The sequence below is a fragment of the Schistocerca cancellata genome, chromosome 11, assembly GCF_023864275.1.
Source record: "Schistocerca cancellata isolate TAMUIC-IGC-003103 chromosome 11, iqSchCanc2.1, whole genome shotgun sequence".
NCBI lineage: Eukaryota > Metazoa > Arthropoda > Insecta > Orthoptera > Acrididae > Schistocerca > Schistocerca cancellata.
This window is the reverse complement of record NC_064636.1, coordinates 86,337,293-86,459,270: the sequence shown is the minus strand read 5'-3', so window position 1 is coordinate 86,459,270 and position 121,978 is coordinate 86,337,293. Positions and strand designations below refer to the sequence as shown.

At 41.5% G+C, this 121,978-nt stretch overlaps 1 protein-coding gene and 1 non-coding gene across 7 annotated transcripts; one reads left to right on the top strand and one right to left on the bottom strand.

Annotated features, from left to right (window-relative positions):
* Positions 1-36,177: 36,177 nt before the first annotated feature.
* Positions 36,178-119,870, bottom strand: LOC126108715 (zinc finger protein 239-like). 6 transcript variants are annotated; one of them, XM_049914032.1, is made up of 5 exons: positions 119,776-119,870; positions 117,641-117,700; positions 83,660-83,818; positions 39,774-39,885; positions 36,178-38,293 (listed from the first exon to the last, which is right to left on the bottom strand). In XM_049914032.1, exon 5 carries the CDS (start codon positions 38,032-38,034, stop codon positions 36,973-36,975), a length of 1,062 nt encoding a protein of 353 aa, XP_049769989.1. In that variant the 5' UTR covers positions 38,035-38,293; positions 39,774-39,885; positions 83,660-83,818; positions 117,641-117,700; positions 119,776-119,870; the 3' UTR covers positions 36,178-36,972. The 6 variants fall into 6 exon arrangements, with proteins under 6 accessions (XP_049769989.1, XP_049769988.1, XP_049769990.1 ...); XM_049914031.1 differs by lacking the exon at positions 39,774-39,885; XM_049914033.1 differs by lacking the exons at positions 39,774-39,885; positions 119,776-119,870 and adding an exon at positions 119,385-119,685.
* Positions 104,748-104,822, top strand: Trnat-cgu (transfer RNA threonine (anticodon CGU)). Its single transcript has one exon. It is a non-coding gene; the product is annotated as a tRNA-Thr (tRNA).
* Positions 119,871-121,978: the final 2,108 nt, after the last annotated feature.

Genomic DNA, 121,978 nt, shown 5'->3' with positions numbered 1-121,978 from the left:
TGTGGACCTGGGAGGCCAAGCATGACGAAAGTGGCAGCCGAACACACGATCATCACCAGACGACGAGCGCAAGAGATCTTTCACGTGTCTAGCAATACTTTGCTTTTTTCTTTTGTTCTAATAAAACCCCATGTCATTCCAAGCATGTTAGGTCCTCACAGAAAACACTCATATGGAGTAAGATCTGGTGATTGGAGAGGTCATTTCATAGAACAACTGTCCCCTTCTGAAGCACAGCCAATCCATCGATGTGGCAACTCCATGTTCAGGTAGCCACGAACTTCACGGTGAAAATGGGGTGGAGCCCCATCCTGCTGAAAGATGAACGGAGAGTCCTATGCATTTGAGGCATCAGCCATTGCTGCAACATATCCAAGTAGGAATATCCAGTGACAGTGCTCTCGGCGAAGAAGAATGACCCGTATAGTTTTTTACGTGACAATGCACAAAAACATTTACCTTTAGTGAACCACACACAAATTCAATGCGTTCGTGTGGATGTTTTGTACCCCAGGTTTGAAAATTATGCCTGCTCACTTCCCATTATTATGAAAAGTGGCTTCGTCGCTAAAAATTAAGTGATCAACAATGTCATCCGCATCCTAATTCAATTGCAACTGCGAGCAAAGCTCAAAAAGCTTGTCTTTGTCGTCGTCATTGAGCTTCTGCACTAGCTCCAATTTGAATGATTTCACAGGCAACTTCTGTCGCACGACTTTCCACACTGTCTTTGGAGCCGTTTCGAGTTCACGGGATGCACGACGCACCGATTTCTTTGGACTCCTTACGAATGTCTCTCGTACATGCTACAAAAATAGCCGATAATCTCACTACTTTCAACGAAATTTAGTATCAGAAGGAAAGGACTGATTTGTTTATTCGTAATGCCAACTTCTGAGACGTGGCACTAGGCACAAAACAAAGCAATTTACAGCCTTCTAGACTGTGTAGTTCCCAAGATATGACTGCTCAACTGTGGCAGTATATGCGTAACAGTGAAATTTGGCAGGCACACATCAACATTCAAAATATTATCTTAAAGTCTCACAATAGTTTGATTTCAATGTATTATATACCAAAATCTTCAGGAAAGTACAAAGTACATTATGGAGCAGAAAACACAAAATGTCAAATTTCAACGAATTTCATGTACAATGTCCCCTTAACAAATCTTTGAGCCACTAAGAAATGTGGCAACCTATTCCACATGCTCATATCTTTGTTAAGGCCTGCAGTGGGGCACTATGTAAAACACATTCCATAAATCTGCCTGTTGACTTTCACCCATTGTTCTCAGGATATCACGCGAGGAAAGGCAAATCTGAGTTTCCCACAAAAGGAGCTTTCTAAATCAGCGCTAATTAATATTGTATTCAAACTGAGAGTATGTTCAAGAATTCCACAGCAAACCGATGTCAAGGGATATTGATGTACAACATTGCAGATCAGAATGAGTGGATGGCAGCCTCCGACTTGCTTGGCGATTTTATGTAGGGCGGGTTCTCGGCAAGATCTTTCGCTAAAGTGTGGCGGTAGAAGTTGTTGTATGTTTCGCACATCGATATTTGTACACACAAACGAATTTTTACTAACTTTTGGCTGTTGACATTTGCGCGTACTTTTTTTGAACCGAGAGGGTAACAATCTCTCCTTCCTCAGCATTTTCGGAATTTTATTGACAAAGCACGGTGGATCTTCTCCATCCTTGACTCATTTACTTGGCATACACTTACCCATCGCTCGATTTACAATCAGTTTTAACTTTTCCCGAACTTCCAATACATTCATCATATTGAAACTAAATAAAGTCCGTTTGTTGTCCGATTTGTATGCTGACAACTCCTTATCTTCTCTTTCTGGCATAAAAACTCTCCTAGCCTTCTTCATGGACTCATTCTGTTTACTAACCATTATCACTATGTTCACATCATGATCACTAATCCCTGTTGTTGCAGTAGAATCAGGTGGCTGGTTAAAACATCCGACTGTTAACATTAGTTCTCCTAGGCCTGCTCCTAGCGCCAAGATAACTTCGTAGTTATACTCAATTTCGACCTTGATTGGAACAACACTTTTGTCGACTTCAATGAAAACGCCCCCACCTATTGTGTCCAATCTGTCCTTTTGATAAATATAACTTTTGAGTTTTAACTAACTGATATATTCTGTAATAGTTCACACACACGGAATATACACTATGTGATCAAAAGTAACCTATTCTATTGCTTGTGCCTAGTCCCGTGGTTACGCAGGTTCGGCCATGGTTAATCGGATTTCGGGAGAGCCAGTCATGACAAAACTCTACCATCTGGTGAGCACGATGTATGAGACAGGCGAAATACCCTCAGACTTTAAGAAGAATATAATAATTCCAATCCCAAAGAAAGCAGGTGTTGACAGATGTGAAAGTTACCGAACTATCAGTTTAATAAGTCACAGCTGCAAAATACTAACGCGAATTCTTTACAGACGAATGGAAAAACTGGTAGAAGCCGACCTCGGGGAAGATCAGTTTGGATTCCGTAGAAATGTTGGAACACGTGAGGCAATACTGACCTTACGACTTATCTTGGAAGAAAGATTAAGAAAAGGCAAACCTACGTTTCTAGCATTTGTAGACTTAGAGAAAGCTTTTGACAATGTTGACTGGAATACTCTCTTTCAAATTCTGAAGGTGGCAGGGGTAAAATACAGGGAGCGAAAGGCTATTTACAATTTGTACAGAAACCAGATGGCAGTTATAAGAGTCGAGGGGCATGAAAGGGAAGCAGTGGTTGGGAAAGGAGTGAGACAGGGTTGTAGCCTCTCCCCGATGTTATTCAATCTTTATATTGAGCAAGCAGTAAAGGAAACAAAAGAAAAATTCGGAGTAGGTATTAAAATTCATGGAGAAGAAGTAAAAACTTTCAGGTTCGCCGATGACATTGTAATTCTGTCAGAGACAGCAAAGGACTTGGAAGAGCAGTTGAACGGAATGGACAGTGTCTTGAAAGGAGGATATAAGATGAACATCAACAAAAGCAAAACGAGGATAATGGAATGTAGTCAAATTAAGTCGGGTGATGGCGAGAGAATTAGATTAGGAAATGAGACACTTAAAGTAGTAAAGGAGTTTTGCTATTTAGGGAGTAAAATAACCGATGATGGTCGAAGTAGAGAGGATATAAAATGTAGACTGGCAATGGCAAGGAAAGCGTTTCTCAAGAAGAGAAATTTGTTAACATCGAATATAGATTTAGGTGTCAGGAAGTCGTTTCTGAAAGTATTTGTATGGAGTGTAGCCATGTATGGAAGTGAGACATGGACGATAACTAGTTTGGACAAGAAGAGAATAGAAGCTTTCGAAATGTGGTGCTACAGAAGAATGCTGAAGATAAGGTGGGTAGATCACGTAACTAATGAGGAGGTATTGAATAGGATTGGGGAGAAGAGAAGTTTGTGGCACAACTTGACTAGAAGAAGGGATCGGTTGGTAGGACATGTTCTGAGGCATCGAGGGATCACAAATTTAGCATTGGAGGGCAGCGTGGAGGGTAAAAATCGTAGAGGGAGACCAAGAGATGAATACACTAAGCAGATTCAGAAGGATGTAGGTTGCAGTAGGTACTGGGAGATGAAGAAGCTTGCACAGGATAGAGTAGCATGGAGAGCTGCATCAAACCAGTCTCAGGACTGAAGACCACAACAACAACAACATGTTAATTTCAAGGGTTGGCCAAATGCCCTTCCTGCTGCCACCCCATACCCCCCGGTACGGATTTAGTGTTCCCCAACTGTCTGCGTCTAGTATAATCCGTAGAATAGTGCGAACGTGTTCACATGTCTGTGAGCCATGTAACTGAGGCAGAACGTGGGGACCAGCCTGGTATTCATGTAGCGGGATTTGGAAAACTTCCTAAAAACCACATCCAGGCTGGCCAGCACACCAGTCCTCGTCGTTAATCAGCTGGGTGGATTCAGTCCGGAGCCAGCGCGCCTATCTGAGTTCAGGAAGCAGCACGTTAGTGCTTTCGGCTACTCTGGATGGTGATCAAAAGTATCCGGACACCCTCAAAAACATAACGTTTTTCATATTAGGTCCATTGTGCTGCCACCTACTGCCAGGTACTACATATCAGTGACCTCAGTAGTCATTAGACATCGAGAGAGAGAGCAGAATATGGTGCTCCACAGAATGCACGGACTTCGAACGTGGTCAGCTGATTGGGTGTCACTTGTGTCATACGTCTGTACGCGAGATTTCCACACTCCTAAACACCCCTAGGTCCACTGTTTCCGATGTGATGGAGAAGTGGAAACGTGAAGGGACACGTACAGCACAAAAGCGTACAGGCTGACCTCGTCTGTTGACTGACAGAGACTGCCGACAGTTGAAGAGGGTCAAAATGTGTAATAGGGAGACATCTATCCAGACCATCACACAGGAATTCCAAACTGCATCAGGATCCATTACAAGTACTATGATAGTTACGCGGGAGGTGAGGAAACTGGGATTTCATGGTCGAGTGGTTGCTCATAAGCTACACATCACGCTGGTAAATGCCAAACGACGCCTCGCTTGATGTAAGGAGCGTAAACACTGGACGATTGAACAGTGGAAAAACGTTGTGTGGAGTGGCGAATCATGGTGCACAATGTGGCGATCCGATGGTAGGATTTTGGTATGGTAAATGCACAGTGAACGTCATCTGCTAGTGTGTGTAGTGCCAACGGTGAAATTCAGAGGCGGTGGTGTTATGGTTTGGTCGTGTTTTTCATGGAGGGGCCTTGCATCCGTTATTGTTTTGCATGGCACTATCACGGCACAGGCCTACATTGATGTTTTAAACACCTTCTTTCTTCGCACTGTTCAAGAGCAATTCAGAGATGGCGATTGCATCTTTCAACACGATCGAGCATCTGTTCATAATGCACGGCCTGTGGAGGAGTGGTTACACAACAATAACATTCCCGTAATGGACTGGCCTGCACAGAGTCCTGACCTGAATACTACAGAACACCTCTGGTATGTTTTGGAACGCCGACTTCGTGCCAGGCCTCAACGACCGACGTCGATACCTCTCCCTCAGTGCAGCACTCTGTGAAGAATGGGCTGCCATTTCTCAAGAAACCTTCCAGCGCCTGACTGAACGTAGGCCTGCGAGCGTGGAGGCTCTCATCAAGGCTAAGGGCTGGCCAGGACCATATTACATTCCAGCACGACCGATGGAGGGCGTCACGAACTTGTAAGTCATTTTCAGCCAAATGTCCGGATCCTTTTGATCACATAATGTAGCAGTATCTAAATGGGCCTGTTCTCAGACACATATTAATTAATGACACTGTTATTTAACAATCCACAGTCGTCTTAATTTTTCTATAAATGGTGTTAAGTTTACTTTAGTTGCTGAAAAAGTTTTAGCTCGACTGAATTTAAGCTTTACCGGTTAGAACTTTTAGAATGGAACTGACAGTAGAACATAACCTCCAAAAGATTCCTTGTGACTACAGTTGCTTGCAGTAAAATCTTGAAACTAGGTACAGCTGCGTTATTGCTTAAATGTAATCCAGTGCTGTAACTAGAAGTTACTATGACAAATACAAATGATAACCTACCTTGAAGAATGATGTTTTCGTTCCACGTTTGGTTTTTAGTAAATGAAGTGAAAATTTATAGAGGCAGCTCATTGGTGTCACAAATTTAATGTTTTTACATGAAACTAAGACTACACACGAATTTTCATCTTTCTCAGTCTAATATTGAGCACCATAAATCTTTCGTATAAACGCCGATTTTAGCCAAGATATTGCTCTGATCAAGTTGAGACTTGTAATTTTTAAATTGTGACGTACATTTGCATATTCTAACCAATATTTTTCTAGTGTTGTTATTCAGTCCCATTTTTTTCTTTAGATCGTTTTTTCGTTGTTGTTGTTGTTGTTGTTGTGGTCTTCAGTCCTGAGACTGGTTTGATGCAGCTCTCCATGCTACTCTATCCTGTGCAAGCTTCTTCATCTCCCAGTACCTACTGCAACCTACATCCTTCTGAATCTGCTTAGTGTATTCATCTTGGTCTCCCTCTACGATTTTTAACTTCCACGCGGCCTTCCAATACTAAATTGATTATCCCTTGATGCCTCAGAACACGTCCTGCAACCGATCCCTTCTTCTATTCAAGTTCAGCCACTAACTTCTCTTGTCCCCAATCCTATTCAGTACCTCCTCATTAGTTATGTGATCTACCTATCTAATCTTCAGCATTCTTCTGTAGCACCAAATTTCGAAACCTTCTATTCTCTTCTTGTCTAAACTATTTATAGTCCATGTTTCAGTTCCATACAAATACTTTCAGAGACGACTTCCTGACACTTAAGTCTATACTCGATGTTAACAAATTTCTCTTCTTCAGAAACGCTGTCCTTGCCATTGCCAGTCTACATTTTATATCCTCTCTACTTCGACCATCATCAGTTATTTTGATCCCCAAATAGCAAAACTCCTTTACTACTTTAAGTGTCTCATTTCCTAATCTAATTCCCTCAGCATCACCCGGTTTAATTCGACTACATTCCATTATCCTCGTTTTGCTTTTGTTGTGTTCATCTTATACCCTCCTTTCAAGATACTATCCATTCCGTTCAACTACTCTTCCAAGTCCTTTGCTGTCTCTGACAGAATTACAATGTCATCGGCGAACCTGAATGTTTTTACTTCTTCTCCATGGATTTTAATACCTACTCCGAATTTTTCTTTTGTTTCCTTTACTGCTTGCTCAATATACAGATTGAATAACATCGGGGAGAGGCTACAACCCTGTCTTAACTCCATTCCCAACCACTGCTTCCCTTTCATGTCCCTCGGCTCTTATAACTGCCATCTGGTTTCTGTACAAATGGTAAATAGCCCTTCGCTCCCTGTATTTTACACCTGCCACCTTTAGAATTTGAAAGAGAGTATTCCAGTCAACATTGTCAAAAGCTTTCTCTAAGTCTACAAATGCTAGAAACGTAGGTTTGCCTTTCCTTAATCTAGCTTCTAAGATAAGTCATAGGGTGAGTATTGCTTCACGTGTTCCAATATTTCTACTGATCGTACCCGAGGTCAGCTTCTACCAGTTTTTCCATTCGCCTGTAAAGAATTCGCGTTAGTATTTTGCAGCTGTGACTTATTAAACTGGTTTTTCGGTAATTTTCACATCTGTCAGCACCTGCTTTCTTTGGGATCGGAATTATTATATTCTTCTTGAAGTCTGAGGGTATTTCGCCTGTCTCATACATCTTGGTCACCAGATGGTAGAGTTTTGTCAGGATTGGCCTCCCCAAGGCTGTCAGTAGTTCTAATGGCATGTTGTCTACTCCTGGGGCCTTGTTTCGACTCAGGTCCTTCAGTGCTCTGTCAAACTCTTCACGCAGTATCATATCTCCCATTTTATCATTATCTACATCCTCTTCCATTTCCATAATATTGTCCTCAAGTACATCGCCCTTGTATAGGCCCTCTATTAACATATTCATTTGATCATTCTCAGACTTAACGGTGTTAATATTGATGTACTTAAGTATACATTGACTAAGTTTGGAAAAGTTATTTGATCTTTAATTTCACTCTTGCATAAACTTTTGTGTGTTGAGCGCGAGTGCATTTTGACGACGTGGCGCCAGTGAACTGGGCACAATGTCTCTCCTCTGAATCTCTTACAATGACACAGCCCTTGTTTCACCCCAGTGTGGCAGCCACTGTAATGGATAAACTCTGGCGTAGGGTTGAACCAGCATGGAATGCCGCATCTTTACTTTCTATACAGGGTTATTCCTGAAGATCTAATTTTGATTATCTGCAGTGTGAAAAGTTTCAACAATGTGTCCCACTTCACTCATTTTCCACATCAGACTATACACTCAAGCTAAACAGAACTGACCAACAAACATCAGAATTAAAACAAAATAAATTTCTCTTATGTCACGTCTATGGTTACAAACCCCCCATGAACCATAGACCTTGCCGTTGGTGGGGAGGCTTGCGTGCCTCAGCGATACAGATAGCCGTACCGTAGGTACAACCACAACGGAGGGGTATCTGTTGAGAGGCCAGACAAACGTGTGGTTCCTGAAGAGGGGCAGCAGCCTTTTCAGTAGTTGCAAGGGCAACAGTCTGGATGATTGACTGATCTGGTCTTGTAACAATAACCAAAACGGCCTTGCTGTGCTGGTACTGCGAACGGCTGAAAGCAAGGGGAAACTACGGCCGTAACTTTTTCCCGAGGGCATGCAGCTTTACTGTATGATTAAATGATGATGGCGTCCTCTTGGGTAAAATATTCCGGAGGTAAAATAGTCCCCCATTCAGATCTCCGGGCGGGGACTACTCAAGAGGATGTCGTTATCAGGAGAAAGAAAACTGGCGTTCTACGAATCGGAGCGCGGAATGTCAGATCCCTTAATCGGGCAGGTAGGTTAGAAAATTTAAAAAGGGAAATGGATAGGTTAAAGTTAGAAATAGTGGGAATTAGTGAAGTTCGGTGGCAGTAGGAACAAGACTTCTGGTCAGGCGAATACAGGGTTAGAAATACAAAGTCAAATAGGGGTAAGGCAGGAGTAGGTTTAATAATGAATAGGAAAATAGGAATGCGGGTAAGCTACTACAAACAGCATAGTGAACGCATTATCGTGGCCAAGATAGATACGAAGCCCACACCTACTACAGTAGTACAAGTTTATATGCCAACTAGCTCTGCAGATGACGAAGAAATTGAAGACATGTATGATGAAATAAAAGAAATTATTCAGATAGTGAAGGGAGACGAAAATTTAATAGTCATGGGTGACTGGAATTCGAGTGTAGGAAAAGGGAGAGAAGGAAACGTAGTAGGTGAATATGGATTGGGGCTAAGAAATGAAAGAGGAAACCGCCTGGTAGAATTTTGGACAGAGCACAACTTAATCATAGCTAACACTTGGTTTAAGAATCATGATAGAAGGTTGTATACATGGAAGAACCCTGGAGATACTAAAAGGTATCAGATAGATTATATAATGGTAAGACAGAGATTTAGGAACCAGGTTTTAAATTGTAAGACATTTCCAGGGGCAGATGTGGACTCTGACCACAATCTATTGGTTATGAGCTGTAGATTAAAACTGAAGAAACTGCAAAAAGGTGGGAATTTAAGGAGATGGGACCTGGATAAACTGAAAGAACCAGAGGTTGTACAGGACTTCAGGGAGAGCATAAGAGAACAATTGACAGGAATGGGGGAAAGAAATACAGTAGAAGAAGAATGGGTAGCTTTGAGGGATGAAGTAGAGAAGGCAGCAGAGGATCAAGTAGGTAAAAAGACGAGGGCTAGTAGAAATCCTTGGGTAACAGAAGAAATATTGAATTTAATTGATGAAAGGAGAAAATATAAAAATGCAGTAAATGAAGCAGGCAAAAAGGAATACAAACGTCTCAAAAATGAGATCAACAGGAAGTGCAAAATGGCTAAGCAGGGATGGCTAGAGGACAAATGTAAGGATGTAGAGGCTTATCTCACTAGGGGTAAGATAGATACTGCCTACAGGAAAATTAAAGAGACCTTTGGAGATTAGAGAACCACTTGTATGAACATCAACAGCTCAGATGGAAATCCAGTTCTAAGCAAAGAAGGGAAAGCAGCGAGGTGGAAGGAGTATATAGAGGGCCTATACAAGAGCGATGTACTTGAGGACAATATTATGGAAATGGAATAGGATGTAGATGAAGATGAAATGGGAGATACGATAATGCGTGAAGAGTTTGACAGAGCACTGAAAGACCTGAGTCGAAACAAGGCCCCCGCAGTAGACAACATTCCATTGGAACTACTGACGGCCTTGGAACAGCCAGTCCTGACAAAACTCTACCATCGGGTGAGCAAGATGTATGAAACAGGCGAAGTACCCTCAGATTTCAAGAAGAATATAACAATTCCAATCCCAAAGAAAGCATGTGCTGACAGATGTGAAAATTAGCGAACAATCAGTTTAATAAGCCACAGCTGCAAAATACTAACACGAATTCTTTACAGACGAATGGAAAAACTAGTAGAAGCTGACCTCAGGGAAGATCAGTTTGGATTCCGTAGAAATACTGGAACACGTGAGGTAATACTGACCTTACGACTTATCTTAGAAGAAAGATTAAGGAAAGGCGAACCTACGTTTCTAGCATTTGTAGACTTAGAGAAAGCTTTTGACAATGTTGACTGGAATACTTTCTTTCAAATTCTAAAGGTGGCAGGGGTAAAATACAGGGAGCGAAAGGCTATTCACAATTTGTACAGAAACCAGGTGGCAGTTATAAGAGTCGAGGGACATGAAAGGGAAGCAGGTGCTACAGAAGAATGCTGAAGATTAGATGGGTAGATCACATAACTAATGAGGAAGTATTGAATAGGATTTGGGGAGAAGAGAAGTTTGTGGCACAACTTGACCAGAAGAAGGGATCAGTTGGTAGGACATGTTCTGAGGCATCAAGGGATCACCAATTTAGTATTGGAGGGCAGCACGGAGGGTAAAAATCGTAGGGGGAGACCAAGAGATGAATACACTAAGCAGATTCAGAAGGATGTAGGTTGCAGTAGGTACTGGGAGACGAAGAAGCTTGCACAGGACAGAGTAGCATGGAGAGCTGCATCAAACCAGTGACAGGACTGAAGACCACAACAACAACAACACGGTTACAAACTTGCAGGTCAGCAATGACCATCTGCAGATATGTTTCATAAAAAAACATGTCCTAATATACTGTGGCCATGGCAGCCATAGTGGCTTCAGAGTATTAGGACACGTTTTCTATAAAAGAGATCTGACGATGGTCTTTGCTGAACGAAATCGGTAGTCTGAGGACCTGCAAGTTTGTAACAATAGACGTGAAACAAGAAAATTTATTCTACCTCTTCGGGTCACTGTTCCATTCACGATCATGTCATTGTGAGAATTACAACACACCCTTTTCTACAGGAAATGCACAAACAGTGTGTCTGATGACGTTAACATCCAAATCAGGACATAAGAGGGACATTTCATAAATAAGATACCTTTTTTTTTACTTACACTTTTTTTTCAATATCACTTTACAGTCCTTCAATATAGTCTCCCTGTTGCTGTGACTGACTCCCACCGTCTCGGAAGCTCTTTTATTCTAACCATGATACCATTTCATGTACGTCTACATCTATATTATACTCCGCAATAGACCTAATGGTGTGTGGCGGAGGGTACTTTTTGTACGTCTTGCAGGTCCTCAGACTGCTGGTCTACGTCATCATAACGCATCTGTGTTCAACACACAAAGGATTACACTACAATTTAAGAACGATCTTAAAGATTAAAATAAATTTCGTCTGTGTATGCTTAAATTTTGCTAAATCGAATGGGTGAAAAGATAGAAAAGGAGCTGAGTGAAGAACAGCATGGGTTTAGGAAAGGAAGAAGCACAATCGACCTGATATTTTCTATCCGTCAACTGATGGAAAAAAGTTGGGAGTATAACAAAAGGGTGATAATGGTTTTTATAGACATAGAAAAGGCATATGACTTAGTTAACAGGGAAAGATTCTGGGAAGAGATGAAGAAGATAGATATAAAACATGGATACGTTAATGTAATAAAGACAATGTACAGAGGACACAATTGTAGGATTAGAACACCATTGGGGAACTCTGAATACTTCGAAATAAGACAAGGACTTAAGCAAGGAAGTACTCTATGTCCTGCACTTTTTAATGTTGTGATGGAGGGAGTGAATAGGGCAGTTAAAGATTAGTAAAGAAAAAGACAAAAAGATGATTTTTTCAGATGATATGGTAATATGGGGTGATAAAGAGGTAGAGCCGGCCGGTGTGGCTGAGTGGTTCTAGGCGCTTCAGTCTGGAACCGCGCGACCGCTACGGTCACAGGTTCGAATCCTGCCTCGGGCATGGATGTGTGTGATGTCCTTAGGTTAGTTAGGTTTAAGTAGTTCTAAGTTCTAGGGGACTGATGACCTCAGATGTTAAGTCCCATAGTGCTCAGAACCATTTGATAAAGAGGTAGGTGTACAGTTACAACTTGATGCATGGAAGGAAATAATGAAAAGGTATGGATTAAAAAAAAATAAAGAAAAGAGTGAAGTAATGGTGTTTGGAAGAGAGAAAGGGATCAACGGAAATATAGCCTTGAATGGAGAACCCCTCAAAGTGGTAGAAAGTTTCACTTATTTATGGATGAACTAAAGATGGAAGGGGAAAAAACCTAGAGGGCGTCCAAGAACATAGTGGAAAATGGGAGTGAGAATATCTGTGGAAATGAGAGGTGTGACCTGGCAGCTAGTGGAGGAAGAAAAGTGGTGGGAGGACCGAGCCAAATGGAGAGGACTCGCCAGCATCCAGACCTGGCAGTAGCTGGAGCGGGATCTGGATATAGATAGATCAATGTTCTTCCACTAACTGAGCTGTACAATCACCTTCCCCTCGCGAACAACGTGTGGGATGAATGACTGTCAGTAAGTCTCTGTATTGGTTCTAATTTCTCAGATTTTCTCCTCACGGTCGTTACGCGAGACCTATGCACAATGCCTCTGCCAATGGAGTTTCTTAGCATCTCTGTAACGCCCTCGCACCGAATAAACGATTCTGTGAAGAAACACATCTCCCGTTAACTTCAGTCTAGCAACATGTTGTAAAAGCTCCATACTCCATCCCCCCCCCCCCCCCCCCAGTGTGCTATTTGCAGAGGGGGATGGGGGGAATTTCCCCCCTCTGCATCAGACCATCCCCTCCTCCGGTTTTAGTTTATGCATCCCAACCTGGGATGTTTATTTCCCACGCACTGGAGTAAAACTTCACATATAATTTAAATTTGTGGAGCCGAACACTGAAAATTTTTAATACAGTCTTACTATTAATACTATTAATATGCATGCTTATTAATTTTGAAAAAGTGTTATGTAGTAGGTAAGCATTTCAAAACATTTAGAACTAAACGACAAGACGACGCACGCCACATTTCCGTAGCATGCCACAATGTTGCAAGATGTCGCCCCAGCGTAAACGAGGCTTTAGAGCCAGGTCTGTATTGTGTGGTGGATGTGATGTGTTGCGTACGAAACTAAAACCTGCAATCAGATCCATACGTCGTGGAAAACTGTGAAGAGGTGTCATCCTGCAGAAAGATAACGCTCGCCCACATTCCGCCAAACGGAGAGCCGACGCAATAAAGGAGTTGAGATTCCAGGTGCTGCAACATCCACCATACAGTACAGACCTGTCTCGAAGCGATTTTCACATGTTTGGACCCTTAACGGAAGTACTACAGGGAAGAAGATTTGAAAGTGATGAAGACGTCATTGCTGTGGTGCAAAATTGGTTACAGATGCAACCGATAAACGTATTTTCTGATGAAGTAAAAAAAAACTCCTAAAAAGTCGGGAAAACTGCATTGAAGTCCAGGGAGGTTATGCAGAAAAATAACGCATGTTTCAGTTTTCTATCATCAGAATAAGTACAGCTTTTCACAAATGTGCCTTTACTTTTTGAATTCCCCTCGTATATCTGTATGTAGATGATTTTGTAAATAAGCTTTACCTATAGTGTACTTTTAAAGATATAACAAGGGATGGCTTTTCTGATAGTGCTTACGCGTGAATAGTGAGTTTTGGCATTAACATCTATTTATAGATAACTGTTTAACCATGGGTAACGTCACGGTCCAAGCTAGTAACATATATAATTATACTAACCCCCTAAGACATCCCCCCCAATGGTAAAAGCACAAATCTAACACTGCCCCCCCCCCAAAAAAATTTGGCAGCTGTAGCCAAATTGCCATAAAAGATAAAAACATATTCCCCCACTTCCCTGAAATGGGGCAACGAATCCTGCAGCAGTGCCATCAAAGGTGTGTCCTGCCTGTCACTCTGAGCCTCTTTACCTCTATCTGTAATTTATCTACCTGAGCCCTAAGTTGCTTGATAATCTCAGTGGCTGAAAGTTCCTTTTGGAACGACTGCAATTTAATCGAGAGAAAAGTATACCCAGAGAATACAAAAAATGATGCCGGCAATAGACAGGAAAAGGGACAACCCGACAGGCACAAAACCAAAATAACTGAAATCAGCATTTACTTCTTTTGTCCTGTGGCACATCATCTGTGTAGGTGCTCCATACTGCTAACTCTTGACTCCACGAGATCTGTCCTCCAGAATGCCTAGTGTGGATGCCGACATCTGTAAATGGGAGATGTTAACTGGCACAGGACTCCACTGCCCATTGCTGGATTCCAGTGTTGGTTCTCTGCTGGGTGTGAGGAAAAGGACGGTGGGAGTGTGTCCACAGATGGCTCCTGTTGGCAGAATAACAACGTTTATTGATCAGCTGTAGTGCTTTTATTGGGGGCCCTCTGGGCGAGATTTGCTTCCACTTGCAATGTTCACAGCGGTGAGAAAGGGAGCACCGGCGCCTCATGTGCTTGCCTGCCCACTGCAAGGCTCTTGCCGTGATGCCATTAACTGGAATATGCTGCCACGGTGTCGGCGCTGCGGCCTTGCAGGAATGTTCTGCAGCAGCTGGGGCCACGCACAACAGGCAGCAGTTATGGAGGCAGCTGCTGGGCGGAGGGGGGGGGGGGGGTGTTGGCAGTGGGACTAGTCAGTGCAGCATCTCAGCGACCATCCCTCCCCCCCCCCCCCAGCTGTGGCTGTCTGTTGCCAGCAGGCCAGGCACCCCAGCTCCGGCCCCAGTCATGGTGTTTGTGGTGGCAGCATCCCAGTATAACGGCGACAGTGCATTACCACAATGCGCCCCAGGCGATGACTCCGTTACAGGCAGCTGCCTACTGACGGCATCTGACGATAGTGGCGGTGGCTACTACAGTGACTGTGTCACTCTGGCGCCTCCTAGGCGACGAATGCATTACAACAGTGCCTACAATGATGACTGCAATGGCAGTGACGATTCTGAACTGGTGGCGGCGCTAGTGACACAGGCTCAGTGTCACTCCAACACCTCGCAATGGACGATGTTGACGAGGTAGCTGCCAGTCCTTAAATACGGCTTTTTGTCACTGGTGTCTGGGGTTCTTCTTCCCCAGTAGGTCAGTGGCACATTCTGGTCTTTCTCGACTGGTGTAACTTACCCGATTACCGCTCTCTATGTCAACACCCTGGTGTAGAGCGAGCTGCTTCTTGTCACATTCTCCACTGGCTGGTGACACAGCATTCTACGAGGTGCATTCAAGTTCTAAGGCCTCCAATTTTTTTTCTAATTAACTACTCACCCGAAATCGATGAAACTGGCATTACTTCTCGACGTAATCGCTCTGCAGACGTACACATTTTTCACAACGCTGACGCCATGATTCCATGGCAGCGGCGAAGACTTCTTTAGGAGTTTGTTTTGGCCACTGGAAAATCGCTGAGGCAATAGCAGCACGGCTGGTGAATGTGCATCCATGCAGAGTGTCTTTCATTGTTGGAAAAAGCCAAAAGTCACTAGGAGCCAGGTCAGGTGAGTAGCGAGCACGAGGAATCACTTCAAAGTTGTTATCACAAAGAAACTGTTGCGTAACGTTAGCTCGATGTGCAGGTGCGTTGTCTTGCTGAAACAGCACACGCGCAGCCCTTCCCGGACGTTTTTGTTGCAGTGCAGGAAGGAATTTGTTCTTCAAAACATTTTCTTAGGATGCATTTGTTACCGAAGTGCCCTTTGGAACGCAATGGCTAAGTATTACGCCCTCGCTGTCCCAGCGTGGACACCATCATTTTTTCAGCACTGGCGGTTACCCGAAATTTTTTTGGTGGCGGTGAATCTGTGTGTTTCCACTGAGCTGACTGGCGCTTTGTTTCTGGATTGAAAAATGGCGTCCATGTCTCATCCATTGCCACAACCGATGAAAAGAAAGTCCCATTCGTGCTGTCATTGCGTGTCAACATTGCTCGGCAACATGCCACACGGGCAGCCGTGTGGTCGTCCGTCAGCATCCGTGGCATCCACCTGGATGACACTTTTCGCATTTTCAGGTCGTCCTGCAGGATAGTGTGCACAGAGCCCACAGAAATGCCAACTCTGGAGGCGATCTGTTCAACAGTCATTCGGCGATCCCCCAAAACAATTCTCTCCACTTTCTCGATCGTGTCGTCAGACCGGCTTGTGCGAGCCCGAGGTTGTTTCAGTTTGTTGTCAGACGATGTTCTGCCTTCATTAAACTGTCGCACCCACGAACGCACTTCCGACACATCCCTAACTCCATCACCACACGTCTCCTTCAACTGTCGATGAATTTCAATTGGTTTCACACCACGCAAATTCAGAAAACGAATGATTGCACGCTGTTCAAGTAAGGAAAACTTCGCCATTTTAAGTATTTAAAACAGTTCTCATTCTCGCCGCTGGCGGTAAAATTCCATCTGCCATACAGTGCTGCCATCTCTGGGACGTATTGACAATGAATGCGGCCTCATTTTAAAACAATGCACATGTTTCTATCTCTTTCCAGTCTGGAGAAAAAAAAATCGGAGGCCTTAGAACTTGAACGCACCTCGTACTTCATGTTGCTTAACTTGGCACTCTGCCAACCCACTAACGCCACAGTATCATAGCACTGAACTGCACAAAAAAAATTGATGAATTCTTCTTGGGTTATCAGCCGAGTAGTGGCGTGATCTTGTCGCCATGTTTCAATGAGTTTCGTACTCATCATCTGCTGGCCAGAAGATGATGGGTACGAAACTCATTGAAACATTGCGACACTGAAATCGCATATGCGCAACAAAATGTAACACACCTATGGCTCCTGGCTCCAAGTATTCCTTCACTTTTTAACTAACCTCATTACCTCCTTTAACTAATTTAATCACTCACATCATCGGACCCTCGACACACGAGTCAGTTCTCACAAGCACTCGGATTCAATAGCTAGCTCCAAGTAGTTTCAGGTGTGGCTGAAAGGTGTCAGCATCTTATGGACTATGAAATATTCACGTACTTAAAACCATAACTTTGGAAACAAAACTGTATTTATTGCGACTACTGCGACTTTCATTAACTGTTGCTAACTTGTTTAATTATAAGTGTAAACGATGGGGTGAATGCAAAGTATTAAATACATGAATACTGTTATGTCTGTTAACTGAATATACGTTAGCATAACTGTATATTGAGAGAGTGAATCATACTCGGTGGGAAATTAAACACTGCAACTAGCCAGTTTATGGTACTGAGTAAACATGATATATTTTATGATAATTTTGTTATTTGTTCTTTTGATAAATTATTAATAAAAGCTATTAAACTAAAAGACACAATGTTATGCAGTTTAATACTCACTACGTTTACATGCAAAACATGTTCCGAAAGTCGAAAACCGAATTTCGGGAACTGATTTTTAGCCCAGTTAAATAAGGCGCCTGGAAAAGAGCTGATACGGTTTATGATTCAATCATTACAATCATTATTTCTCTTCAGTTAGACGAGATGTAAACCGCTGCAGTCTAATATTTCTACTTATCCTTCACTGTACCAAAAGCCACTCCATCCATATTAGCTGAAAATTTTTAAAAACAAGACGAAACTGTCAGCCGAAGCACGTTTCACAACCGATTGCGTTTACATGGGAGCGAAAATCGATTGCGGAAATGAAACCAGAAGCAAATTTCCAGAACTGATTTTGAAGTCTTAGATGAACAAACAGAAGCATTATTGGGAAATCGGTTTACAAAATTCGGTTTTGGGAGCCCTATGTAAATGGTATGACTAATACTGCATTGGTTACAATGCCAAGCACTTTATTCTGAATAGCAGTGGATGTAGATGTATCATCCAATTAAAGGACAGTACGTATTTTGTGGGCTAAGAGAATTGCTCTGTGAAGCCTAGGTTCAGTTCAGATAGAAGCCATAATCACGTTCGGACTGAGATACAAGGAACTCTGAATAGATGTGAAAATTTTATGGAATAAAGGTTAAAACTCGACCGTGAAGTTCCGCAAAGTGGACGCGAACGTGTGAAAAAGACTAACACGAAAAATTCGGATTTTAACATCTAAACACTGACTTCTGAATAACCAAAATCCGCATGCCTGGCCGCAAACTGAACTTCATAGTGGCCAAATTGCATAGTATGTCAGAGACCAGTCTGTCACAGACGTTCCGTTGGTTAATCCTGTTGGTCACTGGTTTGGATACGTACAGTAACCTGGCTATTACGAGTGATTGTGGTTGCGAGTGAAAGACGAAACTGTAGCGTAGGATTAGCGTGGGCTTGACGGTGTTTCGTATGAAACAAGTCACAATATATTGAAGTTTTTACTCGCAAACTATCTTTCACTTTTTCACTCAGTTAACCTGACACTGAAAAACATTTGTTGCACCATTTGGATTCGTATAATGCTACCAGTTCTACTACAGCTTTTCCATTAGAAGAACGTCATTCATTTTTAACAGGGGAGGCGTGTGGACCAGACTGCAGAAGAAGAAATTCACTGCGAGTAGACACTGTCTGTAGAACGAGCACAAATAACTGCGTCATTGGAACTGGTGCTTTTTTTTTTTTTTTTTTTGTTATTTCATACTCCTATCCCATGTGGGCAGGGCTTGGCTGGCAGTGACACAGTTCGGCGCTCTTCAGCCAAGAGACTGTATAAATATCACAGGTGAAATACGAGGGTATTTCGGAAAATAAAGATACACCGTACGCCAGAGGAACAGAAGCGTTTTGGCGAACAAGTTGGCAACACTGGTGTTAACCTTGAACAGTTAGCTTTCTCCTCACGGTCGTTCGGCAGTTGAACGTTACTTCTAGTTGGAGTAGGTCGTGTTTAAAATGGCTGCGCTGATGCAGAATCCCGCCAAAACGAAGTGCACTCCGTCATACGTTTTCTTGATGCAAAAGGTCAGCGACCAGCGGATGTTCACAAAGACTTTGCTTCTGTTTATGGGAACATTATGAATCGACAAAATGTAATGGTGTCGTCATTTCATAACGAACAAAGAACAGGTCGGCCATCTGTGATCTCTGATGCCCTTCTTCAGAGAACGGAGGAAGCAATTAGTGCGAATAGACGTCTCACATTGACAGAATTGCATCAGACCATACCAAACGTGTCAATGATAACTCTTTATGACATTGTGACTGTCAAGTTAGGGCACAGGAAATTGTGTGTGCGCTGGGTTCCAAAACTGTTAATGGAAGAACACAAAAAGAAAAGGATGGGCTTTGCACTCGACTTCCTCACACGCTATGCTGAAGCAGGTGATGAGTTCCTTGAACACATTGTGACAGGTGACGAGATGTGGGTTTATCACCATACACCTGAATCCGAGCAACAATCGATGCAATGGCGCCATTCGAATTCACCAAAAGACACGAAATGCAAAACGTCGATTTCAGCGAAGAAGATCGTCGCTTCTGCTTTTTTGGACAGACAAGGCATTCTTCTGTTGGAATTTATGCCTCCTGGAACGACAATTAATGCTGCTACATATTGCCAGACTTTGAAACGTCTTTGAAGGGCTATTCAAAACAAACGCAAGGGAATGCTGACAAGTGGAGTTGCTTGCTTCATGACAACGCTCGGCCTCACACAGCACTCGTAACCAAAGCACTACTCAAACAATTCAAATGGGAGGTATTGGACCATACACCATACAGCCCGGACCTTGCGCCCACCGACTTCCGTGTCTTCTATTACCTGAAGTCACATCTTGGTGGAAAATCATTCCATTACAATGAAGAGATCAAAGATGAAGTTGAAATGTGGTTCTGACAACATGCGGAAACCTTCTATGACTGCGGGATACAAAAGCTTGTGCACCGACTTAACAAATGTTTGGATAACGAGGGTCATTATGTCGAAAAATAACAAATAATCCAGTTAATAAGATGTAACTGACGTTTTCTACATAAATGTTCTATTTAAGGACTGCAAGCCATTGTATCTTTACTTTTCAAAATGTCCTCGTTTATACATACAATACACGGATGAAAGATAAAGTTGACACAAGAAAAGAGGACACAGTGGGAGTTAAAAGATATAAAAAAGGAGTAGTCTGATGAGGCACGTTTACATAAAATCCACATATAGATAAAATGACAATGAGGACATAGCACATAAACACTGGGTAGGACGCATCGGTAGAAGCATGGCAGCAGGTGGAGAGGGGGGAGGAAAAGAGACACCAGTGGGTGAGGTGTATCGAGGTGGCGGTCAGTGTAGAGGATACGGATGTGTTCAAGGAAAAGGAGGAGATGTGGGAAAGGGATGAGGTCATAGAGGATCCACATGGGGGACGCAAGACGGATGCGGGAAACGTGGCGGAGCGTATGGCATTCGAGGATTTGGAGGGCTTTATAGAATTTAGGAAGGGATTGGAAATTATGCGTCGGCTGTAAAATTACAAGTTGCAGTAGTTCAAAACTGTGGTTGGGAACACTTGAGAAAGAGGACAGTGTAACACAGTGAGTGAACTGAAGCATGGGACAGTGAAAGAAAAGTGGAAAGGAAGGTCAATGCCATGAAGACTGGAACTTTAAGGCATGAAACGGATAGCAAACGTCATCAGCAAAATGAAAGGGGCAGCCTAGAACTGTACAAGATAGCAACAGATGCAGTTAGGAGGTGGCACTGCAATGCAGCACTGAAGGTGGAGATCCGACTCACAGAGACAGCCCGCTGCCACCACAGCAGACAACTGGCGATAATTTACTTGTTGTGTGCACATATTAAAAAACTTGCTACAAAGGAAGAACATTGACTTGCTAACTAGCGTAGATTCCCTTAATATATACAAAAGGAAGTTGGATTTTGATGAAATATTTTGGAAATAAATGGGAAAAAGTTACTGTACCATCTTATAAAAAAAATTGACATCTAAGGAAAGGGACAGTATTCCTATGAGGCATTATAGGACAGAGGAAGAATTGGAAGGCTACAATGAATACAGAGAAAACCTGGGGTAAAGACCTCAGAGGGTCTTGGTCTCTTTGGAATACCAGGTGACTGACCATCACCAGGTACTCGAATTATTAGCAGTATCATTCCATTTTCCTTTCATATTGTCATTCTTATTCCTCTGCCATTTTGAACTTAGTCTATAATCTTTTGTCTTCTTCACTATCAAGAGGAAAGTAGAGGTATTAGGGGGTGTTGTGCTGCAGTTAATTATTCAGAGTGTAAAGGAATCCAGTGCAAAGAAGAGTATTAAGAAATATGATAATGATGTCTGTGGTTAGTGCAGACATTAAGTAATGAAGAAATAAAGTAATCTGTTGTGGAGAAGGGTGTTGTAAAACAGGTAATGTATTTTTAAGTAGTGGTGTGAAGATCACTACATGTAATATGTGAATGAAAGAATGAGTACAAGGAAATTAATGGTCAAATGATTTGACTTGTGGTAGAAGAGGGTGTTATAGTGTTGGAAAACAGACAAGATGTTGTGGAACAATGAAGTAAATTATATCTGACATGGTTTATCAGAAAATAAACTAGCTATGGAATAATGTGCACATTGTAGAAGAGCATGTTATGAAAAGTGATTAACAGATTTTGGAATAGTGATGAAATACCAGATGTGGCTAATTAAAGTAAACTGAATAGTATGATAGAGGAGAGTTTTAGTGGGAATACTGAATAGTTATCTTAATAAGACTAACCCCAAGAGTGAGAGATAAACATTGAAAGAAAGTGATATGAAGAATTTTGAAGATAATTCCATGATTTTGGATGTAATCTCTTTCTGTATTTTGTCAAATATATAATTGCGATGATTTTGAGTTGGATCCTGGCTTACCTACAGTACCATATTACGATGTAAAACTTTGTAAGAGAATGATTTGTGCTAGTTTTAAGATTTTACAAAACCTAATTATGTAAAATTTGCTGAGTTAATTAAGTAAATCTAGAAAATGTTTTCACTAGCTATGTGTTTTACTGAAGCTGTTGGTGTTTCCCACTTTGGAAAGTAATATTTTCAAGTAGTTTCATTGTGGCATTTGTGACCGCCAATTAAAAAAAAATCTGTGTTAATTTACTTTAAATGAGAAGAATCAGGTAAACAATTTACAATTATAACTCAAAAATATAAAATAAGAAAATAATTTTAAGGAAAATATACATTAATATTTATCTTTCAACAAGATACTTTGTAAAAATGTAGTCTTAGATGAAACTATGCTTTCAGATAAATCACCATGTAACTAGAGCCAGGACTAATGGAACTATAATTATACACAGATGGATTACTAAGAGAACTGTCTAGAACAACTCAGATGTGAGTTGGAAAAAAGATTACAGAGAGTATAAATAAACAAAGATTTTGAAATTACAAGAAAACATAAATCACGTGTTTCACTAAAATGCTGTAAATAATCTGTATGACACAGCTGAAATAACCACACCATTGCAGCCTAAAAATCAAAAGTGGAATATCACTGGAATTAATTAGCCTAATTGTGATGAAAAGGTGCACGACTGTTATCCATGCATCAAAAAAAGTTTTTCATCACCTCGGCTCTGAGAGTTCCGGAACCTGTACAGGAAATTGGAATAGAGATAAAAATAAACATCATTTCTGCCCTTTATATTGCTCAATAAAACCACACATTGCATGTTGTACCACCATATAGCGAGACCTTCAGAAGTGGTGGTTGCTGTTCACACCGTTACCTCTGATACCCAGTAGCATGTCCTCTTGCATTGATGCATTCCTATATCCGTTGTGGCATACTATCCACAGGCTCATCAAGGCACTGTTGGTCCAGATTGTCCCACTCCTCAACGGCAATTCAGTGTAGATCTATCAGAGTGGTTGGTGAGTCAAGCCGACCATAAACAGCTCTTTTCAATCTATCCCAGGCATGTTCAATACGGTTCATGTCTGGAGAACATGCTGACCACTCTAGTCAAGCGATGTCATTGTCCTGAAGGGAGCCATTCACAAGATGTGCACGATGGTGTGCAAACTGTCATCCATGAAGACGAATGCCTCACCAATATGCTGCCAACATGGTTGCACTATCGGTCGGAGGATGGCATTCACGTATCATACAGCCATTACGATGCCTTCACGACCACCAGTGGCGTACGTTGGCTCCACATAAAGCCAAATCAAAACAGCAGGGAACCTCCACCTTGATGCACTCACTGGACAATGTGTCTAAGGCATTTGGCCTGACCAATTTGCCTCCAAACACATCCCCGATGATTGTCTGGTCGAAGGCATATGCGACTCTCATCAGTGAAGAGAATGTGGTGCCAATCCTGAGTGGTCCATTCACCATGCTGTTGGGCCCATCTCTAACACACTGTGTTGTGTCGTGGCTGTGTAGATGGACCTCACCATAGATGACAGGAGTGAAGTTGCGCATCACGCAGCCTATTGCGCAAAGTTTGAGTCATAACACGATGTCCTGTGGCTGCACAAAAAGCATTATTCAACATGGTGTCAAGGTTCCTCTGAACCATAATCCGTAAGTAGCGGTCATCCACTGCAGTAGTAGCCCTTGGGCAGCCTGAGCTAGTCATGTCATCGACAGTTTCTGTCTCTCTGTATCTCCTCCATGTCTGACCAACATCGCTTTGGTTCACTCCGAGACACCTGGACGCTTCCCTTTTTGAGAGCCCTTCCTGGCACAAAGTAACAATGTGGATGTGATCAAAATGCGGTATTGATCGTCTAGGCATGGTTGAACTACGGACAACACAAACTGTGTACTTCCTTCCTCGTGGAATGACTGGAACTGTTCGGCTGTCAGATCCCCTCCGTCTAATGGGCACTGCTCATGCATGATTGTTTACATCTTTGGGTGAGTTTAGTAACATCTTTGAACAGTCAAAGGGACTGTGTGTGTGATACAATGTCCACAGTCAACATCTATCTTCAGGAGTTCTGGGAACCGGAGTGATGCAAAACTTTTTTTGATGTGTGTAGAAAGAATGAAGTAGTATGTAATAGTAAAGAAGGAGGTATATACATTTTAATCTTGAAATTATGGTTATATTTGAATCAGAAAGGATTCATTGCCCTTGCAAAAAAGTCCTTGGTACCACAAGACAAAACTATCTTCAGTAGCTCGTCAACACCACCTCCACTATTCATTGAACTGGTACTTATTTTCAGTTCCTTCCTATAATTCATCTGCAGTGAGCTTAATTTCATAACTAATTGAAGCTTATCTGTTTTACCAATATATATATATATCTCCCTCTATTTCAACAACTGATCGTACTTCCCCTTTTCTTCTTATGGTTATTAGATTCACATGATTTTACACACAGTACAACTTGCAGTTCTAAAATTGAATGTATGTTCCACTGATTTCAAAGCTATTTGCACAATTTGTTTGAGACAACACAAAAGCTCATGGAAAATAAATGTTTTGGTATTCGGGACAAAGCTGACAACTATAAACAATATTAGTCACAGACTATACAGTCCAACCACACTGTGCAACAAAAGTCTAGTTTTAATAGATTTTAATTTTAATAGATCATTGAGAATATATTGCACAATCTTCATCTTATCCACAGAAGATCAATAACATTGCACAATATTACTGAAACATACTTAAAACATTAATTCACTGAAAAGCAAACTTACTTGACACATAACATTCCATCGTGTTGTTGGTCAACATTAATCATGAGAATAAAGGCAAACAAATAATTATTTTATGCTACTTGACTGCATTATACAACACTCTTTGGCCTTTGATAAATTATTTTATACAAATCTGACTTTGAGCTACTTTTTTCTTACATCCAAGTTGATTGTCAGTACAGAAAGTTACTCTCGTTTTATTCTTAGGGAAAGTATGAACAGAAGACGATATGGTAGTTCTGCATTTAAAAACCTATTTCATGAGGAACACTTCCTCAAGCCAATATCTCTCTTGTAATGTGTTATGGTGCAAGAATCATTTTGTAGTTACCTCTACATGGAAAATATAGTGTGAATGAACACTGCAACTTGTATGACATTATGCGAACATTAAATATGTGCTGGAGTTTGAGTGGTGTGGCAGAACATATGCTGACGATATGATTGGCAGTCACTTACTGATACATGTATAATGTTTTTCTTTTTTTTCCTTTTTCTTTTTAATAACTGCTTTAGCTGTGTCTTCCCTGATTGAGGATGAAATACCACACAGTTCTATTTCATAGAAGTTGTTACCTTACCAACTGATAATAGCACTACCATAAGTTAAATACTTCTTTTAGAAAATGAATGTACCTACTAAAAATGAAACAAAAGTGCAAAAAGGAAGTAAGTTTTATTAATGACTGTTGACATGATATTATGTGCTTGCAGCAATTTAAGTTTTAAAATCCAGCAACTATGTAGAAGGAAATAAGATATGTGTAATTACGGCAATATGCACAAATAAATAACATATACCTTCTTAATAAAAAACATAATCTACAGTCCAATTAAAATTACTTGATAGATGACATCTGTCAGTTGCTGCTACAGTGTTGCCATAGTGGCTGCTGGTTACCACTCGGTTATAGGTCACCCATGGCAGGTCACTTGACAAGTGCTGTTAATATGTAAAGCAGGGCAATGTTGGACATGACCACCATGAGGTATGTTGGAAATGTGAGATGCTCTATCGACAGCAATAATCCAAAGGGGTTAGAAAATGACTGGATTACTGCACTGTTCACCTGTCGCTGCACTCTTGAATTGCCACTTAACTAATTTCTATACTTGATGTAACATTGCATTTCCTTGACACTTAGCTGATGGGTATAAATTCGTTATTGTTTGACTTTAGGTAGTCAAATATTCTGACCAGGTTTTAGGTATCGTGGCATTTAGACACATGCAGACAGTTCCCAACTCACTAAGGTCATTAGACAGAATATGATGACACTGGATGGTGTACTTAAGATCCTGATAGTCATCTTATATATTACTACACCCAGCCTTAATGCAACCTTGAGAATGGTTTGGCATTGGTATAGGTGGTACCCCTGGTCATTCAAAAGGTATACCTTTCATTTTGAGGTTTATGTTTGGACTTATAGGTGGCCTCCTATATTTTTATTTTTCTTCTTTTCCTTTTTATTAATTCGATTCCACTTGGTATTATCCTATGTAATTGCATAGGACTTATATTTAGGGAGGTAGACATTTTTTGATATACTGAGATCGAGAATCTTCTTTGTGACTATGGCTATATCAAGCAACTACTGTTGTTGCATTAACCCACTCAGCACAGTGTGATGTGGTCTTACATAGGGGTTCTAATGTAGTGCCTATGGGACCAGGTGTTTGACGATTTTTATAGTACGATTGTACTAGTTTAATTCGTGAATGCAACTGGGTTTTACAACAAACTTTTTTATGCGTCTTATCTTTAATATTGCAGCAGCTATTTATCGTACCACACATAACACGACCTAGGCTACACATACGTAACTTATGTATTTTGACATGGTTATGTCTCATTTTACTGTATGTTAATTTATTTTATTATTTATTTATATTAGTTCATTAATTTAAAAAATATATAAAAAATATTCTTCCACTGGACATATGATTGTATGCAGTACATTTGACTGTAGTGTTTCATGGCCTATTACGACTGTGTGGTATGGATTTATGAATAATAGCATTTACATATGTTCATCTATTATGCTATATTCAAGTAAAACAGTGAAAGCTATTAACAACAGCATGAAATAGGCAGAAGCATATTTTCCCTAATGTTATATATAGTTTCAATGATATACAATATGTCCTTTTCAGCCACTTACATAGTTAACATGATACCTGTCAATTGTCAACATATGTTATATATTTTTATAATAGTACATTTGTTCTACTCATTGTACAGGGGCCTGAAGATGGCATCAATATAATGCCGAAACTGGTAGCACACAAGAAGTTCACAAAATAAAGTTCTACAATACATACGGCTGTTGGTAAATTTTTTCATCAAGAAATACAGGGTGTTACAAAAAGGTATGGCCAAACTTTCAGGAAACATTCCTCACACACAAAGAAAGAAAAGATGTTATGTGGACATGTGTCCTGAAACGCTTAATTTCCATGTTAGAGCTCATTTTAGTTTCGTCAGTATGTTCTTCCACCTACGCTCAATGGAGCACGTTATCATGATTTCATACGGGATACTCTACCTGTGCTGCTAGAACATGTCGGTGACCGATGGATTGGTAGAGGCGGACCAATTCCATGGCCTCCACGCTCTCCTGACCTCAACCTTCTTGATTTTCATTTATGGGGGCATTCGAAAGCTCGTCTATGCAACCCTGGTACCAAATGTAGAGACTCTTTGTGCTCGTATTGTGGACGGCTGTGATACAATATGCCATTCTCCAGGGCTGCATCAGCGCATCAGGGATTCCATGCGATGGAGGGTGGATGCATGTATCCTCGCTAACGGAGGACATTTTGAACATTTCCTGTAACAAAGTGTTTGAAGTCACGCTGGTACATTCTGTTGCTGTGTGTTCCCACTCCATGATTAATGTTACTTGAAGAGAAGTAATAAAATGACCGCTAACATGGAAAGTAAGCATTTCCGGACACATGTCCTCATAACATATTTTCTTTCTTTTGTGTGTGAGGAATGTTTCCTGAAAGTTTGGCCATACCTTTTTGTAACACCCTGTATATGCCAGCCATTGTCCCACAGTCTATAATGGATCAACAAAGAAAATGAAAATTAGGTTTGTATATTAACAATTCTGAGCACGCTGAAAGGTAATAAATTTTGCCCTAGGTCCTACATGTTGATGAGCTACAAGAATTTAATTCTTGCTGCAATTTTCAACATTTATACTGAGTCATCTTTAATGATACAAGACACAGTGCTTATACGAGACACAAAATTTGGAAGACAACAAATTCGGAAATCAATTTTCAATCTCTTTTTTACATGTTAGGGCTGAATCCTATTATCTGTCCCTATCAAATATCAGTGTTCCGAGAGTGATTTTGACACACATGGTCTCTGAAAAACTGGATATGATTTCCTTATTGATATCAGTGTAATCATAAGGAGGAAGAGGAGGCTGCATATATTTGGTGTAGAAAAGTCATATCCACACAAATCAATTCTTAAAGGTGTTTTATTAATCCAGCCTAATTTCGTGCATTGTCAAAAACGGTATGAAGTGATCTCTGTAGAAAATCATTCTGTTGCAAGGGTTTGGAATCTAGGTATTGCTGGAAGACTTCTGACTGAGTAAAGACATATTTATGTTCCTGTATATAGAGTTAGCGACTCTTTTTCCCAACCCCCTGGTCATGTGTGGGAGCCTTGACCACTAAATGATAAGGTGGGTGTGGTTATAGGAATTTACAAATTAGCCAGCTATTTTTCTAATGGCCCAGGGACACAATCATTTATGTACCCCTTTCTATTTAATAAACATGAAATCTCTTGCTTTTCAATTACGTAGGATACAAAAACGATAACTTTTCTGTTTTTTGATGTCGACGAGATGATTATGAGGCTGTTTTAACACTTAGCTGGAATATGTAAGAGACCATATACATTGTGAACATTAATAAAACCGACAAAATGCAGGGATGGATTCCTGACTGGAAATTGGGGGGGAGAAGGTCCTATGAACATGTGACTGGAAATGCACCATTGTCACATTAGGAGGCACTGACAAATGACAGTTCCTCTGACCACATGCTGTGTGCTCCTTGTGTGTTGTAGACTGTGTGACTGACGCAGCATACTGTGAGCAGAAAAATGGTATGATGTTCATTATGTTGGGAACAAGTCAATATGGTGTTTGTGTATGGTCAAGCAGGTGAAACGGTCGAGAGACAGCACAGCTATACCAAAACAGGTATCTTCACAAACACAAGCCACATCAACCAACATTTCAGGCCCTTTTTGGGTGTTTGTGTGATCAGACAGACGAATGTGCTGGCAGATAGCAAACTGTGTGTTCACCAGATCTGGAGGTCCAGATTCTATAGGATATTGAGACAAACCCTAACACAACCTCCATGTACGGTGCCTGCCAACATGATGTAAGTCAAAGTATAATTATGTGTATCCTGCATGGCATTGCATCTCGATGATTCGTTGTTACTGCACGCATCTTGTCCATTTTCGGACATGTGTTCATAGGACCTTTTTTCCTCCATTAGGTATCTGTCACTGCAGTTTGTCCATTTCATTAATGATCACCTTCTATAAGAGACCATAGCTCGATTTTCTGAAGCAAAATGCAAAAACATGAATATGTTGCCAACAGAGGTAAGCAATCTACTAGTTGAGGCACAAATAAAGAAATTTAAAATTATACATGTGGCATTTGTAGCCCAAGAGTTGAGGGTGATCAAAAATATGTTCACTACTTACATGTTTTAAAAGTGTACTAAAGCTATATTACAAGAATAAGGAGGACGTTGAAATTCCATAACTTCATTTCTTCAAAGAAGGACGAAACTTTCAGATGAGTAAATGTAATATTATAGTGAGGAGAATGTAAAGCATGATTTCAGTTTCCTAATTACAAAACTTGTTATGCCTTTAAGAAAGGAATAAAAACAGTTGAAGCAGTTTTCATTCAACATGCAAAAGTTTGGCTGTGGATACGTGTCCAATAAACTTTTATATTCAAGACTGTCGGCCTCAGCAAAAGGGTATTTTATAAATACCAGATTTCAAGAAATCTCTCATAAAGAGATAGCAAATACTAGGTTTGATAATAGGTATTTGCACATGGTGATGTAATTTAAATTACAGAACTGGTCATGTCTTTAATAAAGGATTTAGAACAGCTGCAATGGTTTTTATTCAACAAGAAAACATTTCCTTACACAATGAACCAATTGTACCTAGGCATGTACCGATAGCCTTCTTATTTTGTTCAGGGTGTATACACGGACAAGGAAAAAAATTCCCAGATTTTTCCCGGATAGAAATACACTTTCTCCCGGGCGAAAACAAGCTTTTTCCGTGTTAAGTGACAGTATGTTTTCCCTTATCAATCCTTTGAATGGTTATGGTTTTATACAGGGGCATAGAATTTCATGGCACTTAAGAAAACGAAACTCAGGGAAAAAGACACGTTTTGGAAAAATCTTTGATGTGCAGCAACATGTATGCTGTGAATTTTCGTATTACAAAAGTATAAATTGATATTCCACCAAACACTGCACGTTACTTTCTGAATCATTGAAATCAAGATTGCGATGCACTTTTGTAAGCCAGTCATAGCTCATGTCACGTGATCTCGCCAGCAGATGACAGCTGATATTCAGAGCATTGGACACGTGATGTAGTACAGCAACATCACTGTTAACTAGCACGAATACACAAACAGGGAAAGTTAATATGGCTCTGAGCACTATGGGACTCAACTGCTGTGGTCATAAGTCCCCTAGAACTTAGAACTACTTAAACCTAACTAACCTAAGGACAGCACACAACACCCAGCCATCACGAGGCAGAGAAAATCCCTGACCCCGCCGGGAATCGAACCCGGGAACCCGGGAGTGGGAAACGAGAACGCTACCGCACGACCACGAGATGCGGGCTGGAAAGTTAATAGTTTAAATTAATTTACATAGCGTTGCTACAAGAAAAGCAAAGTTTTTACATATAATATTGGTCTCTAAGGTTAATAAGCTGCAAGAGAAGCTAAGCTTTCGCATATAATGATGATCTATTTTGCGTGTGTTACACATTAAGATAATCACACAAATGTGCCAGTAAAATTTTTAATAATGACATAAATGTCTTATCTTCAGGTTTCAAAATTATTCTAAATGGCTCTTTATCAAAGAGTTGATTTTTAAATGAGACTGAAACAGTCCGTGATTCAATAAATTCTTGGTACATTCTTGCACATAGTTCAACTTTTCATCTTGTAGCACACATCTTTCTGAAAAGTCTAAAACATAAAAAGTGTGTTTGAGGAAATGTAAGGCATATTATTTGGTCTCAAGTATGCCAAAGTGCAGTGCCACGCCTCTTCACAAAGCATTCAAACTCGGAATTAATAGCGGATGGGATTGTTTGTAATCTGGAGAACAAGTACTCTTCAGAAAATTTGAACTCTTTATTGCCTATTAGCTAATAACTTGCTGTTTTGTGTGACATGAAATTAAATGAGGATACATAAAACCAATAAAGACAAGAGATAAGCAAGAAATTACACATTTCTTCGATCCTTAGCTCCTAGCATTTTTTTCTCCCTAATCTTGCTACAGCTCTACATGGCATTCTTTCCTTTCTGCGAAAGAATCTATTACCTCATCAAAGTTCGTCAAACGTTTTGCTACATGAAAAATCAGAATGTCGTTATCTAATATTGAAAAAGCTGTTAACACAAACAATACCCAATATTGATGTGGTTTCTCGATCTGATTACGTCTATTTTGTCACTGTCTGCTAGATAAAACAAAATAGGCCTTTCTAATATGGCAGCAATTTTGTAACACACACCAAATAAACGAGACTGTTTTGGCACAAAGGGCCATTTTTATAACACAATAGAATATGATTCACGAAGTACCAATATCAAATGCCTATTAGGCCTACTACAAGCAAAAAAAAAAAGCTTTATGTTAGGAAATAGTTTCACATTTCATTCATATGCACCAGTTTCTCAAGCATGAGATCGAAGAGTAGTATTACGAAATGTTTATATACATTTGGAATCGTTTTATTCTTCCATAATTTGTGTAATGTCCCCCCGTTTCTTCTCCTGCCTCGTTCTAACAAACAATCTTGTCATCACCAATTCTGTAGTTATTCCTGCCATTGTCAAAATTTGTTCGCCAATTAACTTCACTAACCCTGCCAGAATCACAGGTTTAGTTATCGCGCGATTATTTTCCGGTTAGGTGTTATTACGTATTCGTACAACACGTTTTCCGCGTTACCTCCAGAATAGAACTTAAGCGGCTGCTAGCTGAGGACTGTACTACTGGGCCTTACTAGTGTAGCAATATGGCCAAAAATTTTCTGTCAAAATTTCATTTTCTTGGATACACCGAGATGATAATACGTAATCTTTCTCACCTGTTATTCCTGTCAGTCGTTTATATCCATTCTGGTAGTCTGAACCTTTGGATGTCGCTAGTAATTACAACAATGCTGATCATTCACAAACACAAGTAACCACATAATCAGACAGCGATTGGCATTCATCCGTTTCGGTTCTACTCCGCTCATCTCGTATAGCCCCGTCCCCTTTTGTCTGCGAAAAGTTTATTTCTAGATGAGACGAGGGTACTCCTGACAGACACATCACGTACACTATGCATGCATTCAAAAATCAACTTATGATTCATTCAGAAATCAACTTAAAATGTGTTCAAAAACGAGCAGGGAAGCGTTTCAAATCATATGAATAATCGATAGACAAACATGCGCTGGATGGTAGGAGCTTTGTGAAACAAGTTTTTTTCCTCAAGAATATGAATTTGGCGTCCCCTTTTCCCAGTAGCATCTAGCTGCTTGCTGCGACTGCTTGCACAGCCATCAGCCACATTCCTGTAGGCAGAAGCGGGAGAATCTACCACTCAACTGCACATGCGCATGAGCCCGTTCGTTACCTCCTAAAACGAATCTAATGTTAACAGTTGTGACTTCATGCTCATCGGAGGTAATTTGTTGGTATGAAGCATTGCTTAGTCTTCCTAAAGCGTTTGACACATTTTCCAGTGGGCAGCACTGTGTGTCGTCGTTGCATGTGACGCGTTTCCTTTGCAATTTAAGTTATTTTCGTTTTTGTCTTTCGTTTATGTTTTATTGTTGAAGTATTATTCTGCAGTAGCGGGGTACAGTAATATCCTTTGTTAGAGTATCGGTTCTTACCATTCAAAATTACAAAAATTTAACTGAAAACTAAAACAATTAAAAATTCCCGGTATTCTAAAAAAATCCCTGGTTTTTCCCGGTTTTCTCCTAGATGAAAAAATTCCCGTGTTTTTCCCAGGTCGTATACACCCTGTTGTTACTGCAGTGACAGTGTTTTCATCCTCAGTGTTGGCAGAGTATTTCCCAACTTTCACTATCACCAAATTGAAATATTAAGTAACAAATATTGATAAGAGTCATAATTTTAATCAAGGTATCATTTTCATTTTTAATAACTAACTACATGAAAAAGCAAGTATTCACAATGAATTAAAATTTGCATTAAAATATGGAATACTGTATATCAAAAATAAAATAAAATCGTTTTTGTACTTCTAGTGATTACGAAAACAAAAACATTCTTTCGTGTGTACGTAAGATGTTGAATTAATTATGTAAAATTTTAAATATATTGAAAAGTTTTCATAAAAGAACCTTATCAAACTGCAGTAAAGAACCACTGTCACAAATGAGGAGCCTGTCACCAATTCCCTGTGTACCACACCACCAGCACATCATAAACATGGCTGTAATGCACCTGGCTCACATCCATTCCAAAAACACTCAGGGACATTGCCTCCTTGTACTGCACAGTTTATTCACATTAGTTGTTCACCGTTCGTTCATGGACAAATACAACCTAAGATTGCTTTCTGAGACTACATTCAATTTACTGCAGCAAAATGATTACAGGAGATCCTGAATAAAACAGCATATTATGCGAATGGTGGGCTCATTTATGCTTCACTTGTGGACCCAGTAGCAACAATCAGCAATAGAAAACGCTGTTTTGCCTTGTAAAACAGGAAAAAGCGTCTAATATCTAGGTCTAATATCTAGGTCAACAAACTCTTCCCCTCATACAGTGCCATCTTATCAAACTCTACAGAATGTAATGCAGTGAAAAATGCATTTGGGATCTACTCACAATAAAGTGTCAAACTGGGGAGATGAGAAAGATGTTGGTTAATTCCTTGACTGTTCAAATACAGTTATATCAGTGACTTACAGAGTGGATTTGGGTTCTGAATGACCACATAGCTGTAAATTGCACGGGATGCATTTCACACAAACAACCCAAAAATGTAGCGACCAAAATATGTTTGGTTAAACTTCAACTATGTCAGTTAATATTAAAAAAATAGAAGGCATGACAATAATGCAATAACTTTAACGTAAGCAGATGTATAGTTTTGTGATGAAAGTGTTGCAGATCGCACAAAGTTGAACAAATATCTTTTGAAGTTTACTTCCTGTTAAACCAGTTTGAGATGTTTTAACTAATGATTTTTCCCGATTTTTTTCTTGAATTCATCTTTATTTTTCTTAGTCATTCTGCTTTTTTTGTTTCAGATTTTCAATTTTCAGCATCAAGCTAACACTATGGATGTACAAATAAAAAATCTGTAAATGAATGATAGCCTTTTACTTTTATTGTCTAGTTCTATCTTTGAACTCGTTCTAGGATTTGGTTTTAATCAAATAATGAGGTAATTTAAAATTAAAATTCCAAAAGGCAGCATCAATACTTATATTAACAGTGTAAAAAACGTTATATATCGTGAATTCTAATAAAATATACTAATGTTTTAAGAAACAAAGGACCCCAGCTACAGAAAATATTGAAAGGATAAACATCATTCTTCCAAGATGCAATAAGCGTTGTGTAACTTCTGCAAAGTTTAGATATTGACTTCAAAATTACCTAATCAGTCATATAAAAGATGGTAATCTTATCCTCTCTTGGAAAAATTTTCTGTACATGCCCATGAAAACCGTAGTTAATTATTCTTGCCTTCTACAAATTATTTGCTTGCCTAGACATGACTGGAGACAAGTATTCATGGTTATTTCATCAGGCCTCTGATACAAATGTAGATAACTTTTGTTCTGTAATAAATGTCACTGTAGTCATGCAGATGTTACTTTGCAGGATAAGTCATGTAACATAACTGAGCAAGCAGATGCATTTTCCAAACTAGCAGTATTCTGTTACTTTCTCTGTCTCCCAACCAGTTGATGGCAGTTCTACAGTATCTAATTATTAGTACAGTTATGATACTCACTACTCACTGCTAATGAATAACTTGGCATATTCCACTTCCTGTAGCATTCTCATGCGTTATATGATCATGATGACTGTATGGATTAATGCATCAGTAGAGGTCTCCCTACATAGCTAAGTTACAAATTAGTTAATATTTGAGTTATGATTGTGAATTACATTAGTTTGCGAAACTTTGGTCTTGTGATACTTTAAATACACATGAAGACAGTGTGATGGAATGTCATTAATTACTTCTTCACTCACACCACACTTGTAAACTGCTATCTCTTGATGTTTTGATTATCATACAGAGTGGTTGGTGAAGGTACTTAGTGTTTAGTTTTAGGTATTGACTGTTTGGTCTCATGTAGTTAAGTGTTTCAAGTAACTTATTTACTTTTTGGTGTTATACATTTTGTACAATGGTGTGCAAAACTTATGGACAATAGTACATTTTGCACAGAAGGTCACTCCTAAGAAATGATACTTATTCAAAGACAATATTTACACTAAAGTCACCATAATTTATGATGGTACTCTGGGTATTACAAATGGGACACTGTTCTTAATAGAGAGTGCAACATTATGTCCCCCCTGATTATAACAAATGAACCAGTAAAACAATCATGTTCAATTAAATTTTAGGTGCATTATGTAGTGATAAGTGGGAACATGTAATGCTCTTGAGTCAGAATTTAAGCTGCACCATATTGCAACTCCATGAATAAAGCATGTTGTGCAATAGTTATTAAGACAATAAATCACTGCCACGGGAGACCCATTCTTAGTTGAGTGAGAAATATTGCCTTTATTGTTCCAGTAAGTTGTTACTGAAAAACCAACATATGTACCCATTATTACATAAGTGTGTCATCCACAGACAGAATAGCATGAACATAAATTGATTGAACAAATAATTTGCAAGCAATAATGTAACCAAATAAATAAATAAAAATTCCACAATTTAAAATTAATGCATTTTCACTACCAGGCAAACCAACTGAACACTACTTAAAAATTTTGAAGCCAATGTAATACTTCAGATGGCATGTTACAAGAGACAACAGGTTAAAATGATGGTCACATACCAGAACAGCCACATAACTGAAAAGTGCTGCAAAACTGAAAAATGCACATCACATGACAATTGCCTTGCAATCTTGCAGGTATGACAAAACACATCAAACCGGCACATTCAGTAGAAAATTGAAAATATGTTCATCATGAGGAAAGTTGGAAGAAACTTTGAAAACTGCTTGACCAAAAAAAACTTAAAATAAAATTTAAAAGACAAGTAGGTATTTTTGGAAACCTCATGTTTATTCAAAATACAGTATGAAATCATATTCCAAATATAACAAAGCAATTAATAGTATCACTAATCTCTATGAGCCTTGAATCATGAGCAGAGCTTTTTTAAAAAAAAGCATTTCACATGAAATACAGCTACCTAAAAGACAGTAGTGTATGGGTATAAACAGCAGCTGACTTCCATCCTTCTCTGAAGATGCATATCATTATCACCCATTTTATAATATATAATAACCACAAACAGTACACACATACATATATTTTACTTACATACACAGCACTACTTCTGTGGTCTTCACCAGTGTTAAGATGACTAGCCAAAGTGAAGGATACACAACAAATATTATATTTTTGCATAGTATGTACAGCATCAAGATTCTTAAGATGCAAGCTTTTGTTGAATTCTAAGTGACAAAACAGCTTATAATTTCCTTGCCTATCAAGCGTACTGAATACTAAGTGCTACCTATGATTCCCAAAGTAGATAAAGGATTTCTTACAAAACAACCATGTTCTGGTCTCAACTTTAGTAGGTACATTGAAGTATTAATTATAGTCATGTTTGTATGACCCCTCTGTAGCAGTTAGAACTGCAACTTCTGGAAATGTCAAACTGTATTAAGGGATTTGCAACGCTGTCACAGTTTCTTTGATCTCCCTCTATCACAATTCAACACACGTCTTCAAAATGTTAGCACCAATAAATGATTTCCTACATATTACAAATGCGTGATCCTCCTCCAATGTGCATTGTTGTAAGAACCTTACAGACACCAGTTAACGAAGTTTATTTGCCTCAAGTGGCACATTTGTGTGTATTCCTACATGCCTCCTCAGACTGCTCAAATGGGAAAAAGTTTTGCCACAAATATCACATTTGTGAGGCCTCTCTCCAGTGTGTATTACTATGTGGACCTTGAGATGTCCCAAATCAGTAAATGATTTTCCACAAATTTGACACTGATGTGGTTTGTGTCCAGTATGTACTGCAAGATGCCTTTTCAGACTGCCCAACAGACCAAAATCTTTTCCACAAATGTCACAAATGTATGGGTTCTTTCCGGCGTGTTTCAATTCGTGCCTGTTGAGAGCATATAGCTCATCAAAAGATTTGCCACAGATTTCGCATTTATGTGGTTTCTTTCCAGTGTGTATCAATGCATGGGCCTTGAAAGTATCAAACTCAGCAAAAGATTTGCCACAGATATCACATTTGTGGGGTTCTTTTTGAGTGTGTACCAATGAATGACTCTTTAGGGTACTCAACTGAGTAAAAAATTTGCCACATACATCACATCTGTGGGGAGTCATTCCAGTGTGTATTAATGCATGCATTTTGAGATAACCCAACTGAGTAAAAGATTTGCCACAAATTTCGCATTTGTGTATTTTATCATCAGAGTGTACAGCTCGATGTCTTTCGATATCACTAACCTGAGCAAAGGCTAGTCCACAAACATTACATCTGTGTGGTCTTTCATCACTGTGGACTGCTGTATGCCTCTTACAAGCACTAGCCCGTGCAAATGTTTTGCCACAAACACCACAACTGTATCCACTATTTGAAGTGCAGACAATGGCATCGCCCTTGACATTACCACCTGCAGATAAACTGCTGTCATCATCACTTCTGTCTTCTTTCTCTCCAGCATGTGTCATGGTATTTGCATTACAGATGGCATTAAAGGAGTCCTTCAAAGTATTCTCTATTTTCTGGGAGGACGAATACTGTTTCTCAGTTTGTTCCACAACAGAAACTTCTTGCTTGATTTGTTGCTCATTTTCACAGTCATGTTTCCCATGATTGCCAGCAGCTGAGACTTGATGATTCCTATTCATTCTCAAAGGTTTGTTCAAGATTACATAACTGGGAAATATCTCACCATACAATTTTCTAACATAGATAGGGGGCTGCACACCACTGATGTAGGTAAAGACGCGTTATGAGTTATCTTCTTCTGATGTCAGTCCATGTGTGTAAGTGGCACATGGGAACGTGTCAATTTTCTGTGTTTATCTCCTTCAGCTCACCATGGACCACTCCTTGAAAAGTTTCTTCAAATGAAATGCAACAGCTCTACCAGTACTTTGAATCAACCTGAAGAATGAGAAGAAAGGCATTAAATACTGATTTATAAAACACACAGAAATAAAAGTTCAGTGTTCACCAAAACTAGAGTTATAAATCAGAAGTCAGGCTAGTATATATATATGGGTATATAATCAGCCAATGTTAGATATTTCAAATTACACAATATTCTGTCAGGAAGACAGAATTTTGCTAAGGTTAGGCCATTTTATAAGGAAAATTACCAGAGAAATTTCAATAATGACCAACTGCTGACTCAGTTTGCTGAACTTTTAGTAGATATTTTAATTCAGAAATGTCTTAATTTTTTAAAAATATGCTGTTTCAAGATAGTGGTTCATATCAGTTTATTAAAAAATCAATGTAGAAGATCTCTGTTAAGTTTTCCCAAAATAGTAGACTTAATATGTTTCAGTTTTAGCTAAGACAACAGATATGTACAATATTAGATCCTTACTTCTTTGATGTTCATCTCATATGTGAATATCCTCCAGCTGATTATACCAGAGTTCTTATATATGACTAGTAGTAATCCATAAAGGGAAACCGAAGAGTGGAATAAGTAATGATTTTAAAATAGTAAACTTACACTTTGCGCATGCCTTTTCCTTTGTTTTTAAGGATACTTTTAGGTTTGGGTACACTGCTACAACAGCCACTTAAGTGTATTTGATTGAACTGGAATCAACAACTAGAGCAAGCAGAAACTTTTTTATTGGCTACCTAGTGAACCAAGGGGATACTGACCACATATAAGAAGAAACAACATCATTTCAATAAATAAAAAAATTACACAAATTTGGAGAGGAATTAATGAATGCAAAAGACACTCATAGACTGTTTCAGTGTAATATGAATGTCGTTGGCACTGCAGCAAATATGAAACCCCATGTTAATTGAAATAATATATGAGAGGATGGTAATAATTGTTAACTCACCAGTACATCTTGTCAGATATCCTGAAATATTTTTACAAGTCCCCAATATCTGGTTACCTGGGATTCAAGAAGACCCTTAATTGATTCAGATATAGGTCACATCTCGAGAATGCACACAGTGGGGGCTACCATACTGTACTGAGAGTCAGCAAGGCAGCTGATGATTGGGCTGCCCCTCAAATATCTGGAACTCATCATTCCAGCTACAGATAAAACATTCCCGCAGAATGGAACTAAGACAAGTTTCAGGTTCCTGGTGGGTGCAATGTGTGGTATGGGCATTAAAGCTTTATGTGTGTTCCTTATACTGGCATTTGCAGCTTTGTTCTTGTACAAGTAAGTGACAGACTGCTGTTTTCCTTTATTTTTTTTTTGTATTGCCAAGTTTTCAGAGGTGTAACATGTGTTCTGCAATTGGTGTAGAAAGCATTCTTTTCATTATGCCCCCAGGAAGCATGGAGATGGGGTGGTTTCTCTGGCTTAGTGATAAAGGTAGTCATACTATGGTTATAGTAATAATGGAGAAGTTTTTACAGAGTAGCCAGGCTAACCTGTGGTTGCTGACAAGCCTTTTCAGTAATTAGATGGGTAACAGTCTGGAGATTGACTCATCTGACCTTGTAGCATATACTCAAGATGACATGGCAAGAGTACTGCGAACAGCTGAAAGCAAGAGAAAATTAAAGCTGTTATTTTTCCCTAGGGCGTGCAGCTCTAGTGTATGAGTAAATGAAGATGAAAATGGCATCCTATTGGATAAAACATTCTGGAAGTAAATATGTCCTCCACTCAGATCATATGGTGAGTATTACTCAGACATAAGTCATTATAAGGAAAAACAAATTTGGCACATTCCACAGGTCAATGTGTGGAATTACAGATCCCTTAATTTGTTACTTAGGTTAGAGAATTTAAAGAGACATGGATAGGTTGAAGTTTAAATGTATTGGGAATTACTGGAGTATGGCAGCAGAGAGAACAGACTTCTAGCAGGGGAATACAGGGTTATCAACAAAATCAAATAGGGGTAATTCAGGAGTAATCTAATAATGAATAAGAAAACAATAATGCAGTAAGTTACTATTAACATCATAGAAAATGTATTAGGTAATCAAGATTGACACAAAGCCAACACCCACCACAACAGCACACATTTATATGGCTCCAGTTCTACATATGAGGAGACTGAAATAATATAGAATGAGATAAGAAAATGATTCTGACTGTAAAGAGAGAAAAAAATTTCACTAAGATGGGCACATGGAATTCAATAGCAAGAAAAGGAAGAGAAGGGAAAATACACTCCTGGAAATTGAAATAAGAACACCGTGAATTCATTGTCCCAGGAAGGGGAAACTTTATTGACACATTCCTGGGGTCAGATACATCACATGATCACACTGACAGAACCACAGGCACATAGACACAGGCAACAGAGCATGCACAATGTCAGCACTAGTACAGTGTATATCCACCTTTCGCAGCAATGCAGGCTGCTATTCTCCCATGGAGACGATCGTAGAGATGCTGGATGTAGTCCTGTGGAACGGCTTGCCATGCCATTTCCACATGGCGCCTCAGTTGGACCAGCGTTCGTGCTGGACGTGCAGACCGCGTGAGACGACGCTTCATCCAGTCCCAAACATGCTCAATGGGGGACAGATCCGGAGATCTTGCTGGCCAGGGTAGTTGACTTACACCTTCTAGAGCACGTTGGGTGGCACGGGATACATGCGGACGTGCATTGTCCTGTTGGAACAGCAAGTTCCCTTGCCGGTCTAGGAATGGTAGAACGATGGGTTCGATGACGGTTTGGATGTACCGTGCACTATTCAGTGTCCCCTCGACGATCACCAGTGGTGTACGGCCTGTGTAGGAGATCGCTCCCCACACCATGATGCCGGGTGTTGGCCCTGTGTGCCTCGGTCGTATGCAGTCCTGATTGTGGCGCTCACCTGCACGGCGCCAAACATGCATACGACCATCATTGGCACCAAGGCAGAAGCGACTCTCATCGCTGAAGACGACACGTCTCCATTCGTCCCTCCATTCACGCCTGTCGCGACACCACTGGAGGCGGGCTGCACGATGTTGGGGCGTGAGCGGAAGACGGCCTAACGGTGTGCGGGACCGTAGCCCAGCTTCATGGAGACGGTTGCGAATGGTCCTCGCCGATACCCCAGGAGCAACAGTGTCCCTAATTTGCTGGGAAGTGGCGGTGCGGTCCCCTACGGCACTGCGTAGGATCCTACGGTCTTGGCGTGCATCCGTGCGTCGCTGCGGTCCGGTCCCAGGTCGACGGGCACGTGCACCTTCCGCCGACCACTGGCGACAACATCGATGTACTGTGGAGACCTCACGCCCCACGTGTTGAGCAATTCAGAGGTACGTCCACCCGGCCTCCCGCATGCCCACTATACGCCCTCGCTCAAAGTCCGTCAACTGCACATACGGTTCACGTCCACGCTGTCGCGGCATGCTACCAGTGTTAAAGACTGCGATGGAGCTCCGTATGCCACGGCAAACTGGCTGACACTGACGGCGGCGGTGCACAAATGCTGCGCAGCTAACGCCATTCGACGGCCAACACCGCGGTTCCTGGTGTGTCCGCTGTGCCGTGCGTGTGATCATTGCTTGTACAGCCCTCTCGCAGTGTCCGGAGCAAGTATGGTGGGTCTGACACACCGGTGTCAATGTGTTCTTTTTTCCATTTCCAGGAGTGTAGTTGGAGAACATGGACTGCAGAAAGGAATGAAAGGGGTAGCTGACTGGTAGTATTTTGCATAGAGTATAGCTTAATCCTTGCATAAAAACAACTAAGCAACATGAAATGGTTGTATACATGGAAGAGACCTGATGACTAAGGGAGTTTTGGAATCAGATTTTAAACTGCAAGTGTTTGTAGCCATAGATGAAACTCTTAATCTACTGCTTATGAACTACACATTAAAACTGTGGAAATATGGAAAAGGCAGTAAATTAAGGAGATATGCTCTGTATATATTCAATGAAGCACAGATTGGAGATAGTTTCAGAACAAGTATTAAGCAGTGATTTATTGAAATGGGAAAAAAGGATACAATTAATGAATGGGTACTGCAGTTTTGATGTACAAAATAGTGAAGGCTGCATGTGTCGTAACTTCATAATTTACCATCAAAGAAAAGTTGATCATACCACCTAATAACAACTCTTTGCCTCCTACTAAAATCTATATCAAGTGGAACACATTTTTTTTTCCTTATACCTAAAATATACTTGACATAAGCACATTACTGACCGCTTGCTGGTTCCATAGGTACCATACAATCTTACCAATATAGTATTTTAGGAGTCCCATAATAATTTCTAATGTTGAAACTACTTAAACTTATGATCCCATATTTTGCCACAATGAACTGAGGACCTAACAGCAACTAAAGACCATAAAAGTATATTAGGTTGCACAGGGGAACAACACATTTGGCTAATTTCAAAATTGTATCACGTATAAATAAATGAAGATGTGTAACATTCAAATTCAACTAAAAGACTTTTTTGAAAAGTAATACTTACTCAGCATATGCTGGAGGAAAAAGATCATGTTTTACACATACAACTATAACTGAAAACATGAGCTAAATTAATATAACCAAATACAAATAATTATATTAAATTAGTCATAACTTTGGAAATGTTAATAGATACATAAAATCTAAGACCAATTTTGGAATCAGAACGAAAATTCCTGTAAGGTGAGACAATTTACATACAAATTCTCAGTCTTTTTAAATTTCATGAAAATTTCACTATTTTATTTTGCTATGATGGTAGATAGGTTTGTGGAAACATCAGTTCAGTCCAGTCTAGTTGCTACAGCATTAGATGTGTTATTACTTATTATAAACATGTTTACACTTCATTTTGTGGCACCACAACCCTTAAACTGGCGGTGAAAAGGAGAAACATCATGTGCCACTTCACAGTTGTTTGGGATTAAGAGACTAAACAGCGATCAGTCCTTCACTCAAGAGATGATATGTGATACTGTCCATAATACTTTGTAGTGTCAATGTGGAGGTGTCTCATTATACAAAATAAAAATTAAATATCAATCTGGTATGCTCAATGTGGAAGGAACATAGGACGGCAGGTTCCTTCCAGGAAAAATGGAAGGACTGCCATGCAGCATTAGCTTCCTTGATAGTGCACCGAGCGAGGTGGCGCAGTGGTTAGCACACTGGACTCGCATTCGGGAGGACGACGGTTCAATCCCGTCTCCGGCCATCCTGATTTAGGTTTTCCGTGATTTCCCTAAATCGCTTCAGGCAAATGCCGGGATGGTTCCTTTGAAAGGGCACGGCCAATTTCCTTCCCCATCCTTCCCTCACCCGAGCTTGCGCTCCGTCTCTAATGACCTCGTTGTCGACGGGACGTTAAACACTAATATCCTCCTCCTCCTCCTCCTTGATAGTGCACAATTTTTCTGAGGGCCAGTAGCCTAACAGATGTTCCATTTCAATATGAGAAAAAGTCTCATTTGTACCCGAAAATCCATACCTGAAATTATCAAACTGATTGCTGAATGAATAATTTCTTCTCTAGCCAAACAGTCAGCCACTTCATTCCCTGGATCATGCACATGACTTGGGAATCTGAGAGAGGTAGCTGAGTAGGCAGTACAACTAAGCTCAGAGAAAACATCACAAAGAGCAGATATTGGAGGGTGATCAGAGTAACATTGACGAATGTCCTGGAAACTGCTCATTGTGTCACTAAAAATTAAAATGTGGTTGAAAGAGGTTTGTTCAGTAAAATGCAGTGCTCTGTTAATGGCTATCAGCTCCATCATAAAAACGCTAAACATTCCTGGAAACAAATGTTGAACCTGACTGGTGGGAGATGTAAAAGTACATCCCATCCTATCCATGGTTTTAGACCCATCAGTGTAAATGACTGTAGCACCCTGAATCTTCTGAAGAACGAAATGGAATAGTTGCTGAAAGGTCATGGCTGTGACATATGTTAGCTCCTTGAAATAGATCAGCTCTAATTCATGGCCTGGGCACTAACCAAGGGGTAGGTGAGGAGGAGGGGAACACTCAGAGAGCATTTTTCTAGGTGTAGGCACCAGTAGAAGGCCTAGCGAAACACTACAAGCAGTAACTGCTCCCAGCAGAGTTTGCAAGTGATAGTACCATCAGAGCTTCAGAGGGAACATTCCTGTTTCAGAAAGGAGACTGTCTATGTAACTAGTCCAGAAGGCACCTGTCTTCCTCCACAATGATGACAGGGACCAACAATGTTAAAGTGAAGGTGCCCCTGAGCAAAAAAACCTGGCAAACACAGTCCAATTAAGATGGGACCATGGCTTGGTAAATACAGAGAGAAGCACAAACTACACCTCAAGAGGTGTGGTCAAGGAAAAAGAGAGTGTTAGGGTCTCATATGCAGCAAGTCTTCAGCTGAGAAACATGGGGCTACGGCGTCAGCTTTTCATTGCAGAGGAGTTCCAAAAATTGGGACTATGCAACAATATTCAGACACTGGTTACCCAAGGAGGGTTCTATGCCAGGATGGACTGTAGTACAATCACAGATATCCTGATTTTTGTCTTCACTGGGGATAACTGAAGCCATGGGAAATGGTTTAAGTGAAGCCCCTTTGGATGGCACTGTGATTGGTGCATTGAGATATGGTGCAGGGTTGATCAACAGAGGTCACTATCCCATTGATGCCGATAAGAAAGAGTGAAACACTTAGCACGAAGCCCTGCAGGGCACCAGTCTCTTGGACCCTTATAAAGCTGAGCAATATACCAGCTCTAACACAAAACAACTAGTGGGATAAAAACTGATTAATAATCAGTAGGCATCATGCAATGCTGTATGTCTTATGTCTGAAAAAAGATTATAATAAAGTATTGGAGCTTAGGAAGTCTGTCAGACTGCTGTTTCCGACCTAATCAGATGGTTGCCTGTGTATCAACTCTCCTACAAACCACACTGATATGGGGACAAAATGCCTTGTGATTCAAAAACCCAGCATAATGATTGGGCTACTATGCTTTCAAGCAGTTTTAACAGCACATTCATGTGGCTAATCGGTTGGTAGTTGTTGCTGGACACAGGTTTTGCCTGTTTTAAGAATTGGGCTGATGACACTATCTCACCATTGTGAAGGGGAAACATATTTTGGTCAAATTCAGTTGAAGACACTGAATAGCTGGAGTCTTTGAATAACATTCACACGCTGGATCATCTGATTATGAATCGAATAAGGGACTGGGGCCATAGCATTTGATGAGTAGTCTGAAGCAATTCCCAGTAAGGGAAAGGAACATTACACAACTCAACATGATGAGGTTAGAGGATAGGGACATATCTTCAACTCAATCTTTTAAGCATTCAAAAGGTAGCTGGATTTGAGGAGGCCGCTGACACATCACAATGTGAGTCACAAGGTATTCACAGCAAGAACCAATGCATTGGAAGAAATCCAGCCATGAAGGATGTGAGTTTGGCAGCGCAGTAGACTATGAAGCTTGGCCTACACCTGGGATGAAAATGAACATGTTCTCAATTATGAGTACCACTTATGAGCATTCTTCTTCCTGCACTTAATTTGATAGCAAACGTTAGCATAAAGCCACGTAAAAGTAATGAGTGTGCTCTATGAAGGATGTCATTTCAGACACTGCATTGCCCTTTGATGGCCCTGGATAGCTGTTGCAATGTGTTTGGTCTACCTTGGTACTGGCTGGCACAGGAGGGGACATGTACAAATAGCAGCTCCAGCAGCACAAGTGACCACACTGGAGATGTTCCCCACAACTTAATTGATGAAATCTGACAAATAGGAAGTGAAGGTGACAGCAGAGGTATATAACTGTCAGATGGCTCTCTGAAGTGCCTAATTTAGAAACTGATCTGTTGGATGGTGACAAGGAAGTGACAGGATTACTGGAAAATGATTACTGTCACAAAGATTGTCAAGTAGTGACCTCTGTAGTGAAGAGATTGGGAGAAGAGATCATAAAGTTGACAGCTGGAAAGGTGCCACTGGTGGTACTAATTGTTCAATCAAAATCTGTACCATACGAAATGGTACTTCCCTACAGGGAGTGGTGCACATTAAAACTGCCAAGCAGAATGAAAGGGGGGGGGGGGGGGGACAGTTGGATTAAAGTAGTCATATAAAAGTAAGCAGCCTGTCTGGAGGTGAATAAATGTTACAAATGGTGGCTGTTGGGTTCATTTGCACTAGCACTGCTACTGCTTCTAATATGGTATGGAGGGACATCCACTCACTGACGAGGTCTCTGTGAACCACTGTGCAGATGCTTTCAGATGGCATCTTACATGTATGATTCTGATAGAATGCAAAGTAACTTTGAAAATTGTGGAATGGTCATCAGTGAAGTATGTTTCTTGGAGAACACAAATCACTGAACAAGATGAAACTGCTAGTTGTAGTTCCAGCAGGTGGCCATAATATCCATGCAGTTCCATTGGATCATCACATTGAGGATGTCCTGGTTAGCTGTGAAGGTGTCAGGAGAATAAGCCATGCCCCAGGATCACTGCCTGTCACCAGTAGGATGGGTTGGTTGGGTTGTTTGGGGGAAGAGACCGAACTGCGAGGTCATCGTTCTCAACTGAACTGTGAGGTCATCGGTCTCATCGGATTAGGGAAGGACGGGGAAGGAAGCCGGCTGTGCCCTTTCAAAGGAACCATCCCAGTATTTGGCTGGAGCGATTTAGGGAAATCACGAAAAACCTAAATCAGGACAGCCGGACGCGGGATTGAATCGTCGTCCTCCCAAATGCGAGTCCAGTGAGCTAACCACTGCGCCACCTTGCTCGGTGCCAGTAGGATGGAACAACAGCAATGAACATTGGTTCACAATCTGATGGCATGGAGGGATCTGGCACCTGCACAGTCACCAGAGGAGCCTTCTTCTGATAATTAGTCTTCTTCTCTTTCACAACTTTTGGCAGTACAGGGATGGAAGGAGAGCTAGCAGTCCTGCGACCCAGAGGCTGTGGTTCCTTCCATCACTGGCTGGTGTTGTGTGTGATCTGTGGATTTCCAAGGAGAGGGGGTGCTGAGTGCAAGCCCTATCATCAGTAGATATAGGAGGAGGAAGGAGGAAGTTGCTTCTTCAGCTGGGGGCAAGGAGTGATTCACAAAGATAATGGTGCAGGAACCACAGGTGGGGAGAGTGATTGTAGAGTTGGTTTTGAAAAACTTGAAGTGCACTCTGATTAAAATTACTTTGTGATTGACGTTTCAGCAAGTCAAGTAGTAGGTGCCCACTGCCAACAATATTAGTTCTCTCTCGAGCACCATGTGCTCTCTTTAATGCCTGTTTTGTAGGTATGTGTACACGCCAGCAACACTGTTCCCCCCCTCCCCAACCAATACAATGTGACAATCATGAAGTAACTTTAATCGGAGTGTAGGTGCGGTGATATCCATGACTTCTGAATAATTTGTCATGTCAGTTGTACGTATAGGTTTATATCTTTGGCTTGCCTCAGTGTATGACAGATAGTCAATTGATTTATATTCTTGTATTTTATTTTCTATTTTCAATACTGGACAAACTAGTGAATTTAGAGGATGGTATTCTGTACAATTTGTACACAAAGGTGGTTGTCTGCAAGGACAACCTTCATGAAGTGATCTTCCACTGTTTCAACATTTTGGATCTGGCATGCAGTGGGGTGTCAAAAGCATAAGCACTGGAAACAACTAGTGGGTGGTGAGACATAAGGTTTCACATCATGTCTACACATCACAACTTTTTTCTGGAAGAACATTTCCATCAAAAGCAGGGATGGAAATGCTGCATCTATTTCGTTATCTTTAGGATCTTTCAGTACCTGTCAAACAAAATGTACACCTCACAATTCTATATTAGCTTGCAGTTCTTCATCTGCCTGGAGTGTCAGGTCTCTGTGGAAAATAACTTTTTGTCCCATATTCAGAGTTTTATGTGGAATAATAGTCACTGGTATATCATTCAATCTTTCACATGTCTGAACTGTTTCAGATTATGCAGCAGAGGCAACTTTAAATAACAGTGATCCATATAACATTTTTCCCAATGAGTCTACCTATGTGTTCCAAAAAATATAAAGAGCTCTCCCTATAGTTGCCACCCAGTTAAAGGAAAGGTCATGTAGGATGATGGCCACTGCTGCAGTCCTCGTGCCTCATGAAAATGGGCATCTACTCCTCAGCATGAATGGGGAGCTAGCAGCTCAGGCATCCGCAGTATGATCCATCTGTTTTCTAAGGGATCTACTGATAGGATACATAATGACCCCATCATGTTGGGCTGGCTACTGCATTGGCTTCTATGTGTGTATTTGAATCTACATGGTTATTGTGGACAGAGGCTGAAGTCCGTTGGTGCTTTTTAAGGTGTTCTTCACAAGTCATTCACACTACAGGAAAAAAGTCAGCTGAAAAATTGCTGTATAAAATATATAGATCTAAATGTAAACAAAAGGAAGTTAAACCTAGATAAGTAGCCAGGTCAACATCACAGATTATCACCATGGGATAGAGATTAAAAGAAATAAGGATAATCAGCAATAACAGATAGCAGCACAAGAAAGGATGTGAGTGCTGCAATATCTTGGTGCCCCATGTTTGCCACACAGTACTCATGAAAGAGTCATGATCACCCTGAGGGGAAGTAGCACTTGAGATTTGTCATGGGTCACATAGACCTGCAGTACTTTTTTTAATTTCTGCGACTGTCAACCAATTATGTACATAGAAAATAGTGCATAAAAGCCTGATGTATCTGTGCGCATTATTTGTGAGTTATTTATGAAATAAATACTGTGCTTTGATTCATCAATACTTATATTACATATAGTTAAAAAAAACTTGACAGTTCGAGTAAACTTCAGGACCGGAGACCTGGAATATATTGTAGCCATTAAATTCATCACATAACACTGGTGAAGTCAACAAATTGAATTTGTGGTGTGTTACACTGCATGGAGACTCCAACTTTATTTTTATCAACCCCAAGTATGTGAAGCACCACAAGCAGAAGATCAAATAGGTAAGAAGATAAGGCTCAGTAGAAATCCTTGAATAATGCAAGATACACTGAATTTAACTGACAAAATGAGAAATCTTTAAAATGCAGCAAAGGAAGAAGACAGAAGATTCTACAGATGTCTAAAAACTGAAACTGATAAAAGTGCAAAATGACTAAGCAGAAATTATAAGAGGACATACTTTGGAAGGCTTTAAAAGCAAGGGAAAAAAATAGATGCATCCTACAGGGCAATTAAAGAGACCTTTGGTGGAAAGAGAAGCAGCTTTATGAATATCAAGAGCTCAGGTGACAAGTGTGTATGAAGGAAAGTAGATAAATCTGAAATATGGAAAGACTATACAAGGAGGACTATACAAAAAAGAACATGAAAGATGAGATAACTGCAGATGAGATCAGAGATATAATACTGCATGAAGAAGTTTACAGAGCACTGAAAGACCTATGTCAAAATAAAGCCTCTGAATTATATGGCATTCCATTATAAGCTACTGAGATCCTTGGGAGGCCAGCAATGACAAAATTATTCCATCTGGTGTACAAGATGTATAATACAGGCTAAATACCCTCAGACTTCAAGGAGAAATGTAGTATTGGGTTTGATAGAGCAGCAATCAGTAGTGGAATTAAGTTGCTTTAATATGACATAGTCACAATGCAGATCAGATTTCGACCTGTGTCAGGTCATTGTCAATGCAGTGCGTAATTGTAGCAGTTGTTCGGGCTCAAGTGAATGCTTACACAGTGCAACCATATTGAGTAATGGTTGAACTGTGTAAGCATTCACTTGAGCACGAACAACTGCTACAATTCCGCACTGCATTGATATTGACCTGACACGGGTCGAAATCTGATCTGCGTTGTGACTATGTCATATTAAAGCAACTTAATTCCATGACTGATTGCTGCTCTATCTAACCCGATATAACCACAGTCGTCGTGTGCACCCACCCCATGGAGGGCAACCTGATGAAGAAATGTAGTAATTAAAATTCCACACTAGGTAGGTGATGGTAGGCATGAATATTACTGAAATATCAGTATGTCATGACTGCAACATATTTACTTGAATTGTCTATAGAAGAATGGAGAAAGTGGTAAAAACTGATCTCAAAGAAGATCTGTTAGGGTACTCGAGAAATGTAGGAACATACAAGGCAATACACTTCTTACAACTTATCCTAGAGGTGAGGCTGAAGAAAGGAAAATAGACAATTATAGCATTTGTAGTTTTACAGAAACTTTTGACGATGTTGGCTACAATACTCTCTCTAAAAGTCTGAAGGCAGCAGAGGAAAAATACAAGATACAAGGAATGAATTGTCATCTAAACTAGTACACAAAGCAGACAGTAGCTGTGGGAGCTGAATGACATAAAGGAAACTGTAATTAGGAGGGTGCAAATGTTACAGGTTTGTACCCTATCCCAGATGCAATTCAATCTGTACACTGAGCAAGAAGTAAAGGAAATCAAGGAGGAATTTGGAAATGTAATCAAAGGTAAGGGAAAATAAATAAAAATTATGAGGTCTGCTGATGTCACTGTATTTCTGTTGGAGATGGCAAAGGACTTGGAAGACCTGTTGAAAGAAATGGATAGTGTCTTGAAAGAAGTTAGAAGATGAATATCAACAAAAATAAAACAATGATAATGGAATGTAGTTTAACTAAATGAGGTGATGTCAACAGAATTTGATTAGGGAATATGACACTAATGTTTGTAATCTGGGCAGCAAAACAACTGACTCTAGCTCATATAGCTAATATGAGGAGATATTCATAAACAAAAGCCTTCCAAAGCATTGGGGACACAGAGAAACAGTTTGTGCAGCTGTTGGGTACACACTTGTGATTGGCAGTACCCTCACTCCCAAATAAGTTCATTTGTGCTTCACTTAGGTGCTGTCTCAGCTTGTAGCCATTGAAAATGGAGCTCCTGTTGAATGCTACCACCACATGTGAAGTTTGCGCAGTTATTCAATTTTTGAACACAGAAAGTGTTAAATCAGTTGAAATTCATCACCAACTGATGGAAGTGTATGGACAGCCATGCATGGGTGTCTTAAAACATTTGCAAGTGGTGTATAAAGTTTTCAGAAGTTGTACTGAGATTCACAATGAAGAAAGGAGTGGTAGGCAGTCAGTTTCTGATGAGACAGCCACAACGGTTGAGGAAATCATGCATACAATTTGGAGGATCACTTTGGATGTTCTCTGCATTTTGGTTCTTGGGGCATTCTGAAGTACCATTCATAGGATTTTAATGCCAAAGTTGCAATATCACGACATTTACCATGGTGGGTACCATGTATGCTGACAAAAGACCACAAATAGCAGTGAGTTGATTTTTCTGGTGGATTTCTTTGCCACCAAGCAAGATGAAAGGACAAGTTCTTGGACCTGACTGTCACAGGTGATGAAATCTGAGCATTACATTTTAAACCTCAGGCAAAACAACTGTTACACAACAAGCGGCCTCCCTCTTTGCCCAAAAGGCAAAAATTCAACCAAATACACATTACTGGTAGTCATGGTGACTGTGCTTTGCAACCAGAAGAGGATATTGTCAGCACAACAATAAACACTGACAGGAACATTGAAACACTGAAAAAATTGAGAAGGGCAATTCATAACTGAAGAAGAGGCACATTGAGCAAGGGCACAAGCATTACCCAAGGCATCGCTACCAACACATTGTTCGCCAAGCCATCAATCTACTACAAGACTTTGGTTGAAACGACATCACCCATCCATCATGTGGTTCTGCCCTGGCAACAAGGTGAAAGATATAGGAGACCCTACATTTGGGATTGCCCTCATAAAATGCATACCAGCAACAGCTAGAAAGCCATTTCTTAAAAAGAGAGATTTATTAACACTGAATATCAATACAAATGTTAAGAAGTGCTTCCTGAAGGTATTAATTTTGAGTGTAGCCTTGTATAAAAGTGAAAAGTGGGCAATAAACAGTTCAGACAAGAAGATACAAGCTTTTCAAATGTGGTGTTACAGAAAAATCCTGAAGGTTATATAGATAGCTCGGATAACTAATGAAGAGAGAGACAGAATCAAACTGGCAAGAGAAGAAATTTATAGCACAACTTAATTAAAAGAGGGATTGGTCAGGGTGTATACATGGACAAGGAAAAAAAATCCCGTATTTTTCCCAGATTTCCTGGTTGAAAATACACTTACTCCCAGGTGAAAATACACTTTTTCCATGTGAAGTGAAACTATGCTTTCCCTCGATACTGTAAAACTTATCACTCCTTAGAATGTAGAATTTCCTGGCACTTTAGAAAATGAAACACAGGGGGGAAAAACACGTTTTGGAAAGATCTTTGATGTGCAGCAACATATACGCTGCATTTTTTCGTGCTACGAAAATATAAATTCGAATTCTGCCAAACATGGCTTGTTACTTTCCGAAGCATTGAAATCAACATTGTGACACGCTTTTGTAAGCCAGTCATAGCTCATGTCACGGGATCTCACCAGCTGATGACCCATAGGACATGTGATGCAGCCAACCAATAGCAAGATCAGTCTTAAGTAGAGCAAACACACAAATACGAAAAGTTAATGGTTTAAATTACACTTTAAGATACATCACACAAATGTGCCAGTAAAATTTTTAATAATGACTTAAATGTCTGATCTTCTGGGCTCGAAATTCTTCTAGATGGTCATCCTCAAAGAGTTGATTTTTAAATGAGAATCAAATGCTCTGTGATTTAAGAAATTCATTATACATTCTCGCACATAGTTCATCTTGTGTAAAAGGAAATTTACTTTCAAACCACCATTCGCAATATTTTTCCCGTGACCTGTTACAAATTGGTTCGTTTCAGCAGTTGCCAGAGAGCACCAGATAACAGGCATCACTGCACTTTTGCGGCTACGATGACACTGGAAGCCCGCATGCTCATACGTGTAAAGCATTAAAAGATCTTGAATTATGTCATGAAAGGAACAAGACATCAGAGGATACTTCAAGAGCATCGGAATTTCGTGCACCATACTAAAATGCATAATTTGGCTTATTTAGAGCACATTCGTATGTCCAGATTTGGATGTAAATTTTCTTCAGTACCAGTACTGTATTATCTCATGATCAGTTCCTTTTTTATGGCACGATTCCATACGAGCCAGAAGATGGAAAACGTGCACTTGAAATGCAGCAAACAGTTGAAACTAGCCAACAGTGTGAAATTAAACACTTCGTTTCACATAAACTGACGGCCTCTGCGGATAAGATTAATAAAAGCCAAATTTCTTCAGCAAACCGACAAAAATAACTTCATTGTTCTGCAAGGCGATTAATCCTTGACTGTCAGAAAGGTGGAAATAAAATAAAATCTGAAACTAATAACATATTTTAGCCTTCTGTAATTATGTGAATGTTTTATAATTCACTTGATAGCCAGAAGCTCATATGCGACTCAACTGCGCATGCGCAAGAGCCCGCCCGCAACTGCTCAAATGAATCTATTTACAACAGCTGTCACATCACGCTCATCGGAGACAATTTGTTGTCCGGAAGCATTACATATTCTTCCTGAGCGCTGTGTTTTGTTGTTGTATACGGCACATTTCCTTTGCGACTTATGTTTTATTTTTCGTTTTTTTTCTCGTTCAGGTTATGTTGTTGCAGTATTATTCTACAGAAGTGGGATACAGTAATATCCTTGTTAGAGTATTGGTTCTTACGAGTCAAAATCACAAAAATTTAACTCATACCTAAAACAATGAAAAATTCCCGGAATTCTAAAAAATTCCCGGGTTTTTCCCGGTTTTCTCCCGGATGAAAAAATTCCTGGGTTTTCCCGGATCTCCCGGTTGTCCCAGGTTGTACACACCCTGTTGGTTGATAGATCACATCATGAGGCATCAATGACACAGGTAGTTCAGGAGGGAGGTGAAAACTGTAGCCGAAGATCAGGGCTACACTACAGTAAGCATGTCACAGTGGATGTAGATTGCAACAGTGATGCACAGATTGAAAGGCTTGCACAGGATAGACTAGTACAGAGAGCTGGATCTAACCAGTCTTCAGAATGAAGACTATGCTGACTCATGTGCATAAGAATGTAATACCTATCTTTTGTTGTCTCTATCATCATGGGTGATTATGACTCTTGTATTAAGGATTTTTATGTTATTTTGGTGTGGAAAACTACTATGTCATCTGGCATTACATATTTTAATGTGGGATTGTTGCCCAAGTTGAAAGTTGAGTTATTGTTTACTTTCTGAATGGTGATACATAGCACACTGAACATGGTGTAAATGTGCAGTTCCCCCTCTTTCCTTCTTCCTCCTGGCCATCCCTCCCCCATCCTCTTTTGTGTCCTCTTGATGGAATTTTCCCTTTTTCCTGGTGTTTTATTTAGGACAGTGAACACGATATGTATAAATAAACTCATGCATCAATTTGGACCTATTTAATCTAATTGTTTGGTCAAATATATTTTTTGTATATTTAATGAAAATGTTGACACTTCATCACCACATTGGACAACAGCATTCATTACTTAGAACAGTTAAATATTCTGTACGAAGATGGTATCTGTTCTTTCGAGCATGTCCAAAAGAACAGATATAATCTTAATATAGATAAAGTGCAATGATCTACTTCAGTGCGGATGCACTCACATAACTCAAACTCCTACGGGCATTGGTAGACTGACTGCCGCGAGTAATGAGTATAGTGGGCAGGGGCACTACAAATGTAGTGCATGGACAGTAAGTTGGAAATGTGTGTCTCATGGGGAGCATGCCAGAGGTAAGTCCCTGCCATCGCACTAACCTTTGTGTCCTTGATGGCTCAGTCCGATAGAGCATCTACCGTGTAAGCAGGAGACTCCGGGTTTGAGTCCTGGTTGGGGCACACATTTTCAACAGTCCCTGCTGATATTTATGAACGCCTGTAAGCAGCTAGAGGTCTGGATTTCATTGTAATTTCATAGTTATATATTCTGTCATTGACTGTGTATGTATGACAGTTGTCTTGTGACAGCCAGAGCGAGAGCACCAGCAGCAGCGAGTACTGTTTGTATAAAGCGTTTATTTTGCATTTTGTTTACGACCTTCCACTAAGGAAGGGATTCTATTTGTGTTTATCTGCTCTGCATAGTAACTAACAGTTCTTGATAAAACTTTACGTAGTTTTCGTGTTAGATTTCTTAGTGTTTTCTTGATCGTTTAGAACAGAAAGCGCCCTAAAACCGTCTTTCGTTTGTTTCGCGGCTGTTAGCCACTAGTCACTTGAATCAGCAGTTGTCTTGTGACAGCCAGAGCGAGAGCACCAGCAGCAGCAGCGAGTACTGTTTGTATAAAGCGTTTTTGTGCTTATTTGCTGCGCTTAGCTTTTAAATAGTTTTTCTGGGAAAACCTAGCGTAGTTTTCGCGTCTCGTATTTCAGTGAGCGTTTCTTGATTATCAGAGTAGCTCATCAGAAGATTATCTTGGGAATTTGTCACCGTATAGGGTAGGGTAAACATAGTCATGTGTAGGGACTGGGGTTGTTGTGAGTGGACGCAAGGAGAATTGGCCACTCTTCGGGGGCAGGTGGAGGCTTTGTCTGTTAGGCTCATCGAGCTCGAGGCACAGGCGTCGGCTCGTAGTGGCGTTGGGGCAACTGTGGTGAGACCTATGCCTACTTCGGTGGCCTTGGAATCACATGGAACCCCTGATGTTGCTGCGTCTTCCGGCAGTGAGCATCTTACCGGTCAGCCATCACTCCAGGGTGAATGGCGGACAGTGGTGGGCTCGCGCATGCCTGGCCGAAAGGCGAAGGTGGGATCTGGCCGTGTGGCAGCTGCCTTACCCCTTTCCAACAGGTACGGGGTGCTTCCTAGTGGTGATGACATCGTTTCCGAGCCACCACAGGATGCCTCGCCTGTTGGGCCAGTGGCCGATTCTCCGGCAAGGTCCCGACAGTCACAGAGGGCGGGCCTATTAGTTATAGGGAGCTCCAATGTTAGGCGGGTTATGGAGCCCCTCAGGAAAATAGCGGGTAGGTCGGGGAAGAATGCCAGTGCGCACTCGGTGTGCTTGCCAGGGGGTCTCGTCCGTAATGTGGAGGAGGCCCTTCCGGCAGCTATTGAACGCACTGGGTGTGACCGGCTGCAGATAGTAGCACATGTCGGAACGAATGACGCCTGCCGCTTGGGTTCTGAGGCCATCCTTGGTTCCTTCCGGCGGCTGGCTGATTTGGTGAAGACAACCAGCATCGCACGCGGAGTGCAAGCTGAGCTTAATATCTGCAGCATAGTGCCCAGAGTCGATCGCGGTCCTCTGGTTTGGAGCCGTGTGGAGGGTCTAAACCAGAGGCTCAGACGACTCTGCGACTATAATGGTTGCAAATTCATCGACCTCCGTTATTGGGTGGAGAACTGTAGGGCCCCCCTAGACAGGTCAGGCGTGCACTACACACCGGAAGCAGCTACTAGGGTAGCAGAGTACGTGTGGCGTGCACACGGGGGTTTTTTAGGTTAGAGGGACCCCCCCTTGGGCGAAAGGATAAAATACCTGACGGCTTACCAGAGAGGACATTATCATCGTTGATAAAGAACGTCCGTCCTCAGAGACCAAAAACAGGAAAAGTTAACGTAATATTGGTAAACTGCAGGAGTATCCAGGGCAAGGTTCCTGAATTAGTATCTCTTATTGAAGGAAATAGTGCGCATATAGTATTAGGAACGGAAAGTTGGTTAAAACCGGAAGTGAACAGTAACGAAATCCTAGACACAGAATGGAATATATACCGCAAGGATAGGATAAACGCCAATGGTGGAGGAGTACTTATAGCAGTAAAGAATTCAATAATATCCAGTGAAGTTATTAGCGAATGCGAATGTGAAATAATCTGGGTTAAGCTAAGTATCAAAGGTGGGTCAGATATGATAGTCGGATGCTTCTATAGACCACTTGCATCAGCAACCGTAGTAGTTGAGCGCCTCAGAGAGAACCTGCAGAACGTCGTGAAGAAGTTTCGTGATCATACTATTGTAATAGGGGGAGACTTCAATCTACCAGGTATAGAATGGGATAGTCACACAATCAGAACTGGAGCCAGGGACAGAGACTCTTGTGACATTATCCTGACTGCCTTGTCCGAGAATTACTTCGAGCAGATAGTTAGAGAACCAACTCGTGAAGCTAATGTTTTAGACCTCATAGCAACAAATAGACCGGAACTTTTCGACTCCGTGAATGTAGAAGAGGGTATCAGTGATCATAAGTCAGTGGTTGCATCAATGACTACAAGTGTAATAAGAAATGCCAAGAAAGGAAGGAAAATATATTTGCTTAACAAGAGTGATAGGGCACAAATCGCAGAATATCTGAGTGACCACCATCAAACGTTCATTTCTGAGGAAGAGGATGTGGAACAAAAATGGAAAAAATTCAGAAACATCGTCCAGTACGCCTTAGATAAGTTCGTACCGACTAAGGTCCAAAGCGAGGGGAAAGATCCACCGTGGTATAACAATCATGTACGAAAGGTACTACGGAAACAAAGAAAGCTTCATCATAGGTTTAAGAGTAGTCGAATCATAGCTGATAAGGAAAAGCTGAACGAAGCGAAAAAGAGCGTAAAGAGAGCAATGAGAGAAGCATTCAACGAATTCGAACATAAAACATTGGCAAACAATCTAAACAAGAACCCTAAAAAGTTTTGGTCATATGTAAAATCGGTAAGCGGATCTAAATCCCCTATTCAGTCACTCGTTGACCACGATGGCACCGAAACAGAGGACGACCGAAGAAAGGCAGAAATACTGAATTCAGTGTTCCGAAACTGTTTCACTGCGGAAAATCGTAACACGGTCCCTGACTTCAGCCGTCGCACGGACGCCAAAATGGAAAATATTGAAATAAACGATATCGGAATTGAAAAACAACTGCTATCACTTAGTAGCGGAAAAGCATCCGGACCAGACGAGATACCCTTAAGATTCTACAGTGATTATGCTAAAGAACTTGCCCCCTTTCTATCAGCAATTTATAGTAGATCGCTGGAAGAACGTAAAGTACCTAGCGACTGGAAGAAAGCGCAGGTCGTTCCCATTTTCAAGAAGGGTCATAAATCAGATGCGAATAATTATAGGCCTATTTCGCTTACGTCAATCTGTTGTAGAATAATGGAACATGTTTTGTGTTTTCGTATTATGACGTTCTTAGATAATACAAATCTCCTTCATCATAACCAACATGGATTCCGCAAACAGAGATCATGTGAAACTCAGCTCGCCCTATTTGCCCAAGAAATTCACAGTGCCGTAGACACTGGCGAGCAGATTGATGCCGTATTCCTGGACTTCAGGAAGGCATTTGATACGGTTCCGCACTTACGTTTAGTGAAAAAAATACAAGCTTACGGAATATCGGACCAGGTTTGTGATTGGATTCAGGATTTCCTAGAAGAAAGAACACAACATGTCATTCTTAACGGTTCAAAATCTGCAGATGTAGAGGTAATTTCGGGAGTACCGCAAGGAAGCGTGATAGGACCTTTATTGTTTACAATATACATAAATGACTTAGTTGACAACATCGGTAGCTCCGTGAGGCTATTTGCAGATGACACGGTTGTCTACAAGAAAGTAGCAACATCAGAAGACTCGTACGTACTCCAGGAAGACCTGCAGAGGATTAATGCATGGTGCGACAGCTGGCAGCTTTCCCTAAACGTAGATAAATGTAATATAATGCGCATACATAGGGGCAGAAATCCATTCCAGTACGATTATGCCATAGGTGATAAATCATTGGAAGCGGTAACGACCGTAAAATACTTAGGAGTTACTATCCGGAGCGATCTGAAGTGGAATGATCACATAAAACAAATAGTGGGAAAAGCAGGCGCCAGGTTGAGATTCATAGGAAGAATTCTAAGAAAATGTGACTCATCGACGAAAGAAGTAGCTTACAAAACGCTTGTTCGTCCGATTCTTGAGTATTGCTCATCAGTATGGGACCCTTACCAGGTTGGATTAATAGAAGAGATAGACATGATCCAGCGAAAAGCAGCGCGATTCGTCATGGGGACATTTAGTCAGCGCGAGAGCGTTACGGAGATGCTGAACAAGCTCCAGTGGCGGACACTTCAAGAAAGGCGTTACGCAATACGGAGAGGTTTATTATCGAAATTACGAGAGAGCACATTCCGGGAAGAGATGGGCAACATATTACTACCGCCCACATATATCTCGCGTAATGATCACAATGAAAAGATCCGAGAAATTAGAGCAAATACGGAGACTTACAAGCAGTCGTTCTTCCCACGCACAATTCGTGAATGGAACAGGGAAGGGGGGATCAGATAGTGGTACAATAAGTACCCTCCGCCACACACCGTAAGGTGGCTCGGGGAGTATAGATGTAGATGTAGATGTAGATGTATGACCTGCTGGAGAACCATGTGTGTTGGCATGCTGCTTCCAGGATACAGCGAGGTGTGCCAGCCATGGATCAAACCGGTATGACGGGTTAATAACGAGGACCATTGTACCAACCAGCCTGGATGTATTTTTTAGGTGGTTTCCCACTTCCAGCTAGATGAATAGAAGGTTAGTATCCATGTCCTGCCTCAGATACACAATTCACACACATTCTGAACATGTTCGAACACTTTTACGTGGATAACACTAGACGGAGACAGTTGGGCTACACAAATTCCATTCCAGAGGGAAAAGGGGTGGCGACTGGAGGAGTATACAGCCATCCTCTTAACATTAACACTGCCATGTCTGATAATTAACATGTTCACCTAATGTAAGTACAAGACAAAGGCAAATAAAAAGAAAAAGACTACATGATTTTTAAGATATGATAACAATAAATTGGGCTGTTTGAAACAAAGCAGGCTGAGGATTGTATGGCACACGGTACTGTGTATTGAATGGAACCTCAGGGATATTTGGTGACCTCTCTAAGTAGTTAGTCTTGCAGCAGCATGGGGTGCCACTGGTTTCTCCATAATACATCGTCAATTCTTGTGTGACCAAAATGGAGAACAAGTTGAGGTATTTTATGATAGCTCAAATACCCAAATACTGGGGTTGGAACAGATGGAAGCCATTTCTGCTACTGGATCAGGCGACAGACCAGTTCAAGAAGTGAAAAATGTTACTGGGAAGTTGGGCAAAACCAATATCAAATCCTTGCTGGGACACAGAGGAGGCAACTTTTTGGAAAACAATAAGAAAAGGAAGGCAAATAATGGCTCCCTAAATATAAATATATGGAACTAAAAAGCCCTGAATCTAAGACCTCCCTTCACCCCCCCCCCTCCAAAAAAAACAGGCTGTCTCAGAGTGAAGGGAGTAAATAGACCCCTTCCACATCAAAGACAGGACACAAGAGAATGAGGGGGAAGACTACTACTCCAATTTCTCAGGATAATTGGATCCAGGAAATGCTTACTCAAGAAATAGAGAAATGGACCTACAGGGTGTATACGCTGACAAGGAAAAAAAATTCCCCGATTTTTCCCGCATTTCCCGGTTAAAAATACACTTTCTCCCGGGTGAAAATACACTTTTTCCGCGTTAAGTGACAGTATATTTTCCCTCATAACTGCAAAACTTATCAATCCTTTGAATGGTTATGGTGTTATACACGGGCATAGAATTTCCCGCCACTTTAGAAAACAAAACTCTCAGAAAAAAAGACACATTTTGGAAATATCTTTGATCTGCAGAAACATGTGCACAGCATATTTTGGTATTACGAAAGTATACATTGGAATTCCACCAAACACCGCCTGTTACTTTCTGAACCATTGAAGTCGAGATTGCGATGTGTTTTTGTAAGCCAGTCATAGATCATGTCACATGATCTCGCCAGCAGATAACAGCGGATATTCAGAGCATAGGACACGTGATGTAGTAGGCCAACAGCAACATCACTGTTAAGTAGCATGAACACACAAACAAGGAAAGTTATTAGTTTACATTAATATACAAGGTGTTGTTACAAGAAAAGCAAAGCTTTCTCATATAATGTTGGCCTCTAAGGTTAATAAGCTGCAAGAGAAGCTAAGCTGTCGCATATAATTTCAAACTCTCTTGCGCGTGATTCACTTTAAGATATATCACACAAATGTGCTTGTAAAATTTTTAATAATGACATAAATGTCTGATCTTCAGGGTTCAAAATTTTTCTAAATGGCTTGTCATCAAAGAGGTGATTTTTAAATGAGAGTCAAACACTCTGTGATTTAAGAAATTCATGGTACATTCTCGCACATAGTTCAACTTAAGTAAAAGGATATTTACTTTGAAAGTAACGCTTTTCAAACCATCATTCGCAATATTTTTCCGTAACCTACTAGAAATAGATTCGTTTCGGCAGTTGCCAGAGAGCTGGGTAACAGGCCACACTGCGCTTGCACAGCTACCATGACGTAGCAAGCCCTTATGTTTGTACGCGTAAAACATTGAAAGATCATACATTATGTCATAAAAGAAACAAGACATCATAAGAGGATACCCCAAGGGCATCGGAACTTCGTGAACCATACTAAAATGTGCACATTTAAAATGCATACTTAAAGGGCACTTTTGTATGTCCAGATTTACAATGTAGACCTTGACCAGATATTAAGCTTTTCAGTGTGGTTTTTCGGATGTAAATTTTCTTGGAGCACTAGTACTGTTTATATCATGTTTGGTTCTTTATTATGGCATAATGCCATATGTGCTAGAAGATGAAAACATGCACTTGAAATGCAGCAAACAGCTGAAACTAGCCAGTACTGTGGAAACATTTTGTTTCAAATACATTGACTGCCTCTGCGGAAAAGGTTAATAAAAGTCAAATTTCTTTAGCAAACAGACAAAAATAACTTCATTGTTCTGCAAGGCTATTAATGCTTGACTGTCACAAAGGTGGAAATAAAATAAAATCTGAAACTAATTACATATTTTAGCCTTCTGTAATTATGTGAATGTATTTTAATTCACTTGATAGCTCTGGCCACAGATATCCGTTTTGTTTTCATTTGATGTGAGAGTAAACGAAGGGGAAACAGCAAAATCACTAAATGTAAACACGGGTCATGTGGAGACTATTTCGGAAACAGCAAAATAAATGTAAACACGGGTCATGTGGAGACTATCCACTATAACTCAGACTGCTCTGTGTATTAACCCCGGATCTACGATATTTGCTAAACAGGTCGATACTAAAAAAAAAATCGAATTTGCAAAAATATGTTCATCTTGTAGTGCATATCTTTCTGAAAAGTCTGAAACATTAAACATATGCGTTCGAGGAAATGTAAGGCATGTTATTTGGTCTTAAGTGTGCCAAAGTGCAGTGCCACGCTTCTTCATACAGTGTTCTTCTATCGTACGTCACTGTATTTCGCTCTGTGGACTGACAGCCTGCCCCTCTTAAAAAAAAGTCTCACAATTAATAGCAGATGGGATTATTTCTAATCGGGAGAACAAGAACTCTTCAGAAAATTTGCATTCTTTATCTAATACTGAAAAAGCTCTTAATACAAATAACACCCAAGACTGGTGTGGTTTCTTGATTTGATTACGTGTATTTTGTCACTATCTGATAGATAAAACAAAATAGGCCTTTCTAATATTGCAGCAATTTTGTAACACACACCAAATAAATGAGACTCTTTTGGCACAAATGGTCATTTTTATAACATGACAGAATATAATTCACGAAGTACCAATATCAAATGCCTGTTAGGCCTATTACTATGTTAGGAAACAGTTTCACATCTCATTCATATGCACCAGTTTCTCAGGCATGAGAGCGAAAAGTAGCATTACGAAATTTTTATTTAAATTTGGAATCATCTTATTCTTCCATAATTCGTGTGATGTTCCCGTTTCTTCTCCTTCCTCATTCTAACAATCAATCTTGTTACCACCAATTCGGTAGCTATTCCTGCCATTGTCAAAATTTGTTCACCAATTAACTTCACTAATCCTGGCAGAATCACAGGTTCAGTTATCCCGCAATTATTCTCTGGTTAAGAGTTATTACTTGTTCGAACAACATGTTTTCCATGTTACTTCCAGAATAGAACTTAAGCAGCTGCTAGCTGGGGACCGTACAACTGGTCCTTACTAGTGTAGCGATCTGGCCAAAAATTTTGTCACAATTTCATTTTCTTGGGTACAGCGAGAAGATAATATGTAATCTTCATCACCTGTTATTCCCGTTAGTCGTTTATTTCCATTCTGGTAGTCTGAATCTATGGATTTCGCTAGTAATTATAACAATGCTGATTATTTGCAAACGCAATCAAACACATAATCAGACAGCGATTGGCATTTATCCATTCGGTTTTACTCCGCTCAGCTTGTATAGCCCTGTCCCCTTCCATCTGCAGAAAATTTAGTTCTAGATGCGATGACTATTCTCCTGACAGAGACATCACGTACACTATGCACGCATTCAAAAATCAACTTATGATTCATTCAGAAATCAACTTAAAATGTGTTCAAAAACCAACACAGATGCGTTTCAAAATCATATGAACAATCAATAGACCAACGTGTGCTGGATGCTAGGAGCTTTGTGAAACAAGTTTTTTTTCGTCAAGAATATGAATTTGGTGCCCCCTTTTCCTGGTAGCATCTAGCTACTTGCTGCGACTGCTTGCACAGCTAACTGCCACATTCCTGTAGCCAGAAGTGGGAGAATCTACTACACAAACACGACTCAACTGCGCATATGCATGAGCCCACTTGTAACTGCTAAAATGAATCTAATGTTAACAGATGTGACTTCACACTCATCGGAGGTAATTTGTTGTTATGAAGCTGAGCCACAGTAAAAATTGCTGTTTTGAAGAGCGCGCCGCAGCACATTGTGTGATGCAGTCGCCCTCCGTTTCTGGCGGTGGTGCCGCTGTGGCAATCGCAGCTTTGGTGTCTCCCTCTGGTGGGAAAGGGGAATGGTTGCCTGTTCACATGCATTTAAGGGGCACTATGAGCTCGCCAGTTGGTCAGTCTGGGTGAGTCTGGAGTCAGTCTGGGGTCAGTCTCTCGTCCCCATCTTGTTAGTCTGTCTCTTGTCCGAATTTGTGGGTCAGTTAATGTCTGTCTGTCGTCCAGAATGTTAGTATGTCTTTCGTTTGGATCAATCTTTAAAGCTGGATAAATGAGGGTCTTTCCACTCTGCCAGTAAGAGAACTCAGCGAGTGTTCACCCAGTCGAGGCTTAGTTCCTGCATCTGAGTCTGCGCGTTAGGCCACCAGTCTGCTCGAGTTGCTCAGGCAATGGTCATTGGCGGTTGGATCGATCAGTTGGTCGGTCGCACACTGAGACACCAGATGACTCGTCCGCCTCGAGCGTCGGCGCGTGTGAGGTGGCCACGTGAGTCCAGTGGGCCGCGCCGTATAGCGAGGGGTAGTGACTTCGCGGCCGACACGTGAGCAACAGGAGTCAACCCACGACATCGGTCTGGCCAGTGAGAGCTGCGACGCCGTGAGACAGGAGAGCGACACGCCTTCGCCTTCCTGCATCCGTTGAAGCGGCTGGCAGCGGACGATTTAGGAGAGCAATTTAGGGGTGTTGCAGCAGGTCTTCTCTAGAAATCGCAGTTTAAGAAGTTAAGTGATTGGTGATATGTTATTTCATTTACTTGTTAAATTCTACTTGTTTTCTTGGTGAGGTCACCAGCTGCTTTGTTTTGGGGTTGTTTTGGGGTTCATACCACCATTCTTCTCTGTTTGCCCACCTGCGGGAAGGTGGTTATTTATGAATTGGGTGGTCCATTTTTCCCTTGTGGAGTAGGGGCGGGTTAGAGCAACCTGCGGTTCGGGTTGTTCGGTAATCTCCCTATTAATCTGCTGTACATTAGTAGCTGCCTCTGTCATGTTTGTAAGATTCAGTGTGTTAACGAATTCATTGCGTGGAGTGTAACGGCCTAATTCTTGAAATATGTTTTTATCTTGCCTATCATCTTGAGAGACGGTATATGTGTAGTGTAGTGCATGTTAACTCGTTTGGTCAACCTTGTATAATTTTATATAAGATTGCATTTCATGGGCTTTTACTTAAATGGTTACCACCCTTCCACCGTAAGACTTTTCTTAGAACTTAAAATCAAGTTGCAGCTTCGGTGGCAAGTTAATCTTTTAATTTTAGTGTTTGGTACCATTTCCATCCCTCCTACGGGGTGGATAGTTTGTGTGCTTGTGTGAATTGTTAAAACTTTTAGTTTAAAGTAATCTGGTGTGTTGCAGATTTGTACCAGTGTAGTCTTTCAGAGGTTGTTGTGAGCAGTCGTGACTACGGCCGTGTCAAAAGGGAGCAGCAAGGTTCTTGCCCAAAAGCTCATACACTTAAAAATTTGTTTCTTTCTGCCTCTGAATAAATTGTAACTTGGTATTTAGAGGGTGCTTTCTGCTTACAATTTTAAATCTGTTTATTTAAAAAAAAGAAAATGCTTTTAGGAATAAAATTTCCATTTTTTAAAAGCAAATTGATTATGATTTCATCAGTTACTCCCTGGCAACTACATCCACGCTTACATAGTGTGATTAAATGTGTTAGTGTTCTTGATGAATCGCTAGTAAATAAAATAAAATTTTAAGAATATTCTTTGAAATTAAATCCACGGTTCAGAAGCATTGCATAGTCTTCCTAAAACCTTTGACACATTTTGCTGCTGGCAGATGCTTGCATGAGCACTGTGTATCATTGCTGTATATGGCACATTTCCTTTGCAATTTAAGTTATTTTCGTGTTTTCTCTCATTTATGTTTTATTATTGAATATTATTCTGCAGTAGCAGGATACAGTAATATCGTATGTTAGAGTATCAGTTCTTACCAGCCAAAATTTCATAGAAAACTAAAACAATGAAAAATTCCCGGAATCCTAAAAAATTCCCAGCTTTTTCCCAGTTTTCTCCCGGATGAAAAAATTCCCAGGTTTTCCCCGGATCTCCTGGTTGTCCCAGGTCGTATACACCCTGACCTGTAGTACTGAGGTCCCTGTTTTTAGGGTGGTGGTTATCCAACAAAGATGTCCACTGCTCAACATCACCTCACAGCTAGAGGAGCTAGTTCAGATGGCAGTCTTTGATAAGACTGGGGGGAAGGGGGGGGGGAGGTACACCACGGTTGGTTGGTCCCATGTACAAGAGGATCTATCTGGATAAAGTTGCTCTAATCTTTGTATGAAAGGAGCTGGGAACAGAGGATTGGCTTAAGGACATGGTGCACAAGGTATATACAGGGTTATTACAAATGATTGAAGCGATTTCACAGCTCTACAATAACTTTATTATTTGAGATATTTTCACAATGCTTTGCACACACATACAAAAACTCAAAAAGTTTTTTTAGGCATTCACAAATGTTCAATATGTGCCCCTTTAGTGATTCGGCAGACATCAAGCCGATAATCAAGTTCCTCTCACACTCGGCGCAGCATGTCCCCATCAATGAGTTCGAAAGCATCATTGATGCGAGCTCGCAGTTCTGGCACGTTTCTTGGTAGAGGTGGTTTAAACACTGAATCTTTCACATAACCCCACAGAAAGAAATTGCATGGGGTTAAGTCGGGAGAGCGTGGAGGCCATGACACGAATTGCTGATCATGATCTCCACCACGACCGATCCATCGGTTCGATCCATCGGTTTTCCAATTTCCTATTTAAGAAATGCCGAACATCATGATGGAAGTGCGGTGGAGCACCATCCTGTTGAAAGATAAAGTCGGCGCTGTGGGTCTCCAGTTCTGGCATGAGCCAATTTTACGCGGGCTACGCGTGAAACTCGCCCGCACGCGTTCAACTGTTTCTTCGCTCACTGCAGGCCGACCCGTTGATTTCCCCTTACAGAGGCATCCAGAAGGTTTAAACTGCGCAAACCATCGCCGAATGGAGTTAGCAGTTGGTGGATCTTTGTTGAACTTCATCCTGAAGTGTCGTTGCACTGTTATGACTGACTGATGTGAGTGCATTTCAAGCACGACATACGCTTTCTCGGCTCCTGTCGCCATTTTGCCTCACTGCGCTCTCGAGCGCTCTGGCGGCAGAAACCTGAAGTGCGGCTTCAGCCGAACAAAACTTTATGAGTTTTTCTACGTATCTGTAGTGTGTCGTGACCATATGTCAATGAATGGAGCTACAGTGAATTTATGAAATCGCTTCAATCATTTGTAATAGCCCTGTACATACTGGGAGGCAAAGCTGGGTGTTGAGATTTCTGAAATATGTTCCTCCAAAGGCTCTATCTGAGAAAGTATGTGTGCAGAACAAGAAGGTCTCAACAGAAGATTGGTGGTAACCAACTGGAAAGTTATATCTGATGGCCAAAGCCTAGTGGTGGAAATAGGTGAGGAATCCCTTGCGGCAATGCGAGAATACAACCTGAAAGTGTATTGATCAGTCTCGCAGAACATTCTCTCGAGAACAGAATTTCATTCACGCCGATGGTGGTCTTTTTTCCACAGACTTAGTGATCATCAGGATGAAACAGTGTGACACTGTGAAGAAGGAAGCTCGAGGGAATTTATATTAGCCTCAGCTTAGCTTCCTTACGAACACAGTGCTCTTTCTTCCCAGGCAGTGAGGAAACTGGTTGACAGCTGCTTGCAGCTAAATGACCAACTGCTCGTCGGTTGTGATGCCCAAGCCTACAACCCAGTGTGGGGAAGCAGCAACACCGACAGCAGAGGCTAGAGGCACCACGGGCGTCTGCGCTTCTCTCTCTCGCACGCTGCTACATGAAGTCACAGTTACGTGACTGTAGCTCTGAGCTGCGCGTGTGCAATCGAGCTGCACAGAGCTACTGAGACCCCAATATCACAGTGACTGCCAATGCGAACAGCACTGAGCCAAGTTGATTTTTTTTCTTAAAACTAAATCTTTATCAATAATGATAGTACAACATTACATCTCCAATTAATCTAAATTTTTCAGTGGTACCATTTTCCTTCATCCAGAAAGAAACAGATTCAGGCAGACAGTGCTAGTAGCAAACTCAGAAATCTACGATAATGATCGAAGCAGATGAAATGAATTAAAATTTGTGCTGGGGCCAGGACTCGAATCCGGGTCTTCTTGCTTGTTAGGCAGAAGTGCTAACCACTACACCACCACAGTACGATGGTCAACATTGCTGCACAAACTACCTAAGCTGAGTGCCCTCCCCAACACAAACTTCAATTCATTTTTCCCTTACATATTGTCACCCTAATGCTGGGGTGCTTGCTAATATCGGAGAGCCCTGGCAATAGTGACAATATGTAAGGGAAAAATGAATTGAAGTTTGTGTTGGGGAGGGCACTCAGCTTAGGTAGTTTGTGCAGCAATGTTGACCATTGTATTGCGGTGGTGTAGTGGTTAACATTTCTGCCTAGCAAACAAGAAGACCCGGGTTCACATACCGGCTGCACCACAAATTTTAATTTGTTTCATCTGCTTCAATCATTATCATAGATGTTAAAAAGAGACTTAAATGTCTCAGGGAAACATTTAATTATAAAAAAAAAACCTCAGAAATGTAGAGACGCAATCAATACCTTCACCGCATGACAACAATGGTGGTGTAACTGATGTTAACGCCAGTAAAGCAAAGTTACTATGGTCAATTTTCCAAAATTCCATCACAAAAGATGACAAAGTAAATACTCCAGAATTCAAATCAAGAACAACTGCCGACTTGAATAACTTAGAAGCAGATATCCTCAGCTTAGCGAAGTAGCTTAAGTCACTTAAGGCAAGGCAAGGCAAGGCTTCCAGTCCAGCTATGGAGCTATTGTATACCTTAGCAATCACAGACAACTGCTCACTAGTAGAAAGGTTTGTACCCATAGACTGGAAAGTTGCACAAGTCACACCAATACCCATGAAAGGAAACAGGAGTAGAAAATATTGTCCTTATGAGAAACAACTATCTCTTTATTCTCACAAAGTAATGAATGCTATCAACAGGCGATATCACACTGATTCCATACTTTCAGATTTCCAGAAGACTTCTGACACCATTCCACAAAAACGCCTTCTAATCAAACTGTGCATCTATGGACTATTGTCTCAGTTGTGTGACTGGATTCACGATTTCACGTCAGAATGATACAGTTCATAGTAATTGACAGAAAGTAATCAAGTAAAACAGAATTAATATATGGCATTCCCCGAGGAAGTGTTATAGGCCCTCTGATGTTCCTGGTCTGCATAAATGATTTAGGAGACAATCTGACCAGCCCTCTTAGACTGTTTCCAGATGATACTATAATTTACTGCCATTTAAAGTTATCAGATGATCAAAATGAATTGCAATATGATTTAGACAAGATATCTTTATAATGCAAAAAGTGGCAATGAACTCTATATCAAGAGAAGTATGAAGGCATCCATGAGTGTTAAAAAGAATCTGCTAAATTTCAGTTACATGATAAATCACAGAAATCTAAAGGCTGTAAACTCAACTACATACTTACGGATTATTATTATGAATAACTTAAATTGGAATGATCACATAAATAATATTGTGGGGAAAGCAAACAAAAGATTTATTGGCAGAACACAGAGAAAATGGAGCAGGTCTACAAAAAGACTGCTTACACTGTGCTTGTCTGCCCTCTTCTGGAGTATTGCTGTGCGGTTTGGGATCCGCATCAGATGGAGGACATCGAAGAAGTTCAAAGACGGGCAGCTCATTTTGTATTATCGTGAAATAGGGGAGAGAGTGCCATGGATGTGATAAGTGGATTGGGGTGCCAGTCGTCAAAACAAAGGCATATTTTGATGAGGCAGGACCTTATCATGAAGTTTCAATCACAAACTTTCTCCTCAGAGTGGGAAAATATTTTGTTGGCACCCACCTACACAGGAAGAAATGATGATTGTAATAAAATAAGACAAATCAGAGCTCACACAGAAAGACTGAAGCATTCAACTTTCCCGCACACTGCTCGAGGGTGGAATGTTACAGAAGTAGCTTAAAGGTGGTTCAATGAACCCTCTGCCAGGCACTTTCCAGTCCAGCAATGATGCAGTAATATAGCATCACACTGTAGCAACAGTAAGACAACCATTATCAGTCTTACCACATCTGTATGAAATATACTAAAAGAAAACTTGCAACCTACAAACACACTAAAACCAGAAAGGATAGGAGTTTGTGCAATTGCTTTCACTGCTTCATTATTTATTTTAATAGAGAATGAAACTCTACATGAAAACCAACCTGTGCATCAACCACGTAAATCTTGCAGAACAGCACTTCATGAACCTGTTGGGAAGGTGGAAAAAGTTCTACACTTCCAGCAAATTGCTCTCTGCATCTTTCTAGACATTAAGGGGACTCCTAGCAATACAACTTCCAGACCCCCCCCCCAGTTAGAGCTGCAGAAGAACACGGCATTAAGATTGCTAAATGCAGCAGGAGTTAGACCATGCTGAGTAGAGGAAAGGTAGAAGCCACATGATCAATGAGAAAATGGTTATCAACACCACAGAGGATGTCCACAAGGAGTGGGTTTTGCCCCCACTACTGTGGAACCTGGTGGTGAATAATCTCACCAAAGAGTTAAATTCTAAAGGTTACTTATGCAAATAATACACAGATGATTTAACTGCAGGAGTACTTGATTAATACACAATTACCGTTTGAACAATTGCACAGTGCAGTCTGAAGATTGTGCAAAACTGGTGTGGGAAAACAGGATATAAGAGTCACTTCCATAGCAAAACTGTTGTAGTAGTGTTCATAAGGGAGCATATCCAGGATACTTTCTGGAATCTTAAGTTCTTCGATGAAATTCTACCAGTAGATTGGGCAGTGTAGTATCTATGAGTAACCCTGGATGCAAAACAATCATAGGCTCCTCAAATGAAGGATAAAAGCTCCATGGCAAAGAGTGTCCTCATGTGCACTAGACCAGCCTATAGTAAAAACTGGGGGCTAAACCCCAGGAGCACTAGATATACACCTCTGTAATACGACCTATGGTAAGTTATGGGGCTTCAGTATCCATACATATTACGAAAGTGTATGTATGTGTGTAGGTATGCATGTCCCAAATCTCCTAAACTATTGGATCAGTTTCAACCAAATATGATACAAAATCACTTACTGTCTGCAAAGAACCATTGTGGGGGTAACAACCACCTATCTCTTAAATGGATGGAGTGAAAACAAAGCACAGTTCATGATGCACAAATAGCCAGATTATATTCATAAAGTATTTGAGAATGAGAGCACTTAGTGATTTGCAACCAACATTACAAATAGTTTTAAACCTTAACAAGAAATTCTCTCACTGGCCTTCCCCCCCCCCCCCCCCCCCACACACACACACACACACACACACACAAAATGACGACATGAAAAATGTTTATCACTTACTAGATTTTCACTGTCCATGCAGTAAAACTGTTGGATCTGGCATAAACTTTTAATTTATTAGTTCTTTATGACTAACTCTATTTGCAACAAATCTGGCAAAGAGTATTCACATATATCACTGAATGAACACTACTGACCATTAAAATTGCAACACCACGAACATGACATGCTACAGACGTGAAATTTAACTGACAGGAAGAAGATGCTGTGATATGCAAATGATTAGCTTTTCAGAGCATTCACATAAGGTTGGCACCGGTGGCGACACCTACAACGTGCTGACTTGAGGAAAGTTTCCAACCGATTTCTCATACACAAACAGCAGTTAACCGGCGTTGCCTCGTGAAATGTTGTTGTGATGCCTCGTGTAAGGAGGAGAAATGCGTACCACCACGTTTCCGACTTTGATAAAGATCGAATTGTAGCCTATCGTGATTGCGGTTTATCATATCGCGACATTGCTGCTCGTGTTGGTCGAGATCCAGCTGGTAGAGTTTTGTCAGGACTGGCTCTCCCAAGGCTGTTAGTAGTTCTAATGGAATGTTGTCTACTCCCGGGGCCTTGTTTCGTCTTAGGTCTTTCAGTGTTCTGTCAAACACTTCACGCAGTATCATATCTCCCACTACATCTTCATCTACCTCCTCTTCCATTTCCATAATATTGTCCTCAAGAACATCTCCACTGTATACACCTTCTATATACTCCTTCCACCTTTCTGCTTTCCCTTCTTTGCTTAGAAGTGGGTTTCCATCTGAGCTATTGATATTCATGCAAGTGGTTCTCTTTTCTCCAAAGGTCTCTTTAATTTTCCTGTAGGCAGTATCTATCTTACCCCGCGTGAGATAAGCCTCTACATCCTTACATTTGTCCTCTAGCCATCCCTGCTTAGCCATTTTGCACTTCCTGTTGATCTCATTTTTGAGACGTTTGTATTCCTTTTTGCCTGCTTCATTTATTGCAGTTTTGTATTTTCTCCTTTCATCAATTAAATTCAGTATCTCTGTATTTCTTTCCCCCATTTGTGACAATTGTTCCCTTATGCTCTCCCTGAAACACTGTACAACCTCTGGTTCTTTCAGTTTATCCAGGTCCCATCTCCTTAAATTCCCACCTTTTTGCAGTTTCTTCAGTTTTAATCTACAGTTAATAACCAATAGATTGTGGTCAGAGTCCACATCTGCCCCTGGAAATTTCTTACAATTTAAAATCTGGTTCCTAAATCTCTGTCTTACCATTATATAATCTATCTGATACCTTTTAGTATCTCCAGGGTTCTTCCATGTATACAACCTTCTTCCATGATTCTTGAACCAAGTGTTAGCTATGATTAAGTTATGCTTTGTGCAAAATTCTACCAGGTGGCTTCCTCTTTCATTCCTTACTCCCAATCCACATTCACCTACTACGTTTCCTTCTCTTCCTTTTCCTACTATCGAGTTCCAGTCACCCATGACTATTAAATTTTCGTCTCCCTTCACTACCCGAATAATTTCTTTTATCTCATCACACATTTCATCAATTTCTTCATCATCTGCAGAGCTAGTGGGCATATAAACTTGTACTACTGTAGTAGGCGTGGGCTTCGTATCTATCTTGGCCACAATAATGCATTCACTATGCTGTCTGTAGTAGCTTACTCACACTCCTATTTTTTTTATTCATTATTAAACCTACTCCTGCATTACCCCTATTTGATTTTGTATTTATAACGCTGTATTCACGTGGCCAAAAGTCTTGTTCCTCCTGCCACCGAACTTCACTAATTCCCACTACATCTAACTTTAACCTATCCATTTCCCTTTTTAAATTTTCTAATCTACCTGCCTGATTAAGGGATCTGACATTCCACGCTCCGATCCGTAGAACGCCAGTTTTCTTTCTCCTGATAACGACATCCTCCTGAGTAGTCCCCGCCCGGAGATCCGAATGGTGGACTATTTTACCTCCGGAATATTTTACCCAAGAGGACACCATCATGATTTAATCACACAGTAAAGCTGCATGCCCTCGGGAAAAATTACGGCTGTAGTTTCCCCTTGCTTTCAGCCGTTCGCAGTACCAGCACAGCAAGGCCATTTTGGTAAGTGTTACAGGGCCAGATCAGTCAATCATCCAGACTGTTGCCCCTGCAACTACTGAAAAGGCTGCTGCCCCTCCCCTCTTCAGGAACCACACATTTGTCTAGAGGAAAGAAGCAGGGTAAACAAGCTGGGAATTCTGGTCACTCGGGAATCAGAAACAATGAACACGCTGATACACTAATGAGGATGAGAGCAATGCTCATTTGTTGGATCGGAACCTGTCCTAACCATCACTAAGGCAATGGCAAAATCAAACTTACATAGTTTGATCAGGAGGTAGCACACAGAATACTGAACTAAGATTCAAAAACAGAAACATGGCAAATTAATAATACTAAAGCTACATTTTAAGTGAACTTCTGTAGTCCTGAGCTTGATGGTTAAACTCACGGTAGGACTTATGAGTAATGACTATGCGTGGGAACTTCAAGAAACACCTGTACATGATGGGTAGAGAGACAGGAGTCTCTATTGTGTAGACTACGTGGCTAGGGGAACAGTAATAATTTCATGTGGCTCATTGGCCTGGTGCAAGTCTTTCTATTCGACATCCTTTCAGTGACTTGCATGTCCATTACCCATCCTAGTGACACAGGGGAAAGAGAACCTACAGTTTAAGCAGAATCTGAAACACGTGATGTTTCTCGTGACTTCCCACATCACTGAAAGGTGAAGTCCATGTTAAAACAGACTGAAAAATCTGTGGTATGACCAGGATTCGATCCTGCAACATCTCAGTTTCCAGACAGCTTTGTCGCTAGACCATAAGGCCCGACGGCTCGGTGGACGAAACTGTACACTTGATCTTGCAATATGAAGCACTGGAGCCCAAAAGACACACAATATTTGGGCAATTAATTTTTAAAGATTGGTCCATTAGCTGTGGGTTAAGGGACTGAACAGTGAGGTCATCAGTCCCTCAAGGTAGTTCATCTGAAGTTTGTGAAATCTGCCACGAATGTGTCCTGATGGTATGTAACTAGCAATATCCCATTAGACTTTTGGAAAATCATCATCCACACAATTCCAAAGATAGCAAGAACCAAACAATGTGAGAATTATAGCACAATCGGCTTAAGAGCTCATGCTCATGCTGACAAGAATAGTGTACAAAAAAATGGAAATGTAAAGACACCAGAGAGGCAGTTCTGATGTTGCAGTTGATAACTGAAGCAAGATCAAGTCACATTAATAGGGGTTATCTACCTGGGGAAAACATTTGACAAAGTAAAATGGTGCAAGATATTAGGAATCCCAGGAAAAATTGGGGTAAGCTATAGGGAAAGATGGGTAATATACGACATGCCCGCAAACCAAGAAGGAATAACACAACTGGAAGACAAAGAACATTGAAAATGGTTTAAGACAGGGATATATCCATAGGAGAAGCAGTGACAGACACAAAAGAAAGCTTCTTCCCAAGTGGGATCAAAATCCAAGGTGGAAGGATATCAATTACAAGATTTTTTGACTACATTGCTATGCTCAGTGAAAAATAATTACAGAATGTGTTGACAGAAATGAACACTCTAATGAGTACAGAATAGGCAATAAGAGTAAATTGAAGACAGAAGGACTGAGAAGCAACAGAAATGAGAACAGTGAGATACTTAACATCAGAATTGAGGATCGTGACCTAGATGAAATTAAGGAATTCTGATATCAGGCAGCAAAATAACCCATGATGGATGGAGCAAGGATGAGATAAAAAGCAGAATAGCACAGGCAAAAAGAACATTCCTGGTGTAGACAAGTCTACTAGTACCAATCACAGGTCTTAATTTGAGGAAGAAATTTCTGAAAATGTACATTTGGAATACAGCATTGTAGAGTAGTGAAACATTGACTGTGGGAAAACCAGAACAGAAGAGAAATGAAGTATTTGAGATGTGGCGCTGCATGTTGAAAATTAGATGGACTGATAAGGTCAGAAATGAGCAGGTTCTCTGCAGAACCAGTGAGGAAAGGAATATGTGGAAAACACTGATAAAAAGAAGGAACAAGATGATACGACATCTGTTAAGTCGTCAGAGAATAACCTCCATGCTACTAGAGAGAACTGCAGAGGGTAAAAATTGTAGAGAAAGGCAGACTGGAAATACATCCAGCAAATAGTTGAGGGTATAGGCTGCAACTGCTACTCTGAGATGAAAATGTTAAGACAGGAAAGGAATTCATGGTGGGCTACATCAAACCAGTCAGAAAACTAAGGCAGATTGGAAATACATCCAGCAAATAGTTGAGGGTATGGGCTGCAACTGCTACTATGAGATGAAAATGTTAAAACAGGAAAGGAATTCATGGCGGACTACATCAAACCAGTCAGAAAACTGATGCCTAAAAAAACTGTGGAGGGGTGTCCAGTCAAATTTCAAGTCAACACTGGAGTGAATGTCAGCCTCATAATTTAAATACACTCCTGGAAATTGAAATAAGAACACCGTGAATTCATTGTCCCAGGAAGGAGAAACTTTATTGACACATTCCTGGGGTCAGATACATCACATGATCACACTGACAGAACCACAGGCACATAGACACAGGCAACAGAGCATGCACAATGTCGGCACTAGTACAGTGTATATCCACCTTTCGCAGCAATGCAGGCCGCTATTCTCCCATGGAGACGATCGTAGAGATGCTGGATGTAGTCCTGTGGAACGGCTTGCCATGCCATTTCCACCTGGCGCCTCAGTTGGACCAGCGTTCGTGCTGGACGTGCAGACCGTGTGAGACGACGCTTCATCCAGTCCCAAACATGCTCAATGGGGGACAGATCCGGAGATCTTGCTGGCCAGGGTAGTTGACTTACACCTTCTAGAGCACGTTGGGTGGCACGGGATACATGCGGACGTGCATTGTCCTGTTGGAACAGCAAGTTCCCTTGCCGGTCTAGGAATGGTAGAACGATGGGTTCGATGACGGTTTGGATGTACCGTGCACTATTCAGTGTCCCCTCGACGATCACCAGTGGTGTACGGCCAGTGTAGGAGATCGCTCCCCACACCATGATGCCGGGTGTTGGCCCTGTGTGCCTCGGTCGTATACAGTTCTGATTGTGGCGCTCACCTGCACGGCGCCAAACACACATACGACCATCATTGGCACCAAGGCAGAAGCGACTCTCATCGCTGAAGACGACACGTCTCCATTCGTCCCTCCATTCACGCCTGTCGCAACACCACTGGAGGCGGGCTGCACGATGTTGGGGTGTGAGCGGAAGACGGCCTAACGGTGTGCGGGACCGTAGCCCAGCTTCATGGAGACGGTTGCGAATGGTCCTCGCCGATACCCCAGGAGCAACAGTGTCCCTAATTTGCTGGGAAGTGGCGGTGCGGTCCCCTACGGCACTGCGTAGGATCCTACGGTCTTGGCGTGCATCCGTGCGTCGCTGCGGTCCGGTCCCAGGTCGACGGGCACGTGCACCTTCCGCCGACCACTGGCGACAACATCGATGTACTGTGGAGACCTCACGCCCCACGTGTTGAGCAATTCGGCGGTACGTCCACCCGGCCTCCCGCATGCCCACTATACGCCCTCGCTCAAAGTCCGTCAACTGCACATACGGTTCACGTCCACACTGTCGCGGCATGCTACCAGTGTTAAAGACTGCGATGGAGCTCCGTATGCCACGGCAAACTGGCTGACACTGACGGCGGCGGTGCACAAATGCTGCGCAGCTAGCGCCATTCGACGGCCAACACCGCGGTTCCTGATGTGTCCGCTGTGCCGTGCGTGTGATCATTGCTTGTACAGCCCTCTCGCAGTGTCCGGAGCAAGTATGGTGGGTCTGACACACCGGTGTCAATGTGTTCTTTTTTCCATTTCCAGGTGTGTATGTGCAAACTCTTGAGGTGCCCAGAGTCACAACAGCTAGTACATCAGTTTGTGTCATAGCAAAAAGTGGATACCTTTCCAGGGGCGATTCTCCATTTCCGTGCATCATAAGAACATAGAATAGCAATCTAAATTGTTGGTGGGCAATTCACCATTGGCATAAAATATTTTTGGGCCAACACCTTTTCTGTTTTTGCCTTCCAGATTGGTGAAGAAGTCCATTTACTGTCTCAAACTGTTCCTTTTCGCGATTTGGACTCCTCGCTGTGGTCATTTGAGAATACTTTGGGCCGGGCAGAAAATTTTGAGGCACACATTCGTCTTCAGGTGTCAGCAGCAAATTTTGTCACCACTGCACCATGCCCTTCACTGTGTGTGGCAAGGTCTGGTTCGAGTTGCACCATTGGCAGGATCGAGGCCTCATTTCTTCTATTCCATCGAGTCAATGGGCCACCCCTTTGGTGGCGATTCGAAATCCTGACAGCTCTATATGTCTTTGCAAAAATTTTGAACAGACAGTCAACGCACAATGTGTCACATATTCGTATCAAATGTCATGGACACGGAGTTGTTGGCAAAGCTGCTGAGAGGCCAGTATTTTTCACATATCAATTTGTGTGAAGCCTCATGCAGTTGCCATTTAATGCAGTCTTTCATACTTCCTTGGTCCACAACATTCCTTTTGGGCTTTATCAGTTTAATTGCTTGCCTTTCAGAATCTCATCTGTGTCAGGAATTTATTAACGGTTTTTGGAGCAGTTGATTTAGCGTCGGTTACCTCGGTACGTCTGGGTAATGGGCCCTATCAGAGAAGAACACTTCAGAAATCTTCAATCAGTTTTCCAAAGTCTGCTGGAGAATGGCCTTAATTGCAAACTGGAAAAGAGTAGTTTTTCTCCCCAAAGCTGCATTTTTTGGGACTTGTGCTTAGCAGAGGTGGCCTCCCCCTGCTGGATGACCACATTAAAGCCACTGTCAACCTACCAGCACCCAAGAACCTGAAGGAGCCCCAGTCTTTATCTGAATATGATTTCGTATTTCACTCAGTTCATTCCCCAGGCCATGCCCTTCTGCCATCCTCTTAAGGGGAGCCGGAGGTTGTCAAATCCAAAAAATTACGATTTTTTTTTTGCTACCGAAAATTTATTGGAACATTCCTCTTTAATGTAAACTTTGAATTATTGTTCTACTCGCCCTAGAAGTGGAGTTATTACCATTTTCGCCCATGCCTGCAGAGGAAATGGGCGGCCGCTGAATGCATCTAACGCCCTCTCGTGACTTCCTAGCGAACTGCTTGGGATTTTCTCGGCCTGTTACGCATACAGCGCCTTATGTTACGCATACAGCGAGTGTGCAAGGGTTGGCTACATTGTTTTCTGTGACAAATGAAGCACTAAGAGCACGGAACATCATCTCTTTGCTGTTTACCGTTTCGAATTAGTTCAGTGTTGCGCCTGTTGTTGGTAGTATTATACTTCTTGTGTAAAGCGTTGTTCTGGTTACGATGCCACGTTTTAGTAACCGTGTATATAAGAAGAGGAAGAACGTAGCGAAAAGAAAATTAACACTAATACCAAGTTGCGATACTACAATTACTGAAACAGTGCGTTCTTCTGCTAAGTAACACATGGTCGGCCATAGTCCTGTGACATCTTCTAGCAAATACTACCTTGGGGATGGTGACTCCAAAGGTTTCAAGACTATAGAGGAACTGAAACCATATGGAAATGAATTTGTAGTTGAAAAGTTGGAATGCACTGGGCATGTGCAAAAGCGTATGGGTGCACGGCTTCGAAGGCTCAAACAAACTTTGGGTTCGAGTAAGCTCAGTGATGGAAAGACAATAGGAGGGAGAGGCAGGCTTACTGATGAGGTGATTGAACGTCTACAGAGATACTATGGGTACGCTATAAGGCAAAATACTAGTAATATTAGTGACATGCAAAAAGCAGTGTGGGCATTGCTCCTTCATACTGCCTCTTCCAATGAATACCGTCAACACAGCCTGTGCCCAAAAGATTCCTGGTGCAAATATAATGCAAAAAAGGACTATGATCACAAACATGGTTTGCCAGCAGCTGTGATAAATGCAATAAAACCAATTTTTCATGACTTAGCACAGCCACAATTGTTACGCAAACGTCTACACGGAAAGACGCAGAATCCTAATGAGAGCGTAAACAATTTGATTTGGAAAGTGAGTCCTAAAAGGGTGTTTGTAAGTATAAAAACACTGCACTTTGGCATTTATGATGCAATAGCAACCTACAACCAAGGGAACAGTGTGAAGTGTGAAGTTCTGAAGGCATTAGGATTTACAGCTGGGGTGAACACTGTATGAGCACTAAGAAATATTGACAGAGAAAGGATAAGAGGAGCAGAAAGAAGAGAAAGGCATATGAAGTATGATGGAACAACAGGACAGAAAAGAAGACAGAAGAGGAAGCTTTTGGAGGATGAAGAAGAAGACCCTGATAATCCATCCTATAATGCAGGAATGTATTGAGAAACTTTGATAACCATTTCCCGTAAATTAGAATTTTTCGAATATAAGGAACATTTTCTCAAAATCCACTCAAGCTAGAGAGATGAAATTTTTATACAGCACTCCTAGTGGTCAAACTTACATTGTAACACAGCCATTTGGCAATATGTTCAGTAGTTTCATTTCAGTTTAATTATAAAGCAATTATTTGTAAAAAAAAAATTTGGGTCATTAATAAAAAAAAAATAATCGGAAGGAAACTAGAAAAGATACTCCAAAATCCCTCTGTCATAACTGCAATACTAAACCACTCTATATGCAAAAAAAAAAAAAAAAAATTCAAATTTTTCTATTTGGTAGTTTATTCATAAATGTTCCTCAAACTTAGTGATTTTAACATGGGCAGCAAAGGCACCTCCGGCTCCCCTTAAACGGGTTCATCACCTGCAGTGGGGCATTCTCGTTGTCACCTCCCCCCATTCTCCGCTTCTTTCCATCGTCTGCAGCCTAGGGGCCTAGTAAGACACACACTGATCTGAAGCCTAAGGATTTTGATCCTGCTCCTCCTCCACCTCCTTTCCCACTGACTAAAAGACATGGCCTCACCTCCACTGCTGTCAATGGATCCCCGATGCCTCAGACTTTGTGCCCTTCCAACCTTCCAGCAGAGTCAGCGGCATTGGCACTGCATCCTTTGGTGATCCATCCATCTCCTGCTGGGTTCTGCAATGGCATCTGCCATTCTGCATTAGAGTTTTCAGCCAAAACCTGGCCACTTTCGAGCATACACAGCTTTTTTACCGAGTGAGGTAGTTACAGGGTTATTACAAATGATTGAAGCGATTTCATAGCTCTACAATAACTTTATTATTTGAGATATTTTCACAATGCTTTGCACACACACATACAAAAACTCAAAAAGTTTTTTTAGGCATTCACAAATGTTCAATATGTGCCCCTTTAGTGATTCGGCAGGCATCAAGCTGATAATCAAGTTCCTCCCACACTCGGCGCAGCATGTCCCCATCGATGAGTTCAAAAGCATCGTTGATGCGAGCTCGCAGTTCTGGCACGTTTCTTGGTAGAGGAGGTTTAAACACTGAATCTTTCACATAACCCCACACAAAGAAATCGCATGGGGTTAAGACGGGAGAGCATGGAGGCCATGACATGAATTGCTGATCGTGATCTCCACCACGACCGATCCATCGGTTTTCCAATCTCCTGTTTAAGAAATGCCGAACATCCTGATGGAAGTGTGGTGGAGCACCATCCTGTTGAAAGATGAAGTCGGCACTGTCAGTCTCCCGGCCGTAAACTTTAAACCGTGAGACTGCACAAAACGCGTTAACTTTTGGTGAATTGCAAATTTACTGCACGAATGCGTGAGGATTCTCTACCGCCCAGATTCGCACATTGTGTCTGTTCACTTCACCATTAAGAAAAAATGTTGCTTCATCACTGAAAACAAGTTTCGCACTGAACGCATCCTCTTCCACGAGCTGTTGCAACCGCGCCGAAAATTCAAAGCGTTTGACTTTGTCATCGCGTGTCAGGGCTTGTAGCAATTGTAAACGGTAAGGCTTCTGCTTTAGCCTTTTCCGTAAGATTTTCCAAACCGTCGGCTGTGGTACGTTTAGCTCCCTGGTTGCTTTGTTCGTCGACTTCCGCGGGCTACGCGTGAAACTTGCCCGCACGCGTTGAACCGTTTCTTCGCTCACTGCAGGCCGACCCATCGATTTCCCCTTACAGAGGCATCCAGAAGCTTTAAACTGCGCATACCATCGCCGAATGGAGTTAGCAGTTGGTGGATCTTTGTTGAACTTCGCCCTGAAGTGTCGTTGCACTGTTATGACTGACTGATGTGAGTGCATTTCAAGCACGACATACGCTTTCTCGGCTCCTGTCGCTATTTTGTCTCACTGCGCTCTCGAGCGCTCTGGCGGCAGAAACCTAAAGTGCGGCTTCAGCCGAACAAAACTTTATGAGTTTTTCTATGTATCTGTGGTGTGTCGTGACCATATGTCAATGAATGGAGCTACAGTGAATTTATGAAATCGCTTCAATCATTTGTAATAGCCCTGTAGTATCCCCACCAGCGGCCATCACAAAGGAGGCAGACGAGCTGGCACGGGTAGCATTGTGGAACAGTTTGGAAACCTGCCGTACAAGCAATGCGTTGTATGGGCAGATGTGGTGACAGAGGTGTTCACCTGAGGGCAGCAGTAAGCGAGATGGGCCAGTGCTTACATTGAGTTCAATTACTGTGCTACTGTGAACCTTGCATTGTGCATCATGCTGATGCTATTACCAAGTGCTCAGTTGACAGCCACCCTTACCAGTTTCTCACAGAGTTATCTCCGTGCGTGTCTCTATGAGGTTTTGGACTTTCTGTTTCCCATATATTGAGTTTCACAAGTTTTAATTTCCTCTCACAAGTTTCTGTTCGCCGGTTATTATCGAGCAACTGTCAGCCCGTGAAGTACCTCTGCCTACAGTGTAGTGTAGTGGTGTTGTCACACCAGTGCTGATACTAAAGTTCCGAGTAAGGATCAATGTGACATTCAGTAATGAATGTGGTATTCAGACAGTTTCTTAGTCTGAGAAAGACCGATAACATACTGATCCACTCAATTTTTCACATTATTCTTTACATATACAGGAGAATTTGTATTTTCTTAGTTCTGTGGACTTCTTTAACAAATGTTACACAAGAAATAAAGAAGTGGGATGGGTACCAAATTCCGGTTATATATTGTTTTTACACCAAGTGCAGGACTCGAGAATGTCATCTATCATTTATATTCTCTGGGGAAAGATTTTGGTAAAAATGATTACGTAATGATAATTGGGGGAGAGGAGTGGGGACAGTTTGGACCACACAAATGTGGGTGGCATAGGGCACATCTCTGAGGATGCTCCTCACATTAATGTGAAGATTGTCAGTTTTTAGTAATATTCCTGAATGAGGAATTTTGTTGAATGTGTGGGACTTTTTAAGGCTTTTCATAGCATTGGAATAAATGAATGAATTTTCAGAAGCAATCAGTATAAACAGAGCATTGTCTATCCAATATTCATGAGTTCCCATATTCTCTCATAGGTGTTGAATAACTGTAGACACACTAGAAGTAGTTAGTGGGGATAACAAAAAACAAACAGCAGCTTCAAGAGAACAAATAGTAATGTCCAAATGAATTTAACTTGAATTAAAAACAATCTTGGTTATGACTTATTTTCTTATTAACAATGTGTTTTTCATCTTCAAAGGGCATCTTCAGATTATCTACAGGGATGATAAATAAGAAAATATTATGGTATGGGCCTAGCTTGCACAATTCTGAATGTGCATTAGGATTTGCTCTGACCTTAAAATTTTCTTTTTATAACATATTAAAAACAATGAAATGGCTCTTTGCTAGGCTGAAGCATGTGACAAATCAGAAGGACCTGCAGAGACCTTTTCCAACATCTTAAAAACCATAAAACTGTTATCTGCTAAGCTGAAGCACATGCTGAATCACATGATCCTGCAGAGACATAGTCAGAAACAACTAAAATAATGTCATGTAACTGTTGGATGGAACACTAAATAAATGATAAAAAGGATGAAGACATACCTTAATGAAGTTGTACCAGCAGGCCAGAATGGTGCAATTGTAGGACTACACTCACACAGAAACATAATACACAGTGCTGCTGCTGTAACTTCATCGCAGGAACGTCAAGCATCAAGTGGGCACATAGGCAAGCAATGGAACGAGGCATGAATACAATGTCTGCAAAGGAAGTACATAGGCATGTAATTAAGCAGTTACAATTAATCAGAACACAGTCACAAATAAAGCAACCAAGAAATTTCACCAAGTAGATAAAATAGTAACATCTGCTGTAACTAGTAAATAAAAGCGTAAGGTAACAATCAAAGATGGGTGTCATCCCAGTAACTGTGGATAAAAGAAATTCTTGAAACAGCAAGTCCCAACTTGACTTTAAAAGTACAATGTCTAGGAATGAAACATTTTGGTGGTGGTGGTGGTGGTGGTGGTGGTGGTGGTGGTGGTGGTGGTGGGGGGGGGGGGGATTAATATAACCGAAACAAAACCCATTAGAAGAGCATAACCAAATTTATGTAAATATTTTAAACACTGACATCATTGAATTATAGTTGTGGTTCCTACTAGTGAGCTGATCATTCAGCAATTGTCTGCCAGCTGCACATGTCTGCTTAAGGATTTCCAGCTCTCCCAATAAGTCAAGCTCTTCACCTTTTCACACACAATGTTGAATGGCATTCCAGTCCGAGCTGTAAGAGATGATGGTCATGTCTGCATTAGGTGGGCTTGCTTGTGTGAATATGTGTGTTGTATAAGTTCCCTTTTGTTGTGCCTGACTGGACCTGACAGTAATATCTTTACGGTGAGTAGCAACCTATCTTTTCCTTACATTATTAAGAGAAAGTTTGTGAAAGAGCTTTAGCATCTGATGCATCAGAACTTCAAAAAAATATATGGTAGAAATTCTTGTCAATTATTTAACAAGAAATTCACAACATTCCAGTCACAGAGTTTAGGATTTAAGAACAAAGAATTTCACCTTCATACACATCAGAGACAACGGCAAAAGTGTAGCCACATACAGGGTTATTACAAATGATTGAAGCGATTTCACAGCTCTACAAGAACTTTATTATTTGAGATATTTTCACAATGCTTTGCACACACATACAAAAACTCAAAAAGTTTTTTTAGGCGTTCACAAATGTTCGATATGTGCCCCTTTAGTGATTCGACAGACATCAACCCGATAATCAAGTTCCTCCCACACTCGGCGCAGCATGTCCCAATCAATGAGTTCGAAAGCATCGTTGATGCGAGCTCGCAGTTCTGGCACGTTTCTTGGTAGAGGAGGTTTAAACACTGAATCTTTCACATAACCCCACAGAAAGAAATTGCATGGGGTTAAGTCGGGAAAGTGTGGAGGCCATGACATGAATTGCTGATCATGATCTCCACCACGACCGATCCATCGGTTTTCCAATCTCCTGTTTAAGAAATGAAGAAATGGCGAACATCGTGATGGAAGTGCGGTGGAGCACCATCCGGTTGAAAGATGAAGTCGGCGCTGTCGGTCTCCAGTTGTGGCACGAGCCAATTTTCCAGCATGTCCAGATACACGTGTCCTGAAACATTTTTTTCGCAGAAGAAAAAGGGGCCGTAAACTTTAAACCGTGAGACTGCACAAAACACGTTAACTTTTGGTGAATTGCGAATTTACTGCACGAATGCGTGAGGATTTCTACCGCCCAGATTTGCACATTGTGTCTGTTCACTTCACCATTAAGAAAAAATGTTGCTTCATCACTGAAAACAAGTTTCACACTGAACGCATCCTCTTCCATGAGCTGTTGCAACCGCGCCGAAAATTCAAAGCGTTTGACTTTGTCATAGGTTGTCAGGGCTTGTAGCAATTGTAAACGGTAAGGCTTCTTCATCGACTTCCGCGGGCTATGCGTGAAACTTGCCCGCACGCGTTCAACCGTTTCTTCGCTCACTGCAGGCCGACCCATTGATTTCCCCTTACAGAGGCATCCAGAAGCTTTAAACTGCGTATACCATTGCCGAATGGAGTTAGCAGTAGGTGGATCTTTGTTGAACTTCGTCCTGAAGTGTCGTTGCACTGTTATGACTGACTGATGTGAGTGCATTTCAAGCACGACATACGCTTTCTCGGCTCCTGTCGCCATTTTGTCTCACTGCGCTCTCGAGCGCTCTGGCGGCAGAAACCTGAAGTGCGGCTTCAGCCGAACAAAACTTTATGAGTTTTTCTATGTATCTGTAGTGTGTCGTGACCATATGTCAATGAATGGAGCTACAGTGAATTTATGAAATCATTTCAATCATTTGTAATAGCCCGGTGGGGAGGGGGGGGGGGCGGGGAGAGGGGGGTAAGGAACCAAACAAGGTCATCAGTCCGTCAATCCAAGAGTGGTGGATCCAAAAGTAGAGACGTCCACAAAGAACATTTTCTGATCTTGTCAGGAGATTCATAACAGTAAAAGCGAGAAGACAAAAACCATAATGGACATATTTTGTATTGTCAACAACGAAAGTAAGATGAAGGAGATAAGGAAGTTGAAACTCTCCCAACCAATATGACATTGATTGTTGTTAACCATAACAACAGCCTAACTTTACTTTTGATGTGACTGCAACCAGAGTGCAGCTGCTCAACAATTTTCACACAACGATAATAGGTTTTACTAATGCCAAATGTTTTACACTGTTGGACTTATATATTCTGTTTAGACGCATTTCTAATTATGGTTAATCTCATCACAGGTCCATATTTTTTATATTAAATCACATGCTATAACAATGGTTAACACACACAATCCTCACTGAAATCCAATCAGTGACCAGTGCGGTTGACACAAACATGAATATTCAGCACACTGTAAGCATTTAAAACACTTGTCAAAAATATCATTTTGTCACAGATCAGTAATGTTTCTGCTGAGGGTCAATCCATGGCAATGGGGACTCACTCAGCTGGTACAACACAACATGCAGCTGACAGCTCTGCCCAGACTCAAGAGTCAACTGACACTTCATTCCCTTGGCACTAGTGGCACTTGACAATCAATTTTGCCTACCATCGACCTGTGTGAGGCAAAAATGTGTTACTCATTGGTCAATCTCTCTCATCCATTGCATCAAGAACATCCACTACTGAAGAAAGTGCGACACCCAGAATAGAAAACTAAGTGCGGCCGAATGGAGGCAAACCAAATATAAAAGTCATCAAAACAGAGTAAAACGAGCATGAAGGCATAGCCTGGTCAAGAATGTAGGACTGGGAACCACCTATACCTAGCCAGTGCGAAACACCACATCTCAAAAAACACCATTCCCCAGCTCCAAAGGTAGGTTAAAACCTTATAACTGAGAATAAAAACCACCTTCGCAGAGAAAACAGAAAACCGGTTCAACAATCTGTGAATTGTTCGGCAAGATCACAATATTAGAGGCAATGAGTTTGGAAGTCCATAGTTTGCACGGAGGGCAAAAGGAAGGAGGCATTCCACCAAGATATGAGAGACTGACTGTAATACTACACAACAACAATGTTAGGGTGGCTTGTTACTACAGGTTAACCTGGTATAACTGATGCAGAGATGACATACGACTGTGGATTCCTTCTGGGAGAAGCAGAAAGAAGAGTACGATTCTTCAGTAGCCTCCTCGACTGTGCAGTGTTTAATCGATGGGGGAATAGCCCACCAGATGTCATTCCATTTCTGAGTGAGCAGAGATCTCACGTCCACCCGCAAATCCACACCAGGGTGCCTATTCTGCATCTTTCCGCCAGTGTGCTGATCGTTTCAGTACTCAAGAGCACCGAATGGTCTAGTACTCGAATTAGAGCCCCTGCATTATTCAGTATGCATTTCGAGAGTGATACCGTTTGAGTCTAGAGAACTGAAGCGCTGTTGTCGGTTTGCGTCACACAAGCCAATCAAAAGCAAACGGCCACAGATCCGCACACGCGCACTGCAGCGTGCACAGCGCCACGAACACAAAGTGACTAGCAGGCAACACAGGTGCGCTATTCTTCGAAGTACTGAAAATTCCATTTACGTTGCCATAATGCATTACGCCGCATTCCATCCAGCTGACGTGCCCACCTTCATTGCCCTTGCGTCCTCCTTAATAGTATCACGCACAGTATATCCATTTCCATGATTCTCAGCTGTAATGTACAGAAATGTTTACAGTTTCCCTGACTGCATGTTTCCATGCACGCATAATAACGATAGTGTATTTGACTGTATTCTGCAGATTGTCTACAATGCTGCATTATGTCGTCTTATTCTCATTCACACTGACGTCGTGTTTTGGATTTTACATTTCGGAAAATGAGTTAGGAATAGTGCGTAGTACCACATTGTACTAATACATCTATAAAAATACCTGAAAAATTGATTCTGAGAGTTTCAAAGAATGAGAAGATCAATAGAATGTGGTTATAACTCGCTCCTAGAGATCCAGGTGATTAAGTAGTCCACTTCCCTATATGATACATCAACGATTTTGGTCTTAAAAACAAAACTGAAAAAACACATTTTCGAGAGCTCCTGCAGTTCGTCGAAGTTTATAACATGCACCTCACGAATGAAAATGTTTTGTATATGGTGCTACAGTCTAAAAATATTACACAGAGATCTTTCATTTCTGTCTACTGTTGTTGAGGATTCGATCGCAGATAAATACTTGTGACAAGCAAGATTATGAAGATGACTGCTGCTAGTTACATTCCCAGTAATTTAAGTTGTGCTCTTAGATTCCTGTCCAACGGCATGCTCGGAAATCGCTACATATTCGGAAAAAATGGTGAATTATTTCTGACAAGAAAAAAATATAAAGGTCACTGTTGGTTGTTTCACTCACAGCAATTTCATCTCTAGCAATTTCATATTTCATTTTTTAAACAGACAGAAATCATGAAATCATTACTTACATGTAACTAATAACGAATATTGCATAAAAATCTTAACTTACATGAATAACAATGTCTCAGAACATGTTGCATACGTGAGGGGGGGGGGGGGGGGGGGGACCCTTGGCCCAATTCCTGTACTATTGCAAAAGAGGAACGTAGACCATAGACTGACTTCGTTGCCAAATGGTACTGCGTAAGTCATAAATAGTTTGGAAGGTTTCCAATATTAGGCTTCACATAATTGCTTTCCATTGTTACTGGAAAATTGTAAACACATTTCAATAATTACAAACAAAACCATTCGTGGGGAAAAGTACACAAAGTCACTAGTAACCTCAGTTCACACTCATGCAATATACGTAAGCAGAGCCCATGCCTAGATATTTAATGATCTTTAAACTCTTATTTGCATAACAGTAACACCTATTTTGAGAAAATATTGACCGAAAACATTTTTTTTTATGTAATAATTCATAGTAACAACCTAACGTAACTATATTTCTAACAATGGAAAATAGTCTATTATGAACTCACTTTGCAACCAGATGTGTCCTCTGGCGATTCTTTAGTACCGATCGGTATCAATGATACAGAATAGGGCCCCTGGTGTCAGCAAAGCAAATGGGGAGCAAGTAAGTATTTCTCTAGCCAAACAGTCAGCCTGTTCATTCCCCAGGAGAGCTACACGACTTGACACACAGAGAAAGGCGACTGAGCAGGCTGCACGACAGGTCAGCGAGAAGGTCACAAATAGCAGAGACCGAAGGGTGGCAAGAATACCTTTGGTCAATAGTCTAGAGACTGCTCATTGAGTCAGTACAATTAAACATACTCAACGGAGGCCCACTGAATAAAGTGGAGGGCTCTGCTCATGGCTGTCAGCTATGCTGCAAGCACACTACTTGGTGCCACCAGCAAATGGCGTTCCATACCAGCAGCCTGTGGTCTACGGGTAGCGTCTTTGACTAGTGACCAAAAATTCCTCGGTCCTGGGTTTGACACACGCCACCGCTTAAATTCTGATTAATAATCAGTATTTGGCACAGAAGACTTCTGGCATAACAAGTCACCCTCATTCTGCCAACGGCCTTGTCAAAGAGAGCGGAGGGGCGGACAGAGGTTCAGGGCACTCTCTTGTCCTTGGTGTGGGAAACTGCCCCTAAAGGCAAAAGAATCAGCAATGATCAACAGCATGAAGATGCAGAGGTAACAGAAACCAATGCATTAAAGACACATAATGTGTATCCACAGGACATGTGGCCTGTAACTGAAGAAGTGTCATGATCTCTCCAGTGGAAAAAGATTCCAGAATAGTCCCCAATTCGGATCTCAGGGAGGGGAGTGCCAAGGGGGAGGTGACCATGAGAAAAAGACTGGATAATCAATGAAAGGATACTGTTCTGTGAGTTGGGGCGTGGAGTGTCAGAAGCTTGAATGTCGTAGGAAGGCCAGAAAATCTGAAAAGGGAAATGCAAAGGCTCAATCTAGATATAAAAGGGGTCAGTGAAATTAAATGGAAAGAAGACAAGGATTTGTGGTCAGATGAGTATAGGGTAATACCAACAGCAGCAGAAAATGGTGTAACAGGCATAGGATTCACTATGAATAGGAAGGTAGGGCCGAGAGTGCGTTACAGTGAACACTTCAGTGATAGGGTTTTTCTTAGCCGAATCAACAGCAAACCAACACCGACAACAATAGTTTATGCACACATGCTGACATCACAAGCTGAGGATGAAGAGACAGAGAAAGTATAAAAGGATATTGAGGTGCTAATATAGTACATAAAGGGAGATGAAAATCTAACAGTCCCTGGGGGACTGGAATGCCATAGTAGGGGATGGAGTAAAAGAAAAGGTAACAGGAGAATATGGGCTTGGGACAAGGAATGAGGGAGGAGAAAAATTAATTGAGATCTGTAATAAATTTCAGCTAGTAACAGTGAATACTCTGTTCAAGAATCACAAGAGGAGGAGGTATCCTTGGAAAAGACCAGGTGATACTGGAAGATTTCAGTTATATTACATCACGGTCAGAGATTCCGAAACTGGATACTGGACAGTAAAGTATACCCAGGAGCAGATACGGTCTCAGATAACGATGTAATAGTGATGAAAAGTAGGTTGGAGTTCAAGAGATTAGTCAGGAAGAACCAATATGCAAAGAAGTGGGATTCAATAAAGGGCAATCACAGAAGCTGGAAAGAAAAAAATAGGTACCAAAAAGGTAACTGCAAAGAAACCATGGGTAACAGAAGAAATACTTCAGTTGATCAATGAAGGAAGGAAGTACAAAGATGTTCATGGAAATTCAAGAATACAGAAATTCAAGTCACTGAGGAAGGAAATAAATACGAAGTGCAGGGAAGCTAAGACAAAATGGCTGTATGAAAAATATGAAGAAATCGAAAAAGAAATAATTGTCGGAACAACTCACTCAGCATACAGGAAAGTCAAGACAATCTTCGGTGATGCAAAAAGCACGAGTGACAACATTAAGAGTGTGATGGGAATTTCACTGTTAAATGCAGAGGAGAGAGCAGATGGGTGGAAAGAGCACATTGAAGGCCTCTATGAGTGGGAAAATTTGTGAGATGTGATAGAAGAAGACACAAAGGTCAGTTTAGAAGAGACAGGTGATCCAATTTTAGAATCAGAATTTAAGGGAGCTTTGGTAGACTTAAGATCAAATAATGCAGAAGGGATTGATAACATTCCATCAGAACTTCTAAAATCATTGGGAGAAGTTGCAACAAAACGACTATTCATGTTGGTGACATATCACCTTACTTTCGGAAAAATATAATCCCCACAATTTCCAAGACTGCAAGAGCTGACAAGTACAAGAATCATCACACAATCAGCTTAACAGCTCCTGCATCCAAGTTGATAAGAAGAATAATATACAGAAGAATGGAAAAGAAAATTGAGGATGTGTTAGATGACAGTCAGTTTGGCTAAAGGAAAAGTAAAGGTACCAGGGAGGCAATTCTGACATTGCGGTTGAAATTGGAAGGAAGACTAAAGAAAAATCAAGACACGTTCACAGGATTTATCAACCTGGAAAAAGCATTAGACACTGTAAAATGGTGCAAGATGTTCAAAATTCTGAGAAAAATAGGAGTAAGCTATAGGGAGAGACGGATAATATACAATATGTACAAGAGCCAAGAAGGAATAATAACAGTGGATGATCAACAACAAAGTGCTCAGATTAAAAAGGGTGTAACATAGCGATGTAGTCTCCCCCCCCCCCCCCCCCCTACTGTTCAATCTGTACATCGAAGAAGCAATAAAGGCAATAAAAGAAAGCTTCAGGAGGGGAATTAAAATTCAAGGTGAAAGGATATCAATGATATGATTCACTGATGACATTGCTATCCTAGTGAAAGTGAAGAAGAATTAAATGATATGCTCAATGGAATGAACAATCTAATGAGAACAGAATATGGATTGAGAGTAAATTGAAGAAAGATGAAAGTAATGAGAAGTAGCAGAAATGAGAGCAGTGAGAAACTTAGCATCGGGATTGATGGTCATGAAGTACATGAAGCTAAGGAATCCTGCTGCCTGGGCAGCAAAATAACCAATGATGGACAGAGCAAGGAGGACATCACAAGCATACTAACCCTCAAAAAAAGGGCATTTTTGGCCACGGGAAGTATACTAGTATCAAACATAGGCCTTAATTTGAGGAAGAAACTTCTGATAATGTACATCTGGATAACAGCATTGTACGGTAGTGAGACATGGACTGTTGGGAAACCAGAACAGAAAAGAATCGAACCATTTGAGACGTGGTGCTGCATGCGAATGTTGAAAATTAGGTGGACTGATAAGGTAAGGAATGAGGAGGTTTTGCACAGAATCGGAGAGGAAAGCAATATGTGGATAACACTGACAAGGAGATGGGGCAGTACGGTAGGACATCTGTTACGACATCATGACTTCCATGGTAGCAGAGGGAGGTGTAGAGGGCAAAAATTGTAGAGGAAGACAGAGATTGGAATACGTACAGCAAATAATTGAGGATGTAGGTTCCAAGTGCTACTCAGAGATGGTTCAAAATGGCTCTGAGCACTATGGGACTTAACATCTGAAGTCATCAGTCCCCTAGAACTTAGAACTACTTAAACCTAACTAACCTAAGGACATCACACACATCCATGCCCGAGGCAGGATTCGAACCTGCGGCCGTAGAGGTCACACGGTTCCAGACTGTAATGCCTAGAACCGCACGCCCACACCGGCCGGCGCTACTCTGAGATGAAGAGGTTGACACAAGAGAGGAATTCATGGTGGACCGTATCAAACCAGACGGAATACTGATGCTCCCCCCCCCCCCCCTCACCCCCCCACCCCAAAAAATAAATAAATAAACAGCAGCAGAAGATGTAGAAGTGTACCTGTCTGATCTGATTCATAGTTTTAGAGCCATCTGTGTAAAAAATGGTAGCATTCTGAACTTTTGAAGAAATTGACATAATAGATGCTATGAGGTCATGGGAGTAACCAAGAGCAGTAGAAGAGATCAATCATAAACCACGGTCTAGGCACCATCCAAGGGTGAGTGCATGAGAAAACACAAGGAGCGTAGTCCTGGGAGGGGAGATGGAGATCTTGGGAGAGGAAAGGAACACACATTCCAATTGGCAATCCCACCCAAGGGCAGGAATTAGAATGAAAACACCCCTTGTACATAAAGAGGTGGGATATGTGGGATGGTCAAGGAATTGTCAAATGGTGATTGCACAGGAGACCAAGAGCTGGTACAATCAAATCTGAAGAGGGAAGATCCCACTTCGGTAAGGAGACTGCATAAGGGACTAGTCCGAAAGGGACCAGTGCCAGATGCATGCCGTGACGGTGGACTGGGTGCAACATTTTCAAAGCTGAACGGGCCACTGAGCCATAAACCTGGCAACAATGTCCATTTGGGATGAAACCAGCGCCTGGTAAATATGGAAAAGATGGGTAAGAGAAGCACGATCTGCACCCCAAGATGTGTGAGCAAGAAAGAAGAGAGTGTTAAGCTTCCCCCTGCAGTTAGTCCACAGAAGATAAATATAGGGCAGGCAAGTCAGATTTTTATCAAAAAGAAGAGCCAAGAAATTGGACTGTGCTAAAACACTCAGGTGCTGGGTAACTAAGTCAGAATGGATAACAGTACATCAGAAATGTATGACCCATGATTTTGTAGGAGAGTTAGAAACCATGGGAAACAGGCCATGTAGAGGCCTGCTAGACGGCACCTTAGACCTAGCATTCAGCATAAGTTATTGTGTGGGAGATGTACCAAAGGCAGAAATCAACAACATACAATGCAGGGTGACTAGTGGCCCAACAAAGGTTGCTAGCCCATTGTTGGCAGTGAGGAAGAGAACGACAATCAACACAGAGCCACGGGATTCCATTCTCTTGGCTCTGTGAGAAGCTGAGTGAAGTGGCAGCTCTAACTTGGAACAACTGGCGGGACGAAAACTAACATATAAAAATCAGTAGGGGGCCTCGAAAGCCCCAGTCGTGGAGGGTGAGTAAAATGTGGTAACCCTAAGTGGTGTCATATGCCTTATGTAGGTCAAAAAAGACTGAAACAAGGTGTTGGCATTTATAAATGCCTGTCAGATTGCTTTTTTCAACATAAGCAGATGGTCGGTTGTGGCTCATCCCTCCAGAAAATAACACTGATAGGGGGACAAAAGGTCCTGAATTCAAGAAACCATCATAAACTGCAGGCAATCGTCCTTTCAAGCAGCTTACAGAGCACATCAGTCATGCTAACCAGCCTGTAACTGTCAAGAGACATTGGGTTCTTGCTCGAGTTGAGGATCGGGCAATTACACTAGCTCGTCATCGTGAGGGGAAGGCACCTCGGAGCCAAATCTGGCCTCTGTGGAACTTTCAGGTGCTGGAACACCTAACTGTAAATAAAATTGAGGCCTGGATCTGTGTTGTAGGATGAGGAACGAATGTGAAGTAGTTCTCAGTCAGTGGAGGGTTCATTATAGGATTCAGATTGGCAGGGAGTTCAAACTGATGGGGAGTGAAACTTAAGGGGCAGTCTTGAACTTGTCACTTCTGCTGCAGGGATAGACCGAGGAAGCCAATAATGTTGTTAAGTAGGTCACAAGGTATTCTGCAAGAATCAATGAACCAGTACAAAGACGATTCTGTAAGACAAAATCCAGAATAGTTGTTGATTGTTGGTGGCCCGTAAGACTATAGAGTTAGCCCACTCCCAAAATGAAGAGGCATATGTCTCCAAAGAGGAGACCTAGTGCTCCCAGCATTCCTTCTTACTGCATTTGATTAGATAGCGAACCTTAGCACAAAGTTGCTTAAGAGTTATAAGGTCGGTCTGTGAAGGATGATGATTCAATCATTGCACGACTCACTGGTGATTCTGAATACCCAATGTCTTTGGTCCAACACAGCACCAGCTGACAGGGGGGAGGGGACCCATAGAGAGGGGAATAGCAAATGGTTCAAATGGCTCTGAGCACTATGGGACTTAACAGCTGAGGTCATCAGTCCCCTAGAACTTAGAACTGCTTAAACCTAACTAACCTAAGGACTTCACACACATCCATGCTCGAGGCAGGATTCGAACCTGCGATTGTAGCGGTCGCGTGGTTCCAGACTGAAGCACCTAGAACCGCTCAGCCACACCGGCCGGCGGGGAATAGCATTTCCAGCTAAGGGTTGGTCGAATCTGAGACGCCTTGCACAACTTCATCAATACAATCTGATAGCTAGGTGGCGAATGTGACAGCAGAGGTGCACAAAGGCCAGATAGTTCTGTGAGGTGTCCAACATGGTAGTCAGTCTGTCTGGTGGTGGTAAGGAGATGACAGGATCACTGAAAAGTAGTCACTGTCACAAATATCACTGTGTAGGGATCAATGTAGAGAAGAGATCATTAGATCGATAGCTGAAAAGCTGTAATGGGTGGCACTGAAATGAATGTAAGAAAAACCACTGAGGAGGCACAGATGATTGTCTGAGAGAAGCTGGTCAATTATATGACCCCCACCAGATGAAGTGGTACTCCTACACAGGGGATAGTGGGTGCTGAGCAGCAGGAGAAAAAGAGGTGAAAGTTATTGGGTTAATGTGGTCAATTCAACATACCTAAGTGGTCCACCTGGAGGCAGGTACACAATGGAAATGATAATCGTAATCGCTGAGGTCATTTGCAGCTGCACTGCTACTGCCTCCATTAAGGTACAAAGGGGAACCCATTAACTGATGACATATGTACGAATCAAAGTACAGACCACTCTAGATGCCCTCTCAGGACCAGCACTGTTCCGATAGAATGTATGATAACCACGGAGCATTGGAGAATGGTCATCAGTGAAGGGCATTTCTTGGAGAGCTATGGAAACAGCACAAGAAGGGGTAGTAAAAAACCAAAAGAAATGTTGGAATTCAGAAAATATAAATCCATCCAATAAACCAAACATACTAATGAAGAAGAAGTAAGCAATATTCTGAATTCCCTGATGGATATTGAAGCAGCACACGAAGATAATATAGCACAATAAATTCAAAAACACAGTAGAAGAGAAACACAACTGGCTATAGTTACAAACACCATACAAAAAAGACATTTGTCAACTATTACAAGGGTATATCCTTACTGCTTGTAGTTAACTACATTGTTTCTGCAGCACTTCTCAGAAGAACTGAAGAACGGGTGGATGCAGAATTAGGAGAATATCAAGCTGTGTCTAAGAGAGGTAGGTCTGTACAGAGTTCAGTTTGTAATAAACTTCCTAAATCAGAAAATATGGTAACATGCCAATCATACACACAAATGTTGCAGGAAAGTTCCCGTAGAACATAAGTATCTCTGGATAAAAGGAGACCACTCTCCAAAGAGCACAAGTGTTGTGTTGTCAATAGGCACACAGAAGAGAAAGACAACTTGCTAGGTTTCAGAGTTATCCTTTGATGAGCTAGAGTAGAATTCACACACATGCACGTGCACACATACACAAGCCTATGTCCCTACACGGTGTGGCCCGACTAACAGCGCAAATGCCATATTTCGGCAGGAAGGTCTGTGGAGGGCGTAGTGTCAGATGGGGTGGGCAGAGGAAGTGTTACGCTGGAGGCAGGGAGAGAGCCTGCGGGTGTGTGACTAGCAACTCTGAGGGAGGCAGTCAGTCTGCCGACTAGTGTGCAAAAGGGAGGGGTGTCAGATATATGAGCCAGGCACGTAATGCACGACTGTAGATGCCAGTGTGTGAGCGCTGCATGCTGAAGCAATGTGGGGATGTCAGTTGGGAGGGGATGACAGGACAGAGGAAATGGAAACTGTTGGCTGGAGAGTGCAGGGAAAGTGGGTTACCTCAGCTTGAGGCCACATGGGAGTGGAGGATGTGTTAACTCCCACCTGTAGAGTTCAGAGAAGCTAGTGTCGGACAGAAGGATACAGATGGCCCACATTGTGAAGCAGCCATTGAATCTCATCATGTTGTGGTCAGCTGCATGTTGTATCACCAAGTGGTCAACTCTATTCTTCACAACAGTTAGACGGTGGGCATCCATCCTGGTGCACAGCAAGTTGATAGTCATGTTGTATGTTGTTGTGGTCTCCAGTCCAAAAACTCGTCTGATGCAGCTCTCCATGCTACTCTATCCTATGCATGCTTCTCCATCTCTGAATAACTACTGCAACCTACATCCTTCTGAATCTGCTTACTGTATTCATCTTTTTGTCTCCCACAACGATTTTTACTCTCCTCCTCCCACCTTGCTCCACACACACACACACACACACACACACACACACACACACACACACACACACACACAGACTCACTTCCCTCCAACATTAAACTGGTGATCCTTTGATGTCCCAAAATGTGTCCTATCTACCAATCCCTTCTTTTAGTCAAGTTGTGCCACAAGTTTCTTTCGCCCCCAATTCTCTTCAGTATCTCATCATTAGTTAGGTGATCTACTCACCCATCGTTCAGCATTCTTCTGTAGCACCAGATTTCAAAAACCTCTACTCTCTTCTTGTTTAAACTGTTTATTGTCCATGTTTCATTTCCGCACATGGCGACACTCAAGACAAATACATTCAGGAATGTTTTTCTTGCTATCACCAGTCTACATTTTATATCCTCTGTACTTTGGCCACCATCAGTTATTTTACTCGAGTGGTTTAATCTGTTTATGGGCAAGATCTATTCAGATTCGACCTGAATACTGGAATCAAGGAAGATGAAGTATTCCAGAATTCAAATCAAATCTAGAACAGCTGCCAACACAAGTAACTTAAAAGTAGATATCCTTGATGTAGTGAAGCAGCTTACAACACTTAAGAAAGGCAAGCCCTCCGGTCTGCACTGAATACCAGTCAGGTTCCTTTCATAGTATGCTGATACAATGTTGTTGTTGTTGTTGTAGTCTTCAGTCCTGAGACTGGTTTGATGCAGCTCTCCATGCTACTCTATCCTGTGCAAGCTTCTTCATCTCCCAGTACCTACTGCAACCTTCATCCTTCTGAATCTGCTTCGTGTATTCATCTCTTGGTCTCCCGCTACGATTTTTACCCTCCATGCTGCCCTCCAATACTAAATTGGTGATCCCTTGATGCCTCAGAACATGTCCTACCAACCGATCCCTTCTTCTGGTCAAGTTGTGCCATAAACTTCTCTTCTCCCCAATCCTATTCAATACCTCCTCATTAGTTACGTGATCTACCCATCTAATCTTCAGCATTCTTCTGTAGCACAACATTTCGAAAGCTTCTATTCTCTTCTTGTCCAAACTATTTACCGTCCATGTTTCGCTTCCATACATGGCTACACTCCATACAAATACTTTCAGAAATGACTTCCTAACACTTAAATCTATACTCGATGTTAACAAATTTCTCTTCTTCAGAAACGCTTTCCTTGCCATTGCCAGTCTACATTTTATATCCTCTCTACTTCGACCATCATAAGTTATTTTGCTCCCCAAATAGCAAAACTCCTTTACTACTTTAAGTGTCTCATTTCCTAATCTAATACCCTCAACATCACCCGACTTAATTCGACTACATTCCATTATCCTCGTTTTGCTTTTGTTGATGTTCAACTTATATCCTCCTTTCAAGACACTGTCCATTCCATTCAACTGCTCTTCCAAGTCCTTTGCTGTCTCTGACAGAATTACAATGTAATCGGCGAACCTCAACGTTTTTATTTCTTCTCCATGGACTTTAATACCTACTCCAAATTTTTCTTTTGTTTCCTTTACTGCTTGCTCAATATACAGATTGAATAACATTGGGGAGAGGCTACAACCCTGTCTCACTCCCATGCCAACCGCTGCTTCCCTTTCATGCCCCTCGACTCTTATAACTGCCATCTGGTTTCTGTACAAATTGTAAGTAGCCTTTCGCTCCCTGTATTTTACCCCTGCCACCTTTAGAATTTGAAAGAGAGTATTCCAGTCAACATTGTCAAAAGCTTTCTCTAAGTCTACAAATGCTAGAAATGTAGGTTTGCCTTTCCTTAATCTATTTTCTAAGATAAGTCGTGGGGTCAGTATTGCCTCACGTGTTCCAACATTTCTGCGGAATCCAAACTGATCTTTGCCGAGGTCGGCTTCTACCAGTTTTTCCATTCATCTGTAAAGAATTCGCGCTAGTATTTTGCAGCTGTGACTTGTTAAACGGATAGTTAGATAATTTTCACATCTGTCCATACCTGCTTTCTTTGGGATTGGAATTATTATATTCTTCTTGAAGTCTGAGGGTATTTCGCCTGTCTCATACATCTTGTTCACCAGATGGTAGAGTTTTGTCAAGACTGGCTCTCCCAAGGCCGTCAGTAGTTCCAATGGAATGTTGTCTACTCCCAGGGCCTTGTTTCGACTCAGGTCTTTCAGTATTCTGTCAAACTCTTCATGCAGTATCGTATCTCCCATTTCATCTTGATCTACATCCTCTTCCATTTCCATAATACTGTCCTCAAGTACATCACCCCTGTATAAACCCTCTATATACTCCTTCCACCTTTCTGCTTTCCCTTCTTTGCTTAGAAGTGGGTTTCCATCTGAGCTCTTGATATTCATACAAGTGGCTCTCTTTTCTCCAAAGGTCTCTTTAATTTTCCTGTAGGGAGTATCTATCTTACCCCTAGTGAGATAAGCCTCTACGTCCTTACATTTGTCCTCTCGCCATCCCTGCTTAGCCATTTTGCACCTCCTGTCGATCTCATTTTTGAGACGTTTGTATTCCCTTTTGCCTGCTTCATTTACTGCGTTTTTATATTTTCTCCTTTCATCAATTAAATTCAATATTTCTTCTGTTACCCAAGGATATCTACTAGCCCTAGTCTTTTTACCTACTTGATCCTCTGCTGCCTTCACTACTTCATCCCTCAGAGCTACCCATTCTTCTTCTACTGTATTTCTTTCCCCCATTCCTGTCAATTGTTCCCTTATGCTCTCCCTGAAACTCTGTACAACCTCTGGTTCTTTCAGATTATCCAGGTCCCATCTCCTTAAATTCCCACCTTTTTGCAGCTTCTTCAGTTTTAATCTACAGTTAGTAACCAATAGATTGGGGTCAGAGTCCACATCTGCACGTGGAAATGTCTTACAATTTAAAACCTGGTTCCTAAATCTCTGTCTTACCATTATATAATCTATCTGATACCTTCTAGTATCTCCAGGAATCTTCCATGTATACAACCTTCTTTAATGATTCTTGAACCAAGTGTTAGCTATGATTAAGTTATGCTCTGTGCAAAATTCTACCAGATGGCTTCCTCTTTCATTTCTCTCCCCCAATCCATATTCACCTACTATGTTTCCTTCTCTCCCTTTTCCTACTGTCGAATTCCAGTCACCCATGACTATTAAATTTTCGTCTCCTTTCACTACCTGAATAATTTCTTTTATCTCATCATACATTTCATCAATTTCTTCATCATCTGCAGAGCTAGTTGGCATATAAACTTGTACTACTGTATTAGGCATGGGCTTCGTGTCTATCTTGGCCACAATAATGCGTTCACTATGCTGTTGGTAGTAGCTTACCCGCACTCCTATTTTTTTATTCATTATTAAACCTACTCCTGGATTACCCCTATTTGATTTTGTATTTATAACCCTGTATTCACCTGACCAAAAGTCTTGTTCTTCCTGCCACCGAACTTCACTAATTCCCACTATATCTAACTTCAACCTATCCATTTCCCTTTTTAAATTTTCTAACCTGCTGATACAATAGCTTCATATTTACAATCACATACAACCACCTGCTCGTAGACAGATCTGTACCTAAAGACTGGGAAGTTGCACACAGACCATGCCAATAAGAAATAGGAGAAATCCGCTGAATTACAGACCCATATCACTAACGTTGATTTGCAGTAGGACTTTGGAGCATACACTGCATTCAATCATTATGTCATCTCAAAAAAATCAATTTATTGACAAATGCCATACACACGTTCAGAAAATATCAATTTTGTGAAACAGAACTAGCTCTTTATTTTCATGAAGTAATGAGTGCTACTGACAGGAAATGTCAAATTAATTCCATATTTTTAGATTCCAGAAAGCCTTTGACACCATTCCTCCAAGCGGTTTCTAATTAAATTGCGTGCCTGTGAAGGGTCACCTCAGTTGTGTGATAGGGTTCATGATTTCCTGTCAGAAAATTCGCAGTTCGTAATAACTGACAGTAAGTCATCGAGTAAAACAGACATAACATCTAGCCGTGTCCGAGGAAGTGTAAAAGTCCCTCTGTTGTTCTTGACCTACAAAACAATTTTGGAGACAATCTGAGCAGTCCTCTTAGATTGTTTGCAGATGATGCTGTTATTTACCATCACGCAATGTCATCAGATGATCAAAATGAATTGCAAAATTATTTAGACATGATATCTGATCTGTATGGTGTAAAATGTGGCAACTGACTCTAAATCACGGAAATTGTGAAGTCATCCACATGATCACTAAAAATAATCTGCTAAATTACAGTTACACAATAAATCATACAAATCTAAAGGCCGTAAACTCGACCAGATACTTAGGGATTATAATTATGAATAACTTAAATTGGAATGCTGACATAGATAATGCTGTGGGAGAAGCATACCAAAGACTGCAATATACTGGCAGAACACTTAGAAAGTACGACAGGTCTACTAAAGAGACTACTAATCCATGCTTGTCTGTCACGAAATAGGGGAGACAGTGCCACGGATACAATACACAAATTGGGGTGGCAATCATTAAAACAAAGGCATTTTTTGTTGTGGTATGACCTTCTCATGTGTTGTGTGCATAGTTCCGCGTAGTCAGCGCGTACACAACTTTCCCACTTGAGCGCGCCCCGCTAAGCACAACAGCGCAGGCGCAGCGGTCTTCCATCTCAGCACTACGAGATGGCGCTGCCTTAGAGACGGACCAAATTCTGCTTCTGCCGATCCATGTATTAATACGTAACGCAGCCAATGAGATTGCTGCTAACGTAGAACCTTTTCTCCTCGCGGATCTCACTCGGGCAGTGATACCTGAACGCGCAAGGTATTATAACGAGTGTACAGACCTCCGATTAGTCAGTCTCCATTTGTCTGCACCAGTCTGTACCAGTCTGCATTTGTCTGCATTTGTCTGCATCAGTCTGCATCAGTCTGTACCAGTCTATACCAGTCTATAGTCAAGTTTCAGTCTGCGCCTAAGAAGTTTATCATATTCCTGTACATAGCCATGAAGATAAATGTATAGACAATTTGTCAAGTATCAGAGATATGTGAGAATAAGATTAACGTACCAACACCAAAGGAACTTCAGATTGACAATTGTAAATAGCATCCAGAATGAAGTTATGTAATGTCTATGCTTTTTATTATTTTAATAAATGTGTGTGAAAATTAATCAAGTTCTGTTTTAAGTTGGTCACCGTCAATCTGCTACTACAAGCGTGCTATTGGCATTTCTATCGTCTGACCTAACGGCAGAAGATAAACATGCCACAATAAGACCACGAGACATATTGCTGACACTCACCTACTTCGTTAGAGCGACAAGTCAAATAATCTGATGGTGTGTGTACCAAAGGTCTTACAGTACACACACCACATCATGAAATTTCAATAACCAACTTTCTCCTCAGAGTGTGAAAATATTGACTGGCACCCATGCTATATAAGCAGCAATGATCATCGTAATAAAATAAGAGATGGCAGAGCTAACACAGAAAGATTTAAGTCTCCATTATTTCCTTGCATTGTTCAAGAGTGGAAAAATAGAGAAATAGCTTAAAGGTAGTTTGACGAACACTCTGCCAGACATTTAATTGTGAATTATAGAGTAATCGTGTAGATGTAGATATAGGTGTTTGTTGCACAACAATGCCCCAGCACACAAAAGCAACATCATATGTGATTTCCTGTCTCAAACATGTACTGTGGTACTTGAACACCCTCCTTACTTCCCTGATTTATCACTGCACGAATTCCGCTTATTTCCAAATGGGATATGACACCAAAAGGAAAGCATTTTGACATAATTTCAGATATGTAAGAGGCTATGACCACAGTACTGTAGGAAATTTCAAGCACTGAACATCAGTTTTTCCAACACCTCCAGCTGTGTATTGGCTGACAAGCCTATTTTGAATAAAAATTCATGTTTGCTAAAAATAAACATGATCTTGCATGTTATTTCACAACAGTCACCTTTCCTGTGGGACAGATTCTGTAAGCATCCCACAAAATTTGATGTTAACAAGGATCACTACAAACATAGCTATACATATTGTACAAGCCCTGTTCAGACTCTACTGACATCAGTCAGAAAATAATATATGATAATCCAAGCCAAGCGTAATAGTCTAAGAGTAATCAGAAATTACTAATAACTCTCAGCCGAAGAAAACTCACAACCTATGTTTATTTCAATGTAAATTATTAACATTCAACCATCAGCTAATGACTTTTTTTTAACTCCATACGCAATACATCAATGATGTCAATGATGATATCTTCTCCTTAATTCAGGTAATGGCTGGATCCCAAGCTTGGTTAAGGGAATAGCCACTGTCACGATTCAGTTCATGTTTTCTTACTCCGATCTCTATAGCTTCTTTGATGACACAGTCCCAATATTTCGAAGTCTGTGTTAGTACCTTGGTCTTGTCATAGTCCGTGCCGTGAAGTTCTGACAGGCAATGCTCGGCGATTGCAGACTTATTAGGCTGTTGCAATTTCGTCTGCCGTTGGTGTTCACGGCATTGGTCTTCAATGGTGCGAATTGTCTGACCTATGTATTCCTTACCAAATTGGCACGGTATTTTGTAAACCCCTGATTTACATAAACCAAGGTTATCCTTAACACTGCCAAGAAGTGCTCTGATTTTAGTTGGAGGGCGGAAGATGGTTTTTACTTGATATTTGCATAAAATGCGTCAAAATTTTCCCGATAAGGCCCCACAAAACGGAATGAATGCCATGGCTGTGTTTTCCTCAGGTTCTTCATTAGTCTCTGCCAGTTGTGTTGTGAGTGTCAGATGTAGAGCATCCTGGATTTGCCTTTTCTTACAACCGTTACTCAGAAACACAGACTTCAGATGGGCCAATTCTTGCTGGAGATTGTCCTCATCAGACACGGTGTGAGCTCTGTGTACAAGAGTGTTTAGCACGCCGTTCTTCTGAGCAGGGTGGTGGCAGCTATCTGCTTGTAGGTATAAGTTGATGAGAGTTTTCTTTCTATACACGCTGTGCCCCAACCTGCTGTCATCTCGACTTTTGACAAGAACATCCAAGAAGGGGAGCATCCCATCCGATTCTACCTCCATGGTGAACTTGATATTCTCATGTCTTGAGCTGAGATGTGTGAGAAATTCCATCAGCTTGTCTCTTCCATGTGACCAAATGACTAACGTGTCGTCAACATATCTGAAGAAACAAGTATGTTTTATATGAATATGGTACCTGTTCTTTCGAACATGTCGGAAAGAACAGATACCATCTTCATATAGTTAAGGCTAACTGGCCACTGACCTTCTTCTGTGCAGATGCACACGCACTGCCCGAACTCTTACGGGACTCGGTCAGATTTTCTGCCACGAGTAATGAGCATAATGGGCAGGGGCACTACGGAAGTAGTGTGTGGACATTAAGTTCGAAATGCGGGTTTCACGGGGAGCGTGCAAGGGATAAGTCCCTGCACTCGCACTATGCTCTGTGCCCTCGGTGGCTCAGATGGATAGAGCGTCTGCCACGTAAGTAGGAGGTCCCGGGTTCAAGTCCTGGCCGGGGCACACATTTTCAACTGTCCCCATTTATGTATATCAATGCCTGTTGGCAGCTTAGGGTCTCGATTTAATTATCACTTCAAGTAGGTTTTAGCTGTGCTGACTCCAAGGCTTCTCTCTCGAAATGTTCCACGTACATGTTAGCGACGACGGGAGAGAGAAGACTTCCCATAGCAACGCCTTCGGTCTGCTCGTAGCAGTCACTTTCAAATAGAAAATATGTTGACGTCAGAAAACGTCTGAACAGATTGGTGGTTTTCTCATCAAATCTCCAGCCGATTAGTTCCAGGAATTCAGGTAATGGAACCCTAGTAAACAGGGAAACCACGTCGAATCTCACAAGTATGTCAGATTCCTTAATTGTGAGGTGGTTGACGCATCCCAAGAAATCCGAAGAGTTACAGATATGGTGTGGGCATGTCACCACGTGAGGACTGAGCAGCTCCTCGAGGTACTTGGCGAGAGGATACAATGGGGCACCAATATTGCTGACAATAGGACATAACGGGACACGTTTCTTGTGGACTTTCACTAAGCCGCACAGCCTCGGAGGAACAGGGGCCCTGGGTCGTAACTTCTTTGTGATCTCTTTGTGACCCGTTTGTCTGATAATTTTTCTGACATATCACCAGCACGAATGTCTGCCACTGTCAAAGCTTCATCCTCCATAGCTGACGGTGGACTGGAATCGAGCTTGCGGCCAGAGATTCTGTGTAACTGGCCCACCAATGTCCGAGGGCTACCAGCAACTGTTTTTCTCTGCAACACTGGAAGCCAGGATCGGTTCACTTTGAGGCTTTCTTCTTTCTTGTTGAAGCTATTGCCATGTGTGTGTATTTCTGTAGCATCACTGAACAAATGAGAGTAGTAGCTCTTCTTTACAGCAAGAACTTCCCTGTCGGCAAATTTAAGTACGTGGTCGGTCTCACACAGCACACACTCTGCCACAGCCGGTTTCTTCAGCTGCCCCAACATGCAATGCCGCTTATGTTTGGTAATCCTGGTGCTGACTAATCATCGAGTTTTCCACATGTACGTGGTATACAGTATTTTCTCTTTTCCCCTTTGCCAATCTGAGACACTCTTTTATCTTCTTTGTTGGTTTATAAATAGTCTTTAGACTGTGTTTGCACAATACACAGCCGAGTCTGTCTGTCACTCTGGGACTGTACGGCAGAAAGGCCGTACTCCGCATTTCTTTTTTCGATGTGGCACTTCATCAAGTGTTTGACTTTATGACACTTCTTACATAACTGGTGGAGTACCCACTGCTCCTCAGAATGCTTGCCAGGTGTTGCATCTCACGTCTGAGATGCTGCGGCTCACATATTCATCTTGCTTGCATCGCATTTGTGCTAATCACATCTCTTTTCTGACTTGGGTGGTGATCTGATAGTGTGTGCAGCTATCAGTACATGTGTGACATGATACACGCTGTGACCCAGGTTTCCACCATCCTTTGTAACCAGCACATCTCGAGAGGGTAGTTGTTAGTCCTATTCTACCAACATGGTAAATTTTATGTCAGTATGGCGACAGTTCAGGTGTCTTAGGAAGTCACTGATTCCTCGCCATGGCTCCACACAACAAAGATATCGTTGATATACCTGTACCACACCTTAGGTTTACAAGCTGCCAAGTCCAGTGCCTGAGCTTCAAAATATTCCAAGAAAAAGTCGGTCACCAATGGACTACGTAGACCACTGATGATGCTGCCTTCCAGTTGCCACTTCACACGAGACAGCTCGCAGTAAGACATGCATGGAAGAGCTTGGTGATGTCTTGTGGGAAAAACGGAACTGATATACTCCACAGAATCATTGATGGCACTTTGGTAAACAAAGAAACATCATCAAAGCTGACCAGGATGTACTTTGGTCCAAGTTTTAGTGTCTTCAGCTTCACAATTGAATGTCCTGAGTCCTTATGCATGTGGCAGTCTCCCTAATGCTGTTGGAGCGGAGAGGCCAAGTGTTTCGCCTGTTTATATGTCGGTGAGCCAGGAACATTAATGATTGGCCTTAATGGAACGATATTCTTACAGATCTTTGGTAATCCATACAGCCGAGATGGTAGGCCTTCCGTGTTGCAAAGGTTCCTCGGCATAGCTTCCAAGCAAAGCCACCAGCTTGCAACCAGAAGAAAGGAGAGTTCTAAGCTATCACAGGTCTTAACACCGACATGAGTATTTTGGTACAGCCTACTGATACGGGAAATGCAACTGTAGTAATGATGATCAAAGATCACGAGTAGAAGATCGGGGAACTACTAGAGTTGACGACACCAAAAGCTAAACTAAGCACACATCTGACACGGCAGATCACACAGAATACAAAATGGCTAATTAAGGCATCTGCTCTCTCAGCAGACATACAGACGAATCTGTGCAACACAGAAGCCCTATCACCTCATTTGTATGGACTATCAAAGATCCATAGGAATACTGTTCTATTAAGACTGACTGTTAGCACTCCTGACTCACCAACATATAAGATGGTGAAACACTTCCCTCTCTGCTCCAGCTGCATGTAAGGAAGACTGACACATACAGAAAGGACTCGGGACATTTCACTGAGAAGCCACACAAATTAAAACTTGGAGCAAACTATACCCTGGTTAGCTTTGACACTGTTTCTTTGTTTACCAAAGGGCCACTCAGTGATTCTCTGTAGTATATCAGTTCCACTTTCCCACATGACATCACCAAGCTCCTTCATGTATGTCTCACCACAAACTGTTTCACATGGAATGGAACTGCTACAAACAGGTGGAAGGCATTGCCATACGCAGTCCACCTATTTCAGTGATGGGCAAATTTTTCATGGAATATTTCGAAGCACAGCTGTTGTACTTGGCAGTGGGACCATGGGTAGGAACAGCTCAGTTATTTCCTAAGGCACCTGAACAGTTTCCATGCAAACATAAAACTTACTGTGGAGAAAGGACAGGACTAACAACTACCCTTTCAAGATGTGCTGGTCACAAGGGATGGTGACAACCCGGGACACAGTGTGTGTCAAAAACCGACACACACACAGACCAATACCTGCACAAACTATCACCACCTGAGCCGGAAAAGAGGGGCAATTAACACACTCGTAATGCAAGCATGAGGAATATGTGAACCACAACACCTCAGATGTGAGATGCGATGCCTGGCAAGCATTCTGAGGAGCAGCAGGTACTCCACCAGTTATGTAAGCAGCATCACAGGATTAAACACTCAGTGAAGTGACACATCGAAAAAAGAAATGTTGGGTATGGTCCTTCTGCCATTGATTTCCAGAATGACAGGCAGAATCAGCCGTATACTGTGCGCACATGGCATGAAGACTATTTGTAAACCGACAAAGAGGATGAAAGACTGTTTCAGATTGGCAAAGGTGAAAAGGAGCCTACTTGTAATGTCAGGAACATACTGTATACCACGTATATGTGCAAAAGTCTACGTCGGATGACTGGATGATCAATCACCAGCAGGATCAATGAACATAGCTTGTATTGCAGGTTGAAGCAAGGAGAGAAATTGACCACGGGGGAGGATGTGCTGTGCTAGACTGACCACATAGCGAAATTTGCTTATTTCATGCTGTAGTGATGAGCTATTACATCTGCTTGTTCAGGGAAACTATAAAAATCCACTCAACAAGAAAGAAGAAAGCCTCTATGTGAATGGTGCCTGGATTCCTGTGCTGCAGAGAACAACCACTGCAGGTAGTAGGGGAGAACTGCAGCCACACGAGCACAGAAAACCGCTGCCTTCATTGCCACTTAACAAAAGACTCTGAAGAATAATGAAAGACCATCTGTGTGGAATTGCTTGTGTATTACAAGGCTGACTGTGACAATTTTTTGTCAAGCATTATCACAGGCGATGAAATGTGTGTTCTTCACTTTGAACTGGAAACAAAATGGCAATCCATGACGTGATGCCACACCACCTCTCTTCTGAAAAAAAAAAAAAAAGTTCATAAGCCAGACCCTCAGCCAGGAAAGGCGGTTTTCTGAGACTCCAAAGGCCCTATTCTGTCCAATTTCCTCCCACAAGGTGCAATGATCAACTTGGCAGTATACTGTGCTACCCTAAGAAAACTGAAGAAACAACTTCAGCATATTGGCTTCTGTCTTGGGTTCTTCAGCCGACGTTCATCTAATGATTTTACTGACGTTTCGCCAGCACGAGTGGCTGGCATTGTCAACACTCGGCAAAGTAAAGAATCAGAAAAAGAAATGTCAGGTGCGGCCTTTCTGCCACAAATTCCCAGAGTGACAGACAGAATCGGCCATATATTACGCAAACATGGCATAGAGACAATTTTCAAACCGACAAGGAAGACCAAAGTTTTTTTTTTTTTTTTTTTTGTAAACATTTTTGGAATACAGTGATCAATAGAGTATTATATTTTGACTAAAGTTCAGTCTTGATCACACCATTTATGTTTCAATGTCATTGAAACATAAATGGTGTGATCAAGACTGAACTTTAGTCAAAATATATCAAAGAATGTCTTAGATCGGCAAAGGAGAAAATGGGCCCACTTGGAATGTCGTGAATATACTGTATACCATGCACATTGTAAGGTGCTTCTTACGTGAGGAAGACATTTTTACCAGTTTTAATAAATTATTGTTTCTTATTGACGTATTCATGACAGTTAGCAAGTGCTGTAGTCAGTAGCTGGCCACGAGTCGGAGAGCATTTTCCACGCTGGCTGGCTGGGTGATGAAGCAACCGTATGTCGCGTGTAGTGAGGTGGGGCTCAGCGCTGGACTGTAGCAACAAGCGTCAGACTGGGAAATATACGTGACGGGAAGTACCGCCATCTTGGTGCCAAAGTCACCAATTTTGTTTATTTATATTTAATAATTAAAGTCATTTATGACAACATGAATACTAGGAGGAGTATCTGGATGTTTAAAACGATTTATCATAATTTTGCCTCGTTAAAATTAACACCCGTTCATTAACAAATGCATATCTTAGTAAGTACGAACTGGATCGGAAATCCACAAACTGTGGCGAAACTAGTAAGAGATACGGACTGCGCGCCAAAGTCGGCAGTCGGAGTTAAGAGCTCTTCCTGTTTTGTTCGACGGTAGCTATGCTATCGGTTACAAGTAGTTTGTGACATGAGGGTTTCATTATTGATCTAATAGGAATACAAGTGATATTAGAGCATTCTGAATGTTAATTTTGAGTAAATTGATACCCCAAAGTTGATCGACAGCAATTTCAGATAATTAACTTCCACCGACAGAGACATCCGATGCGCCAATGAAGAATCTGCACGGGACGACATTTGCGAGAGCTGCACTGTGTACAGGTAGGAGGAAATCCGACGACACGATGCACCAAGGCGGATCGAGGAAGGTCCGACTTACACTCACAAATTCCGGGTGGAAATGCTGACCAATTATACTGTTCATCACATATACCACCCTCTATGGACTCGTGGCTAAGCTGAGTAATAACAGTACCAGTTTCGAAGCGAGGGGATCTTGCAACGTGCGGAAATGTTTGTGTCAGAATGACTGGATGATCAATCGACACCAGGATCAAAGAACATAAGCGACATTGCAGGCTGGGCAGGTGGAGAAATCGGCTGTGGCAGAGCACACACTGAGTGAGACCGACCACGTAATAAAATTCGCTGACGTGGAAGTTCTGGCTGTAGAGAAGCACTATCACACGCGCTTGTTTACAGAAGCTGTAGACATACAAAAACACGCAAACAGCTTCAACAAGAGAGAGAGGAAAGCCTTAACATAAACGGATCTTGGCTTCCCGTACTGCAGCGAACGACCGTCGCTGGTAGGAAGAGGAGAATCGCACCGGAAATGACCGCGGAGAAGCCCTCGGACGTTGGCGCGCCAGGTACATATAGTCTATTCAACATAAGTAAATGTTCATGTTAATAAAGAACCGTATTAATCCACGTGAGCATTTGTGTTGTAGAAAGAGGATTCTGGCCACCCATAACAATATCCTCTCCCTTACTTCCTACGTTACAAGACTACAGCGGTGACGAGAGTAATTCAGTGGCAATCAACTTGGCCAAAGACTTTTCTTATAGGGGTGGATTGTGTTTAAGTGTTTCCAATTGCTAATTTGTTGTTGTGTTCTTGCATGTATTCCAGGAGGGAGCTGCAGAACTAACCAAATTTCTCTTTTCAGAGGCTTAGCTTACTTTTTGCTTTAACATATTTGTGTAAACCATGAATTCCCTGTCCCCTCCACCCACTGCCCCTGCACCTCAGCTGCAGACGGCCACTGTAATAAACCTTTCGGATTCAGAACTAAAAAATTGCTACCTTACTGACAACGGTACAACTACTACCGGCTGCACAAGCTGCGTCAACAGCACAACAGACCAACCATCCACACCAAAAACTGCCACAGGCCAGTATACAAATGTTCCAGCAAATTTAAGGACACAGAAATGGAATGGATGGCTCGAATACCTGACTGAGTTTCCAAGCACGTTGTCCAGTTCATCGTGTTTGAGGTACTGTAAAGTTAGAATATTTCCTTTCGATTGCAGTGTCCCCAGTGTTCAGGTTAGTACAACAACTATTCCCAACCACGTCTCCCGACAAACTCAGCTATGACAAAGTATCACTTCATTAACTCAACTCTATGACTGGCAAGTCCAAGTAGCTGCAGCTAGATATCATCTACATCTACATGGACACTCTGCAAATCACATTTAAGTGCACGGCAGAGGGTTCATCGAACCACCTTCACAATTCTCTATTATTCCAATCTCGTATAGCGCGCGGAAAGAATAAACACATATATCTTTCCGTACGAGCTCTGATTTCCCTTATTTTATCGTGGTGATCATTCCGCCCTATGTAGGTCGGTGTCAACATAATATCAGTTCTTTTGCTTGCAGAAAAAGCCAGAACAGACGTACCACCAGTGGTAAACAGAATTAATGGGCACGACCAGGAAGTGTAAATTTAAGTGTATTTATGGCAACTTTTTCAGTGATTTAATGATCCATGATGCAATAATATTCAATGTCTCAGATAGTAGAATACGGGAACAGATCTTAAAGTACTCTGATCCATCACTTCCCCAAATATTGCATATCTTACAGCAATATGATTTGGATGCTAAAGCAGCCCCAAGTTGTCGGGTCGAGTCGCCACTTGTTCGTGACTGCCCCAGCAGCCACAACAACGAGCACGTACACAGCCACGTAGACATGTAAATAAGCCTAAGAATTTAGTGGAGTCTCGCCCTAGATGTTTTGATCGCCATAAAAGACAGAACAGCCTATCGCATAACGCAATGTGTTACGTGCGTGAAAAAGAAGGCTGTGTCCGAGATGTTTGTTTGCAACAGCACAAAAATGCCAATTTTGCCCACTCTCAGAGAAAACAGGCTCATGAACATGCAGTGAATGCTGTGTTTTTAATACCTACAACAGGTTCTGACAAAAGTAAGATTAAGGTTGTACCTTGTGCAACGACATTCTAAGAAACTATTTGTCTCTTAAGAATTGCTGGCCATCGTGTGAACTTTCAGCTAGACACAGGTGCCATAGTAACTTTGCTTACTCGTGCCAGGTATGAACAGTTAGGCTCACCAAGCCTTTCTAAATCGGAAATACGGAAGCGTCCGATCCCGCCCGTCTGCTTTGACCCATGACGGCACAAAGATGGCGGATACGACCATAAACCACGATTCCAATATGGCGCATATAAAGTCTGTACGTACACATTATGAGGACAAAAATACATCGAAAAACAAACACACCCACTTTCCACAAAAAGCCTAATGACACTAACGGGACAAGCGCGGGAAATGGGGTGTTTTCAGGTGGGGGCAAACTAAATACAAACAAATTTAGACACCCACCCCCATACAAAACCACACAAAACGACGAAAAAACCGACATCACAAAGCTCCCCAAATACCACTAAAGACAATATCATCTTCAATCGGACACATCCCTTTACCAATATAGCTTAACAGCAGCTCCCGATCCCATAAATTAGGATCAAACACTTCCCTTGGCCTATATAGCTCAAAAACATCTCCCGATACCAATATCAACATACACAGCCACATGTTGGGATCGAACACTTCCATTGACCTGCGCACTTAATTTTATGCGATTAATTTTACTAAAATTGCCACACGATGTACAGCGAACAACACTAAATTAACCTTGACACAAAATCGTTAGCTCACTGAAACGAATTCCACTACAAACACAGCCGACACTCGAGCAATTCTGGATAATGAGCAAAAGCAAACTGAGCCCATTACACCACACAAACGAAAACCCTGAACATACCACCAGAGAGCACAACAAACCACAACACGACGACATCTACAAACACGCCACACTCACAAACCAAACTCGGCGCCGTCATGACATCACACACGACAACACCCTTACGTCACAGGTCAAAGCCGACGCGTGGGATCGGACTCTTCTGTCGACCCTCTAAGTCTAGCAAGTACCTCACTGCTTACAATGGACAGGCAATTCCAGTGCTCAGACAGTGTAGTTTGCATGCCACACACAAATCTTGCACTAGGACAGTGAACTTAACAGTGTTGAAATCAAGAGCCAGTGAGAATATGTTCAGTTTAGATGGATTTGTTTTGACTTAGCATCCAAGAAAATGTACTGTCAGTGACCGCTTTTACTCCAAAAGAAGCTTGCTTCAAGAATTTCCTAAACTATTTTCAGAAGGAATCAAAATACCTAATAACTTTGTAGTGCATGTTACATTGAATGACAATGCACAGCCTAAGCTTTTCCGGTCCAATCCCGTTCCAATTGCTTTCAGAGGCAAAGTAGCCAGTGAATTGAAAGAATCGCAAGATAATAGTGTAATTGCTCCCAGTCAAGCAAGTCAGGGGGCAAGTCCTCTCGTTTCGTTGCCTAAGCCTTCTGGTCACATTCGCATTTGTGTCGGATTACAGGTCCACAGTCAACCCACAGACAGTAGTTGACATTTATCTGTTACCTCGCGCTGAGGAACTAATGGACAAGCTCGGTGCAGGATATTACTTTTCTAAGACAGATTTGTGTGATCCCTAATCGCATATTCCGTTGGATGAAGGATTACATAAAGTGATTGTTGTAAATACACACTTAGGACTGTTCAAGTATTTGCATTTGCCCTTTGACAGTGCTCCCGCACCCACCATTTTTCAACATTACTTGAAACAGCTGACTGCAAAAGTGCCATTTTGTTCAAACTACCTTGACAATATTGTCATCTCAGGTTGTACACTTCGACATGTGCCCTGGCAGCAGTTTTCCGGAGGACGTTCCTGTTGCCTTGCAAGCCGCACGGTGAAGTACGGTCGGGAGTTTACCATCCTCCACAATCACGGCTAAGTCCAGAGTCTTGCCTCCCCCCCCCCCCTTTGTCATTCACATCCTCTCTATACGACAACGGTGAGGCATTTCAAAGCAGAGAAATGAGAAATGTGCTGGTGTAAGCAGTCATCAACACACCAGTCGGCAAAGATGAAGCAAAGATCGATAGTAGGCGCACGATCAAGCATGCCTATCACGAGAGGGGCCAGAGACACACCCAAAAACAACACGCCACCAACGCCCTCTTGATAGCACGTATTTAGGTCGCGGCCACTGACTGGAGGACCTCAGTGGCTCACTAACTCACTCATTCTTGATAGGCATCTGTCAGTCCAGTTCACGTCACAGGCTACGACAGTGCATAGCGATCAGATCGGGGACACAGTGGGACTAGCAATGATGCTAAAGCTTGTAATAACAAGATTACCAATGCTGTTTGCAAGAGGACTATTACTGTTGAGCTTGTACCACAACACATGGACTCTGTTCGAGATAAGTAAATGCTCATGTCAATAAAGAACGGTATTACCCCATGTGTGTACTTGCGTTGTAGAAAGAGGACTCTGGCCACCTGTAACAACATCCTCTCCCTTGCTTCCTACGGTACAAAGGACTTGGAAGAACAGATGAATAGGTTGGACAATGTCTTGATAAACGAGTTATAAGATGAAGATCAAGAAAAGTAAAACAATAGTAATAAAAAAATGTGACACTCAGAGAATTAGACTAGGAAATAAAACACTAATTGTATTAGATAAGTTTTGTTTGAAGTGAGGAACACAGAAAATACTAAAATGTAGACTTTCACGGCCGGAAATGTCATGTCCATTATAATTATCCGGGCTGTTATGCCGTGGTCGGTTGATGAATTCCGTGGCAATTCCCAACGTTTCGTTCCCGTCTGCCGAAGACCTCTTCAAGAGGGTCTGTCTCCCACCGAAGAGTAATATAACTGCGGGTGAGAGAAGAGCTTTAAAACTCCTGAATGATGACGATAGTATTTTGATTCTCCCAGCTGACAAGGGAAGCGCAACAGTGGTTATGGATGTGGCCGACTATCAGAGTAAAATTATTGAGTTACTGGATCCGCAAGCATATAGGAAGCTGAATAAGGACACCACTAACAACGTTCTTAGAACTGTGTCGCGGTTAATAAAAAAGTCCTCCATTGAAGAGAGTGTACAGAAAGGTCTCTTCAATTCGGTTGCGCTACCACCAAGGCTTTATGGATTGCCCAAAACTCATAAAGAAAATGCACCGTTAAGACCAATACTAAGTGCCATTGGTTCGCCCACCTATTCATTAGCCAAGTTTTGGACTACACTGTTAAAACCACATGTGGACCATTCGGGCTCTTATATGAAGAATTCGACACATTTCATCAGCAGAGTGAATGGCATAGTGGTCCAGCCGGAGGACATATTGGTTAGCTTTGATGTACTGAAACAGCTGGATCGAATTTTTCCTGCCAATATTTCAGAACTGTTTAAGTGTTGTTTGACGACCACATACTTCAAGTGGAATGAACAGTTTTATGAGCAAATGGATGGCGTGGCTATGGGAAGCCCCCTAAGTCCCGTAATTGCAAACTTCTTTATGGAGAAATTCGAAGAACAGGCCTTAGGTACTGCCAGCAAAAAAGCAAATGTATGGTTCTGATACGTGGATGACACGTTTGTGCTGTGGAGACATGGCAGGAAGGAACTAAGCCGGTTCCACGAACATATGAATAGTATACACTCGAGAATTCAGTTTACAATGGAGGAGGAGGTAGACGGCAAATTACATTTCCTCGATGTGTTTGTTGTTAGAAATGAAAATGGTAATCTGGGCCACTCAGGATACTGCAAACCCATGCACACGGACCGTTATTTGCACCGGGATTCGAACCACCACCCACAACAGAAGCGGGGTATTATCAAGATGTTAGCGGACAGAGCTAGAAATATTTGTGAACCTGAGTTGCTCGACACTGAGATGGAACATCTCCACAATGCACTAATGAAGAATGGATATTCATTCGCCGAAATAAAACATGCGTTGGGACAGCCACGCAGAAATCATAGTGATGTACAGGCTACTGCAAAATCTAAGGTTTCCTTGTCGTTTGTTAAAAATGTAACGGAAAGAATAGGGAGGACCTTGATGAAGCGGAATATTACCGTAATTTACAAGCCCATCAGGAAGATACAGAAATACCTTAAGCCTGCCAAGGACGCTCGCAAACCATTGGAAAAAGCTGGAGTGTATAGGATCCCATGCAGCTGTGGAGATGTTTATGTGGGTACCACTAAAAGAACTGTTTCTAAACGTTTGGAAGAGCACAAGGGCAATTGTAGAATAGGAGAAACGGAACAATCAGCTGTTGCGGAGCATGCTTTCCAGCCAGGGAACCACCTTATTCGTTTCGAGGAGACGCAAGTACTAGCAGCCACAAGCAGATATTACGAAAGGCTCCACAGGGAGGCAATCGAAATTGCTAAACACCCTAATAATTTCAATCGAAAGGAGGGCGGGCTTGAAATTAAATGGTATATGGATGCCGGTGTTAAAGAAGATATGTACCACCTATCCACTACTGGCTGATGGCAATGGCGATTGACGGCAGCGGACAATTGCACTGACGTTTTCAAAACACGTGACGTCAGGGTGCGGCCTGGGAGCACGCGGACATGGAATTTAGCAGCAGTCAGTAGCGAGCCAGTGGGTGTGTTGGACCTTCCATCGAGCTACAGGCCCCCTTGAAGATGTCTCCCGCAGATGGGTTCGAAACGTTGGGAACTGTCACAGAATTCATCAACCGACCACAGCATAACAGCCCGGATAATTATAATGGACAGAACACTGAAAATGTAGATTGGCAAAGCATTAAAAATATATATGTATGTATAGTGTCTTGAGCATGAAAAATATCTCTGAGAAAGGTGAATTCGTTGACGTACAATGTAAAGCGAAGTTTTAGGAAGTTTTTGCTGAAGGTATTTATCTTAAGTGTAGCCTTATGTGGACGTGAAATGTGGACAGTAGGCAATTCAGATAAGAAGAAAATACAGAAGGTTTTTAATGTGTTCTTGCATATAATGCTGAAGATCAGATAGGTGTTTCACATAACTAGTGGTGAGGTACTGAATCAAAGTGAGGGTAAAACTAAATTTATGACACAACTGGGCTACAAAGTGTAGAGGGAGACCAAGGCTTGACCACTGTATGGAGATTCAGGTCGATGTATGCTGCAGTAGTTATGCAGAGATGAAAAGGATTGCACAGGATAGATCAATGTGGTGAACTGCATCAAACCAGACTTTTGACTGAAGACCAAACCAAGAGTACAATGCCTTAAAATACTGTATTTTGCCTGCTTTCCCTCATTTCCCATTTGGTATCATATTAATTATGCATCCCTTTACATTCACCATGACTGTGCTATAACGTAACACTTCTTAATTTCTAGAATTACATAACTTTTAGAATTACCTTTTATTTCACACCATCAGAATATTCCATGTCTTTCACACTCGGTGAGTAAATCTGGACCTGTGGCAACAGAAAACAATCTGCAATGAGGGCATGCTCTCCACATATTACATAAAAGTTTCACATATTTAAGTCAAATAATAATATTATAGAGTGGAGATGCTGAGTCGCAGATACGCACAACAAAAAGACTCTCACAATTAAAGCTTTCGGCCATTAAGGTCTTCACCAACAATGCACACACACACACACACACACACACACACACACACACACACACAGTTACATTCCACCCTGGATTTTGATTTCAGGCAAATAATGGTAGGCCTACTTCTTGAGAATAAATTACTAGTTGTAGGCAAGGTTTTTTCCCTGAGAGAGAAATTCTTGGTGACAGAAGGTCATACAGGTGTATTTTAATAATAGTGAACAAAATTGCACATGAATGATTAGCAGCAACATACATGAAAATTTCTTGCATTTCACCCTTCTGCCTACGCTTCTGTTTTCAATCAACTTTTATAGTTTGATAATTTTTTTATTCACCATTAATTATTTTACACAAAGTAGGTTTTGTCATGTGTAAATCACAGCAGTGTAGTCAAGTCAAAGGGTACAGCTACAGTCTTAAATATTAAAATGGCCCTGCCCATATCATAGAATTCTTAAATTTTAATGTGGACCTGACAAAGACAGCAAATATGTGAATATAGAGATCCACAGCTGTCAGTATTCTAATCCTGGTAAACCGATGGAGACAGCTCTGTATATCACATGGACTTGTTTTTTTTTTTTATTTGTTAGATGTCAGTGATATGACAAGAATGTCACAAGGTGACATCACTTGAGAGATGTGACTGAAAGGTACATAAATATGTCATACAGCGATGATTACTACAAACCACGCATTTTAGTTTCCACATGAGACAGCACTGACCTCTTGAGGAGGTTTTTGCAAAATTACTTGATATGTGTTTCTCAATTCAGTTTAGCATCAATGAAATCCTGAAGTTTGACACATGTACTAGGTACCCATATTCTTACAAACACCAGACAGAAACATGAGTTTTGTCTGTCACTACAGAACCATTTTAGAAACAGCTTCTCACAAAACACTGAAACAACCACTGTAACATTACACTGCCCTCAGCTAATGAAAAAGAGATACATTCACGCAACAGGTGCAGCACACAAGTTAAAGATGTAACATAAACCTCACTTCTGTTGTTAAGGCAAACTAGAATGATAAGAGGAGATAGATATATGAAAGGTATGTATGATGATTCGAAAACTACTTGCTTTTCCAGCTGCTCACTTTTTGAGATCTACGGCAGATATACAATACCATTCAAAAAATGAATGCCTTGAATATGCATAAAAATAGGGACACATGAGCTCTTTGATTGAAAGTTGAGGGTTACCCATTGCTATCTTGTTTTTCGTGGTTGGGTTACACTGGATGTTAAGCCCCACTTGGCCGTATGCAGACTTCCGCAGCTAGATAGTTGACACACACACACACACACACACACACACACACACACACACAGAGAGAGAGAGAGAGAGACGCGCGCGCGCACCTGGTATTTTCGAAAATTGATGAGCGAAATAGGTTCGTAATATGCACGGAAATAGTTGCCGATGATTCGAAAACCGACAAGATTACTGAAAATAACGCAGGTATATTGTTGTGACTTGCATAACCTCAAATAATTACATACGAAATTCACATGCTATTACAAACCATAACCAAATGTGATTCAATTACGTCCAAGTGCACCCAGCAGTAAACTAACACAACAGTTTCCAGAATAAAACTTTCACTCTGCAGCGGAGAGTGCGCTGATATGAAACTTCCTGGCAGATTTTTGCCTGACCGAGGCTCGAGCTTGGGACCTTCGCCTTTTGAGAGAAAGTGTTTTACCAACTGAACTACCCAAGCTCGACTCACGAGCCGTTCTCACAGCCACAATACAATATTTACAAACAGCAACCACACCATCATCATAAGATATTCGCAAGCTGCTTTCGTCGTTCGAATCACTGTAATAATGGTGAAAATGGGATGTTAAGTTCCAAATTAAATTTTTGACTTTCCATCGTTCTTGTTTACATCTCAAGTCGTCGTCTGTTACCTGGATAACGTAATCTATGATTCTCCGTAAAAACAAACAAGCCAGCGACTGCGTTTATCGTAACAGCACGGAGCAGACAGCAGAGCACTTTGCTCTAAGATAGTCAATATGGAAGAAGTAACAAACCAATGCCGCGGATCTGCCAGAAGAAAAGACGAAACGCGTGTGGTATAGTGAAATAATTCAATAATATTGTCAAACCGTCCATATATTGGCCGTCTGGGGGCGTCTATTGATGTAGTGTCAATAGTAGCAATATTGATGAAAAGCATTGATAGTCCCCAAAATATTCTCACTGTTGCCAATATGAACAAAAACAAAAAGCACACCGCTTATGAAGAGCTGCTAAAAAATAGGAAACATGCTACGCCGACGCGAAGCTGGACGACATGTAGAAAAAAAAAATCGCTTCGCTGAAAACGTATTTCGGGAATGTGTGCGAAACAGAAGGATAGTAAGTGTTCCGTAACTGACAACGTATGTGTACGTATCGAAATGTTGGATCTTCCAAGGCGCATCAATACGTAAAAATAAAGTGCTTTAAAATTTTGGGATTACAGAAGCGTCCGATTCCACCCGTCTGATTTGAACATGATGTCACCAATATGGCGGAAATGACGATTCTCAACGTCTCCAATATGGCACCTATTACATACACACAACAGACACGAAAATACATATAAAACCAACAAACATCTCCCCCCAAGCCACACAAAACGACAGTATAAATACACCACAAAACTCCCAAATTCCGCTACACTCACAATATGGACAGGAATCGGTCACTTTACTTCATCTACATCGCTCAACCGCAATTGTTGATACCACAAAATAAAAACTAACTACTCTAAAAATTATAATCAAGCCGCAACTGTTGATTCCACAAAACCAACACGAAAAACAACAAAAATTGGAATCAGGCACTTCAAATGGCTCTAAGTGCTGTGGGACTTAACATCTGAAGTCATCAGTCCCCTAGATTTAGAACTACTTAACCTAACACACGTCCATGCCTGAGGCAGGATTCGAACCTGCAACCATAACAGACGCGTGGTTCCGGACTGCAACTCCTAGAACTGCTCGGCTACAGCAGCCTGCTCGGACACTTCCCTTGGCCTATTCAGGTCAACTGCAGCTCATCATACCAAAACACACAGCTACAACGACACACTGTAATCAGACACTTCCCTTGACAGCAGCTTGCAATACCAAAACAGCTACAACACATTGGAATCCAACAGTAACCTTGACCTATAATGTCAATAACAGCTTACGATACCAAAACATAGCTACGACAAGTTGGAATCGCTCACTTCCCATGACCTATATAGCTTAAATACAACTGACGATGCCAAAAAAATTGAAATCGAGTACCTCCCCTAGCATAAATAAATTATTCACAAATGCTGATACCAAAACATCAACCACCAACACATGCAGTAAATAACACCAACCCAACACATAAAAACCCCACCTAACATCATAACACATAAATAATAGAACCTAAAAAACTACTACTCAACACAAAAAAGTTCTGGCGCCACACACTAGGTCAGCCACCCCAATCTCACACACACACACACACACACACACACATATATATACACAAAAACCCAAAACCCCCAACTAGCATATTCTGCTTGCATATGCCACATTTCACTATCTCCACCACAAGCCCAAAAAGTTGCAGAAACTTAATGATGGACAACATGTTGTCCCCCATTTCAGGCCACAGACGCGCACTATTAAACTTAGAAGTCATATCCATACCTAACAAAAGAAGCCACAAACTGAATTAAAAGACTTACCGTGCGACAAACAGCAAACCAATAACATCAAGCGACACTGCAAAAACATGAACACAACGGAAAATTAATTCTTAACTCACTGAAACGTTCTTCTATAACAGTCATGACCGATAAATGCACACTTAAAGAGCGGACACCCAAATGAACCCAGTACACCAAATAACACACAGACCATACACATACCACCAGAGGACACCATCAACTGCAACAACTACAAACACAACACACTCATAAACTAAACTCCATGCCGTCATGATGTCACACACTACAACACCCTTATGTCACAGGTCAAAGCTGATAGGTGGGATTAGATGCCTCCGTTGACCCAAAATTTTTTATTTTTAATTGTTACTTCACAATATTTTGAGTAAGACGTAGGTTACTTAATTATTTTA

Bases quoted from the DNA above. Each gene is read 5' to 3' on its own strand.
- LOC126108715 (XM_049914032.1), bottom strand. From the start codon at position 38,034: ATGAATAGGAATCATCAAGTCTCAGCTGCTGGCAATCATGGGAAACAT.